The sequence below is a fragment of the Ammodytes marinus genome (assembly GCF_949987685.1).
Source record: "Ammodytes marinus genome assembly, chromosome: 7".
In the NCBI taxonomy this organism is placed as follows: Eukaryota; Metazoa; Chordata; class Actinopteri; order Uranoscopiformes; family Ammodytidae; genus Ammodytes; species Ammodytes marinus.
The window spans coordinates 19059099-19197481 of record NC_137211.1 but is presented as its reverse complement, the minus strand read 5'-3'; the positions used below and the strand labels follow the sequence as shown (position 1 = coordinate 19197481).

The 138383-nt window shown below is 40.1% G+C and overlaps 7 protein-coding genes across 9 annotated transcripts; 4 read left to right on the top strand and 3 right to left on the bottom strand.

Moving 5' to 3' along the window:
- Window positions 1-6717: 6717 nt before the first annotated feature.
- Window positions 6718-21549, top strand: gls2a (glutaminase 2a (liver, mitochondrial); the record flags this gene model as incomplete). The annotated part of the gene is made up of 18 exons (XM_080031606.1): window positions 6718-6929; window positions 8558-8645; window positions 12172-12293; window positions 14110-14239; window positions 14329-14408; window positions 16474-16637; window positions 17135-17193; window positions 18469-18501; window positions 18599-18657; window positions 18743-18809; window positions 18898-18948; window positions 19400-19576; window positions 19692-19823; window positions 19904-19996; window positions 20089-20150; window positions 20884-20960; window positions 21066-21129; window positions 21230-21549. The coding sequence occupies 18 exons, from the start codon at window positions 6718-6720 to the stop codon at window positions 21387-21389; spliced, it is 1830 nt and encodes a 609-aa protein (XP_079887732.1). The 3' UTR covers window positions 21390-21549.
- A 1375-nt stretch (window positions 21550-22924) lies between these two features.
- On the bottom strand, window positions 22925-24828 carry spryd4 (SPRY domain containing 4). Its single transcript, XM_080030856.1, has 2 exons — window positions 24693-24828; window positions 22925-24047 (listed from the first exon to the last, which is right to left on the bottom strand). The coding sequence occupies exons 1-2, from the start codon at window positions 24823-24825 to the stop codon at window positions 23506-23508; spliced, it is 675 nt and encodes a 224-aa protein (XP_079886982.1). The 5' UTR covers window positions 24826-24828; the 3' UTR covers window positions 22925-23505.
- A 2085-nt stretch (window positions 24829-26913) lies between these two features.
- On the top strand, window positions 26914-61301 carry LOC307252686 (acid-sensing ion channel 1-like; the record flags this gene model as incomplete). Its single annotated transcript, XM_080030426.1, has 11 exons — window positions 26914-26966; window positions 27033-27420; window positions 30996-31191; window positions 58664-58814; window positions 58914-59041; window positions 59396-59546; window positions 59658-59714; window positions 59920-60073; window positions 60511-60602; window positions 60708-60787; window positions 61182-61301. The coding sequence occupies exons 1-11, from the start codon at window positions 26948-26950 to the stop codon at window positions 61299-61301; spliced, it is 1536 nt and encodes a 511-aa protein (XP_079886552.1). The 5' UTR covers window positions 26914-26947.
- Window positions 61302-69076: 7775 nt separating this feature from the next.
- Window positions 69077-76206, top strand: LOC307252895 (glycerol-3-phosphate dehydrogenase [NAD(+)], cytoplasmic; the record flags this gene model as incomplete). Its single annotated transcript, XM_080030719.1, has 8 exons — window positions 69077-69147; window positions 70297-70474; window positions 70646-70786; window positions 70976-71114; window positions 71745-71857; window positions 73948-74184; window positions 74533-74639; window positions 75138-76206. The coding sequence occupies 8 exons, from the start codon at window positions 69077-69079 to the stop codon at window positions 75232-75234; spliced, it is 1083 nt and encodes a 360-aa protein (XP_079886845.1). The 3' UTR covers window positions 75235-76206.
- Window positions 76207-77116: 910 nt separating this feature from the next.
- Window positions 77117-87802, bottom strand: LOC307252617 (glucose-6-phosphate 1-dehydrogenase). 2 transcript variants are annotated; one of them, XM_080030332.1, is made up of 14 exons: window positions 87734-87802; window positions 86551-86601; window positions 86017-86138; window positions 84249-84286; window positions 84034-84142; window positions 82628-82845; window positions 80908-81066; window positions 80066-80191; window positions 79497-79590; window positions 79181-79367; window positions 78851-79086; window positions 78612-78688; window positions 78327-78419; window positions 77117-78227 (listed from the first exon to the last, which is right to left on the bottom strand). In XM_080030332.1, the coding sequence occupies exons 2-14, from the start codon at window positions 86576-86578 to the stop codon at window positions 78137-78139; spliced, it is 1578 nt and encodes a 525-aa protein (XP_079886458.1). In that variant the 5' UTR covers window positions 86579-86601; window positions 87734-87802; the 3' UTR covers window positions 77117-78136. The 2 variants fall into 2 exon arrangements, with proteins under 2 accessions (XP_079886458.1, XP_079886457.1); XM_080030331.1 differs by having other exon boundaries at window positions 87638-87783.
- A 10825-nt stretch (window positions 87803-98627) lies between these two features.
- spmip11 (sperm microtubule inner protein 11) lies at window positions 98628-100338 on the top strand (the record flags this gene model as incomplete). Its single annotated transcript, XM_080030718.1, has 4 exons — window positions 98628-98718; window positions 99372-99548; window positions 100064-100187; window positions 100290-100338. The coding sequence occupies 4 exons, from the start codon at window positions 98628-98630 to the stop codon at window positions 100336-100338; spliced, it is 441 nt and encodes a 146-aa protein (XP_079886844.1).
- A 5225-nt stretch (window positions 100339-105563) lies between these two features.
- LOC307252650 (adenylate cyclase type 6-like) lies at window positions 105564-137991 on the bottom strand. 2 transcript variants are annotated; one of them, XM_080030380.1, is made up of 24 exons: window positions 137831-137991; window positions 134096-134362; window positions 133030-133960; window positions 116201-116350; window positions 115442-115563; window positions 114738-114849; window positions 114329-114456; window positions 114059-114217; window positions 113638-113779; window positions 112995-113123; window positions 112872-112900; window positions 112638-112785; window positions 112437-112534; window positions 112062-112149; window positions 111858-111974; window positions 111602-111760; window positions 111257-111432; window positions 110790-110816; window positions 110679-110708; window positions 110435-110567; window positions 110016-110279; window positions 109708-109912; window positions 109424-109548; window positions 105564-108319 (listed from the first exon to the last, which is right to left on the bottom strand). In XM_080030380.1, exons 2-24 carry the CDS (start codon window positions 134113-134115, stop codon window positions 108191-108193), a joined length of 3621 nt encoding a protein of 1206 aa, XP_079886506.1. In that variant the 5' UTR covers window positions 134116-134362; window positions 137831-137991; the 3' UTR covers window positions 105564-108190. The 2 variants fall into 2 exon arrangements, with proteins under 2 accessions (XP_079886506.1, XP_079886507.1); XM_080030381.1 differs by having other exon boundaries at window positions 111257-111378.
- Between the last annotated feature and the right edge of the window lie 392 nt (window positions 137992-138383).

Here is a 138383-nt window from a genome sequence, read left to right as displayed (position 1 = left end):
CTATGTTGTGAGTTATGATACATGTTTTTGTTGAAATCCATAGATGTATTCCTGACTTGGACTAAACCTGGTCTTTCCAGTTTTTTCCAGAGTTTTCTAAAAAGCATTGCTGTAACTCTATAAAGAGAAGACAACAATTTTGATCTCAAACCTAAAATAAGTCACAAAATATATAGTAAGCCATACATTTTGTTTAAATGATTACAGGCACAAACAATTGTTCCCCACTATTTGCTGTAAAAAATAAGTCGGAAGTCCTCTCCTAGACTTGTTCATTAACTTGAACATTAAGTTTTACCTGGCTGCCAGATACAGCTAGAAATCCTTTTTTTCTTCTTACATAACTTTATTTTTTTAGACTAATGAGGTGCCATTTGCAGTTAAACTCTTAGGTTATGAGAACTCAACACTGGGTCAGTTGGGTTGTTTGTTTGGGTCTAGTCTCTTGGATTATGGATTAATCAGCGAGCCGATGCAGTCCCTTAAAGTTTTGAGCTGTCCAACTACCAGTGCAGTTATGTCACGTTCACATTTCAGTCAAACTTTCTGAGAGCCTTTTCTGTTCGGCCAAAGACCATTGACAAGAGGTTGTCAGATCCGGTTAGATGTACAATCCTAATGTGGCTCAGCGCATGAAAGGAAACTCACCTGGAGATAAAAACCAAAATCATTTGCATTCAGCAGTTAAATATTATGTTTATGTAATATCACTTGCTCATGTTAATTGTCCAGTATAGGTCTGCTAAAAGGCTTCATAGCAACATTCCTGGTTAAAATAGCACATATATGCCAGGATTATCTATTGTGAAGCACAGCCAGACGGATGATGAAACGTATGTGTGATCTTTATCATGTACCTCTCTGCTAGATATAGGCCCAGGTGAGTGAGCTTTAAAAGGCGTCTTTGTCACGAGGAGAGGCACCGTAATTCCAGGGTCACGACCTTCTTGAGAGCCCCCCTCATTCCACATACAGGAAAGAAAGATTTGGACCCACCATATTTGGCTCTTTCCGCTCAGGTCTTTGAGACGTTTATTGTGTGCTGTATATTGGAACTATTTATATACCAATAATAATAAATTTTATTCATGGGCACCTTTCAGAACTTTCAAAGAGTCATTACATATGCACATGCAAAGTAATTGCACAGGTGAATTTTCTAACACTAAACTATGGTGAAATGTTTGAAAAATGAGGCAAGGGGGTAAATATCTTCTGAAATTGTTGATGGAATCTGGGTTTCAATAAATATTGTAGCAGGAGTCTCTCCTTGATTCCTACAAATGTTTGATATCATTAAAAAACACAGAAATACAGTAGAAAACAAGCAAATATAGTTAAAACATATTAAAAATATATCAATACAATTAAACTAAATAATTAGTTTAACAGTGTGCAGAGTTACGTGGGATAGGCCAATCTGAATATTGAGGGAGGTTTTAAAGGTGGCGAGAGACTCTATGGTACGGATGGATATTGGGAGAGAGATGGTATAAGATGGTAGAAAACGTACGTTAAGATGATCATAGTTAGGAAGGTTCTTCTTGTTTTGGTAATTTCAAGTTTAACAAGACACCACAACCAGTGATAATGCTGATGGGTCCAGCAACTAAAACATTTCAGGAATTTAAACAGCCAGTTACCCAGCTGAGCTGAATCAATAATCTGTGGCCTTTAGACAATACAGTGCCATCTTGCACCAACACTGTGTCTAGTTCGCGGCTGTAATTGCTGCTGTGTCATAGTTCTGTTGAAAAAGGCTTTTACTTGGGAAATGCACGCTGATGTATTTTGTTATTGTAACGTTACATTAAAAGTTTGTATTTTTTCCTCCTGTCTTGATCTCTTAACGGTTGTTTTCTCTTGTCTCTTTTGGCTTTTCTATGATGTTGTAAACGGAGCTGCTTTTGTTCAAAACCAAACCACCCTGAAATTATGGAACGGCTGAGTGTGCCTTGTCAGACGAAGTACACAACACAGATGCAAACAGATGTATCTAGAGATATTTATGGAATCACTGCCGCCATTTATAGCCTCCTACAAGAGCAGGGGATGTGTAATAATCTCAAAACAAGAGCACAGCTGAGATCTGTAGGGCAATCATTCAGCATTCATCTACCACTACTCTCTTTTTATGTAGATGAATACTACAGCACCAGGTCTTTATCAACGTACAGCAGGAATACTCAGTTCATTTTAGCCCTTCACATCCTTTTTCTCTGGTGCTCCGACTGTATACGGCCTTCTGCCGTCTCGTAGCACACACAATAGGCCTCTGTGTGCACGGCCCGCGGAATGCTGTGAGATGGCAGGGCAGTGGGATAGCTGCATGGTGCGGATGGGGGTTGGTGGGTGAGGAAGGGTGTGGAAGCTCGGAGGATGAATGAGGAGGGGGGTTGGTCTGAGGGAAAGGGAAGAGATGGCAGTGACGGACGGTGGGTGGTAATAGAGGGGGGACTGACCTCTCACAACTGTACGGGCGCACACAGGCTCCAGGGGTCTAGAGGGTGTCTAGGTTTCGGCACAGTGACCGCAGCAGAGGGGTGGCTGTGGTCCTCTTGTGTACACACTAACTGGGGACGGGAGGGTAATTCAGCACACACCTGGGGGGGAAAGCAGAGGACAGACAGGCCCTGAAGGCTGACAATGTCTCACAATGTCTCCAGCCCATCATGATAAACTGAATGGGTCTAGATGTTGAGGTTTTAATGAACCAAAAAGGAATTATCAAAGGACAGATAAGACATTAGTGGCTACAACATGCTCAGAGGACACATTGACACTATAGTCACTGTTTATATAACAATAGTAAAAGAGCTACTGTTTAGAAACAAAACCATATTTTTACAAGGGAAAAATATTTCAGTACTATGATTTAATTACCAATGAAATAAAACTAAATACCCACACTAGCGGCCCCATCAGGCTGTAATGCTCATTACACAACTGAAAACCAAGTGCTAGTTTGAATGAAAACATGCATACTCCACTTTTGCAGAACAATTCTGCCTGAGGTTTGTGCCATGAGAAGGATCATTTCACCACCTACAATCGAAATGATTTATCTTTTGCACAATTACCATTTTAGGACATTTCAGCCTCAGCTTTATATGTCTGATTTTCAGCTGTTTAAGCTGTTGTCAGTCTCCAGTGGACAACGGATGTAGTATGGTTAATATACCAACATTTCTCAACAAATTTGGAGCACAACATTGACCTTTTAAGTTTAACACATCACCTGGCAGATGTTAGTGCAGCATTCACTCTGTTATAGCTCTATTTTCAGTCTCTACCAACTCCTGAGGGAAATATCTGGCTCCGGCTGATAAATGCTCCACTATGTTCACCAGCTAGTCACTATGTCTGTTTAGTGTACAGTGGAGTTTTAGACAAAAAAAGGAAAAGTAATTACAGTATATGTGATCTAAAGTACAGGTACATCTGATCTGAGGCTGATAAAAGTCCCCAGACTAATACGTTACTAGTACTAGGTGCTGGACCAATACTTGACTGAGAGATAGCACATGCACAGTTCTAAAATAACAGATATAGAAAATAGATAGATATAGATTGATCTGTTTATTTTGCTCTCTCTTTCTTTCTGTGTGTGTGTGTGTGTGTGTATGTGTGTGTGTGTGTGTGTGTGTGTGTGTGTGTGTGTGTGTGTGTGTGTGTGTGTGTGTGTGTGTGTGTGTGTGTGTGTGTGTGTGTGTGTGTGTGTGTGTTTTCATGTGTGTGTTTGTGTCACCATATACAGTATGTGGGTAGAATTAGAGCAGAGGAATTCCTTTCACCCTGGGTGGCATGGGGTCAATGGTCGCTATCCTTCAATTTGAGATACACATATTAAATCTCTAATCTCTCTACAAGCATTGAACAGGTTCTAATAAGAAGATTAGTTTCACAAGGTACTGTTCTTATTTCATGCTGCTACTTAATATTAAATCATTGCCATCTTACGTTTGACAGTGACACGGATTTTATGTTTACCAGAAACTGGAAATGGGTTGAATTAAGATGTTTTCGGCACTTTGTGTTTGTGGTAAAAAAAAACATTCAGTTTAGTAGTTCAAGACTTCAAGAGTAGTTTGTGGTAGTCTGACTTCAATATGTTTCAAGGCCCAGAGTGGCTGTGGCTGATTTGGAAAAGTAAGCATGCTATGAAAACGGCAGTGTAATTGGTGTAATGTGTCCAGAACAGGCTGATTATGAGGATAAATAATATGCTTTAAATAGTTTTAGAACTAATGCATGGCTCTTAACATGTACGTTCCCACACATAAATTATCTAAACTAGATTAACTTTGAATACAGAGTGCTGTAACATAAACATATTTGGCCATCTGTTTGTAAATTATTCAGCCCATATATTACATTTGTTGTATGATCCTAAAATCGCATTTGTACCTGATTAATGCCAACACTGTTCTAATCATATTTCAACAGCTTCTACACATTTTCCTTCCGAAAGTCCCCAAAACTGGCTGACCAAAGTGGTGTCTAAGCCAGGGCTTTACCCAGACCTCCAGATTACTGAGCCTGAATCAAAGCACCAGACCCGGTATGTTTCTTTTCCTGTGTGAGGTGGAGGGGGGAAGAGGTTAAGTTTGTGCAGGCTTGGTGAGTGCAGCGAGGGGGGCTTTCTCACATAAGATGGAGGATGAAGGGACAAAGGTGGCATTCATTGGCCCAGGAATGGAAAACATTTTCGCCTGAAAACAGAGAAGCTACAACCGGCAGAGGTAGTGCAGAGAGGCCATGAGTTAGCATGGACCCCAATTGGAGAAAGTCACACGCCTAGAAATGCTGAGGAGACCACCAGAACCTAGTTAGGCCTTGTTTATTTGGTAATGGAGATACTATCAAGTGGCCCTCTAGAGTTGACTTGGAAATGCATACTACCAAGTCTGCAAGCATGAAAAAGGGTAGAATGTGAATGTTTAGCATGTGTGCTATGAAACTGACTACTAGGCGTGGTGGGTTATCATCTCCTGAATGACTTTAAATTGCCTTCATAAGAACCTGCTTAAAAGAGTAGGACAATAAAAAAAAAAGATTAATAGAAAACTATTAACATTTCCAGCTGACTTCCAAGTATGTTGCAAAATGCTCCACCACAGTCAACCCTTTTGTCTTCCTTAGGAGCATCTCACTCTGCAGCTGACATCAAAGACAGGAAGCAAGGCCCCAAACTCAAGAAATCACAAATTATACAATAAAATTGTGTTTGAAGCACCAGGAACTTGGCCAAAAAAAACTCAATGGAGAGGAACCATCGCAGACACATGAATGTGATGTGTCTTCTCAACAAAACAACAGAGACTGACCTGAGAATGGGGTCCTGGAGTGAGTACGCCACCTAGAGGACAAGATAGTAAGGGTTCAGTGTGTCAGTGTGGGAAACTCACCAGGGGGTGTCACTATGTGACAGCAGCAGAAATGAATCTCTTGTAACAACATTATTTAATACCTTTTTACATTATTTACCAGACAACTTCACATTTAATAACTTACGCCTGTACCTTCTAAGATAATGTTGCTCCTGCCAAATGATCTATTATTTTGTATAATTTGTTTTAATTGTTGTTTCCATTATTGTGTTTTTACAATTTTTTCCCTTCTGTCCTGTTCTTGCCTGTGTTAATTGAAGGTTTCTGCCACATCCACACATGTATTTTAATTTTTTTTTTACCGATTTGTATGTGGGAAAAAAAATAAACTAAACTAAACTATAAGGTTTGTGCAAGTTATGTCTTGTCTTAAAACAATAAATAATAAATATACTGTTCAAAAGAAACTTACGCCAGTCCATGTTTAAGGACCGATTAGAATGGAATAATGACTTTTTTTGGATAAAGGTGACACACTTTATCATAGAGGATTTGACCAAGCTGTGCACATCACATTCGGGCACAGATATTAGAGATGCAGATCATGGAATATAATATTATTCCTCAAAACTAATAGTATAAGTCCTTATTATTTGCGTTGTAATTACTATTAATAGTGAGTAGCACAAATGGTTTCAGAAAACTGAAAATGACTTTACTAATAATAGCGTGTAACGAAAATATATAAATTCCACAAAATGAACAGAAACATCTAATCTTATTTCCAGGTTTTGAATGGTCTAATTTCTGTGATAAAGGTTGAATAAATCTGTTTCCACTTTTCCCGAGGTCAGGTCATGTCCTGCATCATTTCGAGGAAACAGTATGTTTAGATATGCTCTCCTCCCAGCACTACATTCACATTCCCTTCAAATGTAGCCTACTGCAGTTTACATGTGTTTTTGAAAGCTCATTAAGTGCAAAACATGTTGGGCATCCTATAATCAGAGACTAGGCCTATGTAGGTAGGCCTATAGCCTATAATAACTGATGTATGTTGAGTGATTTGTTTCTATCCCCCTTTATCAGCAGCTGCAGTAGAAAGTCATACCTCGAATACCGATTTGGTGTCAGTAGCTGCTGTTGGTTATTGACCCCACCATCTGAACCAACGTGTTGGTGTGAGCGTGACCTGACCGCCACGCCCCCGACCACACTGCCTGTACATGATCCACTCTGCAAGACGGCAGCTGCTATTAGGCTCTGAGGACCAAGGGGCTACTGGTCACAAGTAGCCTATCTCTCTACACCGGCTCCTGAGAGGGCGAGAGAAGGGGGGGAAACTCAGTTGAATTTTAAAAGATTAAGCCCTACCCTACTTATCACAATGCATTGCCTGAAAAGTCTGAGGACAGCTAACCCGGGAATATTGCAGCTATTTAAAAATGCAGGGATCTCCGCCAGAGTAGGAGCTGACAACATTGTTTTGGCCAGGACGCAGCAGCCTGTTCCTCTCCCCTGCTGGGCTGCAGCATCACCCAGCGGACACAGAGCCTTTCATCAGCAGAAGGCCCCTAATGTGGACCAAGGACAAGCAAAGTAGGTCACAGTACGCTATCTATCAAACGACAAAATCACCATTCATTAGCCAAAATATTATCCATTATTAATCTACACAATTTTCCAACAATGCTCCCACGTATCAAGCACTAGGCTCAGTATAGGCTACACATGAGGAAGCTTTCTGTCTGGTGCAGATGCTTTATTATCTGGTTGTAGTAGGCTAGTCATGCTATAGTATCCCAACAACAACTTTGACACTATCTTAAAACGTATTGTTGTGCAGTAAGACCAGTGTTTAGCCTATTAGCATCTATAAAGTGAAGCAACAGTTAAACCTTTTGTTTTTAAGATTTTTGTTGGAAATAGCCTAGCCTACTCTTACCAGTAGCCTAAACACTGTCTTGGTCCATATCTGCTCTCCAGTTGTCCATTCAATGAAAAGTAAAGTAGGCTAATTAACGCTTTCTTCTAGCACTTCTACAGCTCACTATTTAGATGTTTTTGCTTAATTAGTAGGCTACAAATGATAAGCTCAGGAATTACATCCGACATCCAAGAAATAGGCCATCATCTTCTGCCCATTAACACACTGTGTATGTACAGTGTGTGTTTGTGTTGAATAGTTTGTTTTGTGTATTGTATTTGTATTGTATGTTTTTTTTTTTTTGTTTTTGTTTTTTGAGGACCCCCTCGAAAACGAGATGATACATCTCAAGGGGCTTATCCTTAAATAAAAATTTTGAAAATGAAAATGAAATAGCCTTTTTTGTAAAGGTAAAACACAACATATAATTTGATAAATAATAAGCTATAGAGAAGCTGTTGGATGTATCTATTTTAGCCTTTGGTCAGAGATGAAGGCTATCCCCTTGCATCCAGTCATTATGCTTTCCGTTTTTAGCCAAGTTTACATAGCATAAAGGGATTTAGGCTATTTTACGGATAAGCAAGTTGTATCAATACGTTCATGAACTCTGGAAAAGAAAGCAAATCAGAATTATCAATCCCCTAAAAGATATTATGCACATTTGTATTGAGTATTCACGCATAGGAGTGAAAAAGAGGCTGAATAATATAAGACAAATACATATGCCTATTTGTATGGTTAAGGTATGCTATATGCTACTGTATTTTTGTTACAGTACTGGGGATCACTTTTTAAAGTTCTCTGTCTCATTTCGCAAAATAAATAGCCTAAACTATTTGGAAATAAAAGAGGTGAATGAAGGAATCCTTTCATTTAATTGAGTGGGAATGTGGACCTTTCAGATCAAGAGAGGCCTATGGTTTGCGTGTTCTACATGTTATCGTAATTGTGTCATGCATTGTGGGACTGGGTGGGTCCTGGTCATGTCTTGATCTCGATTCATAATGGTCTTGGGTCATGACTTGGTCTCGCTTTAGTTGGTCGTCTTGACTAAAATGCTGCTGTTCACAGTAGGAATCTTTAAATTTTATTGTAGGCTACACACTCACAGTAAAGGTCATGGCCTTTATTTGAAGAAGTAGGTCAATAGCTTTATGTTTGCCAGTATTCTCACTAATGGCCTTGATTTGCTGACATAAACTTTGACCATGACTGCTCATGGTTTTCCAACTGCCAAATTGGTGCCACACCAAATGGAAAATTACAGCACATTGTCTTTTTCCTTTGTCTTTGGCAGAAGTAGGTTGATGTCCAGTATGGAAGACCTACTTTTCTACACCATCACTGAAGGCAAAGAGATGATTCCCCTCTCCCAATTCATCTCTGTGAGTCAACAACCACTGCACACTTCCTATGTCATGCCATGGACTGTTGTGACTTTCCATGACAAATGTGCATAACACACGTTTCCCAATAGCCATATTGTATTTCCAAAAAGCACGTATGACTGTACTTAAATCAACCTTGAGAAGTGACATAGGAGCCCACAAGAGGAATCTAGCGTGTCTCCAGCTGAATGCAGGGTCAAGTTTAAAATTGTGTTTAGGGACTTTCTTAGGTAACAAGACTAAATATAGTAGGTGTGACACTGAGGTAATTGCCAACATAGAACAACATGCATTTTTCACATTGAGGTTTGATTCTTGGAAACAACAACAGAACATAGGGGCCTACTTAGTGACTACGGTAAAATGTATGGCACATACATATACAGTACATGGGTCCTCGCACACATTTCTGAAGAGATGTCAAGCTTCTGTGAACCTGTGCCACAGTTGATATAGTCTTGGAGCGTACATACAGTGCTGCTTGAAAGTTTGTGAACCCCTTGAGCCTTTTGGAATTTTATTTATTTTAACCATTATTAATTCATTTTTATCAATACCATTATTTTTGTATTAAATAACAGAGGTTTGTTTATCAATTCAAAATTTTTCTTTTCCAGAAATCAATTGTTAAAACAGATAAAACAAATTATTTGACAACTGTTGTATCTGCAAAAGTTTGTGAACCCTGAGCTGCATTGCTTAAATCGAGCAAGGTAAACACAATCAGGTGGGCCAAATTGAGTGATGAAATGGACCAATGTAATGAGAGATCTTTAGGGAACAAATTGGGCGGCACTAGATAAAACAAAGATAAAACCAGGTCAGTTTAGGCCCACCAAACTGAACCCATACAGGTCAGACATGCTCAAAGGGGAACAAATCTCAGAGGATCTCAGGAATAGTTGTGATGTTACACATTTGTGTGGGGACAGCTATAAATTCATATAAAAAAATTTTGAGCTCCATCGGTCCACCGTGAGGCAAATCATCTACAAATGGAGAGCTTTAAGAGTGACTGAACATCTGCCTAGAAGTAGACTTCCTTCAAAAATATCCTCAAGCGCCACAAGAAAAGGGATTTTTTCAGATAATAGCCAACCCAAACATCTAGAGATTTGCAGACCATTTGCCACCACCATTCTTCACTTGGGAGAAGGTTATTTTGGTGGTAGGCAGAGTTGCGTTTTTGCCCAAACATGGCAGTTTTGGTCATGGCCAAATAGTTAAATTTTGGACTAATCTATACACAGAATATACTTCCAGAAGACTTTAGGTATTTCCAGGCTCTGGCAAAGTTGTGACAAACAGTTTTGTTCTTTTTTGAGAGAAGAGGCTTCTTCAGCAACCCTCCCTTGAAAGCCATGTTGACTGAGTTTTCTTCTTATTGTGGAACCATGCTGTCCCAGATGCTGCAAGAGAGGTCTGCAAATCACTAGATGTAATGTTTGGGTTGGCTTTTAACTGAAAAATCACTTTTTTTGTGGCGCTTGTGGATATTTTTTAAGCAAGTCTACTTCTAGGCAGATGTTCAGTCACTCTTAAAGCTCTCCATGTGTAGATGATTTGCCTCACGGTGGACTGATGGAGCTCAAACTTTTTTTAAATTAATTTATAGCTGTCCCCAGACAAATGTTCAGCATCACAACTCTATTCCTGAGATCCTCTGAGTTTTTTTTCCCTTTTAGCATGTCTGACCTGTATGGGTTTAGTTTGGTGAGCCTAAATTGACTTGGTTTGATCTCTGTTTTATCTAGTGCCGCTCAATTTCTTCCCTAAAGATCTCTCACTACATTGGTCCATTTCATCACTCAATTTGGCCCGCTTGGTTGTGTTTAACTTGCTCAATTTAAGCAATGCAGCTCAGGGTTCACAAACTTTTGCACGTACAACAGTTGTCAAATAATTTGTTTTATCTGTTTAAGCAATAGATTTCAGGAAAAGAAAAATGTTGAATTGATAAACAAACCTCTGTTATTTCATATAAAAAATACTGGTATTGATAAAAATGAATTAATAATGGTTAAAATAAATAAAATTCCAAAAGGCTCAAGGGGTTCACAAACTTTCAAGCAGCACTGTATCTCAGAAGACAAAGATGGTGTTTGTTTGTACTGTGATAACAAACAAGCCAATGCAAATCATCACACTCTGATTTATAGGCATGTCCTGCAACCTTTAAAAAAAAGGCACACGTAGACATCTGGTGACCTTGGTGTCTATGGCAACTTAGTCATTTTAAAAAGGCGAACGCATTCAGGACAAGGGGCATGTGTCAACACAGGTGGCGTGTTGTTGCGCCACGGATGACTGGATGTGTTTGTAGAGGTGAGGCCATTGATGATGAAGGACATAGATGGATGGTGAAAGAGTCCTTGCATGTAGATAGCTGCAGAAACATCCAACCTAACTAAACACTTAGACTTGTACGCAATCCTACAAGAGCAGCTATTGTTAAAAAAACTAACAATTATTTTTAAAGCCAGAGTTTGGGCGAGTATATTCTATTTTGTCTTGATGTAAAAATGTGAAGGTATCCGGAAAAAATTGCCGATTTGCGTTGCATACAACTGAACCCATTTTTCTGAATAAACACAATTTACATTTATTTTCTCCAAATACTTAAATTGTATGTTTTATGTTGTTTTGATATCATTTATTTAGCAACCTGACATCCAATAATTTAAAAAGAAAAAATCCCAATTCCCCAAATTAAATTGATTATTATGTTTGAACTACAGTCCAAAACCGAAATCTATAAAGTTTACTCTCATGGCTTGCACATATTCCCCTTTGCTAGCTATAACCAGTTCATTTTATCATATTCTTTTATAAAAAAAATATTTATAAATAATTAACAGATCAAAGTTGTTACTAATCAATTAACTAATCGTCTCAGAATGTGTATCCAATAGCATATATCATTTTCTTAGCCGAGGTCTCATTCACAAGGCCCGTCTGGTTTAGTCAGACAGACTGTCTTTCTTGTTATTCAAATTGTTAAGGTGAAACTACTCCCAACCTTAACAGAAAACCATCTCACTCAGTCAATTGAATGATACAATTCCAAAATTAGCACAGACACATTATTATAAACAATACCATCTCCTTCTCTGAAGCCAAGACTCCCTACACAGACATTCAATCACAACAGTTTCAAGCTTGCAGCCATGTACTTGTTGGGTGTGTTTGCTCACTGAATGTTTTCACATGACAAGACCCAAAAAAAACGCTGGCGGCTCTTTAGTCGGCAGGGTTGTGCATGTGGTGTCCCCAAAAATAGAAGCGTGTGGTCCTTACAGTGACTGTCAGCCTGACGTGTGACTTATGAGTAGGATCCCAGTGATCTGGAAGACGCCTGCATTTCCTCCTGCAATCCCATGTGTCCACTCCTGAACCCTTGATGTTACATAACTACATGTTACATACACAAATGATTGTTATCCTACAATTTGACAGGAGATAAACACGTTGAGTGTCTGATAAAGTGTATCATCTCATTTCCCTTGTGTATTTCCCTCTCCAGGCCTTGAGAAAAACAGGTCTGTTGACGTCCGACCCTCGGCTGCGTGACTGTGTCTATAAGATGCGCAAATTCACACGTGACTCAGTGGGAACAGTCATGATGGACAAGACGCTATTCAGGAGGTGAGAAAAGCTTTGTTTATTTATGGAGACGTAGTTATGCACTCTCTGTTATTCAACGGAGACTATTCAACCTTTACTTGCCTGGGACAACTAGACAGAAAAACAGAACACTCTGCATTTGTTTACATACTCACTCAGTCTCACGTCACTGCTTTACAACCAGTTTCACCTGCTGTTGTAATTTTGACATACATTTCCTCTTACTGAATAAATGCATTTTCAGATTGGTTCGTGAGAGGATGTGTGAACAAGGATGAAAGGGTGTAGGATGTAATGTTACATAATGTTGAGGGTATTTCATTAAATATTTTGTGGTTAATTCAAGGAGTAATAGGAGGAGTAATCTTTGCTCAGCGCTATTTGAGTCCAAGAGACTGACAGAGACAGGCTTTATGGCTGACAGCTGCTACTAGCCTCATTCACGTGCACACATGCCAGCCAACGCAGTAGACGGTTCCAAGAGAGAGAGAGAGAGAGAGACTTCTCCGGTGCTGTTAATGAAAGGGCATCGTTTTGGTTGAGCTCCAAGCTGCGGCAATTACACAAGAACACTCAACAGATCTTTGAGCTCCAGTGCACACCGCTGTCCAGACAGTATCACATGGAGGTGTAAATCACTCGATCTCATCCTTTGGCCTGGTGGAGGTGTAAACAATCTGGTTGCCTTTGTCGAACTAACTTGGCCGTGTCCCACTTTCTTTGCCTGGTTTCTCATTCTTGTGAGGTTACCCTTTCCTGAAGAACACTCAAGAGCTCAATATAAATATGTTACTAGAAATAGAGAGCCAGTTCTTATGTTTTTAGGAAATGACCCATATTAATAATGCAAGCTCTCTCTTCTCTCTTCTCCTGGTGTCCCAAAACCTCACGCAAGCATCCCCCTTAGATTTGTGGGGAGGCCAGATATTTTGGTTCAAACCAGCTTTGACAAAATACATGTTTTTCTTGAGAGCGTACAGCATTGCGGACCAGATATAGCAATGGAAATAAAATAACTGTTAGGATCTGCTGATGTAGACAGGTGTGATTGTTTACCCTGTTTATTAGCCTCAAAGCAGGTCACTTTAAATATAGTGGGATAGGACAACAAAAAAAGATGAGAGCCCAGTGAGGAGCTGAGCATTTCAATGAGATAGAACTTGCTTGGTGTGTGAGTTATACAGGCATTTCCCAACCATAACCTTAAGTCTTATTGTAGGGAGTAGAAGGGTTCGACTGAATCCCAGGGTGAAAAGGTGTCAGACAGGAGGTTCATATGACACAGCCTGGCGCTAATTTAAAAAAAAGAAATGCGAAACTCATTATTATAAGTCAGTTTAGCTCATTACAGATAGCTTACTTACAAAGGTTAACTTAGCCACACCATAGATAGCATAATAAAGAGCCACACTCACCCATAGCTAGAATATATCCGTCTCTCTTAGGGAGCGTGCTAACTGAACATTACTCTGAATGTCATGGCCTTTGGTTTCTCCTAAACCATTTCAACAGGTCACAGGAGGAAACACTAGTGTAAATAGTAACATTATTTGAATTCCACTGAGCTTTCTCTGTTGCAGGAACACCTGTTCTTATCCTTCTATGATGAGTCAAAATATCTATGGTTAGATGGTTATCGTCAGATTCACTCCTTCTATACCAGTTTGTCTTCTGTTTGAATGTGAACTCTTGTTTGTTTGCATTTATGTAGCCTAAGCCTAGTATCACAATTTGCCTCAACCTAGGGAGATAAACCCAGTGCTAACACCGCCGGCTGTATTTAAAGTTCTTTGTGAATCTGCTCATGATGTCAGTTTAATTGTTTGTCCTGTTGTAGGAGCGTGGGCAACAACATAATACTGCTGACTAAAGCGTTCAGAAAAAAGTTCATCATCCCGAACTTTGAGGAGTTTACCCGGCAGATCAATCAGATGCATGACAGCGCACAGGAGGTCGAAGCAGGACAAGTACGTATCATAATAAGTTATAACACATAATGTTTCAGTGCCTGCTCAGGTACGGTTACACTCAAATGTGCTTCCATTTTTTCATGCAGGTAGCTGATTACATTCCTCAGTTGGCTAAGTTCAGCCCCGATCTCTGGGGCGTGTCTCTGTGCACAATCGACGGACAGAGGTACAGTAACATCCTTACTTCGATGTGTAGGCAGTGACAAATTAAAGGAAAAAAAAAACATTACGTTTCTTAACAAGGTGTTGGGCCACCACATGCCGCCAGAACAGCTTCTATGGGCCTTGGTATTAAAGGGGGACAACAATTCTGAATATATATAATAATATTGATAATAATCTTTATTTGTATAGTACACTTCATACATATAATGCAGCTCAGAGTGCTTTACATGGTCAAAATAAAGATAATACAATGCAAGCACTCTAGAAGCATAATGCGCAAAACAAGAATCAGTGAATATCTACTCTAGATCCGTGTTAATACACAACCTAGTAAATGGGTATGTAAACAAAGGGGGTCTACCGTAGCTAGCAACATGCCTGTTTAGAGAGCCTAGGTTGTGTATTAATACCAGCATTTTTTCAGCACGCACACAGTATGGACAGGTAGCAGATCATGAGGAGATATTCACTGATTTTGACAAAAAAAGGGATTTTGACAACAAACATTCTCCAGAATTGCTTACTCCACCTTTAATACTCTAAGTCTCTGAATTCTGCTGGAGGAATTAACAAAATTCTTCCAAAAGATATCCCCTCAATTGGTGTTTCTCCCATAAGTGTTGTTCAATTATGCTGTGATGGCCATAGCCGATGATTCACATCATTGTCATACTCATCAAACCATTTGATGATGTGCCAATGTGCCCTATGGATGGGAACATTGCCAACTCCCAAGAGACCAGTCCTGTTTGGATAGAAATGTTTCATCATTGGGTAAAGGTGATCACCTAGAACCACTCTGTGTTGATTTACAGTGACCCTTCTCTCTCAGGGAACAAATGGAAACAAACCATGCCAGCAAAATGTCCTCCATTGAATAACATAGCCACCGGATCCCCTCAATGTAGGGGTTGTGAGGCCAAACTGTATTTTCAAAATGACCTCAGGACAGTTGATTTAGGAGCAGATTCTTTGTTTAGCATTCCTCCTGTGAAGAACTGATAATATCTTCAGTGACACTACAGTTGATAGATGAAAGGACACTGTATTGTATAAAGATTGCATGCCAAGAAAGAACGTTGTCATTTCTCCTACCCTCTTCCATGTGAGGACAGGCTTGACACTTTTCAGCTGAATCGACATACTCTGATTTCTGTTTGTTTGATTTACTTTAATTAAATATGTAAATGTTGAGGAGTTTCAGTTCATTTATTCCCACAAGGTTTAACTGATTTAAAAACTTCCCGACAGGGGTCAAGCATTCAAGCCCCTACCATTCTCTTGGTGTGCGCCCACCCATAAATGCACTCACCCACTTGTGGAGAATATGGTGAAGGTTGACTCATCTGACCAGATCACATTTTCCGAATATCTGTTGATCAGTGCCTTTGGTTTTTGCACCACTATATTCTCAAATGTGCATTCATCTCTGTAATTAGGGGTTTATGCACTGCAACCCTTCTATAATATCCCTTTATATGAACTTGTTGACAAATTGATCTTAGTGACACAGTCTGATCATGTCATGCAATGACATTCTCAGTCACAGGAGGGGTTGCTCTTCTGTTTGGACTTACATCTCGCTGTATTCCATCATGCTCATCAAATGTGCTCTATCAATTTCCAACCCTATTTATTGAAGTCTTTCCCATAAATCTTGTCACTGCAGTCACTGTTCCTATTGAAACACTATCCAGCTGAGCAGTCTTTGTGACTGAAGTTCCTGCCATCCATGCTCCTACAATGAACTCTGTAAAATTCCCTATGATTTTTTCATCTTGTCATCTTGCTTAGCATTTTTATACCTTCCACAGAGCATGATTGGATGCTATTTTATTAACTGTACCATGCCGTGCACCTGAGTGGAAGCAACTGCATCGTCATGTTTATCCACTCCTTTATTCAGGTGTTTCCTTTAATCTGCCACCCGTCTGTATGTTTCCATTCTGAAAACCTCCACCGTGTGCATTGCCTCACTAACACTCCACCATTTTCTTTTATGTTTTTGTTTTGTTTTTGTTGGTTTTGTTTTGGTGCTTTCTCCATCACATCCTCATGTCATACAGACACTCTGTGGGTGACACAAAGGTTCCCTTCTGTCTGCAGTCGTGTGTGAAGCCTCTGGAGTACGCCATCGCTGTGCATGAGCTCGGCTCTGAGGTCGTACATCAATTTGTGGGCAAAGAGCCCAGTGGATTCAAGTTCAACAAACTGTCACTAAGTGACGAAGGTAAGTGAGTAATCCAGACTTTCACTCCTGTCTCCACCCAAGAACAAACAGTAACCCCTATCCCTACTCTTTACCCTAACCCCCCTAATACAGAATGAGGATTGATCCTAGTTTTGTAAAATAGGAACACAGGTCTTCCTCATGATGTAATTGAGACTTTTTTGAAAAATTGGCCTTGATCAGTAATTTCAACAGACTGTGATTGCTAGCAGAGCAGAGGTAGAGATAGAGCAAGAACAAGCCCTCATTTTTGCAAGAACAAGCCAGAGTTGACCAAATTGACTTTTTACCAAATGGTGTACCATTTTACCACCTCACCTTTGTAGCCATTTGCTATTGCATTGCCCCCTCTGAATCCTATATGATTGTACTGTATGTGTTCAGTTTACCAGCTGATAAATTCCGCTGATGAAACGTCCCTGCTGCTAATCTCCGTTTATTGCTCTTGAGGTTAGTGGCAGATGAGCCATAACATGCTGCTTTTGTTTCCTGTGCAGATAAACCGCACAACCCCATGGTGAATGCCGGCGCTATCGTCATCAGCTCCTTACTTAAGGTAAAATCTTGAGGCTTGTCAGCGATGAATGCGTTGAATTGATAGAAGATTCTTACTAAATGCAGAGGTTTTGATATTACAAATAAACAAACAAAACACAATACACAGTTAATTAAAACAGAGAATGGGATCTCAGGAACCATCCACTTATAACCAAAACAAGGTTCTATGTTGTCCGTTCTCAGACCTAGAACTCATTGAATGATTTTCACTTTCAATGATAAGAGGTCCACAAATTAGGCTTTATGCCAGTTTGTTTTTACAAAATAATAGCATGTCTTTGTCCATGCATAGACATGAATATATTTCTAGAATCAATCAATGTGAAACGACACAGTGGCAGTCTGTGTTAGCAGTGCTCACCGATCAGTATTGGGAAACCTTTCTAAAACAAATGCTAAGCTTGTGGCACTGTTCCCGGTAGAAAATGTGTCTGAAATTGCTCAACTCATCAGTGAGTTTTGACCTCATTGTACGATGTATGTGGGTGGAGTTTAGCCATATATGGTTGTGTCTTTTTCGTAAGTGGAGTTTTTCCCAAAGTTCTCCAGCTGACAGCAGAGATACTCTGGACCCCTTATCATATTCAGGTCAAGTTCAGCAGCGAGGGAGAGAGTCTGTGTTTGGGCCTGACGTGTGTGTGCTTCTGGCCAATTACAGCCCTCAGAACAGAAGGTGTGTTAGCCACCCTCACATGTGCATGTCTATGGGGGGAAGGGGCAATATATCTTGAACAAAGATAAAAATAAAATAAAAAAGTTGTATTATTATAATGCCTCAGTGGGAACAGCTTAGATGTTGCAAATATACAGTATATACAGGATATTCATGTATTTATTCATTTATTTATTTTCAAAAGCTAGTTTGCAGAACAGCCAGCTGGAAAACACATAAAATCAACTCCTTCATAAGCCACAAGGTTTAGCCTCTGGTCTTTATTATTACTCACAGAAATATTTGTTTATACCTTTAACCTTTACAAGGAAAGCCATTAAAATGAATTTGACTACCATCCATATTTGGTAACTTTACGACTTGGTAATGATCCCCACACTGGTCAGTGAAATTCAAGCACAGCAATAAACAGACGCGGGGTTAGTCTATGGTCTGTGTACAAACAGGTCATGTGCATGTCATACCTGGACACCGACCTAAGTTTGGAACCAAAGTTATGCTTTGGTGTCAAAGTACTCAAACACTGCCATCTATAGGGACTCACTTACTGTTTTCATACTATCAGAAAGTAATTTTCTTTATTCCCCCCTCTGCTGACAGCCTAACTCAAATAAGGCAGAGAGGTTCGACTATGTAAGTAAATGCTTTAAATTTTCAAACTATTTGTTTTTATTCAAATTATTGGTTTGGTCACCCTACTAAACCATGTGTAAAAACTTCATTCTTGCAGGTGATGGATTTCCTGAAAAGCATGGCTGGTACAGAGTATGTGGGCTTTAACAATGCAACGTGAGTAATGTGCTTCAGGAAATGCTACATTATCGTCCTGTGTTGCCTAAAATATAACTCTTTGATACCTGTTTTGCTTTTACAGTTTCCAGTCAGAGAGGGAGACCGGTGATAGGAATTATGCAATTGGTTATTACCTCAAAGAGAAAAAGGTGAGTTCTAGGATATTTTATGTTTAATAGCGATCACCTCAAGTGCTTGTTCAGTTCTCATGTCCTCGAAAAAATGTAATCCTTGCAGTGCTTTCCTGAAAATGCAGATATGATGGGTGCCCTTGACTTCTACTTTCAGGTAAGTCTGTTTGTCGTAACATTGTAGTATTCCGTGGACAAAACATTCAAGGAAAAGTTTGAGATTTGGGGAAATAAATGCACTCGCTTTCTTGTCAACATTTAGATGATAAGACCTCCCAGATACAGCAGGACTTACTGTAGAAGCCACTGAACTCAAAAGTCTGGCACAGAACCTACTGTTAAATCCCTAAACTTCACACTTTGGTTTTTGTGTTTGGATGAATAAAGATATGTATGAAAAAGCTTTAGAGATTCTGGTCGGCAGATGTTGTTGCCTTAGGAAGAGCCAGGCTAGCTCCTGTCCCGTTTCCAGTCCTAATGTTAGCTAAGCTAGTGTGATATTTGGTATCCATCTCTGCATTTAACTCTCCGCAATAAAATGGGACTATTCCTCTAAAACTGTGCCATATATTCATCTCCAGCAGTTAAAAACGTTTTTGTTGTTGTAGTTGTGCTCCATTGAGGTGACCTGTGAGTCAGGAAGTGTCATGGCTGCCACACTGGCCAACGGAGGTATTTGTCCAATCACAGGCGAGCGTGTGATGAGCGCTGAAGCTGTGCGCAACACCCTGAGTCTCATGCACTCCTGTGGCATGTACGACTTCTCCGGACAGTTTGCCTTCCACGTGAGTCATGGCAAATTAAAAGATGCGTTTTAAAGCATTGTGTTACAAGATGTTAAATCAAGGTTTCTAATGTACGTACACTTTTAAATCAGACATCTTTGCTGCTTTTACTCAGGTTGGCTTGCCAGCTAAATCTGGTGTCTCAGGTGCTGTTCTGCTGGTCGTCCCCAACGTTATGGGTATGATGTGTTGGTCCCCGCCTTTAGATCGGCTTGGAAACAGCGTCCGTGGCATTCACTTCTGTCAGGTATACCTTCACAGATTTATCAATTTGTCTGTATCTGCATGCTTCCAATATTCCATCTTAATGGAACTTTCCTTCACCAGGAGCTGGTGTCTCACTTCAACTTCCACAATTACGACAACCTGAGGCACTTCACTAAGAAACACGACCCCAGACGGAAATCGGATGATGATCCAGTCAGTTCACAAATATCTATGTTAAATTCACAAGTCGATTTAAGGAAAATTGTCCACTTTCATACAATAATGTTGGCTTTACGATCCATCAGAACAAGTCAGTGGTAAACCTGATGTTTGCAGCCTACAGCGGTGACGTCTCTGCTCTGAGGAGGTAAATAAAAGCTGAACCATTGCTTTTCATTTGTCATCCTTAAAGGAATACTTCACCCATACGGAACCAGCGTTCTATCATTATAAAATAACTATTATAATATAATGAATTAGGTTTTTCTTCCCTCAGTCTTCCCTTAGTCTTCCCTTGGCCCAGCTGTCCTGTTATTTCTGACCCTTACTGTGATGTCACAGTAAGGAAACTGTAGGGTTAGACAGTGAGACCATAAAACACTCTTTCTGCCTTTTCTCACGCTAAGATGATCCGATTTAATTTTTTTTTGCACATTTATACTAAATAGGATCTCCGAGTTCAATACACCTTCATATTCCAACCGGTGAAGTAGGCCTTTAAGCTCCATTGCAGTCTTTCTTGTGAATATCAATAACATTTTCAATACCTGTCTGTGAATTAGCTTAACATTTTTTTTTATCTGTACAAAGAAAGTTTTTAAATGACAAGTTCCCAGGAAGTTATTAGACATGATGATAATCTAGCACATAGTCCCCAACATATGGTTTTTACAGTTTCCCATCTTGCTCTTGGCCCAGAAAGAAAGTAAAGATATCCCCCAAAATGTTGAATTATTCTTTGAAGAGTTCATCTGCTGCATATATCCTTTTGTATTTTTTAAACGTCTAATTGCAGGGCTACTCAGCACTGTTTCTGACAGGGTGACTACATCGAGTTCACCTTTCCTTGTGTGTCCCCTCTCCTCTCTTTTGTTGCCCAGGTTTGCTCTTTCAGCAGTGAATATGGAACAGACAGACTACGACTCTCGCACAGCGCTCCACGTCGCTGCAGCAGAAGGTGACACTTCATTACAAAGTCCATTTATTCCTCCGTAATATTTTTTATTATTCAAACAAGGATAAATGACATTTGGCGCTTGGATTGCTCTATTTTGTCTTTCAGGTCACCTGGAAGCTGTTATCTTCCTAACTGAAGTGTGTAAAGTGAATCCCCACATGAAGGACAGGTAGGGATTTTATATATAAACTTTTATCTGAAATTTGTTTTGAAATGGTAGAAAAGTCCATATCACTAACCATATTCATTCAAATTGTGTCATCCATCAGATGGGGGAACATACCTCTAGATGACTCTGTCCAGTTTGGCCACGAAATTATTGTCAGAGTCCTGCAAGAGTACGGGAGCGTGTTCGCTGACAATGTGTCACAGGGTGACACAGTGGAGCAGAAGGACGTGGTACTGGATACATTGAAGAGCATTGTTTAAACCATAAGGGATCATAAGAGTTTGTAATGGAAATACATTTATTTTATCATGCACCAAAGAGGACTGAAAAGGACACAGGAGGATCGAGAGACGCGGTGAATGAATGAGTTTATTTTGAAGTGGCCTACGAGGAACTTTAAGTGTTTGTTGATTCTAGCGGCTTCTTTGGACAAAAGCAGTATTGTTTTACAACACCATCTGTCCTAACAATCTTTGCTAGCGCGGGCTGGCGGCGCGGGCATTTGTTTAGGAAGCGAGGGAAAGAGAGACAGAGAGACCAAAGGGTGCACCACGATGAGGTAATGTATTTATATATGACTATGTCAGATTAATAATGGTAATATATGACAATGGTTAAGCAAAAAATATATACTTTGATTTAGTACCGTTTGGGAAATATATTTTCCAGACTGCTTTCGTTAATCGATTTATATGAGGAGGCAGGCATTCGGACCAGAGCAAAGGCATTAATAATAACTATACAAAATGGTGTACTTTTTCGCTGATGGTCTCGTTTGCTTGAGAAGGTCATTAGAGGAAAAATTTGACTGTTTCATAAACATTTAAGAGTTCCTCAAAGTCCCTTCAAATGTACTAATATATGTTAAATAATATTAATGTGTGGTTCATCTTTTAGACTGTTGAAAAGCCTTGCAGTGCAGGATAGAGTTCCTTTTTATTGCATTTCTGCAGACTCGAGGAACTGTATATCAATGTTAATTATCAACCAATAACCAAGTAAACTTGCGTGGAGAAAAACGACATTCATTTGGCCTGTGCTGTGCCTATGCCCCTGAGTTGTAAATATATAATATATTGTGCTTATTTATTTATAAAATATTGAAATATATTTTGCTTCATCAGTCCAGCACTTAATAAGGGGATTTTATGCGCCCTGTATAATGACTGATTACATATTCTCGAATCTGCTTGATTAATCATTCTACCTCAACAGGAGGTGATTGGGCTGCAGTTGTGCCTGTAACACTGGAAGGACTGTTTCATGGTGGTTAAAGCCAGTTCACTGAGGCTCATAGGCCACTCTATTCTTATTATTATTGTGTTGATGTTATGTGTTGATATTTTTACTATATAGGATAGGATTTACTCTTTCTTCGTTAATATCACAGAAATATCTATGTCCCAGGCGCTGGAATAAGTGTACATTCAAGTTACTCAAACACTAGTCATGCAAATGACTGCTGCAAACTTGACACACAGATGTGTTTGAAGTGATATTTTTTAACATGAGGAAAATTGAGCTGGTGGTTTGTACTCTGCTAAAAGTACAACATTCATTAAATCATCTTAAACGAATGCATTTCATTCATTTTGCGTTCTTTTCATGTAACTCTGGCAGTGAAATGATTCCTCACTCAGCATGACTTCAGTTTAAGTCACTCACTGTAAATATGTATCATCTTGCTGTAAATAAAATCGATTTAAAAGCATTTTCAGTAAGATTATTTTATTATTAGGGGCGACTGTGGCTCAGTTGGTAGAGCGGGTCGGCCGATGATCAAAGGGTTGGAGGTTCCATTCCCGCCCTGCCACCTGTGTCATAGTTGTTGTGTGTCCTTGTGCAAGACACTTAACCCACCTTGCCTCGTGTGAATGTCGATAGTTAGCCTGCTATCGGTGTATGAATGTGTGTGTGAATGGTAACGTGAGAAAGGATAACAGGTCTCCCTTGCAAAAGAGTCTTAAAAAATTAAACAATAGACAGTATGAAAATGAGACTGAAAAAGGTGTTGTGTTGTTTTCAACTTTAAACCAGTGCATCTAATGCCAGGAGAGTGTAAATACAATTATTTGGCAATAACTGTTATTTTCAAAGTCATCCTTATCACATTATTAAGTCTAAGAGGTAATAATTCTGGAACAGGGACACACAAAAAGACTAGTATGTGGTTTGATTGCCTGAGTCTGGATGACATACACAAAGTCGTTTTTATGAACCAGCTGGACTACAAAAAAATAACTATCAACAACAATTAGGATGTGCATGATTCCAATATTGCTTTCTTTCCTGCACAGTTGAAATGAATATTGCCACGGTACCAAACATGGTCTTTGATGGCCATCACAATCTCTCAGCATCAGAGTTCAGCCTGCTTTACTTCAGGCCTTCAGGCTCCTCCAGGCCTGAGTGTGTGAGTAGCTCCCCGTCCCAAAGTCCAAAGGCAGGGCAGAGGGGAGTCTTGAATTGGGCTCTGATGGTGTGAATGATGGCGGGTTTTTCTATGTCCACCAGCGACATAAGGCCCGCTTCGTAGTCAAGCAGGATGCCAATGCGGTCTGGCTTCCCCACCAGCGTCACAGGGACTATCTTATTGCCGGTCATGACAAACCACTTGCGCTGGGCGTAGCCGTACACCCAGGAGGAGCTGTTGGTGCCCACGCAGTCTTCTCTGGACATCTGTGCCTCGGCCACACCCACACGGAACTCTTGAGACTTTTTCACCGTCACCTGCCAGTAGTGTCGTCCAGCGCTGATCTTCTCATCGCCAAACACAACGGCCCAGTCCCGGAAGCGCTCGGGGTTGTCCGGCACGTGGGTGGGGTCAAGGCCCAGCATGCGGTAGATGACGCCAGTTTCTTTCTTGAAGAGGTCCAGACTGCTGTGAGCCGTTCTCTCATCAAGCCTGAACTGGGCATCTGCAGGACAATAAGAACAAAAAAAATATTCTTTGAATTTTCAAACTCAGGTGCAAATCATAACATTAATTTCTATTTTGTAGTGCTAGAAAAGAGTCATCATAGACCTGTGCTATCTGGTGTGAAGAGTCAAAATGTCAACAGGTTCTATGAATCTGATTAATGAGGGAACACTATACAATAAGAATGCTCTCATGTAGAAATTGGCACTAGGAAAGTACAAGTACCTCAAATTAGTTTTCTTCGGTAAGGTAGTCCTATTTTAGTTAATGTACTTACATAAAATACTCTTTAAAAAAGTCAAGTTATCACTCAACTGTAAAATTATGATGAACTTCGTTAAGGCGACGACGCATGCGCGTCTAAGTTCAGACCAAAAAAGCCATTCAAGAGTCTGTTAAGAAGGACCTGAGGTAAAACTTGCTAAACGTTTCCTCAACTTCCTCGGCGTTCACGTGTTTAACCAGTATATCTTACTAATGTTAATCTAGTTACAGGGTTTGTCTCGTGGCAGAAAGTGCAGGTTTTTAGGGGCAAGACCATAACAATAACAAACATTAGTTGTCAGGCTCGGTGTACACTGACCTCTGTGCTGCAGAAGCTAACGTGTCTTTATTAAATACCTTTACAGGATATTTGACTCACTGTGCCCTGCCGAGGTGGATATGTAGCAAATCCTGGCTGGTAGAAAAGCAGCTCTACTATGTCTGACTGACAGGGAGGTGGCAGTCCGTCCTGCCAGGCGACAGAGACCAGCAACACTTGAAGACGTCGCCATGTTTTTCACTGTTGCTCACGTGCTTCGGTTTTCTTCCTTATTGTCAAAATGTTGTAGCAGCGCGCTCTGCTGCCCCCTGGAGGACCGAAGAGGAAACCCCGGACCCCCCCTAGACCAACATCAGCACCACGGACAGCAGCTTACTTGTGAAAAAACGGTAAATATCCCTTATTATTACTCGATACAGCATATCAATGTTCAGACCTATACAACTTTATTTTCAATAGATTCCTATATCTAACTGAATTCGTAGAGTATAAAATTATCCACAAGTCATGAAATAAAATAAAAAGTCTAATTACCATAGAAATTATGTTTGGCATTTGGCCTAAACAAAACGCAAAGGTGATCCATACTAAGTGTCAGCTTCAAATGGGTTTGGACAATTGTTAAATACTTATACTAATAAACTTCAAGCTCATATTTGGATTTGATAACAGAAGGTATTTGAGTAAATGTCGACTTCCTCTCCTGCAGATAAGACCTTCATGCTGATGAATTTAAGATTTAAGAGTAATGCATCTTTCATGACATGTAATAAATATTTAGTTATTCTAACAAAGCTTGATTCAGCTTTGTTCCGCAGTCAGCGCTGTTTTTCAAACCAGTATCCAGCTGGGGACTAAATGTCATTGTTTATTAATGGTCCATTCTAAACTCGGCTTGTATCATTCCTTTACTTTGTTGTGCCTAATAATGACTTTGTTTGAGTAGCTGTTTGAACAACCCCTATACCCCCTCCATTCCCCTTTCTGAAGACTCTTCAGTGAAGAGGTCGTAATCACAGTTTGTTTGTGCTATTTTGTAAGGTCGTCTTTTATAATAGTAATTATATTTGAAAAAAGTATACAAAATAACCTATTTAATAATGTTAACTTTGGCTTTTGGGAACTATCGGGCATTTTTTCTATTTCATATACAGTACATTTCATGGACCAAACAATAAATCCATTATGTACGTATAGGCCTAGTCCAAGGATGGATGGATGGATGGATAGATAGATAGATAGATAGATAGATAGATAGATAGATAGATAGATAGATAGATAGATAGATAGATAGATAGATAGATAGATAGATAGATAGATAGATAGATAGATAGATAGATAGATAGATAGATAGATAGATAGATAGCAACTAATAGAGGAGGCAGACTTTGAAGGGGCTCACAAAAGTAAATTGTGTTTCTTTTTTCATTTAGGCTCTGAAATGCTTGCTTCTGCAACTGCTATTTTTACCCTTTAATCCCTTGCTCAATTTCTTCCTCTTGGTATTGTCTTATTTGATCCAATTGGTGCATTCAGGATTTTTCTGAATTTTTGTCCATTGGATTTTTATTTAGATGTCACTTGGGTTTGCTTTGGGAAACTGAACATTTTAAGTCCCGCCAACCACACAACACTACAAGTCCCTGCAGTCTCTCTCTCGCTTGTTTTTTGGTGGCTGCGGTCCTGTGTAGCGAAGATGTAAAAACTACAGTAGCCTAACTCCCCGGTGAACAGCAGAGCGTCAGTCCGCTCTCTTCCACTTCTGCAGACACAGAGCAAAAGCGAGAGGAAAGCTCACGACTCAGCACCGACCACAGTAACCCGCCGCCACACTCTCTTCTCCAGAGAACATCTCCCTACTTGACCCGAAAAATCTGCGGGTGGCAACAGACACGAGTCACACGGAGCTGCATGGGAACTCCTTATGAATGAGCTCAAGTGTCAGAAGGATTTCTCTCTCGTTTCGGTCTCCGTGTTTTCGTGCTGAAGATGGTGCGTGTTTCTCTGGACTTATAAAAGACCGGCAGCCAAATCACAGGCTGATGAAACACTTTGTCAGACCCGTTTCTTTGCTTTGCTGCAACCTAAAGGGAAACCAGCCGAACACCAGTGGAGTGCAGTGGTGATGGACCTTCGTTTTGACATCTTGGCTTTGCACACATTTGAATTGCACATCTGCTTGTGTGAAACGCTCTACTTCTGCCAGCGATCCCCACTCGTCTGATTTTTATTTTATTTTTTAGAAAGAGCGGCGGATGCCCCCAATGTCTTTCCACCAGTCTGAATGAGAGGGATGGCGACCAGACCGCACCAAGTCCAAGAGTGGTTATATTTGCACATGGCCGGATAAGACGATGACAGTTTACGCTACAGGTGAATAAACATCGGCTCGGTTTCTCTTCACAGTGCGTGTGTTCTGAAGCTGTTTCTCTCACTCAGATAATCGTGCTTGTTGCACAGTGACAATGGATCTCAAAGTGGAAACCGAAGAAATGGACACAAATCAACCTCCACCCATAGAAGTTTTTGCACAGTGCTCGACGCTGCACGGAATCTCTCACATTTTCACGTACGAGCGGTTCTGCATCAAACGCTGCCTGTGGGTCGTGTTTTTCTTGGGCTCTCTGACCTTCCTGCTGTTTGTGTGCGTGGACCGGATCCACTTCTACCTCCAGTACCCGCACGTCACCAAACTGGATGAGGTCGCGACCCCGATCATGACGTTCCCCGCGGTCACATTCTGCAACCTTAACGCGTTCCGCTTTAGCCGCGTCACGCGCAACGACCTGTACCACGCAGGGGAGCTGCTGGCCCTACTCAACCAGAGGTAACCAGTGCAATCAAACTTTAAAAATTATAAAAACCCATAGGCTAATTCAATGTTTGAGGCTTGTATTTAGTCTATATCACCTGTATTTAATATATAATGATTTCTATGTCAACCTGTCATTACACATACATTAGTTTCATGTTGCAAATGTCAATGTAACTTCAGGTTCAAACTTCAGGTACATGTAGGCTACTACACTTGGGTATTTCCATTTTATGCCACTTTATATTTCTATTCCACTACATTTCAAAGGGAACTAGTATGTAGGCAATTTTTAACTCTACTGTATTTATTTGACAGCTACAGTCACTAGATACTTGCAAATCAACATTTAGATTTTTTTTAAATCATATCACAGATAGACTAAATTGTTAAAAAATAAGCTCCACAGTAATGCATCACTATTGGCAACACTACACTGAGCCAAATCTTCTACTTCTTCTTAATTTATTTATGCCAATAACTGACTTACTTCCAAGTAATACTTCCAATGTAGACCTTTAATAAATGACTTCACCCGTTACTGGCATTTGTATGTCACTCCTCCAACAGGCTCTAATAGTTTCTACCGTGTTGAGTCATTCAGTGCTTGAATGACTTGAATTAACTGAGGCATTATAATCAGAGCGCGCCAGACGTCTTCTCAGTGCAGCTGAATGCTCTGGATACTGGAGCTGGCAACAGCATGTAATGTGCGCACAGCAGGGAAAGGATGCAGAGAGACTGCTTCCTTTGATTACGGGTAGAAATGGCAGATGCTGTGCGGGTATCTATGTCATATAGCCTACATGTTTGAATGCTCATGCATCTAAACCCTGCGACATTGCAGCAAAAAAACGAGCTGTCAAATTATGAATGAATGATGGAACTAATTTATGAAGGATTGACACATTTTCAGTGATTAAGATCATACACATAGCTGTCCAATAATACAGAAGAGAAAGAAAGAAAGAAAGAAAGAAAGAAAGAAAGAAAGAAAGAAAGAAAGAAAGAAAGAAAGAAAGAAAGAAAGAAAGAAAGAAAGAAAGAAAGAAAGAAAGAAAGAAAGAAAGAAAGAAAGAAAGAAAGAAAGAAAGAAAGAGACATTGACTAGTCCTGGCTAAGAGAGCTGTTTGATAAACATGTTGCAACCCTCTGGTGTTGTAATTTTGCTCCAAATGTCAACAATGACTGCGATAATGGAACAAATGTGCCAAATGGTGTCATTTGGCACATTCAATGGTGGATTGTATTTCAGGAGTGGAGAGTGTTGACTAGTGTCTCTTATCTGAGTAGCTTGAGTGACATGAACCTCTGACAGACTGTCAGTTAAAGAGATCAAGGACAAATCCACAGGCTTCAAGGGACTTAACTTTTCTGTGGGTATAAAGCCCAACTTCTTTCAGTAAGATCCAAGATTGAACACTTGAATTAGCAGTTTTGTCAGTGTTGTGGTGTGACTGATGATCAACACTTGCCATATGGATTTTTCATCTCCTAATCATATGTTTCCAGGCAAAAGTAAACAAGGAAGCATTTTAAAGATGGAAATCAAAGGGTCTGATTTTTTGTGTCCCAACCTTCCCTCTCCATGTACTCATCTCAACTCTCACACTCTGAAGTGGGTTTAGTGCTCATTATCCTGCCTCCCTTGGCAAGGTACAGAGGCGATGCGACGGCAAACTTGGCTGTTATACCCCCGGCCAGAAATGAAAGCGCTTAGGGCATGAAATCCATTTAAGGCTGCTCTCTGCCCACTCGCCGTGTTTGAAATCACTGGTCTGGGAAATGTCTTGTGGCATGATATTTAAGCCGCACACATGCTGAAGTGTCAGCCTTCGCTGTCGGCTCGCTCTTCTGGGATTCTATCTCCTAAGTGGCGTCTTGGCAGGTTTGTCCAAAACACAAACACTGGGGGGAGAGAGTGCCTCTTCATAATAATTGGGTCCAAGTTTAATAAAACAAAAACACTCTGCCTTAATGTGTCCTAGCCTGATCCTAAAGTCACAAAACAAAAATATCTTCAATTCATTTTCTTACTGATTGAATTGTGATGGATTTAATATTCATATTTCAGTTATAGTGTTAAATGACCCTTTGGCCTATAGTGAAAATGAAAAAAAAACACAAGGATTACCGCACCTGTATATATTCAAGTTTTAGTATACATTCAATGCTGTTGTATGCTAATTTTACATCATACATCACCAGCTGTTGTTTAAATAAGGTCAAGCTCTTTTATTCATGTAGTTCCTAAAAACACATGGGGTGGTCCAATACTGTTTTAACATAAAAGATCAATAAAAGACCATTCTTTTAAGAGTGGCTACATTCATGTGAAAAAAGTATAAACGGCATTTATTTGAGACAGTGTTCTAGTGAGGGCAAAAAAAATGCAGCAATCTGTTCTTTGGTAAATCCATTAAAATGGTGACATTTTTTAATAATAGCACAGTGGGAGATCAAAGCGAGGGTAGAGAGTGGGTGCATTTACCGATATTCTGCTCTTATTTCATAAAAGGCCGCGTGGTCAGATTTTTGGGAGCTCCATTAAATAAGAGAACATTTCCCACTGCCTCCAATAAAGCCAGGTGTGATGAGGGTTGCCAGGCTCCCCACACACAAGCCTTTATTCGTACCAAAGACCACAAATGTCAACCTCAGGGGGATGCTATTAGAATGGATTAAAAAACAAACATGAGATGAGATGAAGACGATGATGAGGAAGACCAAGCTGGATTGAACCGACCACTTGTATTCATGTAAAAGTAACTTTGGAAGAAGTGAGAAAAATAAAAAGCTAATTGTAATGACTGGATTCAATCAAACGATTCTTCTAATAAATAAATAAACACCCTCACCTTTTGCCATAACTATAATAATTCAGTGAGATATCTCGTGGCGAAAACAAACCAATCAACATAAATACAAACACATTTCTCGGGGGCGCCCTTAGCTCAGTTGGTAGGGCGCCCCCCCCCCCATGGGCCTCGGCCAGCAGCGGACCCGGGTTCGATTCCAGCCCGCGGCCGTTCTCTGCATGTCACTCCCCTCTCTGCCCCATTTCAACTCTGTCTCTACACTATCAATAAAGCATGAAAATGCAAAAAAAATAAAATAAAATACAAACACATTTCTCTCGACTCGAGTTGAAGCACTGTGGGTAGCCTGAAGCTGCTGCGTCAACAGTGAATGGACGACTGGCTTTATAGGCCCCTACAGCGCTTGTCAAAACTTTATTATGTACTATTATGAAACGTTACACTCTGGCAGTGCTATCAGTTGAGGCCAGGAAATGTTAGAGAAACACATCCCTCTTCAATTTTACTCACTATTTTCTGTCACTTTTGATTCATTCTGGACTTTATTTTGTTTAGCTTTGGTTGACTGGAGCAGAAGTTCACCGATAAAGACTCATAAAACCTCCTGAAGTGTCCAATGAAATATTCCTCGGCTGAAATTTATGAAGCCTATACTTTATCATCAGGCAGTGAAGACGTTCAAGGAAATTCCTTCTTCCACAACAAAGTACAGGACAAACATTAAGAAAAGTGTGAAATATTTCTTTGACATCTCCTGTTATTTTGTCCTAGGTATGAGATCAGGGACCTACATCTTGTGGAGGAGAGCGTCCTGGAGAGCCTAAAGGTCAAAGCCGACTTCCACAATTTCAAGCCGCGACCGTTCAACATGCGGGAATTCTACGACCGCACCGGTCATGACATCAGCGAGATGCTGCTTGCCTGCCACTTTCACGGCACCGAGTGCAGAGCAGAGGACTTCAAAGTGGTAAGAAGAACAATTGATCCTATAACGATTAGGGAAAGTCGGGTGATATCCTCCAGTTTTGAACAATGAATAGATTTTTCTAGCAGTAGTCTGTGTATCCAATGCCTAGTATAGTCTGTTCAACTCTTTGGAACACGAAATTAAGGTCTCCTCAATTCTTCTTGAGAATAGTCCCCACCAAATGCAGCAATTTAGCCCTGTAAGAGTAACGTTTGCTTAACATTGACCAGGGGTTTTATTATTTAAATTCACGCCTTTTTAACATAGCATAGTTATTTTGATCCATTTGTGATGATACACGTCCTAAGTAGGAATCAATCAGTTTGAGGATGAGTGCCACAGAAGGGTTACATTTTTTACAATAGAAAAATTCTAGAGAATTTTACCAGCCTTATCCTTTTAAAGTTAAGTAATTTTTTAAACATGCAGAGCATTATAGTCTTTGTTGAATAGTAGGTTGCAAACAAGCCACAGTAAATCATAAGATTATTAATTTATAGAAAGTTAAAATAATGATGAACCCCCCACAGCAAAGAATGTCAAAACCTTTGAGTGAACTGAAGACCAAACACTAAGTTTTCTGACATTAGGATACCTGCTGTGTATTTTCAGTGAGGATGCTGCTGGTTTAAAATTGAAAACCATGTCAAAGTGAACATAGTGTGAATGTTTATGTCTTTTATACCCAGAAGTAAAGACATACATACATTTAAAATGTCAGAGTGAATGTCAGATTTGTGTGCCCTCTGTGACCGATTTTCCTTTTTCTTTTTTTATGATGATAACGTCAGGGTGTGTTAATATCATTCTGCATATAAAATATGATTCAAATCTGTGCCAACAAGCCCTTATTATTGATTTTTTTTATTAATTTTTTTGTTTCAAACAATGTTTGAAGCTCAATCCCCACAGCTCTGTGTGAGTATTCACACCGACCTTTTCATCTTTGTATTGTTATCATTTCCCACTTCAAAACAAGTGTGGGTCAGCACTGCACAGCACACAGTCCTTTTGAAACAAAAAAAATATGGATAATTCGGTGAAGCTGGTTCAAAGAAATGTGTTTGAACAGTCCACTGGCATTATGACTCACAAGTCACAAGTTTCCCTGCAGGATAAAACTGGAGCTCTACGGCTCTTTGTATCCGCCATAAAAACCCTGCTGTTGCTACTGTCGCACAATGTTGCCAACAGTCACTGGCATTGGACGTGGTTTATCATTTGAAACTGAACATTGATCATTCCACACAGCAGCCTCAATGAATAGAGTAGTTTAAGTTTAATGGTAGTTTTCTTTTGTTCGATCCATTGAAAGATTCCCATTCACTTCATTGCCATCAGTGTTGGAATGGGAAGAAGTTGTGTGAACTAACCTTGATTTAAGAGAGTTTAATTAAAAACAAGCGTGTATGTGCTGGGCCAAGAGATTTATTGTCAGTGGGGGAGACACATTCATACACAATGACCCCAAAAGAGGAGCTTTAAAAACTGCCACTTATAATGTAGCAGCTGCCCTAAAGCAGCTTTGAAGTGATATTTCTGCTTATGGCCAATTTGACTAGATTAGACGGTATTGCTTCAATTATAATATTCTGTAGCGAGTAGCAACTCGGGTGTATTTTCAATTCTTTGCGTTCTGGCATTCTTGTTCTTTCACTTCAAGGGTTCCACATGATCAAACACCTGCCTACATTACAGAGTATCCACAGCCCTGTGTCACCTTTAGGACTCTCTTCTTAGCAGGGCTTATTGGTTGTTGCTTATTTCAGGCTTCAAAGTGGAGGAGACTGGTTTTGGGGAACACCTGCCTCTTTAAACGTTGCATTTCCTTATTTTAACTGTAGTTCTTCACACTTATTATTCACAGTTGGGAACAGAGTCTGAGGCCAGATTGAAAATCCCTTGAAAATGTCCGTAAACCTGGAAAAAAAATCCGAAAAAGTGTGAGGATTAAGAAACATTTAAAGATGGTTTATGTTGTGAAATATAAAGTGAGGAAGGAGGGGAAATCAGGCCAAACGCTTGAGGTGGGCTAAGAAGTAGCAGTGGATGACTGGGGGAAAAAGTCTTATTTACTGATGACAGTAAAGGGAGGATATATGTAAGGAGAGAGAATGATACAGCAGTGGATCAAACCCACATTGAAACATGGTGGTTGGAATATTATTGTGTGGGGTGTGTTGCTACTTTGGACTTTGACACCTGCACACATGCAAAATAGAAGTATCTTTGACTAGTTGACAGCTGTGAGCTGTGCAGTTGATTACTTCCTCATTAAAAGCTCATTAAAAGACAGTGAAAACCACAAACCACCATCATAAAGTGATAACTGTCATAAATAGTTGGCTGCTGAGCTATTAGCATCATAAACAGGGCTCGTAAAGTCCTGGTTTTGTGCTGAACTGTACAAAGAGAGCCGAAAGCAATGCCTTACTACTGCACATGCTTAATAGTGTTTAAATGAAGACACAAGACAAAAACAGGAACAAACTGCACCGTCAGATACTTTGAATATTGAAGTACACAAAAGCAAGTCAAGTCAGCAAGTGATTTTTTCAGCACACATACACACACTAGTTGTCAGTTTCCTTTATTGTGTCCACCCCATTTATATCAATTAGGTTAGGGATAGATATTTGCATTAGTATAGTGTATTATGGGTTATTATTTCTTCCACATTTTTTTAGCATATCAATCTCACTAAATGCTGCTGATTTGCACCAATGAAAATTAGTTAATGTGTTCGTACTGGGCACCTTTTGAGCAAAAATCACCTGAAAAAATCAGGGACCTGTTGTTTTGCATACTGACTCAATGACTGGGGCGCTTAAAAATAGCAGCACTCTCCTATCATACCTGTGTTTTTTCGTAACATGACAAGTTTAAATCTTTGCTTGGATCACCTTTTTGACCTACCTTCAAATTCGCACAAACAGAAACATTTGAAAGCCTTTTTTGTAAGTTTGCTGTCCTCAGAGGCTGAGGAGAGAACACCAAACAAACAGTCCCTCCAACTGAGTGGTGAAGATTGTTTTTTTTTCTGTGGCACTCTAAAGATGCAGCAGTCAGTGGCCGAGCAGTGCCCTTCTCCTAAACCCAAAAATGACGTCACAACTTCTCGCTGATAGGATTCGAGACAGCCTTGCAGTAACGAGGATAAGCTCCCAGACTGTTTGCTCCGTGCTGCCTCTGCTTCAATAATTCATTTCAGCATTGGAATATGAAATGCACACAAATTAAGCATGTAAATAGTTGCTCTGTGTGTGTGTGTGTGTGTGTGTGTGTGTGTGTGTGTGTGTGTGTGTGTGTGTGTGTGTGTGTGTGTGTGTGTGCGTGCGTGCGTGCGTGCGTGCGTGCGTGCGTGCGTGCGTGCGTGCGTGCGTGTGTGTGCGTGTGTGTGTGTGTGTTTGTGTGCCATCCTAAATACCAGAATTGTTTTGACCTTTTTATTTTTTATTTTTGTCTAGTTTGAAGGGGATGGATAGTTCATGTAGTAGTTAATTCATGTAGCTCACAGTGTTCTAAACCCCGTTCTCCACCGCCTCTCAGCTCTCTTGATGGAGCAATTTGTCTTCTCTTTGAAGAGCAGGTCCGGGCTCTGTAAATAGCTTCTGACTAGAACATAGTGGCGGCGGAGAGGTGTACCCCCTGGAGAGTTTTAAGGCCTTTACTTAACTTCCCCTTTGTTATATATCACTATACACAGCTTCAGAAAACTGTAAAATGCACGTCCCTTTGAAGACCATCTTTGGAAGCATTGCATTGTTAATCTTTCAAGTAATCCACGCATAAGGGAATAGGTATATCCCAACTGACTGTTCGAAAAAATCAAAGGGCAGAAAAAAAGAGGCAGATAATAAACTATTTCAGGCCTGTATGTCATTCGAATACAGTTTCAGTGCTCAACGGAATTGACAGGATCAAAATTCCTACCATATTATGTGGGAAAACAAAGTTGTGATTCTGTATTTGTGAGATGCCTCGAGGGGAGAGACTTTTCCAATTGATGGCTCGTACAGCAAGTTGATGATACCTTGTCATCTTCTCGTCACAGCATGACAATAAACCAGTTCATATTTCTGCATCTTCACTTCTTATATTTCCTCATAATATGTCAGTGTGATGAGCAGCGGCACCAGAGAGATTTTAAATGTAATGAATGTAATGCAACTTTGAGTTTTCCTTCTAAGGAGTTGCTTTTCTTCCTAGGGAAATGTTTACACCATGCAATATCTTACAGTATAGTTGAACAAAGCTCCATGGGGGTGAGGGGAGCTGCAGATTCTGCTGATAATTCTCCAAATTCACTAAGACTGAATCCTTTGACAGGTTAATTAAATTATAGCCACTCTGAAGTAAAGTCACCACTCTCATGTTTATATGTTAAATATGAAGCTACACCTAGGTGATTGTTAGCTTAGCGTAAATAACGGTTAACAGGTAGAAACACGTATCCTGACTCTTTCCTAAATATAAAAAAAAAATCACCAATTATTACGTTACATCTTGTTTGTTTAATTGATGTTTGTAAAACTTAAATTATTACTTTAAAGACACAAGAGTGGTATCAATCTTCTCTCCGCCAGAATGAGAGTTCCCTAAAATGTTGAACTTCTACTTAGTTACAATTCCTAAGCAAGAGAGGCAGAATCGTTGTTCACATTTATGTTGTTGTGTTTTCTTATGTTTTTCATAAGATATTCCTTGGCGGACTGGTGTGAAAAAGAAGTTAGCAGTTCCTTCGTTTAGAGAAGCATTTTGAGAAAGTGATAAATGGCTCAGGCAGTTCTTACAGAGTTATCCCTCCCCCTCTGCTCCTCAACAGTCTAAGAGAATCATCTCTGCTAATTGGACTCAGTGGTGTTTCTGCAGCAGACTACAAACTGTGCTAATTTACAAAAAAATATTTATACTGCCAGTTAACTCCAGTAAAGAGCAACAGAGCAAGAGTCGCACTCTGATGAGCACTTCCCTTGGTCTGATGCTTTGCCCTTTCTCAGTCAAAAGGCAGGCCTCCACAGTTCCAACTGGGGAATAGATGTATGTTTGCTTCACTCACTGTCATGGGAGTCCTGTCATAATTTCTGTACTTTAATCGTTACTGTCGTGTCTCAGGAAGACATCGTGCATTTGTAGATTCTGTAGACAAAATGTGAGACACGCAGAGCCTCGGAGAAGAGACAGCTCGGTGGCATAAAAATTGTGTACCACTTTTTATCATCTGCAAGCCTGTTAAGGCAATACGGTTATATAACACTTAATGGAGCGTTCCTGCATGTTTTATCATTTGCACTGTGAATCATGCATATCTTAATTACATTACTTATCACCATTTCCTGAAGCTTTTCAGAAGTCACACCTGCTCACAGTTGCATAATGCAGCAGGGATAAAGTAAGTTTGACAATAAATAAATCCATAAAAGATGACTGATCGTGTGCATTAATGGATTACTTCTCTCAAGCTGCTTTCAGAAAGCAGAACATTTTTAAACTGCTCTACCATGAAGTGAATCCATGTCCTGTCTGGAAGGTAGGAAATATGAAATGTAGCCTATTATATGGTATGCTTTGGGAAAACGGTCAGCAGTAATGTAAAATATACTCTCTACAGGGACAGAATGAGCCATACAAAAGCCACCACCTTGCTCCCATGATATCCCAAAGACGCCTTCATATTCTGCACTGCCATGTTTTCATGTGCGTGCCAGATTGCAGCTGCAAACAACCCCAATGTGCTTCCATGTCTGATTTTCAGTTTGACTGCTGTAAAGTTCATGTTCTTTCTGGCCCTCAACCTTTCTCAGAGGAGCCCAGAGGCTGACAATAAGCTCAGATTTCTCTGACAATTCTTGCCGCACTGGGAGATGGAAAAGAACCAGACTATTGCGTGTGTGTGTGTGTGTGTGTGTGTGTGTGTGTGTGTGTGTGTGTGTGTGTGTGTGTGTTGGGGGGGAACAGCCTATCTCTCCCTTGGCAGAAATATACTTAGGCTTGCATGTCCTCTGAGTTTTATGGCCTAAAGCGACAGAGAGGAAACACTGCCACCACCCACTCACACCGCCCAGTGCATTGTGGGTCAGCAGCACAGCTCCTGTATTGAGTCAGCTAAGTTATGTCACCTCTCCATCATTGTGTTTGTCTCTCCCTCCCTTCTCAAGAAAATAGTTTCTGCATTCCTCCTTTGTCTCAAGCTCTGCGCACTGCTTTCCCTCACACCTACCCCCGTGGGCACGACACTCCTCATTATGTTTTCATGTCATGCTTTCTCCTCTACTCTCTATCCCTCTTTCCCTCCCTCACTCTAACTCCGTTGCCTTTGTTCTTTTCACTCCCATGACTCCGCGATTTAGGGGCCTTGAGATTTAAAAATATATATATTGTTAAAGAGAGGACAGTTTGAGATATTGGGATATCACTTAAACAGCCCCTGTGATAAACATATGAACACACTTAGAGAAATAAATGAATATTTGCCCCCACGGTGCTGAACGAGGGCCATTTTGTGCTGACCACCTCCAAAGACCGTTTGAGGGGAAGAATAAAACGGCATTACCGAGATCAGCAGGTGAATACTCAGGGCTCAACGGGGGAGTAATCCTGGAGGCAAAAGCCATCCATCAGCAGTGAGTGCATCTTTATACGAGGATGATTTTAAACAAGCAAATTTAATAATATTTGCCTCCCTTACATCCCCTTGCGTATTTCAGCACGCGTACAACTTTTGTTTTTCAAAGGCGTGTTACGATAAACCCCAAGCTCTGAGAAGTGGTCTAGTTTCCATCCAGATGCAGTTCAGAGTATAACCAAATTGAATAAGCAAAAGAAAAACTTCAATTAATGCGCTTTTCCATCCACTTGCTGTGAAAATGAGAGAGCTGGTTCCTTGAAGGCGGTGCCACCAATAGACAGCAGAGCACAGTGAAAGGAGATGCCATCATTAAAAAAGAACACAAATTGGGAAACATGATATTTCTCTTTGTAATAATAATAACAAAAATAAAAAAATTACAGTTACAGCTACTACAGTTACAGTCTGATTATATTGCTCCACACAGATCTGCAGATATTTATGTCTCTCTCCATTGATGTATGTCTTAAGTTTTTGTATTGATACACCACAATTTTCATCTCAGCCAAGCGTGAAAAAAAAAATCAAGTTTCCAGTGCTTTTTTTGTTCAAGTTGAAAATGTGCAAAAACAAACAAAAAAAAACAGGTGGATGGAAAAAAGTGCTGCTGATCTCTCCCTTACTCCATTACTCTGTCCATTATCGCTTACTTTCCATTGCAGAAAACCTCTTCTGTTTCATGCCATTAAAGAATACAATGCCCTGGAGCTAGAGAAAGTGACCCGCAGAGGGTTTTTAGGATGCAAAGCGGGACGTTTAGATCATCGTTAAGTGCAGGTAAAAGGAGAAAGAAGGATTGAAGAAGAGATGAGTTTTGCCAGAAGGGAGCAAAATACTGAAATTTGCTTTCATGGTGAGAGAAATTACCCGATTGATCATCTGCGTTCACTGAGCTTCAAACAGCACCAGTTGTTTTGGCGTACTAATAGCCTTTTCAATCTTTTCAATGATTTCTCTTTATTGCCCGCTTCAATAACACACATTTAAAACAAATGTGCTCAACTTGAAGCCCCGAGATATCCTTATCCTATGTTGTTAAAGGGCGTGTGAAGCCACACCGCATCTCCATGACCTCAGCTGGTTTCTAGACGGATCAGTTATGCTGCTCAAATCATGCTCTATTTGCCAGGGGCTGAGAGGGGGAGATGCCTTTTATGAAGACATTTGAGACCGGGGGGAAGAAGGAAGGAGAAGAAGAAGCACAGCGGGGCTGAAAATAGCCCGCGCTGGCCGCACTGCTCTGCACATGGTTTATTTATCCCGAGGATTAGTGCAGGTGACTGGAGGCCTGGACTCTTGTGTGAGCGAACGGCTAGCTATGACTCAGGCTGGAGCTGCTGAGAAGGAGGAGACTGAGGAGCAATGATGCCGCAGTTTAGACCGCCATGTTCCTCTGTACTAGCCTGACCCCAAATCAGGCTAATTGTTGAAGAGACATAGAACAGCCTCTGTTAGATGTGACTGGCAGGCTTTTTTTTGTTTTATGCTACTTGATACTTCTACTCCTCCACTAAATTTCATAGATAAATATTATACTTCTTACTTGCCATAGTGACCTATTACTACGAGAAACTGACTTTTCTTCTTTTGACTTTTTCTTTTAATTGTTGGTATGCTTTTCTCATTCTTAAACTGAAGAGTGTGTAGTAACAAAGGCAATCAAGGTCTGTGGTGGTATCATAGGGACTCAACAGAAAGTCTGTTGGATTTATATAACAACCAGTTGATAAAGAAAGCAGAATCTATCTTGTCCGACAGAACCCAGCAACTGCACCTAGAGTTTTAGACCATGGGTGACTGCTTCAAATAGTCACCAGCCCAAACCAAAACCATAAACACTCCTTAGTCATCTCACTGCTAAAATGCAATAATAAAAGGTAATATCAGCTCGACCACCCAACGCTTGGTAAATATATACTGGCAGTAACTGTTTTTACTGTTTTATTTAGTTTTAATAGCATTTTGTATTGTGTTCTCTGATATTGGGTGACATTGGGCATCATTAATGTTTTTTAATTGCTGCACAACTAATAGCCCGTCTGGGGACCAATAACCTTGACTTGACTAACCGTTCAGATTAACATTTCACATTGAAAAACATATTATAAGTTTATAGAAAACAGTGCATTGTTGTGCATTTTAAGTGCCTTGGGCCTTCGACCTCTAGGTTGGGAACCACTGAACTGATACCTAATTGTACAGTTAAAAGCATTGATGCATTATTATTAACAATCTTACAGTATAATCATAGGTCAACTGAGGCAAATCACTTTTATGCTTTACGTAAAAAAAGTCTGTTGATACTTCTATACTTTTATAGGATTTTGAGGAGGATTTTTACTTGTAATGGAGTACATCATTACATTATTATTAAATCACTTTTTCTCTTTTTCACTTGTTTCACTGCTATAAGTAGTGCAGTGTGTTTGTCTCAGGTTGACCAGGATGCTTACATATTAATGTGCAGGCAGTGATTATTTAAATGTTTCCACAGTCACCATATGAGACTGAATTATAATACAGAGACTTATTCATTCGATTAGGCCAGTGGTTCTCAATTATTTTCTGTCATGCCCCCCCTAGGGGACATACATTTTTTCGCGCCCCCCCCCCCCCCCTAAATTGAAATACTGTTGAGAACCTGCTAATATTTATTTATTTATTTATTTATTTATCTGTACAAAACCACTGTATGAGTTACTGGCACAAGCATTCTGCATACAATCACCTTATTATCAAATTAGATGTTAGATTATAAAATTAGCTGAGATAACTTCTGCAGCAATTTAAAGAAAATTCAAAGTTCAGTTTATTAGCTCAATTTGTAATATTTAAACAAGAATACTCAGTCTGTGTGAATCTCAGAACAGAGAAACAAGAGCAAATGATTCACTGAGGTTTGCATTTCATTAAAAAAAATGTAAACTGTAAACATAGTTAAGGTGGTGTTTTTTTATTATTATAGGCCAATATGCCTTCTGTGATGCGATAACCTATACTTCAATAATGTTATTATAGTCTACTTGCTTGATTTCTTTTTAAATAGCATACAGAGACACTTGGAGACACATGTGGACATTTATTTACTGCAAATCGCGGCCTTTCGCGTGCATATGACCATACACAAGCACACATCACGCTAGCTAGCAAAAAAAAAAAAATTATTTATTTCAGTTGAAAATCAAGGACACCCGCGCCCCCCCTGACAATTCACGGCACCCCCCCATTTGAGAAGCACTGTATTAGGCGATGCAGTTGACATATTGGATTAGAATATTTCACTCTGTATGCATGTGATATTGCTTTAATGAAGCGCATTAACACGCAGATGTAAAATATATGACTTATTGTTAAAAAAAAGTTTAAATAATGATGCTCGTAACAAGGATTTAAGAGGGACATTAGGAAAAAAATTCGGCTCTAAATAGTTTATCCAACCAGACGCAGAACAGCACATCCTAATCATCCTGCATTGTCAGGGAACAGGCACTGTAAACACAGCTGAACGATAGCAGACAAAGCACTAAACCTGTAAACAATCAAATAATGCTGCCACAGTGCATACATTGTGACAGAGACACAAACACACAGGGAAGGAGAGAGCAAGCAGCAGCTGCTGGGCTTATCTTTTTGTCACTCAGCTTTCAGAATAACTTGCTTTTATCCGTCTTTTCTGTGTAAACTGCACAGAAAGCCATGCCCAGCTTTTGACTAGGGCTGGGGGTGTGTGGGGGGGGGGGGACAGGTCAGGACAGAGTGAGAAAAAAGTCAGATAAGGCCATGCACCTGGGAGACCATAGGTGTGAGACATGGTGCAGGAATGAACCAGGCAAGGACAAATGGATGACAGGGAGGAGAGGCAAGACAAGAAAATCAGCTGGAGGCATTTTATTCAGAACAGAAATGAGGGTTATAATGAGGAGAGTTTGAATGGGAGGAGAGAGAGCGGCGGGAGGATTGGGAACTAGGAAGGCTATCTCTGCATGTCTGACCCTGACACTGCCATAATGAGTCATTTATTTTAATATGAGGGGAGATCCTGGCCAAATCTACTCCGCTCCTATTAAAGGTTTTTATTGTTGTTTGAAAAAACTATTGTGAAAGCAAGATTTATTGATGTAAAGCTTGTAGGTTTAGTCACAGGTGCACAAACACACACAAACCCACACACAGATAAAGTGCTGCTGCCAGAGGCTGTGGCATTCACAACAACAGCAGCAGCAGCCTCCAGGGAGAACAGCCAGGACACTGATTAGTATTTCCTGGATGCGCCTTTGCACTTTTATATCAACCTCAGACTGGCATTTCCAACACAATTACTGGGCTGATCAGTTAACCAGCAACAGCTCTGGCCCGGCCCCGCAGCAAGAGTTTAGGCAACATTTATTTTTCTTTCTTTTTTTTCCCCTTTTAATGTGTCAGCAGGAAAAAGCGGAATGACCACGGGTATAGAAGCCAGGATCCACAGCTCACTTGCTGATGTTTGTGTGTGTGTGTGTGTGTGTGTGTGTGTGTGTGTGTGTGTGTGTGTGTGTGTCGCTTTAAGTGGCTTTGTGTGTGTATTGTTGATTTGTTGAGCCCTCGGCACCTCTGGATGCTGCACTTTCTTGAAATAGTTATCATTATGACATTTTGTCTTTACCGCACAGAATACAACGCTGACTGACAGGAGAGCTAGGGGAGACAGATAGAGAGACTTTTACAGACTGAGAGTCAAACAGAAAAAGGACGGAGATAACTGTTCAATAACTATAAATAATGCCTGACGTTCACTCATTGTCTCATTTTAAAAAACATCTCCCAAGAAAAATGTTGTTCTGATTTCCTAAGTGCAGCATAATTTAAAGATTATCAAGTCAAAGTTGCTGAGCTTTGTATGACTGAATGAACCGGACTTGAGGTGTCAACTGCTGAAATTCATATATGATTAATGAGACTTTGAATAGTTTATAGTGTGTATTCTTTTTATTCTTGTAACAATGTTCTTTGTGTACTTTTTTGGTCACGTCTCTCTTCAAGGGGGGTTTTAATCCCTTTGCTTACAGCCGCTTCAATCAGTATTTTTACATTAACTGTTGATCAAATGGCTCTACGTAAGGTGTTTAAGGAGCATTTTAGCGTCTTTCAGCTCATTGTTTATGTTGTGATGCTTCTCATCTTATCCGTGTCATTTTCTGGCTGTAAGCAGGCAGCAACAAAAGCTCTCAAGACCGATGGCTGAGCACCGAGGGGCTGACAGACACAGTAAGCAATCACCTGGGGAGAACATAGTGGAGCGTTTAGCTGCTAAAGAGCCACATATTTCCCTGGAGGACCTGGTGGAGACCTAAAGAGAGAGTGAATATTGGACTTACATTCGTCAGGTGTACATGAAGAGAATGCAAATGAATGATAAAGTTGCCTTGGTCATTGTGTAAATACTACAGGCAACTACGAAGTTAGCCGTATCAGCTTTTACAGTTGGTCATGTTACAGTTTTGTATATCATTCAAATAAGGTTCAAATCAAGGAAAATGAGAAGCTACTTAGCGTGCATTGCATTCTGCCATACTTTTCCGTGTGAAGGCACTTCTGCATGCAAAATAGCATGTGTAGGTGCTGAGGTACGCAATTGGAGACACATGTGTGATGTATCTCTTCTAAGCTCGCCCGCTGATCATTACCTGTACAATTTAGTCCACTGAAGCTTTGTACAACTAATGTATGTTTTGACAAGCTAATATTGCTCATGCGACTTCATGCACTACAAGTGTCAAGTATGAAGAGCTGTGGGCACTGAGGACAAATATTGAGTTGCCGTCTGATTCTAATGGGCTAATGTGGGGGCTGGTCAGAAAGGATGACTTTGTTTTTTGTATCAAGGAGAGATGCAAAGAAAGCGATAAGAGAGCCTCTCAATGTCAAACACATCATAGCATGAATGAACAACGACCTCCCGCACACTCACGGTAAATATGATGAAACTGCTCTCTCTTTATGTAATGAAATCAAAATCAAAGCCATAACTCATGCCGCCGGGCAATTGGCATTAAGTAAAAAAGCCATTTCCACTTAGTGAGTGATGTCCAGACAACCAGCGGCAATAGAGGACATCAGTCACAGCCAGCGACTGGCCACGGATGGTAGGGAAGGACAGGTGTGTCTAAAGTAAATTGGCTTTGTGTCAGTTACTCTCAGCCGGTCATTGTTTCTCTGTTGCTCTGATAAGTGGAGCAGGACTGTAGTCAAGGCGGTGGCTGAGTTGTCAGAGGTGCTGTCTGGTCCGTCTCCCCCCTCCCTCCCTCCCTCCCTCCCTCCTTCCCTCCCTCTGTGTCCTCGGGTTGACAGGGACACACCTGTTTTAAAGTAGCAGCACAAACTTATTATGCTTCTCCAGCCATCTGCCTTCGCTCTGTGCAGATGTTACTATCTACCACACACACACACACACACACACACACACACACACACACATACACAAACTCCTTCACCACCTCAGTGACACTTCCGAGCTCAATTAAGGAAGCAGGCAATCTGTTTTCGGTCAGAACGGCGCAGAAAACAAGGTTGATGAAATAGTGTGCCTTCGGAGACAGCCTCAGGTTGTAATTTTGTCTCTGAACCCCCTCACATGACTCACAGAGCTCCTGCCGTTAAATCTTGTGAGCAACCTTTCACTTCAACAGCACCGGAAGAGTTTGTCAGCTAATGGATGCAAGAAAGTTTACACACTTCCCAGATGATTTGATGTCAGCAGGTTACAGAGAGCTTCTGTAACCCAACATAATCCCTCATTCAGTATTTCTTTCATCTGCTTTTCTGATCAATGCAGCAAGTTCCTTGGGTTCACTTTCCATAGTCGAAGACAAACAAGTATCCACCACATAGAATAATATCTGTTGTGGCAACCTATCTGCCACTCTTGCAGGACGAGAGAAGAGAACTTATAAACTTATATGTGGGTGGAAAGGTTAATTAAAATAATAAATAACTAAGGACAATAACCTGCTTAGGGAAGGCCACTGAGCAATCACAGCATTAGCCTACATACTTGGAAATTAGTTTTGGGCTGTTGGTCATACTCATTATAACTCTATTGTTGCTTGGTAACAAGGGCAGTGATTGGGTGCTTGCATGTGTGTGTGTGTGTGTGTGTGTGTGTGTGTGTGTGTGTGTTTTTAAAGAGTTATCGGCGCTCTGTGTTATCACCTCTGACACCTTATTAAGGACAGTGTTGAACTAATTAAACACTGATATCAGCGAGTGGAGATAAAATTGAGTGGCGTTCATTATGTGTTCTATTAGCGTTTGAAGAAAGACAAATGAGTTCCACTTTATTAAAGTGGGCTGCAAAGGTTAAGATAACATTAAATGGTAAATGGACTTGTATAGCGCTATATCTCCGTTTATCACAGACTCAAAGCGCTTTACATTGTTTTTGTACACATTCACCCAGTCACACACACATTCATACACCGATAGCAGCAGCTACCACGCAGGGTAGGCTTAGCACTAGGGTGCTAAGCTAACTAAGCTAACTATCGGGAGCAATTCGGGGTTCAGTGTCTTGCCCAGGGACACTTCGACATGTGGCGGGGAGACGGGGGATCGAACCTCCGACCCTGCACACCAGAGGCGAACTCCCTACCCACTTCGCCACTGCCGCTCCTTTCTACTCTTCACATTAATGTGAAGAGTAGAAAGGAGGTATTATGACTGGCAGAGAATAATCGAGAGACATGAGCAAGCAGAAAATATGTTTTTTTTTTACCTAAAGATAACACTTGTATATTAAAGTCTCTTAAAATTCACAATTTTGAACAACACAGCTGTGAATTTGGAACTCTGTAGGACTTATTTTTGGCCTCACTACACAATTAAATTCTGCCTGACAATAACTGATCCGACAGCATGTTCACACCTTTACCATATTACAAAAAACAGGCATGCAAAACACACACGCAAATAGAAATTCAGCCATCATGAATTGAATAATTTATCCCTGTGCCTACTTCGACCATGAAGGACCTATTGGCATAATTGGTGATTAACAGATTCTAATATGACTTAACATTTTTGTCATTCATCTGTTGCACTGTCCTCATATCTAATAGCCTCCTTCCTCTTCTGCTGTTTGTATCATTTCCAATGCCATTTATCTCGCAGCCCCTAATCAGTTCGAACGGTGTGAGAAGTGAAGGAGGCGACAGGAAGCGAACATAGAAAATAACAGGAAGCTCATTTTCATTTGATTACAGAGTTGCTTAGAGTGAGGACCCGGTGGTAACGGAAATATTTTTCCTCATTCTGTATTTCCATTTCTAATGCGGTCGTTCGGCGTCTCCACTGATGATTCCTCTGACTGTGAGTCACCTAACATTAGAGAAATTAATGGCACTTCCAGAACCAGGGGTAACAGAAATAGCATCTCCCCCTTTGCAACTCCATTAGCACATGGAGGCTCGTCTCCTCATGTTATGCTGCATTTACATTCTCCCCGGATGCTCCGTCTTTCAGAGATGTGAAAACTTTCTTTCGACTTCGACAAACAAATAGCAAAGGAGACAGCTTTTTAGGTTTGTTGTGTTTTTATAATCTTGGTAACTCTACATTGACAGCAACTAACGGTTCCAAACTAAAATACCATATTTCAAATTACATGTGAGCAAAAAAGGCAATGTGGGAATTGATAAAAAAAAGTTTCTTATCATCAACACAAAGATTGCCTTTCGTCTGCCATGTTTTTGCACATATCACATCAAAGTGGTTCACCAAGGAATATTGCTAACTTTTCCAGCTCTTGTCCCGATTTTAAGGTCCGTTCAAATTAATTTACCCAGTCGGGAATCATTTCCTTGATTATGCCGACGATATATAAACGCAGCATTGTTCTAAATTTAGTTGCTCCTATCTTCAACTGTGAACTGTAAGTCTGCAGGCCATGGTCTTTTAAAATAGAAAAGAGGAACAAGATTAAACTGAAGGTTAACAATATCTGAACAATTCTCATTTCTTTTTATATTCCAGTGTATTCTTATTCAGGTCCACAGAAGGATTATGTTTCCCTCAGGAGTTTTTTCTAACCGCGCCGAAGATTCATGTAGCTATAACAAAAAACCTACTGCTTCAAAGGAGATGAAAAAAATTAGCTTTGATTTACTTCTCTCTCTCTCTCTCTCTCTCCCTCTCTCTCCTTTTTTTTTAGAAAAGTTTCTGCTTTCCTTTCAGTCCTGTAAACAGCCATCCAGAGCAGCTTGTGTCCATTTTGCCTGCAGGGGGGTTCAGATGTACATGATTGCCCTCGAACGCTCACAGAATGTAAATGTGGTATAAGAAGAAAGCAGCAGTTTAGGATATACATATAATTCAAGGAGCCAGTTGGCCTTGCTGGGGAGAACATAATACTACTTGACCTATAAAATCACTGATGGACAGCAGCTTATATCGTTCCAAATTGTCTCTTCCTTTTTTCCCCCTCTTTTCCGTCAACAGGACTCAAACTAACCTTAGCAGTGTTGTTGTCATGTTGCCGGCGTAAACAGCCTCACTGTTGGATTGTTTTTGATGCCCATTTATTTCAAACAAGCTTCTGCTTTGCCTGAGTCTCACATGCAGTTTGCAAATGTCAGTATGTGCACAGTGCTGCGTTCTCCTGTCTTTGACTCTCTCTCTCTCTCTCTCTCTCTCTCTCTCTCTCTCTCTCTCTCTCTGATTGGTGCAGCAGCGCGGCGCTCATCAAGTCCACATTTGATTGCATCTTGTGTACGATAAAAACATGCCACCGCCTTGAATGATGGCTCTCATTAGCCGCACCTTAGACGTGAGCTGTTCCTCCAGACAAGGAAGACGAATTCAGTACTTGTTAATTTCTCTCCCACATTTGTCCTTGTAGTACGATACGTTGACAACATCTTTAATCACAGAGAATGAACGAATAAACACACAGACGGCCTGAAAAAAAGTATCACGGGAAGCAATATTTTATTTTCTGCATCATTTTCTTACTGATGAGAAAATAATTAAAATCATAATAGATGTTAAAGAGAGGGGGGGAAGAAAAATAATAAAAACGAGACAATTGTTTGCAGACGCAAATCATATTCAATTTCCATTTGTCACTGATTGATGCCTCTGTTTATAATCACTCTCTTCCATCATTTACTGGGCCGTGTTAAATATAGTTTGAAAGGTTCTTTTCTTATTTTGCGCTTCGTCCAATTATTTTTGAAGGTTTTGCAAATGGGCCCAGATAGGTCTGCTGTCTCATTTTGCATTCAGTCTATAACACACACATTTAAATCAGCAGTGTTTTTCTGTTTTTTTAACTTCTTGTTAGTGTCTCGTTGGTGTGACTTTCCCATCGGGGAATGAGCCATGAGCTGTCACGGCTTATCCTCACTTTCTTTGTGACTGGTTTGACAGTGACTTTCACCCACTGTTATGTCATGTGATATACAGTAGGCTATACTGTATGTGTGGGAGAATGGATTTAATTATCACCACCATGTAAATAGCGGTCAGTCTGACGTACAGGAAAGTGGCCTTTTCTCTTACAGCTCTGGCACCCATTCATGCTGTAAGCTGTTGTATAAAACTGGTCGGTTGTTTTAAAATGGAGGTGCCACATGATCGCTTGCAGCAACTCTCAATCTGCACAAAGCAACACATTTCTCACTTACAATGTAGAGTAGCAGGAAGTTAAGACAAAATAAAGAAAGTTGTGGCGTGTCCTTGTTGGTGGAACCTTTAGAGAATTGGCATTGCCTAAACACACAAACACACACACACACACACACAAACACGCACACACACACACACACACACACACACACACACACACACACACACACACACACCGGGTGTTTACAGAATCCTCATAGTAAACACACCAGCCCTCCTGCCCTCCTGACACACTCCTGACTCACATCCATCCAACCTGAGAAACACTGGCAGCATGAGGCAAATAAATTATTGATTCTTTGAAACATAACACAAAAACTAATGGCTGCTGCACGGTCGCTCATTCCTTTTTTAAATCCTGCAGTGAATCATATTTTCCTTCAGTTCCCCAAAAGAGAATTATCATTAAAAATCAATACTATTGATGTATCTTTAAAAAGAAGAAACCTGCATCCAAAGACTTTTAAAACTGATCTCTAATAAAAATTTGACCGCTGCTTGAGCTATTCTTCTGTGAAAGATGTGAGGATGTCCTTAATAAAAAAAAACATGGCTCTGCTATCAAATTGATGGAAGACTCATAATAGACAGGGGGTGTATGCTGTTTAATGAATGCTGCAAGTGCAGTAAAGTATTACAAATTGTACATTTAAGTCATTCTGTTCTTACCAAACACATTAAAATATCACTTTTAAATTGATGAGTAAATTGAACGCTATTAATCCAGCCGTTAAGGTGCATTAATATAGAGTGGTGTCTGTGGCTACTTATTTTTTAGCTCTCAGCAAAGCCATAGAGGACATGAACACATTTGCATGTTAACATATCAAATGTATATTGATATAGATCACCATAACCAAAACCCTGGTAAAGTCTGTACACAGCAGGGTAATATATGGGCATTAAAACAAAGCTCAAGATGTCGGGTTTGCACATGCGCAGAAGTAGCTCATCTCGATGGGTAGCGATTGTTGAGAAGGGATAACTACGATGACCTAAACTGTATTGGGCCCCCTGAGGCCAGAAGGACACCCGCTGCTAATTGGCAGTTTGTGAGAATGAACCGCAGTTAAATTGGGTGTTTTTCCACCCAGACGCCCACAAGTCGCAGCAATGAGCTTAGTCCACACTCGGAAAACAAACTTTGACATGCGGCACAAACTTGAGATTTAGGCTTCATCGGTAGTGAAAAAGCAGCACACAAAGGATCCACCATCCAATACCAATTCTTGGTCCTGAACAGCGTTGAGGCCAAACAATGAGCTGAGAGGGGAGCTTTAGAGCCGGGACATACTTATCTATGGGTTCATCACTACAAGGACCTCTCTACACATTGTCATGATACACTTCTACTATGCATATTTAATATTGACTACAGCTGCTCTTAACCATGTTTCATTCTTTTAATCACACCCTATGTCTTGCAAATGAGTTTGACCAACATGTCCCGGCAATACTGCTTCCTGTATATAATACAGGATTCATTTGACAAGCAGGATACTTTGTTGGACAGGTTGACCTTTTATGTTTGTGTGTACTGTATGTGTGTGTGTACTATATGTTATCTCGCCTCCCAGCTTGAATCTTCCCTTGTTGTCACTTGGAGATTGGGCAGGTAGTGACGGCTTGAGCACTGCGTGTTCAGGAGTCTGATGTTGCCTGCATGCGCCATCTGCGAAATGAATTTATCTCTCGGTATTCGGCAACAGCATGTGACAGGCTGGGGAATCTAAAGCCCCAGCGGATTTCTCTCAGCAGAGTGTGAAATTTGTCACACGGAGGAGGTTCACTCCAGGGGAAAAGCTGCAGGGCTTGTTTTTTCTCTCTATCCCTACAGTTTTCCCGCCCTCTAAGCTGCACCAAAAAGTGAATCCCTTTAATGAATTCAGTCATTAATTGAGTTCTGTCCCACCTTTCGCTAGGGGGTACATGTTTGTTGAGGAATAGCAAAATGAAAGACAGATGATGAAAGAAGGGTTTGTTAGCTGCTCAGAAGCGGGAAGGTGCTCTTCAGGAGATCATGCTCCAGCAGCTCCTCGATCCGTCTTTTGATGTGTTTCTTACTAATGAGGGTGATGGCCTCGTCCTTCTCCTCCAATGGGATATACAGTCCCTGGTGATCAAATTGGTCAGTACATAAAAACTCAGGGCTGGCTGTAATGACTCTCCCTGCAGTCCAGTTTCCATGTACAAGATGGTCCCAACTCATCTCCCTTCAGGAGCTCCGCTGTTTTATTATAGACACTCAGATGTTGAATCATGCTATTCCTAAAATACATCCACGAGTGCTATATTGTGCAACTGGAATGTGTGTGTGTGTGTGTGTGTGTGCGTGCGTGTGTGAGTGTTGGGGTGTTGAGGGGGGCAGAGAGAATGGAAATGTATCATCGGTTATCCGCATCTCCATTGTTCATCTGTGCATGTATGTGTACCGTTGCCCTCTGACATGTTGCCATATGTCCGCACTTACTTGCGGCTTTCATCTTGCCACAGAACATACTGTGTGTTACTTATTTATGTGGCTTTTTCCCGGGAAGCTGTCTGACTGTTGAAGCGCATCCACGGCATTTCTTAATGTGAGGTGTCCATTTTGTCAGGCTTTCCAGGCACACATTAAGGAGAGCACAATGTCATGTCACGGCACCACAGAAACGCCGGGTGGAAAGTTGGTCGTGGACTCTCTTCAAATTGGATTTGACGTAATTTATTCTGTCCACTTCAGATGACATAGAAAAAGTAATTTAAACTAACTTAAGCATGATACACAATTTCATTAAGCAGACGACGAAGGTATCGATTTAAATCGGTGTAAATTATGAGAAACGCCAGGATTAACGTGCAAAGTGAAACATGCAATTTGGAGTGCCTTCAGAGGCCATTATGGGGTTCCAGCGAGGTGTCAGGTGGAATGCTCGCTGACAGCCTTTTGGCCTTCCTTAAATGAATTTTCCACCATCCTGCCGGAATGTGATTACCGCTCATTGTTATACTCTACTCTTATTAGACATGCTCCAAGGAGACTTCCACACAAATTTAAACATTAAAATAATCCTGCCTATAAAGACAGAGAGAGACTGATTGACAGACACACCCACATATATACTGAACCTACCAATAAACATTTACCCATTATAAGCCATAAGTATATAACCACCACCTATTACAGCTAATCATGCACAATTCACAGCTTACTATCGGCTGTCCTTTGTCCTTTAGTGCAGCCAGACTCCAGAGACTAATTCAAACTCCAAATGACCCATCATTATTAGACTCCTCTCTGGTGCAATTTATAGAGACCCATTTAGGCTGTGGTTTTGTACCTTATTTGCACTTGGACTGCAGCAGTGTAGTGAAAGTTGGTGGATGAATGCATGGATGTATAGATAGATAGATAGATAGATAGATAGATAGATAGATAGATAGATAGATAGATAGATAGATAGATAGATAGATAGATAGATAGATAGATAGATAGATAGATTTACGGATAGATGGATGGATTCTCAACTGACACATGAGCATTTGATCCTAGTTATCCCTGCTGTTGGCCACTTTATGTTGTAGTAATGCTGCTGACCCTGTGACTGGGCCTGGGGCTGTTTATCTCCCGTTGTTTACTCAGGCGTGTGTGAAGAAATGGTGGTGCACACATGGCCTCCCTGACTGCCTGACATTTTGACGCGCAGGAAAAATCGAGAGGGAACGGAGAAGAATTTTTTTTTAAACATCCCTTATGGATGTATCCTGTATGTGCTGCATATGAAAGTTCCGCAGAGGAGAAGGTGGTGGGGTACTGGGAGATTAATGGAACGTGTCACAATTTTCCAAGCAGTGCAAGCACTTTTAATCTGCGATATGTCTATTTGATTGAATATAATTATATGATAGAAATGAAGTGTATAACTGCGTCACATCGCTGGCTGATAGTGAATGTCTTGGTCCTCCAAGAAGCCATTTACCATCTGACTTTACTTTTTTTGCTCTCACTTTGAGTGTTAAGAGAGTGCCCGCTGCTAACTGCAAGAGCCTACATATATATAAAGAAAATTGAATGTGAGCCAACAATTCTAAGAAATGTATGTCTCCTGTTGAAATTCACAAGAACATTCCCATTAATCACCTAAAAGATTATGCAGTGGATGAATATGAAAGTATCCCTTTTTCTGGGGTTATTTAATGTATAGCCTTTCGACAACAAAAGCCCCTCTTTCTTCATTTCGCTGAATAGCTGACGTGTGGGAGGAATTACTGGGAACCTTGCCTGGGGGCATTATTTCCTCTCAGTGTGCTGTGCCACTGCTAGGTCCATCCACCACTGAGACCAGGGATCTCATTAAACCGACCATTAGTTGTTCTCAGACACGGATAGTGGACCTGCAGACTCTGCTTGATGAGCTAGTGTTTGTTTTGTTGTGTATCTTCTCTGTTTTTCCTTTGGCAGTCTCTTTTTTAAGTCTCTGCTGATTTGAATCATTGTGTGCCGAATCCATCCACATTATATTACAAAGTAAATGTCGCTTTCTTATTTTACTTGACTATTTTCAATCTGACAGTTGTTTTCTAAATTTATTCATCAATCATTTGGTCTACAAAATAGTGACAAATGACCATCCCAGCTGATGTCTTTAAATGTCCTGTTTTGTCTGACATACATGCTAAAACGTAAAGATGTTGAATTTAGTATCGTAGACAAAGAATAGCATCACATATTTACATTTGAGGGCTTGGAACTGGAGAATTTTTGGCATTTTTGTTTAAAAATATATAATACAGCTTTTATAAGTTATAACTAACGACTTTGATGAAGGTTAAGAAATCGTTAACTAATTTCTGTAAAGAGGTTTTCACATTTACTGCCATAATTGCATACAGGTGGGAGAGTTGAAGACACCAAATATACTCGGAAAAAGGCGTTAAATTGAACTCTTTTCGTGTTACTTTAACACTTCAAAACTGACTGTGCCCTGGCACAACTCAACCGGCGCTATGATGCCATCTCCTAATGAAGGTGATAGGTACTGAGAGCACAGGATAGGGTGAAAGAGCTGGAGGACTGTCTCTACTGGCCTGTGAAATATTCATCAAATGAAGCATGGTGTGTGGGGGAGTGCAGCAGGAGACGGAGAGGAGTCCAACATCGTAGTTCAAGAGACACAAGGGAGTGTTAAGGAAGAGCGATTCAGACTAGGGAGGACGGAAACACTGGAGAGGGAATAAACACTTTCATTGTGTGGGAGCTGCTGGTTGAAAATCCAGCATATGATGGATGGCTATTCCCCTCACAACAGTGGAGCATGTTTTTTTTTAAATATTTCATCCATAAAGCAGCAGGTTGAGGGATGGAGATTGATGATTGTTGCTCGAAAAAAAATATTGAATTCTGACATTTAAACTGATTTCAGATATGCACTAATTTCCCTCAAGCACCGGAAAGGTTTGGCCAACTGTCCCCTGTCCCCTGTTTTCTCCTTTATTGTCAATAACATCAGGAGGACTGGCTGTCCGAAGCGATTAAGGTAATCATTACACGGCCCTGGCCTACAGCCCGCAACACCCCCAAGGTGTCATCCAACAGTCAATGTACTGGACATTATGGTCTTGATTTGCATGATCGATCCTCATTTATTATCCTGACTTTGACCTTCAGACCGAATACAACGGTTCAGCCTCTTTACGGTGACTGCTGAGGAAATACTCAAAGGGAAAATTGAGTGATATTTTAAACTTTTATTTTTCTCACCAAATCCCATTAAAAAGAACAATAATATTATCCCACTAACAAGTATTGAGCTGTTTGCGAAGGACCACATGAGTGCCTGTACCAAATTCCCCAGCAGTCAATCCATTAGTTGTTGTGATAAGAGTATTTCCAGTTCAGAGGCTCCTCCAGAGTCATAAATGTTTCATCAAATAGTTGTTGAGATATTTCACCCTGACCAATGACCAACAACCATCCATGGAGCTACAGTATGTGGCTAAAAATATGTCAAATAACATATAAATGTAAGGCAGTCACTTGTTGAGTTTCACTTTCAAGGAACCATTTTAAAACGACAGGCACAAAGACAGCTGAATATCCAGACATTATCTCAGTCAAGAGAAGGGGTTTCTGTTTTATTTCTTTTAGTTGGCCACATACTCCCCCGAGGAGTTCTGTGGGTTCACTTCTACCTACTCTTGAATTCTTCATCTTGACAACCAGTGAGTGAGTTATGGTCTGAGTCCATGTTTAGGGCATCATTATTACACTCACACACAAACTCCACTGTGCCTCTGGCTTTCAATCCCCTGCCTTCCTTTGGTTTATTTTCTCTTTGGAGAGGCTTTCCACTCCACCCGAGACCGGTTATTAGTGAAGTGAGTCAGCTATTCATTCACAGCCAACACTGAGGAGGTGGGTGGCTGCTCTGGCTTTGATGCTCTTATTCCTGAATTATTATTTTTTTACCTTCTGTGCTGCTACATTAGCGATCAGACGCCAAGATCACCCCTCCCAAAAGGTGTAATCTGTAATCAGTGGCTTTCACAGAGCGCACCACAGTCTCTGTTGGCCGGTAGCTTTGCAGATGTCGGGGAGAGGTTCAGCCATTATAGTGGTGTTGCTCCCTCACCCATATAAGGGATAGGGGTTAACTAAATAAATCTAAACCTAAACTACATTCTTCGGAAATGCTAGTGGAAATCCAAACGCACATCAACACTATGATATTGCTCCACTAATTAACAGTCAAGTGAGGTTTTAAATGATTGCAGGGGTTAAGCTAATCACTTCAAATCCTATTTGATCTTAGAAATGTAAGTCATTTCCCCCCTGGTACAAGATTAGTCATCAAAAATATTTTTACGATGAAGAGAAAAGACAGGGATTTTAATGTAGAAATACTTAAAAATCAAGATTATGCCAGTATTTAATATATAACAATTACCACAGGGACACAGAACTTCACAAATGTATTATATGTGTCTGAACATTTCCAATGCCATCATCAGGTGAAAATTTGAGTGTGTCCAATTCTTCAATATATATGACCAAATTCTTGCAAAACTAGTTATCATAATCCTAATTTAGCATGCTGCCATACTAAACTTGGATGGTAAATAAATGTAAAAAAATGACCTGTTAAACATCTACATGCTTAGCATTGTGGTTGGGAGCATGTTCGCTTGCTTTTGTCAGCACCACTGTGTCTAAGTGTGGCTGTAGACTCTTAGTCTTATTAATATTAATTGCTTTATTTATTCTCCTGAAGTTTATTCTTGCGAAAAAGGCGCCCAGTCGAGTCTTTCCAGGTCAACTGAAATCCTTGTCAGATTACAGTCCTAAATTGCATAAACTGCACGATAGCATGGAACAAATGAGGATATCTTTTAGTGCCGGTCACTCTGGGCGACGCTCTGCTCGCTGTTGCATTAAAATAGCATTTTTCCCAGGGATAGCTGTTTAAGCATTCAGTGTAATAACAGTGAAAGTGTTTGCACTTAACCAAGACGGCTTTAAAGTCTTTGGAAAAAATTCCCATAAAACAACAGAGCACTAATGGATTGAATTTACCCTGCTGAGACATCTTTTTAGCATCTCGCAGATTGCAAGATTGAAGACCTCGTTAAATGGATGGGAGAGTGCATGGATTTGTGACTTAGAGATTCTTTCCAAGTCTGATGTGGCTCTAAAACAGATATGCATAATTATGTGCATAATGAATATTTACAGTGCTGCTCTGTTGAGTGCTTTTCAATGCATGGGAAATTGTGTGTGAGTGGCAGTCGTATAGATCATGGGACTGTGTTTAAACTGTCAGTGACTGATATATTAAATTCTGTGGAAAAAAGGATTGATTCTTTTTTTGAAGTACCGTAATAGCAGGAGAAGAGTGTTAAAAAGCTTAAAGCGAAATGAACGTTCACTTTCAGAAGTCTGAATTCCTCTTTGTGGTAACACGTATCGTCCATTATGTTCAATAGGATGAGTCCTGCTCCAAGAAAACCTTTTTCATGTGTGCACAATAATTTATTCATTTATCATAACAAGCAGTCCAAGCAGCCACAATATGCAAGCTGTGCAGGCTCTGTGAATAATAAATGTTGATGTTTTTATTCACTTCTGTTCAACTATTCAACAAGAGGCGAGGCGTAACTTAACATCATCCCGCGCACGTGTATCAATCAAGATCCTGGTGAACATCATGCACCCGCCATACAAATGGATTTAACGTTTATGTAATGATTCATTTATTTATGAAGGACAGTGTGCAGCCACTGTGTGATTCACCACATTTATGCTTTCATTTGTGTAGAACAGGCACAGCCTTTTCCACCTCTGAATTAGTTCTAACAGATGTTCAAAGAGCTGGCAGGTTTCACTGTGATCAATACGTGTGAATGATTGGGCAGTGAAGGCCACCTGCAGTAGGTTGATGTTTGTACATGATACTGTAGGATCAGAAAGAGTCAGTTCGACCAACGTTGTGTTAACTGGATGATTTTAGCCATGCTAGCTGCTTAGCTCCAGGGACCATGGCAATGTCAATCTGTGGATTGGTTGGTCGGTCCCCTTACCTACTTTAGCCCAGACTAAAATACCTTGACAAATGCAAATGGATTTAAAATTTTGTATAAACATTCATGGTCCCCGATGGATTTGAGGTTCCTCAGATTTTTCATGTTGAACCATCAACAGGTAAACAAGTGTGCTTTGTTACAGTTTCTGCACATTTTACTCTTTTACTCAGTTATAATTTCCACTCGTTACTTAGTGGCTTTTTAAATGAAACTCCCATGCAATATTATAAGAAAGTGTCCACATTACACATTGCCTTTTGAGACGGGTGAATACTATTGAGCTTCGTCATGGTGATCGACTTTTCCTTTAATGCCACCACAAGGTACACATTTGTGGTTTTGGGTTAATTATCTCATTATTGAATGAATGGCCATCAGATTCGTAAATCAGAAAGTCACAGAAATGATTTGACAACCCCCCCCCCCCCCCCCCCCCCCCATGACATGTGGAATGTGTGAGCGGAGGCTGGTTTCCGAATCTGTTGATCATTGGGTACAGCCTCTGGGAGCTGCTAGTGTAGCTGTAGACCCTCAAGGCTTGTTCATCTTTATTTAGGTTTGTCAGTGTGAGTCCAACTGTGTGCACACGTATTGTTCTTGGCTGGCTGAGCCTTTGATTTGCCTTTCTTGATAGCTTTTTCCCCCCACTCAGATTGATCTTTGCCTTTGCTACCAGCAGCATCTGACTTGATATATGGCCGAATTGTTTCAACTGCCCACGGCAGGTCCCAAACTCTCTCTCTCTCTCAACAATTACTTGGTTGGTTTGTTCTTTCTAATCATAGATATGTCATTCTGTGCCATAGTGCTGAACAATAGCCTGCTCCAAGCGTTAGCAGCTACAATCCCTCTCCCTCTCTTTCCCTCTCTGTCTCTTTCACTTTGCATCCCATTCTCTCCCTTAGCTCTCTCTCTCTCTCTCCCCCTCTCTCTCTCTCTCTCTCTCTCTCTCTCTCTCTCTCTCTCTCATATTCCCTAACTGTGGGTTATTTGATTCATACAACCCTAAATGCTCTAATGCAAGATTAATTATTTGCCAAAGGAATCTACATTTTGACACATTTATTTAAATATATGTTATGATGTGTACTCAAAGCTATTTCAACAAGCCTTGTGTGCTTCTGCTGATATCTCGCACAGCTTTAATCTGACGTCTGTGTCTTGGCTTTCCTTAAAAATTAAGGCTACATTAGTGCTTAGTCTCCATGGTAACATCAGATCCATTATAAGTGCCATAAAGAGAATCCGAATGAATGTTAAATCACCATTCTGCCAGTCTCCATCATTGGGGTTGACTGGGTAACCGACAAAGCCACGGGAAGAACGCCTTACCCTGGCCATTCTTTTTCCTCTTCCACTCTCCCTGTCTCACCTCTTTTATCTTTCTGCCACACAATCTCTCTTTTTTTCCCTCTCTGTCGCACAAACACAAACACACACACACATACATTGATACAGATACATGTTATGTTCACTCACACACACACACACACACACACACATATCAGAAATTAAGTCAAACACTGACCCCCAGTGGAGAAGCATGCATTGTTAAGAAACTTTTTGCTGGTTAGCAGCTATGTGATAGGAAAAAAGTTTAAAAAATATCTCTTGTGTGTCTCTCAGGTCTTCACTCGCTACGGAAAGTGTTACACCTTTAACGCCGGGGATGACGGACGGCCGCCCCTCCTTACCACCAAGGGAGGTATGGGTAATGGACTGGAGCTCATGTTGGACATTCAACAGGACGAATACCTGCCTGTGTGGGGAGAAACAGGTGAGGTGGTGTGGGGAGATGTGTGGAAGATCGAGTGTTATCTACAATTATTGTTCACAGTGTGTTTTTCTGATCAAACGCGTCTTTGATTTCCTACAGACGAGACATCGTTTGAAGCTGGGGTCAAGGTTCAGATCCACAGTCAGGACGAGCCGTCCTTCATTGACCAGCTCGGCTTCGGAGTGGCGCCCGGCTTTCAGACGTTTGTTTCCTGCCAGGAACAGAGGGTACAGACTCCAGCACTTCATCTTCCTATGTGTTATATTTTAATGTTAAAGTGCTGATGTAAGTTGTAGGTGGATAGATAGATAGATAGATAGATAGATAGATAGATAGATAGATAGATAGATAGATAGATAGATAGATAGATAGATAGATAGATAGATAGATAGATAGATAGATAGATAGATAGATAGATAGATAGATAGATAGATAGATAGATAGATAGATAGATAGATAGATAGATAGATAGATAAGATTGATTTAAGGGATTGGTTGTTCTTTATTTGCTTCATCGTATAGTGGCTAGTATATTATATTATACTTGTGTATAATGAGTGTTGTGACGAATGTCATTGCAGCTTATTTACCTTCCCCCACCCTGGGGGGACTGTAAGGTGACGGCCATGGATTCAGAATTCTTTGACATTTACAGCATCACTGCCTGTCGCATTGACTGTGAAACACGCTACCTGGTGGACAACTGCAACTGTCGCATGGTGCACATGCCTGGTAGGATCTTACTGATCTTACTGTGTGTTGTATCAGCCTTACACCATTGATGAGCCAGTGAGAAATCACTGTAGGCTTAATTGCTGTAATTGTGTGTTGCTTTGGCTCCAGGCGATGCCCCCTACTGCACCCCCGAGCTGTACAAAGAATGTGCTGACCCAGCTCTTGGTAAGAAAATAGGCTTTGGCAAAGTCTGGTCTGAACATTTAGGTAACAGATACAAAACACACACACACACACACACACACACACACACACACACACACACACACACTTAACACAAACACGCACACCATCCCCATGACATCTTAGCATCGTAGCAGCACGGATCTGTTCAAAAGATCAGACTGAGCTCTGGTTTTCTTCTCTCCAGATTTCCTGGTGGAAAGAGACAATGATTTCTGTGTTTGTGAGACGCCGTGCAACATGACAAGATACAGCAAAGAGCTGTCCTTTGTCAAGATCCCCAGCAAGGCCTCGGCCAAATACCTCGCAAAGAAATACAACAAATCTGAGCAGTATATTAAGTAAGCCTTGGCCGTATTCAAATGCTGAATTATTTATTTTATGTTTGCGTAATGCAAGAGTGCACAAGTTAAGTTTCCGATCACATTACATTGCATTATTTCTGCAATAGGTTTAATGCTTCGAAGGAAAACAAGAAAGCTATATCACATTGAAAAAATTACACACATATATATATATATATATATATATATATATATATATATATATATATATATATATATAGCAAATTTAAAATGGGGCAACATTTTACTTTTTAAACAATAAGCAGAATATTAAAATTTTATAAATGGTTTATTACTTAGTATAATTTAGCTACAATTACATATTAGAATAATGTATTATGTGTCTGGGTGCATATTTTATTAGCAGGAGACTTAAATATTACCTTACCTTTTATTACCTTAATTCGAATTTTAATGTTTTGACTTTTCCACAGGGATAACATCATGGTTTTAGACATCTTTTTTGAGGCTCTCAACTATGAAACGATCGAACAGAAGAAGGCTTATGAAGTTGCCGGACTCTTAGGTACAGATTTATTACAGAGTTACATTTCACGTTGTAGTTGCTTTGTCTTATCTAGGCTTTATGGTTCGAGGACGTTTTTCATTGGTTTTAATTTTCTTATTTCAGGTGATATCGGTGGTCAGATGGGACTGTTTATTGGGGCAAGCATACTCACCATTCTGGAGCTATTTGACTACCTTTACGAGGTGAGACTTCTTTGGTCTAGTGATTAGAAATAGAAGACTAATCCTGCTCCATGTCTGTAAGTATTTACTTGATACTAGAGCTAAATCCATTGACGACCTCTGTATTTTTTCTGTTAATGTGCGTGTTTACAGGCCTTAGGGGAGCTACAGAAGTGTTTAAATAGTGGTATTTATTTTGCTAGATTCCACAAATTTTAAACTTAATATACTGTATGTACTTATTAGGAGATAGTCCCAACGGTGGAAAAGCCTTTTAGACCTTCAAATTGGGGAAAAAAATACTCAGTATTTCTAAAATCCTTGAACAGAAAGAACATGCATGTTGTCAGTCACTCTTTCCCTATCCTATGTTGAGCTATGTGTGTGTGTGTGTGTTTTTTTTAATTAATTTCAGGTGATAAGGTACAAGCTGTGTCGCTGCTCTGATAAGAAGCACAAACACAACAACCACAACGACCAGGGGACGGTCCTGAGCTTAGACGACGTCAAGTGTCACGTCAGTAACTTTCACTAGGCGTCTGCAGCCGTGCGGAATGAGCCACCGCTGTTGCACTCTCTGGTCTGTGAGATGGACTTTGGCTCATTGATGTATTTTAGCCCAGACTGCACGAGCAACAGGGAGTGTCTGTTTATGGTTTGTGAGGGACGAAATGAACTCACAATGAGGCTGAAGTCGAGAGATTAAGTCGCACAGATGTCAGGACGGCAGAAATCGGCTATCAACATGGGGTGATGAATTCAAAAATGCATGGTCATCTGTAAAACAGCCATTCAAGACATAGTAACAGATACAGTAACTGGGGGGCATGAACTGACGTGTTCAGTCAATCAGCATTAGAAATCTCAGCTGTGTGGTCGTCATCTGTCAGCTTGAAGGAGTTTATATGTTTTTTTTTCACTTACGAAATGTTTCTTTATATTATTATTTCAGGTCATTTAGTAAAGAAATTGCATGTTAGTACAACACAGTAGCTTTCAACACTTTTTATCAACTTTCCATTTTTATATTATCCTCATCTTGTGAAAAGTCTTACCTTGTTTATCAAGGTAAGACCTTTCATTTTCCTTAGCATTTATGTTAATATACGGTACTACCTCATCTTGCTGGGCAACAGCACGCTTTACATTTACAAGCCAAGAAAAATGAATAACAAAAGGTCACTTTGATTTATGGAAATGAGACTGGAAAAAAAAACTTAGGCCTTTATAACAGAAAACACTTCAGACATGTCACAGTAGGAAAAGCACAGGTGTAAATAATGAAATTAACAATGGCTGAATTCCATTTAGTTGCTTCAGTTTCATAGTCCTGTTATTGTTCATGCATGGCCGTTAATACACCACCAAAGCCATTTTATTGTATATTACTAACACCTCTACTTTTCAAGACAAGTCAAAATGTCTGCTGTGAAAATGGGCCACAATTAAGGGACAACTCTAGGATAATGGTAAATGCTTCCATGCATTAGCTGAACCAAAATTTGGAGGGTCATTAAATGAGAAAGCTGACTAAACATAGCCATTAAAGAGAAATATCAAACTAGAGTTAGCTTAAAAGTACCCTCCGTACATTGCTGGTCACATCAGACCAAGTACGTCTGTAGCAGCAAAACCCCTGAGTGTATTCATTTGAGAATAGTTTCATTTATAGGATTATTCACACAACGTTGGGAGAGAAGATTGATACCATGTTTTTATCTATTTGTAAAATATGCGTTAAAATGAGTTACTATTAGGTTTATGGTTATTTTTAAGAGAAACCATTGTTACGCTACCATTTTTGGAGAGAGAAAAAAGACCTAGCAATGGTTTAAAATCTTAAATTCTTCTTCTTTTTTTATTTCATTACATAAATTTGGTTTTTGAATGTTTCAAGCTTAATGATTATTTTCGGGTTTACTTAAAAATATTAGAGATTATCAATGTGGTCTCAGACTTTTGGACACCACTGTATGGAACCTATCCTCTCATTTAGCTCTTCACCAGGAAGAGACAGAGAGTATTTCCCAAAATGTTGAACTTTTCCTTTACACAAGTTGTATTTTAAAGAAAGAAAAGAAAAATTGACAAAATTGAGTGTATTATGAACAAATATTTACTTTTTACATATTAACCAGGTGCTACATACTAAACCATTTCCTTTCAATGACAATCACTGTTTTCTGTATATCTCGAAAGAAATTAAAACCATATAGATGTGTTTCCTGACAATAGAACAAAACAGATGTTGATACCTGAAAGGAATGTTTCAATGTTTACATCAATGATCACAAAATCACATTAAAGGGAATTCACCTTCGGGCAAGATAAACATGAATGGGCATCACTACGTTGAATGAGGTCTCGAAGTTGCATGTAGCACTTGTACAGAAGGCGTCTGAAATGTGGTCCATCGATGAACAGTGTGAGCATGTATGTATGTTGAATCTGTTCATTCAGAAGCTGATAAAAGAACCGTCATGAAAATGCTACCCCCTCATTTTTTTTTCCAACCCACTGTATCTGTTATCAGTCAGGCTGTAAAACATGTCATGTGCATGTTTAAGGGTTAGTCTCTGTTTACAATAATCAAACCATTTTCCAATATCCTGTCAGAGTTCATCTACTTGCACTCATTCATCGAGCTCTTTGTTATTCCCAACGGGAAGTGGGGATTGTATAGTGCGTATCTGTGAAGTGTTAAGCACAATCATACCATCAGCTGTAATGTAATGTAAATATTGCAATAACTATCGATTATTATAACCTTATTGTGTTAGCATAGTCTTATCTGTCAGTTGTATTTGATGTATTTATTTAATATAAACTAGCTATTTTCTGTACATATGAACTGATATTTATCAAATACAATACTAAAGTATGAGTGTTTTTTTATTTTTATTTTGCTACAGTCACAGCTGCTTATACGGCATGTACTCCGGACGCTTTTCCGTTTTTGTCTACATTTTGCCTCCATTGTTTAATTTATTTCCTGTTTTCATTTGAGATATAAAGAGATGATTATTTAATTATGGTGATGTGTAGATTAATAATGAATTTGAAACAGTTGTTATATTAAACATTAAATGCTGACTTTATGTAGCTTTTTTCATCATTTATACTGTAAGAGCCACAGTTTTGTCAGATGGTGTGCAATTCTCGGCTTTGAATCTTCTTAAGAAAACAAATGATATGAATCTACAGCAGAAATGTAATTTCTTTTCACTGTATATCCTTTTCTGTATAGACTGCCACTTTTTTTAACCTGTTTTAGCCATGTAAGCAGTGTGAATCCGGAGATGGTTGGGTCACTGCTTTTGGTCCTAAATTAATGTCTTTTGTCATAATGTATTTTTTCCATGTGGTAACTAGGATGTATCATAACTTCTTTGGTGATCCCTTGGCTTTTAATTTAGTTCACCATGAAGTTCACATTTGCACAGTACATTTGATTACATGTGTGGATGGATTGCACATAAAATGTAGTATGCACACTTGTGTCCCCAATATGAATTATACAATCCCCCTTTTTAATCAGCTGCATTGGTACTTTGGCTTGCAACCAGGTAAGCGTTAAAACTAATGACCTCGCAATCATACAAGCTGGCATAAGGTTCAACGTTCAAGGTTCTTTATAGCAATCTTTTGTGTAGGCCTGTACTTGCAAACATAAAAAAATAAATTACTTTTCTCCAGTCCAACATAGTGCAAAATCACACAATAAACGATCAGACATCCAGAGCAGCATAAATTTCCAGTTTCTGCATCATTAGCATTTAGCTTAAAGCATAGCTGTGCCTATAGGCTGTAGCCTCAGAGCTCCTACTTTGGCTGTAAACTTGTTTCAAGTCAAACACACTGCAGCAAGTTCATAAGTACATTATACAAGCAACTTCATTACCATATTCACATTTGTCAGTTGAACCACAAATTATGACTTACACACGAGTGACTGTTGAGTAGCCTAAATGTAGAAAGTGATCAAATTTACTTTACTCATCAACAAAATTACTTTATGATACTTATGTTTGTGAAATCATGGCAGCAATGAACTTTGCTGATCTGTCTCAGTTTTTGCCTGCTCATGGAAAACAGACTGCTGAATCCAGTGGCGGCTCCTGACAATAATCTCAGGGGGGGCAATTGTTGCCATGATGGGAAATATGACCCAAAATGAACCTAAATCAGATAGCATATGACAATGTCATATTGCATTTAACTGTTTGTTTTTCCTGTTCATCTGGCATAACCACTCTGGCAACATTAGACAAGCATTGCACTGTACAGTATTTTTGGAAATTAAGTTAGTTAATTTCTTGAATAAAATTATTTTAGCTCTAAAAAGATTTAATTATCCGGCTGTGGCCATCACAGATAACTTGTCATCTACCAGTGTGCTCCTCAGATAGGCTTCCTTTAAAAGTTAGGAGACAAAAATGGATGCTGGCATAGCATGTGCAACATTAACAGTGCTAATCATCACATTGGTTTGGGTTACTACTGTCTACAGCACTTGGTAGGCGGGTGTATGTCGGACGGTGAAAGCAGCTGTCAGCTAAACGACGATCAACAGCTGATCGCCGTTCAATAGCCGATCAGCTGTTGAACGGCGCTGGCTCGTATATGCAGATTGATGTTTAATGTTTGTTTTACCTTTTCTGAGAGATGATGCATAGGGGTGACACCCAAAGTTATCCATGCGGTCTCTGTGCTGCCATCAGGATGGATAAAAAGCCAGTATACAGTCCATATCATCATGCAGCGGCAGCAGGACAGAGCGTTAGCGCATTAGCATCCTGCTAGCCTCGTTAGCCGTTCAAACGAGCCCCGTGAAAATCCGCGTTTATAAGATCCCCCAATCCATCTTGGTAGATACTTGCTTGATGGTTACATTTTGTCTGTGAAAGACCTAGTCCGAGTCCGATCAAGTAAGTAGCTTGCCAGCCTAGCCTGAGTTGATATAAAGTTGTGTTGGTCTTGAATATGACCGCTCTGGGCTGCATACTGGACATGTGACTGTATTAGTCACTGTAATTGGTTTATTGTTTACTGTACGTATGACGACAACACGTTAGGGCGAGCACCCCCGGAGCCCATAGAGATTGCATTGCGAGGCTTGCAGTTTGAAAAAAAAAAGTTTTACATTGATGTCTATGAGAGCGCTGGGGGCGATTTTCAACCAGCCCGACATCGCCCCAGAGTGACGGTACAGAGCACAGACGCTGATTGTACAATGATATTCAGACTTAGATGCAGGTAAAAACTGTATTGAAATCATAAATTATGATTATTAATACAAAAAAAACAAAAAAAAACATCATTATTATCATTATTATATTTTCGTTTTTTGCTGATATGGCTCAAGGAGGGCGGCGCCCTATCGCCCTCTATGGGCGAGCCGCCACTGGCTGAATCTCTGGTTGTGTTCCTTCCCACGTCCCCGCTTCTCTTAGCTGTTCCAACTCTTACACAACAATGTCCCTTTTTGTTTGAGCCCTCCAGACCAAATACTTTCTCCCACAGAGATATTGTCTGTAGTCGCTCTTGTGACTTTGAATGTGTTGGTTATAAGAGGAAGCAAAAAGAAGACATTTATTATTAAAAGGCTTTTGAGGGCTGATTTCGGGCAAATCGAAAGTACTTAATGGTGGCAGGTTTCTGATCATTTATTAAGGTGAAGCAGCAAAAACACACAAGGAAAATACTAAGTTCAGAACAAGAAGCATTTTAATATTGAAGGTGGTGAAAGTGGAGCAACTTTATATAATATTGGGTGTTTGTAGTAGTTTGTCACCATGTTTTTTCTAATATTTAGTCTGACCTCATTGATGCAAATGGGGTGGACAGATAACGCCTCTAACAAAATACATTTCACAAGAGACCAACAGCAGAATAACAAGTGGATTCAACCTCTGTCAAACCGTTGCAAACAAAAATCGTTCTTCCTTTTACAAACAAGCTTACGGTAGCTCCGATGGACAAAACAGGGCAACATTAGACTTTCAGAATTTTTTAATTTTTATTTTTAGATATTTTTTTGCATTTTTATGCTTTATTGATAGTGTAGATAGAGAGTTGAAAAGGGGAAGAGAGGGGAGTGACATGCAGAGAACGACCGCGGGCTGGAATCGAACCCGGGTCCGCTGCTGGCCGAGGCCCATGGGGGGGACGCCCTACCAACTGAGCGCCCAGAATTTATTTTTTTATTTATTTTTTTGTGTTTTCTGAAATCTCCTGTGTGTTTTGAAGTGTTGTATAATGTTGTGTTTTTGATTTTTTTTTTATGAATTATTTGAAATGTTGCTGTGTTTTGTCCTAAAGGGTCCTCCATACAAACTGGACTTTCTGGCCTATGCTACTCTTATTTTAGGTATAATATCTGAGTAGGCCTACATTTCCCACCACTTCTAATAAGATTACCAACCTCAAAGGTTGTGTTTTCCGGGCCCACACCGTTATTACACCATGTCAGTCTGAATGGCTTTTGTCCGCTTTACTTTGAGCCTACTAACCTCCAGTCATGCTGCATGAATGAATGACCACACATGACCTCTGTCTCTGTGGTGGGCGGAACAGTGTGTCTCCCCCTCGGACAGTCCAATAAAATAAGAGCGCCTCTGGTTTGTGTACGTTGCATAAGCACACTGCGGGTCCACGGTGCAGGTTCACCCTCCCTCATTCATCGCTTTATCTCTTCACCTCTTCACAATGGCAGCTCCGAAGAAAGTCTGCATCATTGGCTCTGGAAATTGGCAAGTTCATGTGTTTAATTTGGGTAGTTATCTTTGGAGTGAATTACCAACATGTCTGTGTTACTGGTGGCGTGTATAGGCTACTGTTGATAGCAGCCAGCTAACGTTAACGTTTGATTTTCCCGGCTTCATATTATTAATGACTTACATAGCCCATATCGCTTCATAAGCTGGATCACACGCCACTCGTAGCTTTGATTAGAGGCACAAATAGTCGGCTGAGTCTGCAGAAAACTGCGCATACGTCAGTCACGGCAGCTGGGATCCTGTGGTCATGTAGCCACACTGTCAACAACATGTTAGCTCATACATTAGCACCATCAAACAGTACATGTGTTACGTTATTACAAGGCCATCGTTAAATCATGCATACACAATGGTCATTACTTATATTACTGCCAACAAATACCCTCATTGGGCGTGTATCTGTAGGGTGGAGAATCCAAACTCCATTCAACAAAGTGATAGTTTAAAGTTTCATTTTTGGATTTCATTTCTCAAATGGCTAAAACGTAATTTCTGTGGCAGGACTTAAACTTGTAAATTCGGCATATAGTGTATCTGACAAACTGATTTATTTTATTTGTTTTTTATTTTTAAATAGCCTACCCAGTCTGTGGTTAAACTGCTGCTACCGGGGCATAGGGAATACTGTAAAAGTTTAAGTAATGCAGTGAGGATAAAGCACCAATTTTGTTATTATTATTGGAGAAAGGTGTTTGTAGTGCTGCTGAGTAAACAAACATTAAATCAGCAGAAATCTTAATGTAATTTGCTGCAATGACGTCGCTACGCCCAAATTACTGTAGGGGTGGTTATAACCAGATGTAGTAATAATAATAATTGTAGGCCTATTCCCTCCCCAAAACACCAAGCAATACATTGCAGTAAAAACATTCAAATAAAAAAGCACATGCCAGCACGGCTTATCTACAGCACACCATGTGCAGGAATCTGCAGTTGGTGATCAAAGAGCAACCATGAGGAGCAATGATTAATATTTAAGTCCCCATCACAACAGCAGTCACGTGATAGCAATAACTCTGAAATATTTCAATTAAAAAGCAATATCACTGCTTGTCGGAGCATTTCAAGCACCTCAGCTTATTATAAGTGGATCTCATCTGGAGCCTTGTAGATGGTTTTTCTTGTTGTAGGGGAGAGTGGGGTGAGTTGTGTCACTTTTTAATCAAAGTGACTTTAAAGTGAGGCCTTGACAGTAATGTCTCCAACTAAAATATGTATGTATATTTCAGGATGTGGTGAATGGCAACAATAACTTTGGATCTGAAATAAACTGATTAAGAAATATAACTTTCGGAAATAAAGTTGTCTTGTGGCACAATTTACCCCGTGCCTTTGGAGAGAATACCTTGGTGTAAATTGTGCCATTGATATATATATATCTCATAAACTGTAATGCTATAAAAGCAAGACAAATCCATTAAAAAACTACTAATTTAAGGTTTATGTAAAGTAAATATTTTACAAAGATTGAAGGTCAATTTTCTTAAACAAGGCCTAGCAGGTCTAGGTGGTTTTACCTGCAAAACTCACGATGACGTCACCATCATCATCATTATGGCCATCTGAACTCTCCTCAGTGGTGCTGTTAAGTGGAATGGAGATGTCAGTCTCTTCTGAGCTACTGTAGACAATCACTTTCTTTTTGGTGACCAGAGTATACAGCCATGCCAATGGCACAACTCTCAGAAATGTACTTTGCAGTAGCTGCTCTGCGCTTGTGGAACCAACTGCCAGCTGACATACGTGATGCATGTTGAGGAAATTCTATATTTCCAACATAATAGAAGACTGAACTCAGAGAGAATTTAAGAATTTAATTACATTATAAAATAAGACAAAACAACAGAGTCACAGAGTAAAATTGATTCAGAACATGCAGGGAGACAGCCCAGGAGGGACTGCCTTGTAGTCACTCACTAGATGTCTTCAAAGGACAGGAACGCCAGTTATATTGCCCCCAACAAACATTCCACATATACAACAGTTATCTAAGAATCTCTTGACTTCTTAACACATAAAGATTAGAGCAAGATTACAAGAGAGTAATTGTAGAAATACATTACTACAAATAATTCTGCCCTCACAATGCACCCTCCCTTTCTGCTTTTTAAATCAAGGCTCAAAACCCTTCTGTACACCCTGGTATTTCCTCCCCATTAACGATCTTACCTTAGCACTATTATCTTGTTTATATGTGGATGTCTGGGTTTTATATCTTTTATTGTTATTTTGCCTTAATTTTTTACCTATTGAATGCACCTTATGTACATCACTTTGATCAGTGCAAATTGATAAATGTACTTTTATAAATACATTTTACTTACTGACTTACAACTCACCCCAGGCCCTTTGGCACAAATCACCCCAACCAAAGTGTAGCATACTAAAGCACTAAAACATATGTCAAACGTTTTCAAACGTGTCTAAAATTGTTCAGACAGTGATCGAAAAAACCTTGATCGTAAAAAAAAAAATTTCGAGCTTTAATGTGCTTACATCTCATTCCATGTGTCTACCTTCTTTACAGGATGAGTCAAATGGATGGCTCTTCAAAAATATGTGGTCACATTTCCAATTTATTTTATGGTTTTCTAGAAACAAGGGGTGGCACTACTTCCCTGCTGGCACAACTCACCCCACTCTCCCCTATTACTTTTTAAAAGGACACAGATTTAAAATGCAGTGTGTGATTTTTACCACAATTTCTTGTTGTTTAGTTTAAAAATACTAAGCTAACTATTTACAATGCAGGGGCTCTGCCATCGCCAAGATAGTGGGTGCTAATGCTGCAGAGAAGTCAAATTTTGAGAGCACCGTCAAAATGTGGGTGTTTGAGGAGACCGTGAACGGGCGCAAACTGACTGAAATAATCAACACTGACCATGAAAATGTGAAGTACCTTCCTGGGCACAAACTACCAGCAAATGTGGTGAGAAACTGTTAGTTTAATGGAAACTAAATGTCTGTTTTACCGTGGATATGCAACTGTTTTTGTATCAAAGCCTTCATTTATAACTAAGTCTTTAACCATTGTTATATCAATTGCGTGAGAGTCTAAAGTATGCTACGTGTCTGACAAACATCATCCTTCCCTCCTCAGCTGGCTGTCCCTGATCTGGTGGAGGCGGCAAGTGATGCAGACATTTTGATTTTTGTGATCCCGCACCAGTTTGTTGCGAAAGCTTGCGACGCCATGAAGGGCAAGATAAAGATTGATGCACTGGGGATGTCCCTCATCAAGGTTTGACTTTGATTTATTATAATAATCAATTTTTCTTCTTCTTCTTTTACCTTGTCACGCTAATTCATGTTGTAAGCCACTCCATATGGTCTAAAGTCAGATTCAAGCAGTGTTTGACTTTTGACCCAAATACCAGCTTGTTCACTGTGGCCTAATCTAAATGCTCTGCTTGTGTTTCTGTCCCCCCAGGGTGTAGACGAGGGGCCCGATGGACTTAAACTCATCTCTGACGTGATCCAGGAGAAGCTTGGTATCCACATGAGCGTTCTGATGGGGGCCAACATTGCCAATGAGGTCGCTGATGAGAAGTTTTGTGAGACCACCATTGGTAAGTCAGATCACTGTGTCTTTTTAAGTCTTGCCTCACATATCTTTCGGTTGCCTAGAATAGGATTGTTGTTTAACTAGGACAAAGTTGAATGTCGATAGTTAGCCTGCTATCTGTGTGTGAATGGTAACGTGGGAAAGGAAAACAGGTCTCCCTTGTAAAAGAGTCTTCGGTCTCAATGGGATTTACCTGTATAAATAAAGGTTAAAAAAAAAAAAAAATAAAAAAAAATTGCACTTTGATCGAGATTCCAAGTGACAACACACAGGTTTTAGCCTTGAAGCAGGAAGTCGTGTTTGTTGTTTCAGTTCATGTTTTTGAGCTTTCTGCGTTGTCAGCATGGGGTGACAGATTCATTTGCTTTGTAGTTGCTGTGCAAATGACAGATTGTGCTGGTTTAGTTTTGACATTTGCCTGAAGTGCGACGGCATGCTCTATGGGATTTACAGTTGGTGTGTTGTAAGAACACTAAGCCGTTATGACAGGATTAATAGTTGTTGGCAAATGTAGCTTGTCAGATCTTTTACAGCTGAAACTCTGAAAGATGCAAAGTCACTGCTTTTAATCAAGAATCATGATAATAAAGTTGTCCAAAGAGAACCAACCATGTTCCTTTTTTTCTGCTTTCAGGGTGTAAGAATAAAACCGACGGGGCTCTCCTCAAGGAACTCATGCAGACCATCAACTTCAGAGTTACCGTAGTAGAAGAGTCTGACGTGGTGGAAATCTGTGGAGCCCTGAAGGTGAGATTTTATTATAAAACAACACTGCATAAAGAAAACATTGAGTGTCATGCCTGTTTTGTCACACATTGGGTTGTCTAGCCAAGGTTGAGAAATCAGGACTAAATATAACGAAAGAGCACTGCTGAACTCCCATGGCGGTTTGCTAACATAACCATTATTATGCAACATGGAAAATGGTTTAAGGCTAGTTCTACAAGTGTCCATTCAGTTAGCATGACTATGTGCAGTTCTGTTGTTGTCCACAGGGCAAAATGCAACTAATGCATTTAGTTCCTTTTCACCACTGCGTCCCTGTCATATACACTCACCGGCCACTTTATTAGGTACAGCTGTTTAACTGCTTATAAAATATAAAAGTTAATCTTCCAACCACATGGCAGCAACTCAATGCATTTAGGCATGTTGACGTGATCAAGACAACATGCTGAAGTTAAAACAGGGCATCAGAATGGAAAAGAAAGGGGATTTAAGCGACATTAAACATAGCATGGTTGATGGTCCACGGCAGGATGGAGCCATGCTTTCATGTTGTTTACGCCAAATTCTGACCCTACCATCTGGCTCTCACATATGAAATCAAGACTCATCAGACCAGGCAAGACTTTTCCAATCTTTTATTGTCCAATTTTGGTGAGCCTGTGCGAAATGTACCCTCAGTTTCCTGTTTTTAGCTGACAGGAGTAGCACCTGATGGGGTCTTCTGTTGCTGTAGCCCATCTGCTTCAAGGTTGGTTGTGTTTTGCGTTCAGAGATGGTATACTGCATACCCTGGTTGTAACGAGTGGTTAATTGAGTTACTGTTGCCTTTCTATCATCTTGAACCAGTATGCCCATCCTCCTCTGACATCAACAAGGCATTTTCGTCCACACAAATGCCGCTCACTGGATATTTTTTCTTTTTCGGGCCATTCTCTGTAAGCCCTGGAGATGGTTGTGCGTGAAAATCCCAATAGATCAGCTGTTTCTGAAATACTCAGACCAGCCTTTCTGGCACCATCAACATTGCCATGTATAAAGTCACTTAAAGGTGAAGTAAGCAAGTAAAGTTGTTAACAAGTAAATTAACCTCTGTACCTAATAAAGTGGCCGGTGAGTGTATATTTATAATGCATCTTTATAAATGTTAAATTACTTGATTATGTTTATAATATAAACACGAGTACTGAAAAATCACACAATGTGACTTTTAGTTTGGCTTTTAAGCAGCATCACTGAATAATAATTCTGTCCCTGGGATATAAGCTTAAGTTTATATATATAAATCATAAAGCAGTGTACACAAGCACAAAACTTGTTTGTTTTTAATCTTGTGATGCTGTGAAATGTCTCAAGTTTGTCAGCCTGAACAGACAAAATGTAGCCCAGAGTTCACATATTCTCATTTAATTTGGCAATAGTAATGAGGAGGGATTATTTTTTAATGTTGTTGGCTTAGCCATTAGACATTTATCATCTCATAGGTGTCAGACACTTTAAACTAAATATCAATTATATAAAGTTAACTTTTCTCTTATGTTTGTGCATCAAATTACTGTATCTAAAACACTTGGGAATATAAATCAAATGCTTTGGATAACATTCTCTTATTACAGCTTCTCAAACATGAGGATTTACTGTTTATATTATTGTAAATTAAATATGTTGAAGTTTTTGACCCTTTGACAGACCGAATGGCAATTTCATTTGAAGACGTGATGTCGAGTTCTCGGAATTTAAATTTGTATTTTTATTTTACTATTTGTTGACATTTTAAGATTAAAAGCAGCTCTATACCAAACACAATTATCCCTTGGGTCCACCTTGCTCTAAAACAGTGTTTTCCTGCATATATGCTGCACAAATCTGTTACATTTTTAATAACTTGGAGAACAGCTGTGAGATGGGATGGTACTGTATAACCTCTAAAAACGCTTGAAAGCAGGCATTAAGGGATTAAGCTCTGGAATTTAATTTTAAAGTTAAGCATGGAAGTCATTCATTCATTCATTTTAAAAGTTGTTGATGCTGTCACTATCCTCCAGAATATGTTGTCCTCCTTTTTAACTGAAGTCTTTACTGACACTTTTTCCTACTCGTCTGTCCTTCAGAACATCGTGGCTGTTGGCGCAGGGTTCTGTGATGGTCTGGGCTTTGGGGACAACACAAAGGCAGCAGTGATCAGGTTGGGCCTGATGGAAATGATTGCCTTCGCCCGTATTTTCTGCACCGCCGGACCCGTGTCCTCTGCAACCTTCCTGGAGAGCTGCGGCGTGGCCGACCTCATCACGACCTGCTACGGCGGCCGCAACCGCAAAGTAGCCGAAGCTTTTGTAAAGACGGGGAAGGTGAAGAGCTTTGAGATTTTTAAATGAGAGACATGTTGTTTACCGATTGTTCACAAAAGGTTTATTGGTGAGCAAAATAATCTCCTGTAGCTCTGTGAACACATGCTAATATCTTTTTAAGTACGTTTTATATCTAAATAACCATAGCCCGATGATCTTCTCAACAAAATTCATCCACAGACTCTTAATATCTTGTTTTAGAAACCTCAGACTGAAAATAACTTGGTCAAATAGTCAAATCCAAATATAAATGTAAAACTAAGTATGCTAGTGGTGGAACATATTCTACAATTGTCTTTTTTTTGTTGTTGACACCTGTGCATTTTTTTTGTGTGGTCTCTTGCTCAGTCCATTGAGGAGCTGGAGAAAGAAATGCTGAACGGTCAGAAGCTGCAGGGACCAGCCACAGCAGCTGAGGTCTTTCTGATCCTCACGCACAAAAACCTCATTGATAAGTAAGTTGAGCAGCAACACAACACACACAGAATCATTGCATCGTCTCCAGAAAATACCAGTCATCAGAATGTTATGGTTGCGTTCCGAATCGCATACTTTCTACTATATAGTATGTAGAAAAAAGATTTAGGATGTTGGATGGTTAGAAGTACCCGGATGTCCTACTTCATGCGGCCAAGATTGTTAGTGTTGAAAAGTGTATCCTATTTGGGCGATTCTGACCCACAATCCAGTGCGCACGTGAAGTGACGTAACATCGACAAAGCCTCCATATGAAAACAAACGGGGATGCGACGGATATAAAAGCAAGAGGCAAGATCAAGGCGCAATGTTATGATGAAATAAGAGAGTAAAGTATGTCCCAATAGTATACCTACTGCATCCTAACTAGATTCTTTTTATCGTCGGATGTAGTATGTAGAATAGAAAAAAGAAAGAGTATGCGATTCGGAACGCAACCCCAGTTTGCATTTTGTAATACCTCCTCCTTCCTCCAGGTTCCCACTGTTCAATGCGGTGTATCAGATCTGCTATCAGAACCATCCAGTCAAGGAGTTTATAAGCTGTTTGCAGAACCACCCAGAGCACATGTGAAAACAACAAACTGACCAAGTGCCTCCTAAATGAAGAACGTGACCATTATTCACCTCTTAACCCGCCAGAAATAGATTGGGGATGACCAATCACTCCACAGCTGTTATGCAACCAAACCGCTCCAGCCAGCTAGTGGAGACGTTGCATAACATCTGTGTGTGTGTGTGTGTTCAGCTCTGGTTTTGACCACTTTGTCCTTAACGTTCCATTTCTGACATCTTTTTAATTATATATTTTTTAAATTTGCTGACGTACATTAAAACATGAAGGACAATTGTGTGGGGGGTCGGATAGCTGTTTTTGCCTGAGATTTTTTCGTTTTTGAGCCATATGAAATCAGAATGCATGGTGTCACTTTGTACACAGCAGCCAAATTAAAAACACTAATACAGAAATCCAGACTTTACTGGATCTCGAAAAGATTGTAGCTCCTCAATTTTAGAAATATCTGGTCTTAGACAACCGTTGACCGCTATTCAGTTTCTAACATGTTTGTACTGTCTTTCTATGGCACCTACATCATGCATTCAGATTTTTATTGGCAGGGCCAACCACTCAGGGCAAAGACTTATTGACTGCCTTTTGTTGAGGGAATTATCATTATCTTACCATATATGTTGCCGTCTGGTGAACTACTGACCATCACCACAAGTTGTTTAATCATAGATGTTAATATCTAACTTTGTTAAGTCTTTAAATGCTCTATAGTGTCTTACATAATTCCATATACATTTCCTGTACCTGTACTGTATATTAATATACTGTGAAACGCACAGCAACTGTTTTTAACAAAAGAAATGCAAGTGCCTTGGAAAGCCCGGTTGCTCAGTCTTGGCCATTGTCCTTTTATCTTTTCCTTTTAAACCAAAGACCTAACTACTTAACATCCGTCCATTATATCTTGTGTTATTGGGTCCCTGTTTTCATTCTGTTTTGGCTAATGTGTGTTGGAAATTATATCAACAAATTGTCTGTGAGTAATAAATTGTCATCAAATAATTGCCGGAATAATTTTTCACTCGCAAGACAAAATAAAATGAAAGGTCTTGTTAGGAAAAAATTAAGAAAATCCAATTTATAAATCAACAATCATTAGATTGTGACAAATCTACACCAGTGTGAGCAAGAGAGAAAAGGGTGAGTGAGGGAGTAAATACATCAGATCCCTTGCCTTTATTTGATTTCCAGATAATCCGGTTTCTTATGTACATAAAGTAATGTGTGGCCTCAAACTTTTGTTGCACTTTTAGAAACACACCTATCGTGTGATAGGTGTTTTAATAAACATCAAAACGGGTTCTGTAATGTTACTGTTTGTTTTGGGGTCAGAGGTTAAACACAGCAGTACATTAACGGTTCTCTAGTACACCCATGTGATGTGTGTTCACCCTTTTAGGACATACAACTGCTGGAAAACTAAGATGGAGGTTAAATTGGAGGCTGCTTTTGGCTTAAAATAAATAAGCCAAAAGCAGCCAACTCCTTAACTACCCAAATATTTAATTTGAAGGAATAGATTTGTTTGTTGTAGAGTGTTGGATGAGAATATTCTTACCACTCATGTCAGCTGTGTGTGCTAAATGTGAAACTGTAGCCGGCAGAGAATTAGCTTAGCATAAAGAAAATATAACATTTTGACTGTGAGCTTGACAGGTGTTGGACAGCTTGTTGTTTACCCCTGGTACAGGTCTTTATGCTAAGCTAAACTAACCTTTTGGCTCTAGCTACATACTTGTATCTGGTGTATTAACAAGAGTGGTACTGATCTATTCATCTTACTGTTTAAAAAAAGAAATTATTCTGATGTCAGTAACATAATTAAGTGACATGATTAAAAAAAACATAAGCATGAGACATACAGAGAAGCAAAAAACTAGTTTATTACAAGAAGTGGAAATGGAAATCACTTTACATGTGAGTGTATAGTAAAAAGCAGTATACAGTACGTCATTACAAAGACATTCACTGTGGTAGACACCGCCGCTGTCTGGGGGATTTTGAAATATGAAATAAACATCAGCTACTTTAATACACTTAAAAAGAAATAAAATGTAAACAAAAGGGAATGAAGCTCAAATGGAGGCTACTAAACAAGACGAGGTCTTGTTCTGCTTGTCCGTAAGGACACTTAAGACTATTGCAGTATGAATGCTTTGAAGAGAAACTGCCTGCATTGCCCTTTTTATAAACCAGAGTCAATTTATCCTAAACAGCCATGACGTCCTTGATCCCAGGCAGGAGGCAAAAAGAGAGTACACAAGTTGTAACAATAATATGCCACCGAGTGTGATTAAATAATGAGGTCAAAGCTTAATGGTGTTACAATCCGAATGGTTATAAGAGCGACAGCTGGTGGACAATCCTTTGTGTTCATCGTCTCTGTGTTCAGATAGCGCCTTTAGTTAGTAGTACTTACGCCAGGTGAGCATGACTCGGCTGAGTGTTTTGTTGTTGCTCTGCTCTGTTCTTGTTATTCAATTATTCCATTTACCATCCTGACAAATTAAGACCTGATTAATGGAGATGGGGACATGGAACCAGTTCATTAGGCAATTATTTTGCTCACAAAGAATATTCTGCTTCAGATGTTTTTGTTCCCTCTCCAACTGACTTGGTCCCATCTCTCAGACAGAAAGCTCCTGTGAATGAATTAATAATAAATCTGTGGTATAAACCCATAATGACGGCATGAACTCATAATTCTCTTTATGAATGTCTGATGAACTGGCTCCAAGTGCTATACCTGAGAAATACTTTTTCAAAATAGCGCCTTTCTTCTTTGCTGCTACTGTGATGGATCCACACAGTGGAAACACCTCCTCCCTCAAAGACACTCGCAGTATTTCAACATGACACGGCTGCACCCTTCCTACCTCTAACTCTTCCCTCATCTCCTCACAGCTCACAGCTTGTGAGGGTTGACCCATTTATATGTGCCTTCATAGCGAAATCCAACTTTCTTTGCAAGTTCGTCTGCTTCTGTTGGGCCCCGGCTGAGAAGTAAAAGAGAAACGGTCAAACAACGCACTGTAATCATTTCAATTTCTTCCAGCTTAGGACATGTTGGACAAGATATTGGACATATTTCCTACCTTCCATATTTGTAATTAATGGGTTTGGGCTTCTCTGCGTCTATCTGATGAAGAATAGGCGTGAAGATCCTCCATGCTTCCCTTAGTTCATCACTGCAAAATATAAAATGTCAAAATATAAAACATGTTTATAGGTCCTCTAAAGACTCATGTTTCCTTCATGCAAAGAAGAAGAACAATTGTGCACAATGGCGCCATCTAGTGTGGAGAATTGTTATGTTATTTCAACTGGTTTAGTTCATGGGCTGCAACACAAGACAGCAGTAGAGGAAAACAAGGACCGACCTGCGTACAAAGTGCATCTGACTCCCACAGAAGACATCCAGGATGAGACGTTCGTAAGCGTCTGGAAGCTTCACATCCTGAAAACGAGACACAAATGTTATCAGAAAAACACAGTGAAGAAAGAGAAGATGTAATTAAGATAGCTTTGTCCTGTTTTTAAATCACTTCTTTCCCAAAGTGGTTTGGTGAGTGATTTAGATAAAGTGCGTTCTGCAAACATAAAACCATCTTGAGCCTACCTTGTATCTACTCTTGTAGGTGAGGTCCAGCTCAGTTTCCTCAGGGCTGAAGTACACGCCGGGTTTCTTGCTCATCATCTTGGCGTAAACGGCCTCGTTTGGCTGCACACGCACAACCAGCTCATTCCTGCGACACTGATCATTAAAGATGTCTCCTGGGACGTCTGTAAACTGAAGCCGCACCTCAGCTTTCCTCTCGTTTAGAGCTTTTCCACAGCGAAGGATGAAAGGCACACCTAAGGAATAGCAATATTTATGCCAATGCATTATGAAAGAGCACGGGACAAATTAAGGCGGGATTTGATTTGCAGAAGTGCTGGTTTAGTTTACCATCCCAGCGCTCGTTGTGCACATAGAGAACAGCGCTGGTGAAGGTGGCCTGAGTTGATCCCTTAGGAACTGTAGGATCATCAAGATAGCCCAGTTTGGCGTCTCCCTCGCCCTCCGGATCGCCCACGTACTGACCCAGCACCACATCTGACATGGACAGTGGAGCGATGCACTTCAGCACCTTCACCTACGAGAGGGAACACAAGAGAACAGCAACACTTGGAAACATAAAGCATAAAATATCTCTTGTATTTATAGTGCTGGAAGAGGAGGTGAGCTGAGAGTGTCCGTGTTAATCTAGGAGATCATTTTGTACCTTCTCATCCCTGACGTCATCAGAGCTGGTGGAAGCTGGTTTCTCCATGGCAACCAGGCAGAGCATCTGGAGCAAGTGGTTCTGCATGACATCGCTGATCGGGACAAAGTACACACAGGACAATATTATGGATGTGATCATGTTTATTCAAATTATAACTGTTCATGTGCTGGTACTGATGTATTGTTAAAACTGGTCTATCAGATAATTTATAACATAATATAAATTATTATTTAAAGATACAAATTCATAAGCTGATTATAAACAAAAAAATAAATGATAACACTTTATAATGTAGTTGTACACAGACATATGGACATTTGTAAGTGTTTCTTAATGTATTGCCAACAATTATAAATTCACCTATGAAATCCTATTTCATATTTTCACAACTGTGTTTTACTATAGCATCATTGAGTGTATACTCCAGCCTCCATTTAGGGGTCCCACACTCTCTTCTCATTTTTGTTATTATACAACTTCACTTTAAACCTCCTTACAAAAGCATTAGACGTTAATATTACAGTGCAAAGACAAACATTAGGGATTTATTTGTTTTTCTCCTTTACCGGATGATGCCGAAATCATCAAAGTAGCCTCCTCGTCCCTGAGTGCCAAACGGTTCTTTAAAGGAGAGAACAACACAGGCAATGCTGTCCCTGTTCCAGATCGGCCCGAAAATGCGGTTTCCAAACCTGAAATCGACATGATGTTATCATTCTATGCTCGGCAGCACACACAGCAGGGAGAGACAGTGTTCATGACAACATGCATAAACAGTTTTCTTTCATGCTTTTGTTGTCGGTTAGAGGCTAATTTTCTGCTTCCTTTGTATGATATTCACAGAGGCTTTCCTTTTCTAAACCACAAACAAACTGAAACTGAAAGTTTTGCATAATTCAAATGACCTGCAAGACAAATGGCTCCTTTGTCCACATTAAGAATTGAACCGAGAGAAAAACCAATCCTTAGCAGAAGAGAGATGTGCTAGTTCTATTGTGTTTTTTGTTTTGTTTTCTGTGGCAATAAACTATTTTTTACATTTAATACCCATTACAATAGTTATTTCACAAGAAATACTGCTCCCACACCTGTACCTTTTACCAAAATAAGAAATACAATATTGTGACAATGTGGATCTGGATAAGGAATATACTCAGATATACTATATATATATATAACATTTGTGACATCATTATATTTTTGTTTTCGCTATATGAGCTGCTTTGTCTCTTTTATGTTAAATTATTAATTCATGTCTGGCTCTCTGAGACTTTGTTCTTCTACATACCCAGCATTATTTATTTCAGTTTGAACCAATATGAACAACATCATCCTTATAAGAAATCAGATGCAAGTATTAAAAAAAAAAAAAAAAAAAAAAAAAAAAAAAGGAGTATGGTTTTCTCACCTGAGCACCATTAGGTTCTGCACCATTTCCTTGCCAAGGTAGTGATCTATACGATAGATTTGTTCCTCGGTGAAGAGGGAGGAGAGGTGAGTGGACAATTCCTCAGAGCTCTGCAGATCGTGTCCAAACGGCTTCTCTACTATCACCCTGTTCCAGCCTCTACACAACACACAAGAAGAATGTAAACAAATCCAGTCATGTTACAGGCACACCTTTGAATATATTGGGTTCCCAATGTAAGCATGGCAAAAATACAAATGAGAGCTTCAGTTGAAAACAAGTTTTAGATAGGTGTTAATTTGACTGTATGATAATTTTCAAGGACATAGTTATGCTGCCCTTTTAATTCTATTGCATTATACAGAGAAGTGCTGCTGTTATCTAGCCTCATTAATATAAATTGGGGTGCAATAAACATTAGGATGTGCATGGCTGCACCTACGTAAGCACCCAGAGCTTTCAATAATAAAGGTTATGTTGCAAACAATCAAATTCTCCTTTGGTAATAGAACTAGTAAAAAATACAATTATCACATTTTATTAAAGGGAATTCTTTTGTATGCAGCAAAATGTCACTAAAAACTTAAAGCCACTACGATTAACTTTGTCCGTTGGTGGCCCCTTTGGCCAAAAGCGGAAGTATTTTTACGACACCAGCTGTCGCAAAGCTGGTGTCGTGGCGTGCCAGTTTTAAATAATCAGGAAGCAATATAGTGCATGTCCGTCACGGTGTTGAAAGTGTGAGGGCACGGACTCTTTTCAGCTCCGTAAGAGTGGTTAGTGACTCTGCATCAACTAATGCCAGTCAGTGCCACACACACCTGATTGCAATGAGTTGATGCAGTATCACTAACCACTCTCACGGAGCTGAAAGCCGAGTCCTCACAGAAAGCGAGAGACGGCAGTTAGTATGGATCACGATGAGGTAATGTGTTTATGTTGTTGTAGATAATGACTATTTCAGACGAATAATGGTCATCTGATGATGGTGAAGCAAAGTAAACTTTGTGTTAGTACCAACCGCTCATTCATTTAGGAGTAAACACTGCAGTCTAGTTCACTCCCGTGAAATTGTGTACATCTTGCTTGGCAACACCCTCCTCCCCGCCCGTCTATCACTCTCCCTTTTAGCTTTTCTTCATTGCATTTTTAATTTTTGTTTTGATGGTTCAGCCCCGTTATCAGTCATTATGACGACAAATAACTGTCTCAAACAAGGCTCCCGCTCCCCTTCCCTCACCTGGAGGGATAGGCTTCTCAAATCGTGTTGCTGCGCTACACTGAAATCTGCGACCACTACCAATATATGACCATAGAGCATGCATGCGCAAACCGAAACTCGGACTGGGTGTGCGACCAGACCAAACGCAGTAATAAAAACTATATAAAAACTTCTTTCTTTGCACTGATGGTCTCGTTTGCTGTTAAAGGTAATTTATGATTATCAGAGGAAACATGAGGCTGTTTAAAAGAGATTTAAATGTTACTCGTAGCTGCTTTAAGCTGTATCTAGAAATGCACGCTACATTGATACAACCAAAATATGGCTGCACAGTTCACCATACGACATCATTGAAGCTTTAAGTCATGGCGCCCGCTGCTTGCCGAGAGCAAGTCCAAAACATTTTGAAAATTCAGACATAAGAAGACAGAGGACAACAGCAACACAACAAGATAACAGTGTGACAGAGATGGTGAGTGGAGAAGTGTGTGTACTGACTTTGTGGCCATACAGCAGTTCTTGATGTTCTTGGTAACATCGTGGTAGACGGTGGGCGGCAGCGCCAGGTAAAAGAGTCTGTTGGCCTCGAGTCCTCCGGGCAGCGACAGGATGTGTGTGTTGAGTTTGGAAAAGGAGCTTTCATCTGTATATTTCCCACTGATGTATGTGTTCCTGCTGAAGAAGGCCGACAGCCGCTCTGCTTCTGTATCAGTCACCTGGGTCAGAGGGAGGGGGGGGGGACATTAACGCATGAGAGGATTTAATATGAATTTGATCAAATTCAGTGTATGTGCATAAAAAAATGGCTTCAATTGGAGGCACCAAAAAGTGATGACTTGAAGACACATAAAACATGATGGACATTTACTGTGCTTCCAAATAGACTTGCTGTCTAAATGCCATGGACTGATTATACTACCCTACGAGGAGCCAACTTGGTTTAACCTGAAACCTAAGCCACATGGGGGCAGCGCAAACAAGCTGTAAACAACACGGACAGATCACTATCTCTTTAACTTGTTAGCAGTTGATTATTTACACATCCAGCCGTTATGTAGCAACATCATCATCTCAGTAACATTATCATTCATTTGGAGTCGTGATTCTGGCCACCTTGCCAATGTCCTATATATATATATATATATTAACTCTCCTTTAAGCTCTGTTTTTGGTCTCCACTAACTCCTGAGGCAAATATCCAGCTCTTTAGCAGCTAAAAATCTCAACAATGTCTACCAGATAGTTGTTCATTTTATGTTTTTGTGTGTTGAGAGCCGATAGCAGTGTGCAGTTGGTTTTTAGATCTTTTTTGTGTGCTAATAAACAGCTGTCTGCTATGGTCCAGGACAAATCATATGAGAGCAGTAAAGTTTCAGCCCGACAGCTTAACAATGAGCTGACACTCACTATAAAGCTAGTTAAAGTTGATGGGAGCTGGGGTGATAAATAATGTGGGTGTTAATTCCCTTATGTTCATCATTGATTGAAGGATTAAACCACTGAAGAAAGTTAGATGGTTGGAAGAATCAATAATAAGAAAAGCTGGTCCTAGTTTTAATTAGCAGCAGAAAAAGTACACATACGTACTTATATTATAAATATATACTGTGTAATATGGGTATATGTTTACTATAATTTCTTAATGTTATGCATTTGGTTTACCTACTCATCAATTCCTCTGACATAGAGATTGTGTTCAGCGGTTCTTTTTTGTGTCTAATGCATATGATCTGCATGTTTCATTTAAAGTATTCGCACATTTTTCTTTATTTTAAAGGCTTTCTTTAAAGTGTGAGTTGACAACCCATCTGCTGTAAATCAAACCATATACATTAAAAAAATAAAGAAATTTAACTGCTAAAAAAATTAATAAATTAAAATAATCTCCATAGGTCCAGTTTTACCTTCAGGTATGGCATGCACGCAGTCCGAATGGCATCTACAGTCAAATCAGAGCGTGCAAAGCCCACAAAATATGTCTGCTCAGGGAGGAGGCCGTCTCGGAACAACCACCTGTGAGGGAACAGAGGAACATATGGTTCATTACACAGACACACACAACTCTCCAGATTAGAAGAGTATTTCTCCTCAGATGCACCGGGATCAAAGGTTCACTCACCATAGAGTCGGGTAGATTTTCTTCTTAGCCAGATCCCCCTACAGGTGCAAACAGATGGACAAATGAAATATGATTCCCTATTTTAAAGCACACGTCACATACACAATGTTTAGGTGTTGATGATGTGTTTTGGAGCCACTGTGCTGCTTATTTAACCAGTGCCAAAGTAATGGTAATTATTTATTTCCCATGCCACTAAGGTCTTAAGATGCTTTAGTACTACAGGTCACACCGGCTGGCAACAGGTAAGAAGGCTGCTCCGTCTTATTTAGGAATTGCACAACCGTAATCCCACTCAAAGCAAGAACCAACCACTGATCGTCTGGTCCTGGTGCTTACTGGTGCATTATGCTGAAGAACCTGTTGCTTGCCTTGTCTCACAAGACAGAACTTTACTGTTTAAGACATAAATGAACTGTATTGTAATGTCAGACAGTGACAGGAGGCGCTAAGGGATTCCAATAACCGTATACTGTTGACCTAGATCAAAATCTGACAACTCCCTGTAAGACATTTCTCAGTTGGGAATTCCTCAACTTGTAACCCTGCTACTTTGCTTAAGATTGTGTTTAAAATAACAACCATAGAGGAGAATTTGTAAAGTCTGTCATTAATTTTAATTGCTCTGATAAGCACAATGTAATACAACCTGAATAGATTAGAAAGTAAATGTGGTGAGAAAAAGTGGTGGAACTTTATGTATTTGACCTGGTGTTAAACCATTTAATAAAAGCTTGCAATACACCCAGCAACACAACAAGCACAATCAGAGTGAGACTGCACACAGCTCTAACAGGCTTGTGAATCACACTGAAAGAAAAATGCTGACAGTCAGTGACAATGCACAAATCAGCAACAGCGCCACTCTCCTCTCGCAAGAGCAAACAGTGCAAGAGAAAGCAGGACACAGCCAATGAATTACTGTTGCCTGAATAGATTTTCAAAAAAGCTAAACAACCATGTGATGTGAAAGAGTTATTTAAATATTGTTTTCAGCCTACTATAATAATGAAAATGATTCTTCAGAATAACTGTTTAGGAGGAAATGTGCTTATATTGAACAAGAAGAGTCAAATTTGGTTAGATAGAAACCCTGGTGTGGAAATATTAACAAAGGGATCATTATGCAACAAGGAAAAGTTTCTGAAAGCCTGAAATTGTTTTAGTTCCTGAACAAGAACAGAATGAGGAAGTTGTAGAAGGCAAGAAAAGGGACATCTTGTTGGGACTGTATTTCAATGAAGCCAGTGTTGATGTTAAAACAATAATAAACAGTGAGGTTTGTTATTTAAATCTTAAACACACAAAACAATTCTGCAAGAAATATGCTTCTGCTAAGCCATGTAAGGTGTTAAGAAGAACCTTTTTTCAATACCCGGTCAGAGGTACCAAATACTAACCAGTGATAAGCAAAGAGGAACCATGAGGTTTTCACTGTTCCAATGTTAGGCTTTTGAAAGCTCAGTTGGCTAAGTGCTGCTTGTTTGCATAAGCTTAGTGAAATCAGTTTCAACATTTCACATCGTGTGCAATTATTGCAGTATTTGTAAAGATTTCAACACAGTACAATTCTTTTCCAAGTAGTGTACACTGGAAATGGGCCAAACCTGATAATAACGCAGAGTGAATTTACATTCTCATTGCTCTCATAGAGCTTTGTGGTTCCATTTGTTTTTTCAAGTCGTACCCTTTTTTAGGCGAGTCCGATTTAACCAGATTATTAACCGTTTAATTTAACGTCACAGTTGTGAGTCCCCTCCCTACTCACCGATGCTCCCATGATGATGAAGATGTGAGCATCCGACTGGTGGAACTCGTCGTCTTCATACAGCTCCTTCCTCAGCTCCCCGAACACCTCGGAGCGGGACAGCGGGATGTTGGACATCTTCCCTAAAAAAAGATTGTATTTTTAATTTGCCAATGTTCTTTATCATGTCAAACCAACCAACAAAAATGTGTTACCTACCAAGAATCAACTAGTATATCACAGAAAATTAGATTTACCAATCATTTGTAACTTAACATTTCTGCAGACTTCTGTCGAATGAATGCTGTACGGTTTTAATGTTTTGGATAATATGTAAATTCAATGGACTTCGGCTCCTGGCTATAAGCTCCAAAAGGGGTTTCAAAAGAACATACAGAGCCAGCTCCTGCCTTTGTTTTGTATAAACAGCCTTTTTGAAACTTGTGAGTTGTGTAGTCTATAACCATAAAAACATTAAGTTGCAGTTAAGTTATGAAGTTTAAGTTATGAAGTGATGGATTAGTAAAGTCTGCCCTGATTTTGGTGGTGGCTTACCGTTTGATGAGGAAGCCCCTTTGTTCATCTTAGTGGGCTCTGGGGCTAAGTCTGAAATATAAAAGGTTTGGAACAATTGAATAAGACGATGAATAGAAAATTAATTGTCAGCAAATACAAATTACATTTCAGTCTTTTTTTTGTGAACATTTGAATTTTCTGATGTTTTAATACAAGCTAATAATTGAGAAAATAACAACAGCTTTAAATCAATATAAAATTAATCTTTAGTTGCAGCACACCTACAAATAAAAACCAATTGATGCCTAAAACAGTAAGACATGAGAGACTTTTTACGCAGCATAATGCATATGTGATTTACACTAAATGGCATATTACAGGTAAAAACCACTTGGACTGGTCTTTTACTTCCTCCATAATCAAACATTCAAAAAGGTAAGGAGTTACATAATTGAGAAAGGAAAAACTAAGATTTCCTTGTGAGTCATTTCTTTTTTTCAGTAATTTCACCACTGACATCTTTATTTTGACAACTAATTCTGCAGGCTGTGTTGACGCAACAGCACAAAAACTCTCTGACCCTTGAAAAACATCAACAGTCATGTATAGTTACATAGTATCCCTAACATTACTGACATGAAAACAACTCTCATGGGGACTGCACGTGGATTTCTGTCAGATGCCAATTAGCTTCCTGAAATAGCCCGACACAAGCACAACAAACTGTAATGATATTAGTCAAATCCTCCAACCAAATCCAGTATAAAGAGGGCTAAACCTTACTGCAGATCACCGTGACGAGGTTAGTCGGTTTGGCTGACAAATAAAGACAGCACGAGCTGACACTTTGATGCTCGTGGATGATTATTTAACTGACAGTTAGCTAGACGAACTCAGGTTATGCTGCTAATAAACTGATAATTTCGTATTATTTTTTTCCTTTAAAATGCTGACTGTATGCGAGGCTAATAATGCTACTCCCTGTCACCAGCCCTTAGCTCACATGCTGTTATGACAACATGACTTGACCAGGCATTAAATACAAACTGGTAACGTAACAGCTAGCCGACAGCTATAGTTAGCGACAGAGCGGCTACAGTAAAAGCTAAAAACGAGGGCTACTCACAAGTCCGTTAACGAGATGATAACCTGGCAGTTAAAGCCCTGACCGACAGACCCCGACAACCGGACGCACAATGTACAGTATTTTATGCGCACTCACAGCTAAATGAGGCAGTGCAGCTGGTTGAGTGGGTCCTGCCTACTTCCCTGTTCCAGTGACTGAAGTGAAGAATTGAGAGATTTTATTGGTTTGGGAGAAACTCACCAGCGCTCGCTCGAGTTCCCATCACTGTAGAATCTGGTGACGTCGGCGACACAGCGGGTTCGGGGCGTGGCTCGACTGCACACGGGACTCGCGCATGAGTAGCTACAAGGAAACAAAGTAGCCTACAAAATAGTGTGAAGAAAAAAAAATATTTTGTATCTTTATAATAATATCAAAAATCAGTTATTAACTCTTTTTTACTTTACCAAAAACACAAATATATTGCATCTGTCTAATTTGACAAGAAAACATGTTTTTCTTTTTGCCTTGGCCTGTTTGAAAAAACAATCTGAAACAATCCATCTGTAGCCTACATCGTAATTAATCTGGAGTCTGTTTTAAAGTCATCCATATAGGCTAGATCTTTGCTGAGGAAGTAGGCCTATATCCGCTCAAGTACTACTTGAATACAATTTTGAGCTCCTTGTATTGTTCTGTGGTATTCTTATGTTCTATTAGGGTAAAAGTAACAGCAATTTTTGTTTAGGTCTTTTCATGAATGTGGCAACAGTAAGAAAAATATAAAATATCACATGGCTTACTCTTTATTAAAAGCACACGCCACAATGTGACACCAACGTGATGGGTCAGAATCCACAGTCCTTGCTCTCTTAAAAGTTCAGCAGCAGCTATGTGGGCCCTCAGAAATAAATCAACCAAATTAGGATGGTATTTTCAACAAAATGTCATTGTGTTCAGACAGACAACGTTTCCTTTCAGAGTTTCACCAGAGGGATAATAAAGGCCAAGGATTGTTTTTTTTTGTTGTGTGCTAGGTGTCATTTGGATTGGTAAAATCACGCTGCCAAGAACTCATATTAGTTTTGGCTGAACGTTAAAAATCATTTTTGTACACAAAATGAAGACATTGCAGTAGAACAAAGGGACATTTACAGAGACTGGTAAATTGTTGAATGTAGGCCAGGCCTACATAGAGGCATGCTTGTATGGGGACTTGAGAAAAATCTGAACCTATCATAGAAACATATTTGAATCCAAAACTGGAGTAACAGGAAAACCACATCAAGTTTCCTCCTGCTTTCAAACACTCGCCCAATGACCATTTCCGAAGGTGCTTTGTCTTAAAGCAACAAGGACCTGTAAAATATCACCTGTTCCGTGTTTAGATTAAGAAAATGTTAACCAAACTTGGAGGAAGAGTGACAAGAATGCAGAAGTGAGAGTATTGTGTAGTGTTTCCTTGCATTGTGTTGATGTAGAAATGCACGTTGTCTGTGTGAAGATATAGGCCTAAACTTGCTCTGGGGTCACTAACTTCCTTTCCCTTCAGATAACAGAGTTGAAGAGACACCAGAGCTTTTTTAGGGGTTGCATACAACAAAATGCAGGTGCTGAGCCATACCTCCAGCTGGCATATGTGCTCAAAATACTACAAGTTTTTTTTTTAAGATTATCGCAACAATCACAATGTTCACCTTAATACAATACTGTGGATAGCCATACAATTTTACTTTTGTCTAAAGGTCCGGATAAAATGAAAGATTATGATCTGTCATGAACTCGATCTTTTCTTGTTTTTTCAGAGTTAAGAAATTAATAAATAATCATTTATGTCAAACAAATGAATGTGAAACTGAATCATTAATGTTTTATGCATGAAGATTTCATGACGTTCAGTAAAAGCAACATATGTTGAAGTGTGACAGCAATATCAATAAGGCATATACGTAGGTACTTACTGGGTTTGATAACATACTGTTAATTAAACAAACTTATTTTGAAATGGAAGCAGCCTTTTTTTAGAAGGCCCATCAACAATCCAGACTGTAGAAAGGTGTAGTAAGTTCCGGGTGATGACAGAGGTGCCTTTGTTTGCGTAAAATGTGTGATACAGCTGAACAAGTTCCAGCTGACCTCCAAACTGCCAGACTTGCAGCAGCGAGGAAACAAAGCACAATATAAGACTCAACCTGTTCACCCTTTGTTAAGCATATCGAAAACATCTCCCGGAAGGACATTTCCAAATTTCAGCTCCCCAGAACTCAACCCTCATGTACTCATAATAAGATTTAGATAAAGAAAACAGTGCACAGGCAAAATAAGGAGTTATAAGAAGTCTGACACAAATCAGTCATCATCAGCGACCATAGCTGATTTAATTCCTTTATTTAGTCTCTAACCAAGTTAAAGAGAAATAATCAAGACCTCTCTCACATATGGTAAACATGAAGCTGGAGCAGCTGGTTGGCTAAGCTCAGCACAAAGGCTTGGAACCAGTTCACCTGGCTACTTTCTGTCTAAAGGTAACTGGTAACTCTCCTGAGAGAATACACATAGGCTACTCATGCTATGGCACTGTTTCTTTTTCCCAGATCATGGTGCAGGGGAGATGTAATCAAGGCTAAACTGGATGAATAACCAGGCAACCCCAAACAAACCCATGTAAATCGTCTTTAGTTTCTTATTTGGTTTGACACAAACGGGTTTAACATTTGCACCTGGCAACTGGAGGCGAGGCATAAGCTAGTCTATATAGGGGAAGGTGGGGTGATTTGTGCAACTTTTTACTCAAAGTGATTTTAAAGTGAGGCCTTGACAGTTATGTCTCCAACTCAAATATGTACATATATTTCAGGATGTTGTGCATCCCTGGCAATAAAAACTTTGGATCTGGAATAAACTGTTTAAGAAATATAGCTTTCGGAAAAAAAGTTGTCTTGTCGCACAAATCACCCCACGTAGTGGGGTGATTTGTGCGTCATTGTGTCACAATGACAAAGTCACCATCATCATCTTTCTGGCCATCTGAACTCTCATCAGTGGTGTCGTTAAGTGGAATTGAGATGTCACTCTCTTCTGAGCTACTGTAGACAATCACTTTCTTTTGGTGACCAGCGTATACAGCCATGCCACTGGCACAACTCTCAGAAATGTACTTTGCACTAGTTGCTCCGTGCTTGTGGAACCAACTGCCACCTGACAAATGTGATTCCCCCTACATTTCTGCCTTTAAATCAAGGCTCAAAACCCATATGTACACCCTGGTGTTTCCTCCCCATTAACCTCTGCACTACTTACTTACCTCTGCACTACTATCTGTGTTTATGTGGATGTATGGGCTTTACGTCTTTTATTTTGGTTATTGTTATTTTACCTTCATTGTTTACCTACTGAATGCACTATGTACAGCACTTTGGACAGTGCAAACTGTCATAAATGTGCTTTTATAAATACATTTTACTTACTTACTTACTTATAACTCACCCAGGCCCTTGCGCACAAATCACCCCATCCCCAGAATTTTGGATAATAGGCATGATGCAGCAATTTAGGGTTGACATTGTGCTAACTATATAGACTCAAAGTGTAGCATACCAAAGCACTAAAACATGTGTCAAATGTTTTCAAACGTGTCTATAATTGTTCAGACACAATAATCAAAAAACCTTGATCATGGAAATTTTACTTTGAAAGGCAAAACACAGTTTTTTTAGCTTAAATGTGCTTATATCTTATTCCTTGTGTCTCCCTTCTTTACAGGATGAGTCAAATGGATGTCTCTTCTTAAATATGTGGTCACATTTCCAATTTCTTCCACGGTTTTCTAGAAACAAGGGGTTTTGCAACTTCCAAAATGCACAAATCACCCCACCTTCCCCTATAGTGTAAAAGCAAGGTAGAAAGCAGGGGGTCATCTGACCCTCACCTCTGACACCCACCACATGTCGCTGTGATGGTTTTTGCAATGCTTTGTAGTAGGCCTAAGCAAGTAGGCCTTAGTGTTGTTGTAGCCTAGGCGTAATGAACCGACTCTTTATTGGAAGAGTGAGTCAATGGCAAAATATAACATAAGCATGCAGAGGGAAAATACTGCTCTGACAAGAGCTTGGACCTAATTGATTTCTTGTTTAAACTTGCTTCTTTGACTCACAGGAGTATATCTTAATATTTCCTCCACCACTGACCTTTTTATAAAAGCTGTAAAAGACTTATTTAACAAATGTGTTTTTTTTTAACTTTTTAGTTATCAGTTTGTGAAGACATAACCACAAACGCACATACATGTAGTGTGTATAGAAAATAGGAAAACAAATAAGAATATAAAAAATAATAGCCTAGTAACCAGGGGGCAAAACCTCCTTCTTTTTTTTAAACATTCATGGAATGTTGTAAAAGGTTGCTCACCAGAAATGATATCTAGGACCTTCAAGGATCACAACCTGGCTGGACAACCTAGTCAACAACCTACTGGAAAGCTATGGGGTGGACATGGCAATTCGAAGCCACGGTGTAAGGCGGGGGTAAAATTGAAAATGTTTAACTTATATATCATCATGAAACTTTGCCAGTTGATTACAGACATTAAAACAATGATTTTTTTGTCTTGAAGTACATTTTTTATTTTTATTTTTTAATATAGATACATGCAATGTGGCATATTTCACTAATTATGCACACATTCTTTAAAAAACAAAAATCTAGATGTTGGATAAAGCCATGCATAGTTAAAATCTTTATTGCATTTTTACAACATATTAGTGTCCAAACAGAACACATTTGGATTACAGCTTTTTTTCATTTTATAAATAAAAAAGACTATGTATAAGTCTTAAAAATGCATTGTCATCATGATTTGAAGAAGAAAATGTCTCATAAATCAGACAATGAACGACATATGATGAAAATCCTTCTGTAATAACCTTCAGAATAGTGCTAGGAATAATTATTGAAAGTTTAGTTCATGTAAGGGCTTTAGAAGTTGAGATGTTTGGTTCAAAGGATTGAAATGGGGTGGAAATGGCAATTCGTAGCCACGGTGTAAGGCAGGGGTAGAATTGAAAATGTTTAACTAATAGATCATCATGAAACTTTGCCAGTTGATTACAGACATTAAAACAATTATTTTAGTCTTGAAGTTTATTTTTAATTTATTTTTTAATAAACATGCAATGTGGCATATTTCACTAATTATGCACACATTCTTTAAAAAAACAAAAATCTAGATGTTGGATAAAGCCATGCATAGTTAAAATCTTTATTGCATTTTTACAACATATTAGTGTCCAAACAGAACACATTTGGAATAAAGCCTTTTTTCATTTTATAAATCAAAAAATACTATGTACAGGTCTTAAAAATGCATTGTCATCATGATTTGAAGAAGAAAATGTCTCATAAATCAGACAATGAACGACATGTGATGAAAATCCTTCTGTAATAACCTTCAGAATAGTGCTAGGAATAATTATTGAAAGTTTAGTTCATGTAAGGGCTTTAGAAGTTGAGCTTTTTTGGTTCAGAGTAGGCCTATTGAAAAGAAACTATCAAACTATGTCTATCTAACCACTATCAAATCAAAATTATCACACAATTTCTCACAAAGTTAAAATCTTTATTGCATTTTTACAACATGTTAATGTCCAAACCGAACAGATTTGGAAAACAGCCTTTTTTCATTTGATAAATCAAAAAATTATATGTAGGTATACAGGTCTTAAAAATGCATTGTCATCATGATTTGAAGAAGAAAATGTCTCGTAAATCAGACAATGAACAAATCCTTCTGTAATAACCTTCAGAATATAGGGGAGAATGAGGAAATGTGAGACATTGGGTAATGTGAGACACCCCCTGTATCTAGGCAACGGAACACATTTTTGGTCATGTGCGCATTATGTTTTCAAGCCCCTCTTATTTCCCCTTGACCATGAATGATAGGATGTTTTTTTCACAAAAATATTTGTTTTGCATGTCAAAGTAAATTTTCTTGCTTTCAACTTAATCAACTGTTGTGCCAAAACAAATTAATTCAGGTAGAAAAACTTCTATCATAGGCTACATCCAACATATGAAACCATGTGATGATGCTAACTGAATATTAGCCTGAATTGCTAAGAGAGGTAGTTTTTTCTCAAATTGTGGCGGTGGGGTAAAGTGAGACAATTGCTGTGGGGTTAAGTGAGACAGTGTCTGTGCCCTCTTTTAACGAATCCATTATATTTAAGGTAGCAAGGAGACTAGTTTGAATAGAGACAATGCGGGCCAGAGGTGGGGGTTGAATGGTTGAAGGGGTGTCAGGGCATGGTTTGGCAGGGTATATATGTGGGGGAGAGGACCTTTAACATCAATAGACTAAATAATAGGCTATGTCTTTATTCAATGAATGATCCCAATCAAACAAATGAAGAAAAATATAAATCAAAGACTCAAAAGATGAGTCTAGTGTTCTGAGTCCCAGGCTGTTCTAGCTGGTTCTGACTGTCCTTTGCTCTGAACCCCAGACAATAGCTGGCTCTAAGGGTCCTGTGTTATGACCCCCCAGACTGTGTTTTAATCTAACTGGTTCTATCTGTCATTTGAATGTTAATTAAAACATTATGAATTATATGTTGTTTTTGATCAGTTACTTTCAAGTGTTTAGAAAAAAAAATTGCTTAATTGACCAAACCCCATGATTATGTTACTAGTCCGACATAAGTTCTGGAATATGTGGTTTTCAAGCTAGCTGTCAGGATTCTAACTGTTCTTCATATGTCCATGCCTGACGCCGACGGTCAGCCTGAGGACATCGCCGTTTCACCGCAGAGAGAGCGCAGCGCACCGGCTGAGAAGCCAGAGCACCGGAAAGCCGGGACATCAGAGACTGACTAAAGCAGCCTCAGGCTTTGACACAGAGTACCGGGCACGGCGGGCAGGTAACGTCAGAGACATTGAACGGTTTTCAATAGGGTCTAAAGGTGTCAACACTGTTTCTGAATGTGATACAGGGATTGAAAAACCTTATTATGTGTATGTAAGGGTAAATGAAAAACGGTTAAAAATGGAAGTAGACACAGGAACAGCCGTGTCTGTCATTTCAGAGCAACAAGCTAATGCCTACAAATTGTGTGCTAAGAACCTACAGTAAACACTCACTTAGCGTGAGAGGGAGTATTTCTGTTAAGGTAAAGTGTAATGGTAACATTTGCACACTCAACCTACTTGTGGTCAAAGGTAATGGTCCAGCTTTGTTGGGGAGGGACTGGATCAAAAAGCTAAAACTAGATTAGTCCTCTGTAAACAGAGTAGCACCTGAGAGTTTTGAGGACCTTTGTAACAGGTACTCAGAAGTGTTTCAGCCCACTCTAGGCAAGGTGACAGGGATGAGAGCTAAACATCATGTCATTGCACGGGCCATTCCAAGGTTTTGCAAACCACGATCTGTGCCTTATGCACTAATAAGGGACGCAGTCGAAGCCCAGTTAAACAAAATGGAGCCCGATGGGGTTATTACACCTGTTCATTTCAGTGAATGTGCTGCACCCACTGTAAATATCCCTAAAGTAGATCAAACAGTGAGAATCTGTGGGGACATAAAGTGTCTATTAACCCCTGGCTTGAAGTAGATCACTACCCCATACCAAAACCGCAGGATTTGTTCACAAAACTATCAGGAGGTGAAGGATTCACAAAGCTGGATTTATCACAAGCATACCAACAAGTAGAGCTAGAAGAGAGTTCTAAACAGTACTTGACCATAAACACACATAAAGGGCTGTACCGAGTAAACAGGCTGCCCTATGGTGTGGCCAGTGCACCTGCAATATTCCAAAAAATAATGGATCAAGTTCTGCAGGGCATAGATGGTGTTATCTGTTATTTAGATGACATTTTGATCACAGGCCAGGATTCAGAAACACACAAGAAAAACCTGGAAGAAGTGCTGAAAATACTAAAAAAAACACAACCTCAGGGTTAACAAAAATAAATGTGCCTACCCTTCTTTCAGCACAGTGTGTCATATTTGGGACATGTCATTGATGCAGAGGGAATTCACCCAATGCAAGAAAAATTTGAAGCTACTGCTAAGGCAGCCGTTCCCACAATACCACTGAGCTTAAGTCTTTCTTATCACTGCTGAGTTATTATGGAAAGTTCATTCCAAACCTTTCTACCATAATAGCACCTATGACAGGGTTACTGCAGAAAGATGTAAAGTGGGAGTGGACGCCAGAAGGCATTTGAGGGAGCTAAAAAACAGCTGATGTCTAACAGAGTCCTTGTTCATTACAACCCAGACCTGCCACTCATACTACACCAGTAGGGGTAGGTGCAGTGATCTCACACAAAATGCCGGACGGCAGTGAAAAACCAGTAGCTTTTGCGTCTCGGATGCTTACCAGTGCCGAGAAAAACTATTCACAGATAGAAAAAGAAGCACTTGGCTTGGTTTTTGGAGTAGTGAAATTTCATGAATACTTGTATGGTCGTAAGTTTACACTGGTAACGGACCACAAGCCATTACTGAAGATCTTAGGGGGTGACTGTGGCTCAGGTGGTAGAGCGGGACAGCTGATGATCAAAGGGTTGGAGGTTCGATCCCTGCCCTGCCACCTGTGTCATAGTTGTTGTGTCCTTGGGCAAGACACTTCACCCACCTTGCCTCGTGTGAATGTCGATAGTTAGCCTGCTATCGGTGTGTAAATGGGAACAGGTCTCCCTTGCAAAAGAGTTTTCGGACTCAATGGGATATACCTGTATAAATAAAGGTAAAAAAAAAAGGTCCAAAAACAGGGGTACCTCCCTTAGCTGCAGCTAGGATGCAGAGATGGTCCTTGATTTTAGCTGCATATACCTATGAGATACAGTACAAACGATCTGAAGATCATGGAAATGCGGATGCATTATCCAGACTACCAATAACCAACGACAATTTTCCCAGACCAAACCCAGTATTCAGAGTGTCTTATTTAGACAGTCTGCCTTTAACGTAGGGCTGCTCGATTATGGCAAAAATTATAATCACGATTATTTTGATTGATATTGTAATCACGGTTATTAAAGACCATAGGGATGCACCAAAATGAAAATTCAGCCAATTCTTTCAACATTACATAAACAAAACTCCCAATTGTGCTCCTCAAACATAGCCTACAACTAAAAAGCCACACAAAATAAATAATCAGTAAAACCTTCGAATCTAAGAGTAAAATTAATATTTTACTAGGGATGTGATTGTGAACCATTCATTGATTTGTACTTCGACTTATAAGAGGAGGTAGGCTATGAATCTACAAAAAGATCGACTTATTGCAAACCACTACATCCAGCAAAACTATTGAAGCATTACGAAACCTTTTTGCAGCATACGGTTTACCAAAAGAGGTGGTGTCAGATAATGGACCTCAATTTACGTCAGGTGAATTTGAGACATTCCTTAAAATGAATGCTGTTAAGCACATTAAAACTCCAGCTTATCATCCAGCCTCAAACGGATTGGCTGAAAGACTAGTCTAAAACTTGAAAAGGTCTTTAGCCAAGAACAGAGCAGTGGGTGGCATGACGTTGCAGCATTGTATCGCTAACTTCTTGTACGGCTACAGGAACATGCCACATACAACAACTAAAAAAACATCAGCAGAGCTGTTTCTTAAAAGACAGGTCCGTACTAGACTTTCTGTAGTGAAACCAGAAGTGTCTCCATCATTCCAGACAGGTAGTTTTCCAAAACAGTCAGAGATGAAGAAGAAAGTCAGATCTTTCTCTATGGGTCAGGCTGTGCTTGTTAAAAACTACAGGGGAGGAGAGAAGTGGTTAGATGGTGTAATAACTGATGTTTTGGGTCCTGTAACTTACTTGGTGTCTGTAAATGGGACATGTGTAAAAAGACATGTAAATCAGATGCTGGATGCAAAGAAAAAGAATGGCATTCCAGAAAAGACTATAAAGGAAACTGGGATTACCACATTGATCCTGGAGATGACATGAGTGACATTGACACTGTTCCTGCTGTCTGTGAGCAGATGCATGAGCACCACCAGAGCTCAATGGAGACTGAACGAGCTCGCGAAAACACTTCAAGTTCAGGATGCACGGAGCGCCCTAAAAGGAATGTGCTCCCTCCTCAGCGTTTGGACTTGTAAAAATAAAGAGACTTTTAAAAGAAAAGTCTCATGTTATAGAAATGCACTATTATTTGTACACAGGGAAGTTGTGGGAATGTACACACCTTGTGTGTACATTTATTTGTTTTGGTATTTTTTGTCCTAGAATAATTCTTGTTCAGAAGAAGGGTACAAAAGAAAAAGAAAATGTTCAGTTTAAAGCTACAGGGGAGGAGCTGTGGTGTTTGAATGGAAAACATGTTATATCCGGTTATGCCTGTAGGGGGCGCGATAGATTAGCCTATATGTAGCCTAACTGTGTAACCATGAGTTGCCAGAAGAAGCCAGTCTGTAAGAGAAACAGACATGTTCATTGTTGCTGTACGCCTGCTATTAAAGTAGCCACGTTTATGCTACATATTCTTCTCTGTCGTCTTTCACCATAAGTAGGCTATCCACTATAGTCTGTGACACAACAGGCTAGTGGAGCAGATAAGTGCTACAGTCTTTCGATGTGTGATAGCCTACAAGCGTGAAAATGGGCATGAGCAGTCTCCATTGGTCAAAACATGTTTATTGAAAAAACCCAATAGCCTAGGCTACATTTCTATTAGAAATTTTCAAATTCACAATTTCAAATGTCTCGGACAATTTTTTTTGTCAAGTGACCCATGGAGACGGATCTTGACAATTTTCACTTGTAGGCTATCATCAACCGAAAGATTCTGACGAAAATAAGCTCTAGCCACTCCACTAGTAGGCCTACATAGTATAGGCTATGAACATTTACAATGCATGCTTACAAATTTCATAGCCATGTTTTCCCTCGCGAGACAGCTAGCGTGGCCGGGGCTTGTTACCATGGTTACGCCTAAACCAAAAGTTGTGATTTATTTACAGACAGTCTCTCCGTGTCTCCCGTTTTCAGGCTTGGTTATCGAGGTGGAGGCTAACATTGCCAGACTATGGCTTTTTTCGGTTTAACACACTTGGGTTATCAAAACCCAATAGGCGAAAAAATGATCGTTAATCCTAGAGGACCGCCCAAAATACAGGGTAAGAGAAGCTGGACTTTAATAATTTAGCTGGCATTTGTCAGCAAGGATCAAAGAGCCAGCTGATAGCTCTGACAAAAATAACAATGAATGTATCCAAGCTATCAATAAAGTAGTGTATCTATCTATTCTTGGCATATCTATCTATCTATCTATCTATCTATCTATCTATCTATCTATCTATCTATCTATCTATCTATCTATCTATCTATCTATCTATCTATCTAGGCCTATCTATCTATCTATCTATCTATCTATCTATCTATCTATCTATCTATCTATCTATCTATCTATCTATCTATCTATCTATCTATCTATCTATCTATCTATCTATCTCTGTGTCTGTCTGTCTGTCTATTAACAAGTGATAGGGTAAAGTCAAGAGCAGGGTAAATAAAATATAATTGGCTGCTCTGAGCTAGCAACTTGTTTTTTTTTCAATGAGGAAGATTTTACATCCCACTAAGATTTTACCTATAGGTTATAATGTGTAACGTTAATATTTGTTTAGATTACATTCTCATTAGGTCTGAAACCAATGATTATTTTCCTGACTAGGCTAATAGTTTGATCTTAAAAATGTAAGTAAAGAGTTTAGAGTTAGTTTTAAGTTTAATGTAAGCAAAATAATGATCAGCCCATATACTCTTACAGATGTTGGGGTTAATAACAAAGAAGGACTGCCTACATCTATTCAAGAACACCAGGAACCCCTCAGATGTCTGGACACATGCAACTTTAAAAATCAGCCTCTTCCCTACAGCACTGACATACATCATGGGAGCCATGAGCGACACAGAGAGATGGTCAAACGGGCTCAAACACCCAGATGTGAGTAGAAAAATTGGCGTTAAGAGTCTGATGACCTTTGGATCCAAATCAAAAGTTGTATTCCTGGTGACAAGTCAAAAACATTAAAGGTGCAGTGTGTAATATGACATCATCAAGAAAGTTCTACAAAGTTCTAGAATGCAACGCTCCCTGGGTAACCCCAACCCTTTCGAATAATAACAGAAGCTACAGTGGCCTTCAAGGACAAGAACAATTCTAAATTTTAAACAATGCACCTGATGACATTCCAACTATGACACTTTCAAGATGGCGGCACTAGGCCTTGGTCCAAAATATGCTGAAATATGGACATATATGAGACCCTTTCTAAGGGAAAAAATAATAATAAAAAAAAAAATGTTCAGCTATTATGCACTAAATTAAATGTACTTATGGCTATTATAATTACTTTCTACAATATCTGCTTGGAAATAAAACACAAAATTCTACACACTGCAGGTTTAAACTGAGAAAAAATGAAATAAAGATTGGTCTCTGTCTCCTATCTTCTCCAGCCCCTAAACAGCTGTACACCATGCCCCTAACGGACAGCCAGCAGTACGGGTGGATGGTGTCCCAGAGTCCAGAACCATGGACCCGAGTCAAACGGTTTCCCCGAAAGAACAGTGAAATGACAAGGTAGGTAACATTTACAAATGACAAATCTGATATTTCTTTTTCTTTTTTGACATATTATCTCTATAATATTTTGGGAGTGTAATCAACCTGTTGCTTTTACAGGTTTGTTAATGAAATGTCAGTGACAGACCGGCAGTTCATCCTGTACTGACAGCCCCCGTTCTTTCTTCTTCAGCTATTAAAAACACACAAACACACATACATACACATGTTTGTGCTTCTATCTTTTTTGAGGACTCTCAATGACATAATGCATGACCCTATCCCCCTAACCCTAACCCTACCTCACACTTTAGCCCTAACCATCGCATCTAAATGCCCTACCCCAACCCTTACACAAACTGCACCCTTAACCTTATCCCAAACTGGACCATGTTTTAACCCACAAACAGCGCTTTGAAGGTCTGTTCCAAAGTGAGGCCTGGCCAAAATGACCACACTTGTCCTCACTCTTGAAATTCACAGTCCTCACAAGCTAGATTGTGTGAATGTTTGACATTAAACTGATAGCTGATCCACACTTTGACAATGTTCATGCTTCTTTTTGGATTCCTTCACTGATGTTCTTCTGTTAAATGTTTTCTTAAAATAATGTTAGCTTGTGTCATTGCTACCAAATCCTTTTTAGCTCATGTTTTGTAGAGGGAGTCTGAAGGTGTAAGACAAAACACTGTACACAAAACACGTAAGGCAATACTTTTAGTGTTAAACAAGCAAAAGTCTAATTTTTCCAAATAATTAAAAACTAATTACTGCAGTGCATTCATATATAAGTTCACACCAGAGTCCACACCTGCAGGTTCAATCAAAGGCATTATTGGTGTGGTCAATAGAGATACAGGGAGTATACTGCCCTCTAGTGAATACACTACAGCAATATGAGTTTATATTGCTTCCAGATTTCCAGTCAAGCAACTGCAGTGGTTGACACTAACGGTTGCCCGCTTGCCCGGGGCAACTGAAAATAATGTCTGGGCAAGTTGAGATTGCTTTTTGGTTGCCCGAACGGGCAAGTGGATTTTAAAGGGTTTGTCTGTAGTCTAGGCTATGTATTCATGTGTTTTACAGTCTGCAAAACATTTTTTTTCCCGCTAACTCACACAAAATAGATCGGCTATATTCACAATTGAGCAGCTGCAGCCAGCAGCATCACGGTCGCTCTTTCGCACTCAATCTCTCTATCTCTCTCTCTCTCTCTCTCTCTCACACACACACACACACACACACACACACACACACACACTACACACACAGCCTGTGTGCGCGCAGTTTCGCTGTCTACGTTCCGAAAGCCGGCTCTATCCTACGGACTTGGTTCCGCTATATTCAAAACCCAGAAATCAATAACGTTTGAGCTTATTGATACCGCTATGGAGTCCAGTAGGCTACGTCACATTATGTAATTTTAAATATCGAGTCGGGTCATCTTCATCTAGCCTAATTAGGCCTACTTCAGTGTATTATTCCATCACTCGACCGCATCATGGACTGTAAAAGTGTTCTACCTTCGACTGTCTTGAAGAAACTCCTTCAACCCGCTCCATCTCCCAAAAAAATAAAAAACTCTTGTCTGCTGAGCCGCTGCAGACGGGCTCGGCACCGTCTCATCATTCATTCAATGCAGCGGTGATCAACAAACGAGAGACTCTGTAGCAAGTCCCGCAGTTAAAAAATCTGATAGTTTTTAAATCCATATTAAAATCTGCAGGATAAGACCTAGTTAGCTAAAAAAAATCCCTAACGATTCAAATGTGATGTGTTCAGGTCGGCTCGGTAAAATGATTATTAGGCAAAGGTCAATAAAATGACATCATGATGTGTTCAAATGTAACATCAAGAAAATAAGAAATTTGAGTTTTTCGCGGGAAGCTTGAATAATAGCCTACAGTTTGGGTAAAACACTTGTTTTCCCAGCAATATTAACTAAATAGTAGGCCTAAATATGGAATTATGACCTGCTTAAAGTCCTATCCTTAACTCTGCTCATCTTATAAGCAATTAAAGCAATAATACCAGTTCTCTTTAAACAAAATAATAGAAAAGTATCGATAAAGATTTGGATTGTGGAGTCTTTATAATGGTATCAATATGAATAGAAATTAATGATCCCCCTCCCTACTTACAGTGTAACTGGGCAATAGCTTTAACATGGTGGACTTTAATCATTTTATGGCACACGATCACTTTTTGGCACAATGTGACTGTTTTAAATAAGTAAAATAAGTTAAATTTTTCTGAGGAAGCTAACATTCAGCTTGACTCTGAGCTAGACTGAGTTTTCTGAGCCCCTGGGCAAGGTGCATGGCAAAAAGAGGTCCTTTCACGATGCTGCAGCAGGACCAAGCGCTTGGTGTTGTGTGATGTCATGATATCTAGGCTTATATGAATTGTTGTTCGTTTTATGTGGTCAGGATGAGACAAGTAAGCAGTGTTTGCATTTAAGAGATACGGTTCGCTAAAATTTATAATTTAATTAGCCTATACTGTACATATCATTGTTTAACAGTTTTTTTGTTTTCTTTTGGGCAAGTGAACACAACATTCGGGCAAGTAAAACATTACCTGTACTTGCCCTATGGGCAAGTGCATTTGAAACCTTAGTGTCAACCCCTGAACTGGACTATGTGAAGTCCCCTACCTGATGCGCAGGAAATTAGAAACAATAACAGTATTTTTCTTTTCGGGTTCCCTTTTTATTTATTTATTATGAAACTGCCATCGCAATTTAAACTTGACCTGAAAGCACCAAAAGCAACTGGAAACCAATGGCACATTACAGTTTTTCTCAGTCGCTTTGGTGCTTTTCTCGCATCACTATTAACATTTGCACAGCAGTTAGTGCATTTCTCAAAACAATTAGTGCAAACTGCAAAACCTAGTGGATAACCTGCAAAAGTATGTCACTTGCTCAAAATGGATAGTCTATTCCTCAAAAGCAAGTATTCATGTCAATGAAACTGCCAGTGTCATCAAAATGAGAAGTCTTGACACCATCTTTTATGAACAAGATAGTCAAATGGCTTTGTCATGTTTTCATTATGACAGTTTATTCTCGAGAAAAATAGTCGCCTCTCAGCTCCATTCCCACCTATCCCACCACAATCTGTATGAACACTTCCAATCCGGTTTCCGCCCCCTCCACAGTACTGAAACAGGTTAAGAGTCTGGGTGTCATCCTCGATAGCACACTGTCTTTTCAATCACACATAAACAATATCACCCGCACTGCCTATTTCCACCTCCGCAATATCAACCGTCTCCGGCCCTCCCTCACCCCTCACTCCACTGCCATCCTGGTCCACAGTCTAGTCACCTCAAGACTAGACTACTGCAACTCCCTCCTCTTCGGTCTCCCCCAAAAAACCCTCCATAAACTACAACTGGTCCAAAACTCCGCAGCAAGAATCATCACCAGAACCCCATCCTCTCACCACATCACCCCTGTCCTGCACCAGCTTCATTGGCTCCCGGTTCACTTCCGCATTCAATTCAAGGTCCTCCTCTATACCTTCAAAGCCATCCATAACATTGCCCCCCCATACCTAACAGACCTTATCAAAATTGCCACTCCCTCCCGTGCACTCCGCTCCTCCTCCTCCTCTGTTCACCTCACTGTCCCCTCTGCCCGTCTCAAGACGATGGGGAGCAGAGCCTTCAGCCGCTCTGCTCCCCTGCTCTGGAATGCACTACCCCTGACATCCGCAACACTGAATCCATAACCCAGTTCAAATCCAAACTCAAAACCCACCTTTTTAAATCTGCATACCCCCCCTGATCCTGCCTTCCTCATCACCTCACCACCCTATTGTGTATTTATTTTAAACTGTTTTTAATTCTATTTGTGTACCTTGCTTTTAAACAGTATATGTTATTGAATTCTTTGAATGTAAGGCGACCTTGAGAGCTTTTGAAAGGCGCCTCGAAATAAAATGTATTATTATTATTATTATTCTCTCAGTGTTCTCCAATGCAAAAAAAAGGTCAGAACTCGGTGACACTACCTGAAAATGCACAAGACAGCACTATACACTACTTGTACAGCCATTTGAAAACTACAGTAAAGTTACACATTGCTGTAGTTAGGGGAGTAAGTGAGTACAAGACACTGAATACGTATGTTTCACATTTTTACTGTATATGCTCTTTGCAATTCTACAGCATTGTGCAAAAGAAAAATACACTTCAGTCACTTATTTAGAACAAACATAAAAAAACACCCTTTTGGTAGAGCTGTGCACAAATGTGAACAATATAACAGGACATATTGTAACTGAACATATATAGGTAAATCATTCTGGCACATCCAGACGTTCCTGTCTGTCTGGCCACATATTTTCATCTACATCACAACAGATATTATCCCTTGCAATGCAGCGAGGAAAGTATCTATGATAAAGAAAAGGTATAAAATTTGCAGACAGAATTTGATAACTAGTTCAACAATTTTGTATGTAATGACTCAAGCAATTAAATGAAGACTATTAGTTTTATTGGGAACGACTATTCAGCATCCATAAGTATAGTTCATTTTGACTGACATGACATAAGCAAATGACAATGTTATAAAACAGCAGAGAATTGTATGAAAGCAACTGAAACATGTCCAAAAGCATTTGGAATTTGTTCAGAGGAAGGAGAAATTGCTACTATGATGTGCTCAAATGACTAAATGTTGCGGAGGTTGAACTAATAGTTATGAGAATTTTCATTTTGATCTGAGAAAAGCACCAAAGCAACTGAGAAAAACTGTAATAATAAAGTGTTAAAATACCTGTCATAAAGGCAGTCACTTACCGTAACGTGCCTGCAGATGGTGCATCAGCATTACAGGTTGGGTTGAGACTACTGGTCCTGCAGCTCCTCAACTGGATAATATTGACAATGTTTGCCTGTCCATATTGTGGAGGTCCATTTCTTTGAATAGTGGTCCAAACCCCCACAGGTCCAAACAAGTCTGATGTATTCTGATGCAGTCTTCTCATGGTGACTGGTGAACAGCAAGGCTCTTTGTGTGCAGGTTTGTGTTGTCAAAGATACAAATACATTGTAATGGTGATCTTAAAACATTGGGGCCTGTGTGGGCAACTCTTTTTACACCCAATGCAGGCATGTTGTTTCTAGTTATTCATTATATTATAACGCAGACTGTCGGTGTTATAATATAATTTACAATCAGCATACACATCATTTCAATGGATGCTTTTAAAATGAAAAAACAATCTAGCTTTGGTCATTACGGGTGTGTGTTAAAAAGTAAGCCTCTTTATGATATTTGTGCAAATATGAAAAATGAAAATATTGAAGCAATACATTAACGACAGAAAACATGAACACAAAACAGCCATTGATTTTTTTTTATTTTCTCTTCAAGGGGAAATGTTATTTTTCTCTTTGTCATAGTCCTCAACTCTTCTTGTCCTTCAAATTTGCAAAACACTCCCCTTTCATCTCCTCCAACTCAGGGAAAATACAAATAAAACAAAAACAAATACGGAAGGATTCATCAGGCCTGAGCAAAACACTGTTTCAGTAGTATGGGGACAACCTACCTCCCCTCTCCTGTTCCCCCCGAAACATCCCAAGAGTTAACAATCAACACAAGTCTATGGACAGCCAATAGAAATAGAATACATACAATGCACATTTTTATAAACTCATGTTCGTTCTATAAACCCTTTGCTTATATGAATCACTCTTCATTGGTCACAGTTCACTTGATAGTTGGTGATCTCTGTTACATGTCTGTCCTCAAATACCATTGCACGGGACGGACCAATAGCACAAAGCTGAGCGAGCTGGCTTTGGTACAAACGTGATCAACTGTTGGCTGCCATTGTTTAGTGTGGCAGAAGAGCTAAATCAGGGCCGACTACAAAAGTCAAAGGTGGAGAAACCAAGATCGTTGCAATGATGAGAATGTTTACTGTATATTATTCTCGACAAGCCCTTATCCACCTCCCTCTCCATCCAAACATCAGCAGTCCAGACAGGGCAAGCAGGCACAGTTCCTGTTCAGTGTTATTCTATGATTTGTTTTATATTAACTTAAGGCAATCAAACTCAGCTATTAGTACTACACTTTTTTGCTTAAAACGTGTGGAGTGGGCAAATAATATACAAGAAATATACGTGAAGGTCTACTGATTTTGCCTCGTCCATTTTGCAAAGTGTTAATACCAGGGACGCCACTGCTTAGTACTGAGAAGTTAATGTGTGGAAGGGATACGTCCCCTTAAATCCTGACTTGAGATTTACAATACTGCAGTAGTGGCGTAAATAAAATAAAAAGCACATTGAATCATCTGTTTATGTGTGTGTTTACTGCTATGCTTATTTGAGCATACACCACTCGGCTTCTGCTGCAAAGGCAGCTAATGATTATTACTCAATATACATTTTCACACCTATCGCCAGTTAAATTACTGTATTGTACATTAGGATTGAACAGCAGAATTCATTGGCTGCAGTTGATCAGTTGGTACCAGTGAGCTTGAGCTTTACGACTGGCATCTTACAAGAAAGCGTGCTGGTCTTTGATCCTTTTCATTGGAATGGAATCATCATAATAAGCATAATAATTAATCAGAATCATCATAATAATAATAATAATAATAATAATAACAACATTAAGAATATACAAATGATGGATACAGAAGTGATACAAAATTCCCAACGATAAAACAAACAAAAATTAAAACAAGATACCACAATCAGACATGCTTCAAAGCAGTTATGTTTGGCAAGAAAGCAGTTTTGTTGTATCGTAAAAACCTCACAGTGAAAATAGTTATGCCCCTTCAGGATTACAAAGCACAGTATTCAGTCAAAATCAATATATATATCTTTCCTTCATCTATTTCTTCTTCATAGAAGAATCAGGCTGTGCGGTACCACTGCGCTGAAATCACAGGTTTGCCCCTACTGATGGCTCTGGAACAACTAGCTGATCGTTGTCTTTTCATTTCCATTTGCACCATAAAAATACTTTTCGGAGAGGGAAGGAGTAGTCGCTGATACTGTTACTGGCTGCTCAAGCTCTAAGGAACCAATCCGACATGAAATGAAGATGATCCCAGCCGAAGATACTTCTAGCGGAGATAAAAATATAGATTTCATATATCACCTTCTAATAACATCCTTTGTCGTCTTTAGTCATTTTGTTTAGAGGTTGCATCATAATTAAGTTTAAATGATCAGCTCTTTGCTGCCTGAATTACAGGCAAAATAAATTATTTGTAGATATTTTATGAAAACAATGAAGCAGCCTTGGCTCTAGCAGTTGGGCAACTAGACAGAGTGTTCAGGCTTTCTGCCTTAAAAACAGAGGCGGTGATCATTGCTGACTTTAGCGAGGACATATCAAACATGTCTTGCCTTGCTTTTAGTAAATACTTTAGTCTTTGGTCAATATATCTATCCTCATTTTATACATATATTCATATACACACAAATATGCATGTACATACACACTTATAAACGTGTAATAAACTGGATATTTGTGCACGTATGTATTCACACTTTTTCATAAAGGACCTTTTGCACAAAACATTGAGACCAAAATAAATAATTAATCCTGAAACAAAATATGAGTACCTGTTCATAATTCATGTGAAATAAAAAATTACAGAACAAAAAGAACCCAGAGAATAAACACAAAGTAAATCAAAAAGTAGCCTTATGTACAGCGTTAATCTTCTTTTGACACAGGCTAAAAGGCGTTGTTTTAAATAAACAGACTTTGCATCTTTCAAGAAGCCTGAGAGAGAGGCTAGACATGAGAAAAACACTTGTCCTTCAACATGTAAGTCGGCCAAAATGGCTGTCGAACGAGAACATCAAGAACACTTTCCTTTCAGTGTCTTAAAAGTTTCTTTCCTCTTTGCTTGGGATTCAAGTGATGGCGTCTCTTTTTTTTTGCCATTCGCTCGCACTGTGAGTCCTCGCTCAGTGGTGCTGTGTCCTTGCAGTGGGGAACCTCCCGGCAGCTGCTGCTGCCATGGCTGCTAACTGTTGGGGGGGCTCTCATTCAGGAAGTAGGTTGTCATTTCCCCTTTACCTTTGACCTTGACCACCCCACGACACTCCAGGACATACCCTTTGTTTGAAAGCACCTGGTGGAGGTCTGAAGTCACCTGTAAGCAATATAATAGTAAAGAGCAGATTTACATGAATCTGTATAAATTAACCCATCTATCTATGTATCTATGTATCTATCTATCTATGTATTTATCTATCTATCTATCTATCTATCTATGTATCTATCTATCTATCTATCTATCTATCTATCTATCTATCTATCTATCTATCTATCTATCTATCTATCTATCTATCTATCTATCTATCTATCTATCTATCTATCTATCTATCTATCTATCTATCTATCCAATTTAGACTTGAGAAACAAACACTCAACATCCAATTTAATTTAAGGCCAAGCTGTTGTTTTGACTTGTAATACATTTCACAGGTGTACCTCATATTCACTTCATACATTTTTTTTCAATCTTATTTTAATGCTGTAATGTATCCGTATTACAGTTTTTCTCAGTCGCTTTGGTGCTTTTCTCACATCACTATTAACATTTGCACAGCAGTTAGTGCATTTCTCAAAACAATTAGTGCAAACTGCAAAACCTAGTGGATAACCTGCAAAAGTACGTCACTTGCTCAAAATGGATAGTCTATTCCTCAAAAGCAAGAATTCATGTCAATGAAACTGCCAGTCTCATCAAAATGAGAAGTCTTGACACCATCGTTTATGAACAAGATAGTCAAATGGCTTTGTCATGTTTTCACTATGACAGTTTATTCTCTCAGTGTTTTCCAATGCAAAAAAAAGGTCAGAACTCGGTGACACTACCTGAAAATGCTCAAGACAGCACTATACACTACTTGTACAGCCATTTGAAAACTACAGTAAAGTTACACATTGCTGTAGTTAGGGGAGTAAGTGAGTACAAGACACTGAATACGTATGTTTCACATTTTTACTGTATATGCTCTTTGCAATTCTACAGCATTGTGCAAAAGAAAAATACACTTCAGTCACTTATTTAGAACAAACGTAAAAAAACACCCTTTTGGTAGAGCTGTGCACAAATGTGAACAATATAACAGGACATATTGTAACTGAACATATATAGGTAAATCATTCTGGCACATCCAGACGTTCCTGTCTGTCTGGCCACTGTTCGTTAAAAGCCAGTTTTGGTCAATTTTAATAGTATGAAACCTACCTGTATGCAGTCAGGTACACCTGTGCTGTCCATTCGACTGGCCACATTGACTGTGTTTCCCCAAATATCATACTGAGGCTTCCGTGCACCGATAACCCCAGCTACCACTGGTCCAATGTTCAGACCTGGGAACCAAAGAGGAAAACATTTCACTCCATCAACAAACGGTTTAACAACAAACGGAAAACTTTCCAAACATCTCAATCTTGAGCTGAATTTTTTCTTCTTTTTTCTTCTTCTTTCTTCTTCTCCTTCTTTTTATTCCATATGCTTCTTTGGCTTACCTATCTTCATCTGGAAGTTGTTGAAGGAATGCTCATTGATGTATTTCATTTGCTCCCTCAGTCTCATGGCGTAGTCTGCCAGTGCAGTAATGTGGGAACGGCCCTCCTTGTCGTAGGTGGAGTCATTGAGACCAGAGGCCGCCATGTAGGTGGAACCAATGGTCTTGATCTTCTCAAGCTGCCTGAACTTCTCTTCGCTGATGATCTGAGAACAGAAATTATGGTCAGAATCATTTGTAAAATCAGCTGTGCACAAAGGTCAAGAGGAAGACAGAAGAAAATGCAGATGCTTTACGTGTAAACGTTACCTCATCAAAATCAGCGATGATCTCGTTGAGCAGCCGAAGACACTCCACACCCTCGTTGTTGGCCTCCAGCTCCACATAGAATTCGGAGAAATTGCTGATGGAGGCGAACATGACGGCCACACACTCACAGGACTGGTAGTACAGCTCGTCATTACGCCGCTCACGCGCCAAGAAGTGAGCAGCTACGTCCTTCGGCAGGATATTATGGAGGAGGCGACGATTGTAGGCTTGCAGTTCCTCCATCCCCTCCTTTTCCTCTGTGGCCTAGGAGGGAATTGAATTATGATATAGCTTTTATGAATATCTAATATAATGTCTGGACACGACTGCAGATATTCTATTTGAACACATTCTCTATGGATGGAGCTCTGTTTGAAGTTAACTGCCAGATGGCGCCCTATAGTGGACGCTGTACATACCTGCAATTTCCAGAGGAAGTCGAGGCGTGCGGTGGATTCAACCTGCTGGGCGTGCAGGTACAGTGCCAGGATGAAGACTGTGAGGATGACTGGAGTCATGACCCTCAGGGACACTTTGGTCACGACAAATGGGCTGCAAAGTGTCAGACACATGGTCACATTAATGAGAGGTAAATGATCTAAAGGTTTAAAATGATAGCAGGGGGATAATAAAATAATTAAAAGAAACTGCATATTAGCTTACCACTGGTCTGTAGTTTCATTGAAACTGGACCTAAAATAAACAAATAAAGTAAATTATCAATATAATATTAATGTAATAAATTGTTTCTTTATAAAAAAAAAATGTTCTTACCATTGAGCACTAGTTTGATTTAAATCACTAGGAAGAAAAAAAATACAATCAGCAAAAATGTGAAACATACACAACTCCATACATAGAAAGTTGTATATTCAAAGTTATATAATTATTGGCACAGATACTGACAAAATCAATTCTGGGCTGGGTATTGTTTTAAAACAATCGTTGCCACAGTTGTATTACTGATACTGAAACAACATTTCCCAAACTGCGGAGTGCATCAGGATGGATAAAATATTCCTTTATAAAATACTGTGAAAATTAGAAATTCACGTCGTATTCAGACCAGGATGGGAAAGAATAAATATTTAATGCTGTGACCGATCAGTTAATGCTAGACAAAAAAAATGTTTTCTCTGTATTCAAAAATTACACCCTGTCCTTCATTCGAGACACACTGCCTAGATGGTACATGCAACATTATCCACCCCCTGCATTAGCATCCAGCCTGTGGCACTCACATGGCATTGGAGGTGACAAAGAGGTCTGCGTTGTCGAAAAGTGCTACTTGTGGCCACTCCACTAGCAGCAGGAAGGTGAGCTGGATGAGTAGCATGAGGGCCAGCTTCCCTATGCTGCTGATCTGCAGGAACACTGAGCAGGCCAGCAGCGTCAGCAGCACACTGTAGCTGAAATACTGGCACCAACAAGAGAGCGGCGTCACAAAGAGGCATTTATCAACAATAGATCGCAGAGAGAAAGATAGGCACAAAAATGCAAATGTGACATTTTTCTTTTTGAAAAGGTTTCGACCGATTACAGTAGGAAACACAAACGTTGAAGTGGTGACACAACAATGAACTCACCTCAGGAAATGGGCAGGAAGGGCCTTGGTTGGGACATATCTCTAGACCCCCTTCAACAGACACATTCAAGCTGCGGATCAGGCAGGGCGTCACCAGGTTCACAGAGGTGTTCAGCTTCTCGGCAACGCATTGCTCCAAGCTCTTGGTGTCACATGCAAACTGCAACAGAGACATGTGCAAGCATGTATTCACGACAAGTAAGATTGGTATACTGCATGCACGCACTGGCTTTTTCTTTGGGTTACCTATCACTTACCATGTTAACAAAGGCAGAGATGAAGACGAGGATGATGGTAAATACTCCGACCAGGGTGCTTCTGGTGCGAGACTGGACAATCTTCTTCGAAACAGTCTGCATTGCAGCCGGAAAAAGCTTCAAGATGAGAAAATAAGTCATTCAACACATTGACACATACAGTGACGTATTAACAAGATATCTGTTGGTGTGTAGCTTCACTACCTTGATGCAAGAATATATGGCACAAATGAAAAGGATGTTGGCGAGTATGATGAAGATACTGATGTAGATTCCCAGCATGACTGGGGTGCTGCAAGGAGGAATACAGAAACACAGCCGATATAAATATATTTTTAGCATGAATTCAAAAGCTCAATCAACAGTGGTTGTGGATGGTTAAATGAGCAATTGTATACGAGTTTTGTCCATTCATAGTACATTCATATTGGATGGATAATAAAAATGTCAATGTGAACAGGAACTAGAACAGAATCAATGGCATGAATATATCTAGTGCTTTACTCAGTGTGTGTAAGATTAACCTTAAACAGCTCATATAAGAGGATCTACAAGTGTGTGAATTTGTAAAGCACTCACTGCGGGAAGATAACAATCTGTATGAAGGATATGAAGCAGAATACTAGCAGAGTGCAGGCGACGTAACCTCCAAAACGATCGTCCACTTTCTTGGAATACTGCAGCAGGGAAAAGCAGAAGAAGAGGGTCAGAGAAGAGCCTGTTCTCTAGTCTTTCCATTATGTGAGTTATATTTAAGAAGCATGGATGACATTTAGGAACCTTTTTCTCCAGGCTAGAGGTCTGGAAGGTGAGCAGGAACTTCTTAACATGGTCTTTTCGTAGCTGGTCAATGCTGCGAGCATCAATAGCTCGACCCAGAAATTCATCCACCTCATCCTCTGGGTTCATGGTCTCCTGAACACCTCGGCTGAGAAAAAAGGGAAAGGGGGTTAAAGAAATACCATAAAGCAGTGCAGACATCTTCCAAAGCATCAGGGGTAAGTAAGTACTCACTTGTCTTTACTAGTACTCTCATCAATCCCCTGGAGAAGAACAGAAGAAAAATATGACTCTCACGGAAAAGCAAAACGTTGCTTCTATCACGCCGAATGAGTGTGTTTATATGTTGAGTCTCACCATTTGTCTAAAGACTTTGGAGTCCTTGGTCCTGGAGAAGGTTCTGTCGGGGACCCAGCGTGGCATCAGCCCCTCGTTAGAGTTGGCTCTCGTTCGCTGCATCTTCGCCATCATCGCCTTCTCCTCCTTCTGCTCAGAGAGAAGAACATGAAAGCTTGACCAACTGTTCCCAAAGCAACACAACACACACAGACAATATAAGAGACTAAATACGCTAGACAAGTTTTTCCATTATGGCTTCCTGGCATGCAGTCAGTAGGCTACAGGATCTAGAAGATTACTTCAAAAATCCTCCAATCTCGTTTGTTAAGATTTTATTTTACAATTCTCACTTGTCATAGCATGTCATTGGGGATATACGAAAAAAATATTCAGATTATTCAGTTTGAAACATTACAATATTTTGTGAAAGTCTAAGAATAAAAAAAGATTGTGTTAAATTAGCCTTTCTTGACAAAAGAATATTTCAATAACAAAAGTTCATGCCAAGCAAAAGTCAAGAATCATTAAAAAAAACAAAAAAAACGTCCAATTTAACTGTTAAAATGAAAAGAGCTCCAGATTGAATGTGAAAAAAATATTAAGCAGACATTTTTGTTTTCCATGAACAACATAAATTTAACTGTGTGTTATGTGCACTGACCCGTTTCTGGCTGCAGCCGAGGACCAGAAAGGTCTCGATGCTGTTCTCCTTCAGATACGCGTTCCTCTCACCTCCGAAACCAGGCTCCACCTCGTAGTCTCCATTAAGATACTGCAAGGTGGCCTTAGTGATGTGGATACGCCTGCAGAGGCAAAACAAGGATATGTATATAAAATAAGCATTTTTTTATTTTTTTTTTATCATTTTAGTATCGGCTATATATTATTTTATATTTACTGCTGAATTAGTACAAGTGAACTACCTTCCCTTTATTTGTTTTAATAAAAGGGTTTTTATAAACATGTTTCAACCAAATAATGGAAGTTCTGTTAATGTGAATGTCATATGGAAATGTCCTGGGATGTTAGCTATTGTAAACTGGGATATGTTTTCCCTAATATGCAAAATGTATTTCCCTTACCCTGCTTTGCCTCCTGCCTCCATGTGATTGGCCAGCGTGACATCGTTTGACCACACGTCAAACTGCCACTTCCTGAGTCCCAGCACGCCACAGTGCACGCGCCCACTGTGAATGCCAACGCGCATGTTGACGTTGACCCCGGTCACCTCACGCACAAGCCTGCAGACACACACACACACACAGCCCAGAAGATTCAGCATCTCCTCCACAGCGAAAAGACTAAAACTTTCCCTGACTCCGAAACACCAAACACACGCTATTTCTACTCACGAGATGGCCTCTATCATGTCGACGCCCATCTCCACACAGCAGTGGGCGTGGTCGGCCCGGGGTTCAGGCAGACCGGACACACAATAGTAACAATCCCCCAAAATCTTAATACGCAGACAGTGATTTTCCTGAGAGAGGGAGAGAAAACGGGGGAAACAATGAAATTGCTTAGTGACCGATCAAAATGTAAGGATAAAAAAACTGAAGGATTTGTTGATTAGACTTTCTTGCAAATATTTAGAAGAGAAGATTTGCACCACTGTTATATAGATCTGTTAAGAGTGACACTTCAGCCCGTATTGGAGGAACTATGTGTACAAACTGGAAGCGAACATGATTACGATAAAAGGTCAAACTATTTCTTTAAGATAAGCACACCATTGTGAGAAAGGACACCAGGACTCCTTACCGATGCCAGCTTATCGAAACGGGCAAAGAGTTCGTTGAGTGTCATGACGAGCTCCTGAGCTGTGCACTGAGACGCCAGGCTGGTAAAACCCTCGATGTCTGCAAACAGAATACTGAGGACGAGATCAGGAGATGGGAAGAGACAGAAAATAAACACTGTTAATCAAGCAGCTTTAGTTGGGTTTAGTGTGGAAGTTTGAGCATTAGCAACAGTACTGTATGTCTGTAGAAAGAAATCTGCAGCAGTGTAATGTGTCCCTATGTGTGTGTGTGTGTGTGTGTATGTGTGCATGCGTGCGTGTGTGAGTGTGAGAGAGAGTGTGAGGTGGGACAGAGGGACTGTGTGTTTGCTCAGAGCTGTAATTGAATGTGTGCTAAAGCTCTCCATCTTTGGGGATTATCTTATCTTGGCTGCTGGTGATTAAGTATTCCCTCACTTGTGTTAATTAGCCTCCACTCTGCCAAACCACTCTACCCTCCTCTGACTGTGAGTGTGTGTCGGTGTGTTTGTTTTTGAACTCCTCTCAGGAAGAATTAGGGTAAAAAAATTTGTTTTGGGTATAATATTTTGGGATTAAGCAAATATCTTGACATTAGACACAGATACATAGTCTTACATAAAACAGAAAAAAAGTCTGATATAAGTGAGTGAAGTTAAAATGAATTGCTTAAAAACATGAAATGAAGCGCTGAGTCCCGACTGACCTGACATTGTCATGTTTCTGGATATAGATCTTATGGAACATCATGTCTTCTTTCTTGGCATTGATGTCAGCCTTCATCTCCATGGCAACGTGCATTGGCAACACTGAAAGCAACAGACGCTCCTGGAAAACACACGCGCACACACACACACACACACACACACACACACAAAAGATACAAAATGCAGATTGTGTCATTCATAATGTTGTTGTCTTTGTGCAATATGTCAACTGTCATGTTCTTGTTATTCTGTTGCTTGGAAACAATTGAGGGGTTTTACACTCAATTCAATAGAAGATGTTTGACCAGTTCAGAAGAAGGAATAAGTTTATTATTTATTTTATGCTCGTTACATCAATATTGCTAAACTAGCTAATTCAAGTGCATTTATAGAGTATTTTTGCTGCCAGGAAGAAAACAAATTCCTGACTAATGAAAACGAGGGAGAGCAAGATTGTCTGGTGCAGAACCAGCCCGGTGACCGAATCGTCTGCCCAACTGCCAAAAATATCACTGCATGTCATGATGAAGAGCTCAAACAGACTCAAACTAACTTTAAAAAGTCACTGAAACGCCAACCAAGACTCTCACAGGAGAATATGAATGTTTATAAGTATCTTTTATCATCTTATATTTTGGACATTAAGATCACATATAAGGTAAGGACAAATGTCTATATGTGTATGTTTGTGTGTGTGTGTGTGTGTGTGTGTGTGTGTGTGTGTGTGTGTGTGTGTGTGTGTGTGTGTGTGTGCCCACCTGTTGTTGATTCTCCCTCTGCAGATGTAGTCTGGCCTGGATGTATCCTCTGGTCTCCTGGAAGGCTTGTCTCTGGGAAACCTCAGCGGGGTAGTGGGTACAGATTCCAATGATGTTAGTGCACAGGAAGATCAGGACATTAGCGCTCACCTGGGGAGAAGAGAGGAGGGAGAGGAGCGTTAGGTTGTCAGGCGTAAAAACACGAGGGAGGAAGGAGGATTCTGCTCAAATAGGACAAATTGTTTATTTCTCACGTACAAATGTGCCTGTTATTGTTTCCCAGACAAAACGGCTTTATGATTTAAAAGTACATAGGATGAAATGTACATGTTTAAATAGACTAGAATAAATAAAATATTTTAAAAAAAAAAGCCTGGATGTCAATTTATTTTAAAAACTGTGTGGTTAACTGGTGTAATTGAAAGTGATGGTCACAGAGACAGGATAGGATTTTTTTTTTTTTTACATAAAAGCATTTACAGGTAACAGGCTTTAAGTGCACTCTTGCACTCAAAAATTTAGCATCCAATTTCCACAATGCGACTGCTGCTGCTACGACCCAGGTCTACAAACCAACCAGAATACAACAATAAATGACGCAGAGTAAAGTGTGTAGATATACTGTATAGAAAATATATTTATATATAAAAGACATTTTAAAACATACTATTTACATACTCTACAGTACAGGTGTAAGGTTTATCTATTTCTGAGAAACCTCCCAAATTGTAAAAATGTAGTATTATAATGGACATTGATCAAAGGAAATGCTTTTTGAAGTTGCATGAGAGCTAGCGCAGTGATGATATGACTATTGGAGACGTTGGGAGCTGACTATTTTTGTATGATTTCTTCTCTGTAAAAAAAAAATTCAGTTGGAACAACACTTGTCTGCGTCATTATTTGGAACTTCCACTACACAAGTGTAAAGGACATTTTTAATACGTTTTGGCGAAAAAGAAACACACGCACAAACCAAAATGACGAATGCAAAACAAAAAGTTGTGTGTGGAACTTTCCACTCTCATGTGGTTTTCTATAACATTGTAGATAAATGCTTCACAACACAGTCATCAAACAATCTGACATAGCTGATAGATACTCAAACACTTATTTTCTTCCCCAGTATTAGTATCGTCATGATCAACACTTTGACAGTATGCACTGCAGTTGTGTAGCCAAACTATTTTACATGCTGACATCTTCTGGGTGAAAATGGAAATACACAAAGCCTAACCCTGTGATGTTTTGATCCAGTTGTCGACCATCATTAATGCAAAACGTCATAGAAGAAGTTACAATTCATTGAGCCAAATGCTTTAATTTATTTCTCTTTTTGTTTGCATAACAGGAAAGATGTGAGCTTAAGTCTGCATAATTAATCAACAATCAAGTGCATACTGGCTTTTCCTCTGTCCAATTATTAATTAAAGGAAACACATTTTAGGGGAACTAGTAATATGTAAACAGAAGAGCATAAGTAAATAAGGAGGCTACGAAAGAATAATGGGAATAGCAATGGGGGATAAAGATGACCCAATGTGACATAGTTTACAGAATATCAGTGAGTGACACAGGAATATAAACAGCAAACAAGGGGTAGAAAATAGATCAGTGGCATAATGGACAACACAAGATAACATGGAAGACCGACAGGAAGGAAATTAGTGGTGAGTAAAGGGACGAGGAAGGAAACAGACAATGTGAGGACGGCCAGAGTAACAAGAGGGAGTTCTACAGAGAGAGAGAGAGAGAGAGAGAGGGAGGGAGGGACAGATATGGGCCACAGTGACATTAGGCAGATGGCTCACAGCGCTCAGCTCTGTTTACATTACTCTCACTGATCAAGCAAAAACAGCCATGAGACAAAAGTGAAACCTGCAGCAGGACGTGGACGCCTCCAGTCACTCTAAACATGTGTGAAGTCAAAAGGCTTTTCTTCTGTGAGCATGTGTGTGTGTGTGTGTTCTCTTTCTCCACATGCAAGGAGCTCCAGCTACTGGAAGTATTCATCTGTTGAGATTCACACTCCATGCGTCTGAGCTCACAGCCTCAAAACTAATTGCTTGCTTTTCTCAAGAGGGCAAGGGCTAGTGGGTTTTGCAGAGTACACAGTAAGGTCCTGTGTTTACGCAACAGCACTCCACCTCTTTAGGAGCTCTGCTTGGCAGTGTTCACATGCTACCTGCTACACACACACTGCATGCCACACTCCCAGTGCAGGGCCACTGCACCTGCTCGTGTCCTCTGTGCTCAACAACACACTCATTTATCTAAACTCATCACTTATTACCTCATCCCGCCGGCCTTATTCTGTGCTGGTGTGGTCTGGCACCATTGTCATCATAACACTTTACGCCGCCTGATACTCCGTAGCTGGAAAAAAGGCCTTGCCCCATTCTCATTTACTCTGGGTGGAGGAGGTAATGTGTAACCTTTAACTTGAACATCTGAAATACACAGCCAGAGGATCCTATCAGAAATACTGCGGAGTCTAGTAACCGTTTCTGTTCTATTTTGAATCTTGAATTCCCCTCAATTAAAACAATGTAGCCCCCGTCCTTCCTTCCTTCCTAATTTAAATTTAAAAAATGCAACTTGTACATTTCTGTCTCGCTATGCTCTGTATGGTTATTTTCTGTGTAGCACAGCTTCACTGTAGGCTACTGTCTGTTTGCAATTTATTTTGGGAGTATTGAGTGCAATGGCTATATAATACCTGTGAAAACCAATGCAAATATTTGGATAATTAATGATCATAATAACACTACGCATTAAAATCTTCATTGCCTGTCAGGTAGGGTTCATGACAACGTTACCAGTATGATAAGAGCCTACTAAACGGGTTATTTTAGCTTTGAAGAGACTAAAATAAATCTTCTTTCTTTTTTTTCTTTTGCCGTAAAAGCACTTGTCATTTCCACGAGGGTGACATGTTGGAAGCAGCCAGTATGCCAGCCTGTGGAGAAGAGGACCTCGGCTTAATCCCTGGATATCAAAATGGCATTATGTAAGAGCCACTCTGATCTAGACAGAACAGGGAAACAGCACTCACACTGCTATTCAGCACAACATAGATTAAAATTTAGTTTTCCACAAACAGTCCAAAAACAGCTTAGGGAGGATATGCAGGCTTAATCAATAAATGATCAACGTGTCTCTACGGATGCATTGCTGAACAAATGACCACCTTTCTGCTTAACAAGTAAGTCTGTTGTGACTGAAATACATTAACAATAAAGTTATTTTTATGTTATAACCCGAGATATCTAGAAAATCATTTGAAACTTGATTTTAGATTCCCCAAACTTTCTAAAGAAAATGAATACATGTGCATGAATTCTGGGAAAACGTGTATGAAATAATGCTCAACAACATTACCCTTTGATCAACTCCATCGTGAGAGGAACATGAATGTATAGAAGGCTTACATTTAACAGCAAATAGTTGGTGGTCCTTTTCACTCATATCTCCTAGTGACGCTAGAGTTAAAGTCAGGGGAGCTCCAAAGTGAGTAACATTCATCCTCTTGGAACCATGAACGTCTGTATAAAAATTCACGGCCATCTATCAAATAGTTGAGATGTTTCAGTCCGAACCAAAGTGGTGGAGTGACTGGCCGACTATAGAGTCACTGCGCCAGCGTGGCTAGCGTGGTAGTGCGACACTACACCTTCCCTCCACATCCAGGCACACGTCACCACTCTGCACCTTGTTAAAACCCCTTTCAATAAACCGTTTCCAAGTTGGATGGGCAGCAAAAGCCGAGAGGGGGGCTAATGGAACGTCCAGAAGACTTTATTTATAAATGTCCCCCGCCTTTATGATGGATTTAGCACAGCAGACATTTACTTTAGCAGGAAGTCTGTGGTCCTGACAGTGAGTCTATAAACATTGACTTTTAAGGCCATCGGGCCAAGTTTCAGGCTGGGATAGAGTGTGTTTGAGGAGGAGAGTGAGCAATGTGGGAGAATGTGGACAAACGGGACATTTGAAAAGAATCCATCAAAAGGACACAAAAAATGTTATATACCAGGATAAGATTATCTACGGCAGATATTATTAATAATTTTATTTGAATGGATCATCTTGCCACTCGTAAGTAGAAGGTTGTAGTAGCAATGCACTTTTAGAGAATGAGCCATCTGCAGAGCTCCTCAGATTCACAGAGCTTTATTAGCATAACAAAGCTTTTTTGGGTAGTGTTATAGTTTTCTGGGCCATGACGTTTACCTAACCTAAACAGAATTCATACGATTATTTTATTATCAAAGCAGGCATCTGTTTTTCAGTGAAACATCTCTTGCTATCTGCCCAGCACCTACCAACAAGCAGACAGTCAGTTATCTGCTGAACATAGTGGAGCATTTAGCAGCTAAAGAGACGGATGTGGGAGGCCAAAGACAAAGGTAAAAAAAAAGAGTGATTATTGGATTTACATTCAACAGGTGGTACACATGACTTCCAAGAATGATAATGTTGCTCTGTTACAGCTAGAGGTGTCATTGAACAACTGTTCACTAACGCTAAATCAATTTAAAATGTCATAAAATGTCAAGTGTTGTGGGCCAACATAAAAGAAAAGGGATCAATATTTTGGTTTTATGTGTTTCATTATCTGCAATTCAAGTATTTAAACAATCCAAAACAGACAGTAGGATGTGATTACTGTAATAGTCACAATTGCAGGACTATTCAAAACTGAATAATCTTAATCAAATTGGTTTCAGTATAAAATGATTTTCTTGCTGGCAGTGTCAGCCATCTCTTTTTTCCACAGTACATTCACAAGGAGCAGCTGTAGGTGACCTGCCCCATCGTTTAATCCCCCCTATCCTGCTCTCTGTCCTACTAACAATACTCAGACACAGTGCGTGCATGTGAGTGTGTACATACACACAAAAGCACAAACAAATTCGAAGGTAAGGAAAGATCTTAACATTTTCCCAAGACACATGGAATTTCTATACTTTGCCACTTCATTTGATTAGGCCTCTTGCAAGTAAGTGGACAGAATAAAAACTTCAAAGGCTTAAAAAATTAAATTAGCAAAATGAATACTTGAGCTGCAGACAAACACCCTTTCTGGATGATGCACTTTACTCTATGAATCCCTTTGGTTGAGCTGAAAGCAAGAAAAAGATCAATCACATGGATTGTCTCTTATGACCATCAATCAGCCAGGCAGGTTAAAAGTTGTTGTAATGCAAAAACAAGCCATTATTATGATCACATAATAATGTTCGAGAGATCATTTTGAAGCGGGCAGTAGTTAGATCTCTTTGTGTTGAAGATGGGGATATGATGATGTTGGTAATTTATTTAGATATAACTCAATGTTGTTGAAGAGTCTCTATTTCTCTCTCTCTCCCTCTCTCTCTCTCTCCATGTGCCTCTTTCTCAGTCTTGTGAAAGGTTTTGCTTAGTGTTGGCCCGAGACTCACACCCACGATGGCTGTGAATTATCAGAGCTGGCAGCACAGCTTTCACTTAGCAACTATCACCCACATTCCTCAACCTACCTCCAAAGACCTGCAGTCCCACCCTCCCCCCCATGACTTTCTTACAAAGTCATTACACTGTCGATGGTCCACAGTATTCTCAGCATGTCCTGTTTCTCATCTGCCAACTTACCTTATTATATTTTATTTTTTATTTTAGAAGGAGGAAGACGAAAGCAGACTTTGCATTTTTAGCTGTCTTCAGCAAATATGATTATCTCTACCACTTACTTTTTAGTGTTTTTAGGAAACTTGTTTTGAAACAGTAACCCTAGGAAAAGGTAAAATATGCATTTGATGGTTGCATGGATGATTGTGGTAAAAGCTAACAGGTCCCTGGCTAAAAATAAACAGTTTGAATAAAAATGCTGTGTATTGCCTTCAAAATCAACATTGTTTGTGTGTAGTGTAGAGCTAGTTAGGCCTACAATTATAAGTAGGATAAGGAAAATGTAAGAAAAAGGCCTTGAGGGTGAGAACTAACCAATGTATTTGGTAAATGTAACACTCTCTCGGGTAATGTCGGCTCTGGTTGCTACCATTAACTGCTCAAAATAAAACAAAGAGAGGGACAGAACCGCTGATGTTACTTTGTTAGCATCCAATTATCTGCTAGCTGGTTGAACATACTGTGATTACAGTGGACAAAGATGAAAAACACACTCTTCAATACATTCCTCACACTTTTGCTCCTTTTGTTTTTGGAAAGGTTGGAAAAAGGGAACACCCCAAAAGATCTTTAAAGGGCAATCATTGCTCATATTAAAGGATCATGCACACGCTTCCACAAGTGGAAAAGGCCTGACGTGCCTAGTTACATTTGCTAAGCTATGACTGGAGAATCGCAGTATTAAGGAGGAGTTTAGCAGACGTCAATTAATCAACTAATCCATTTCACTTAAATTGGTTGGAAGTTTTCTCGGACTACTGAGGTCACTTAAATAGACTGGGGACAATATTTCATTGTGACATGGAAAAAATCATTAAGCTGGACAAAACTGTGTGTAGAACAAGACGCTGAATTTATTTAAGACCTTTTCCCAGAGGGAGCAGTGACTGATGGTATATTGTTGTTGAACCGGAGCCAGCAAGAGTGCAAGTCAAAGCTCATGGGCCTTTGAGGAGCATCTGGAACGCCTTAGACCATCTGTGTTGGATCAAGGTCTGTAAAACACACTCATAGCAGCACCCCCAAACCCAATGACAGTGCTTTACTCGTGACAAACCATCAGAGTGTCCCCTGCAGGTTCGCCCTTATCTTTCCTTGAGAGTGTCTGTTATTTTTTCCATTTTCTCTCATTTCAATAATTTTGTCCTGTATCCCCCTGTTCAGACTAGCACTAACTGTCACTTTGAGCCTTTGTGAAAGAGTCTTTGTGTGTGTGTGTGTGTGTGTGTGTGTGTGTGTGTGTGTGTGTGTGTGTGTGTGTGTGTGTGTGTGTGTGTGTGTGTGTGTGTGTGTGTGTGTGTGTGTGTGTGTGCGCGCGCGCGCGCGCGCGGTGCCAGGCAGCTGCTGGGTTTGTGTACTCAGCCTGAGCCTCATGTCTACACACAGCGCTCACTGCTCTTATCTGAAATGACCAGAACCACATCAAGAGATAAAGAGTCAAGGCCCGCCTCCTCACTCTGCCCGGTGTGGTCTGAAGTTGAACACTGCCAGGGGGTGAGCTAACTGAGTCTTAGCATAATCAGACATTTGTCACTTTACTGTGGAAAAACTTCATATGAAAATGTATATTTTAAACTAAAGATTCAAATAATTATAATCCTGCGCACAGTCACCTGTAAAGTCTTGTCATTTATGGAATTTGTGATGAACAGCAGCACATTTTGTCCTTTCTCAAAAAAATCGTTTTCCAGGCCATTTCCAGGACAACATAAATCAAACTGTTTTGTCAAATCTGTCATCATTGCAAACGACAAGAAGCAGTGTCATTTAAACAAAACTGCCCTGGTAAAACCAAAAAATCCTATTCATTATTCCCTAACATATTTGAGTTTACTAGTTCTGTAGTTCTTCAATTTCAGTCACTTGTTTTCAAAGGGTTTAGGTTAAGTATCTTTTGATCCATATTTAAACTACTCCTATAAATGTGAATGTAGGCAGCCTGCAGATTCCCATCATAGATTTTCACATTAACGTAAACGTGCGGGAGATAAAGCGTTGCAGGATATGGTTATATTATATCTTGGACATATTTATCATAAAATATCCTAGTTCACACAGAAAGTGACACAGTCCGGTCAACACACCGTTTTCAATAAAAATCTATTAAAGAAACAAACAAAGAAGATTATAGAGTATTATACTGAAGTTAACTCATGCTGAGTCCAAAATACACCCCTGACTATTTCCTATAATAAACTGTTGTGTAGACTTTATAAACTTCATCACTGCAACTGTTATTTTTCACATGTGTAAACCGTGAGCCATTGCAGTGGGGGATTGTTAGGAGCAAGGATTTTTTTTTAGAAGGACAGTAATCAATCTAATATTTAACCTATTTTGCCAATGTGTTTGGTAAATGTAACACTCACTCTCGGGTATTGTCGGCTCTGGTTGCTATACCATTAACTGCTCAAAATCCAACAAAGAGTAGCAGCAGCCTCCAAATATCTGCTAGCTTGTTTGACAGACAAACTAATGAATTGAGCTGACAATCCATTCCTCACACTTTTGCTTGTTTTAATTTTTGGATAGTTTGGAAAAAACACCACCCCCAAAACTCTTCAGAGAGCAATCATCGCTCATATTAGAAGTCCTTATATTTTATCACTACAAACATATTAACAAAACACACATAAAGCTACAGAACACTGCATACACTGCCGCTCCAACTCTTACCCTGTCACCACTTGTATTAAGCGGTTTGGATAAGGGAAGAAAATATTTATTATGAAACATAAACATCAGCATAAAAGTATGATTAATGACACTTGCATTTCTATTAATAAATCTATTTGTTGGCGGCATTTTAAAAGCAGTTCCAGACATCTGTGAGCAGATGAGAGGCTGTGCACTGAAACACTACACCACACACTTTACATGAATAATGAACACCCAGGTCGTGAACAATTATTTGTAATGTACGGCCAGTCATCCTGATTCATATTGATCACGTTCAAACTGGTCAGACTCCTTTTCCCTCAGTCTTGTTTGTGTAAACACGGGCAGGGACATGCTGGGGGTCCTAACACTGAAAAACTGCACGCCGCACGCATGTCTGCTGGCAACCAGGCGGGTGTGACAACTGTGGAGAGAGTGTGACTATTAAAATAATCTGGCATTGGAGTATGAGAAAAGTGGTTTCATTTAAAGAGCAAAAAATAAAATATCTGCACAAAAACAAAGGGAGCTTGAGAGAATCAAAACCTTTTTCACAATATTACCAAGTTTTCCTGGAACACATGGGACCACTGCAAGGATGTAAGGCTTTACACGCTGTGGGCGGACAATAGGTTCAAGGATAACTTATGTGACTAAAGAAAAAGCCTCTTAAGAGGAGCAATGTCAACATTAGAGGATTGTAAAGGAGTCGTAATCAGAAATAAAACCAATTATCTTTGCCAGAAAAAAAACTCAGATGAATAACAGGACCAGACAAGGTCAATGTATTCAACCCAGGGAGCTCTTTATAAAGTGTGCGCATCTTTGAGGCCCAACACACACATCAACAACACTGGGGCTGCAAACATGCACAGTCATAGCGAGTCGACCAGAGATAAGCTTCCCTGAACCAGGCAACTGGCAAACAACATAATGTGCATCCCTCCCTCTCGACTCCCCACCACCTCCACTCAAATGACCTCTCCTCTGTCATCGCCACGTTTAATTATGGACGGTCTCATTCCGACAGCAGGGGGGAGGAAAACAAAAACATGAATTTATCCTAGAAAAGCTATCTATTCAGTCAGCTGTCAGATTGCTAAAAGGAGTGAACAGCGAAAGATAATCAATTTTGACCTGATTCTTTTCTTGACGCAACGGTTACCAAACTGTTCACCAGCAGGCTGAACTGGGTCTGCTGCTTGAGTCCTAGTTGTTTCCATGGCAACCGCTAGACCGACTGAACACAAGCACTGAGGGAGACACTTAGCAATGCTGTTTATTCCCCATCTTTCTCAGAAGTGATGCTAAACACATTTTTCCAGTGCTCTTATTGGTCCACAGGTTGGCCATTTTTCAGTGGTGGTATGTGTGTGTGTGTGTGTGTGTGTGTGTGTGTGTGTGTGTGTGTGTGTGTGTGTGTGTGTGTGTGTGTGTGTGTGTGTGTGTGTGTGTGTGTGTGTGTGTGTGTGTGTGTGTGTCCATGCAATAATCATCATTCAATACTGGCAGGTACAAACAAGCAAAATGTATTTACACAGAGAAATACACATGCAATGACAGATCCTATCGCATTCAGGTGTATAAATCACCATGTACACACGTGTGTGTGTGTGTGTGTGTGTGTGTGTGTGTGTGTGTGTGTGTGTGTGTGTGTGTGTGTGTGTGTGTGTGTGTGTGTGTGTGTGTGTGTGGGATCCCGTCAGTCAGCAGCCATCCTGGTCGTGAGCAAAGTGTACATGTGACAGGTAGCCTCGTTAAAATGCTGCTGCCGTGTTAAACACACAAATAATTTATCAAGGAGGCCGTGGAAGGACTGCGTGGTGAGAATATCGGATCCTCCTCCGTTCACACGTCGCCTCGCTGCCTCCTCTTTCCCTTATACAAGGTGTCTTATTCTATAGCTGTAGGTGATCGTCACAGGCTGACACATCCTCCACCAGGATTCAAGTCTCCCATCTTGATGCACGATGCACACAAGCTCATTCCAGCACCGGGAGCTGCTGCCAAACTGTGAACAGCTGGTAAAGTTGAGAGGGTGTAAGATTTGGGATGATAAAATGAATTTATTTTCTGTAAAATATCCTGGACTACAGCCTTTAGGAAAGTTTGACGTGACACCATAGTGGACTTGCATATACAGGTCCTTCTCATATAATTAGCATAATGTGATAAAGTTGATTATTTTCCATAATGTAATGATAATAATTGAACTTTCATATATTTTAGATTCATTGCACACCAACTGAAATATTTCAGGTCTTTTGTTGTTTTAATACTGATGATTTTGGCATACAGCTCATGAAAACCCCAAATTCCTATCTCAAAAAATTAGCATATTTCATCCGACCAATAAAAGAAAAGTGTTTTTAATACAAAAAAGTCAACCTTCAAATAATTATGTTCAGTTATGCACTCAATACTTGGTCGGGAATCCTTTCGCAGAAATGACTGCTTCAATGCGGCGTGGCATGGAGGCAATCAGCCTGTGGCACTGCTGAGGTGTTATGGAGGCCCAGGATGCTTCGATAGCGGCCTTAAGCTCATCCACAGTATTGGGTCTGGTGTCTCTCAACTTCCTCTTCACAATATCCCACAGATTCTCTATGGGGTTCAGGTCAGGAGAGTTGGCAGGCCAATTGAGCACAGTAATACCATGGTCAGTAAACCATTTAACAGTGGTTTTGGCACTGTGAGCAGGTGCCAGGTCTTGTTGAAAAATGAAATCTTCATCTCCATAAAGCTTTTCAGCAGATGGAAGCATGAAGTGCTCCAAAATCTCCTGATAGCTAGCTGCATTGACCCTGCCTTTGATAAAACACAGTGGACCAACACCAGCAGCTGACATGGCACCCCAGACCATCACTGACTGTGGGTACTTGACACTGGACTTCAGGCATTTTGGCATTTCCTTCTCCCCAGTCTTCCTCCAGACTCTGGCACCTTGATTTCCGAATGACATGCAAAATTTGCTTTCATCCGAAAAAAGTACTTTGGACCACTGAGCAACAGTCCAGTGCTGCTTCTTTGTAGCCCAGGTCAGGCGCTTCTGCCGCTGTTTCTGGTTCAAAAGTGGCTTGACCTGGGGAATGCGGCACCTGTAGCCCATTTCCTGCACACGCCTGCACACGGTGGCTCTGGATGTTTCTACTCCAGACTCAGTCCACTGCTTCCGCAGGTCCCCCAAGGTCTGGAATCGGCCCTTCTCCACAATCCTCCTCAGGGTCCGGTCACCTCTTCTGGTTGTGCAGCGTTTTCTGCCAAACTTTTTCCTTCCCACAGACTTCCCACTGAGGTGCCTTGATACAGCACTCTGGGAACAGCCTATTCGCTCAGAAATTTCTTTCTGTGTCTTGATGGCCTTCTGGACAGCAGTCAGGTCGGCAGTCTTACCCATGATTGCGGTTTTGAGTAATGAACCAGGCTGGGAGTTTTTAAAAGCATCAGGAATCTTTTGCAGGTGTTTAGAGTTAATTAGTTGATTCAGATGATTAGGTTAAGAGCTCGTTTAGAGTACCTTTTCATGATATGCTAATTTTTTGAGATAGGAATTTGGGGTTTTCATGAGCTGTATGCCAAAATCATCAGTATTAAAACAACAAAAGACCTGAAATATTTCAGTTGGTGTGCAATGAATCTAAAATATATGAAAGTTCAATTATTATCATTACATTATGGAAAACAATCAACTTTATCACAATATGCTAATTATATGAGAAGGACCTGTACACTAAGAGCATGTCTACATGAGCAGCACATTGTTGTTTAAACTACTTATCTTATCTTGTGAATATAGAGAAACACAAAGACTAAGTGAGAGCTTGACAAAGAGACCAATGAAACATGAGATCCTTTCACAAACATTGCACCGTGCCTGGGTGAGCTAAGATGTATGTGTGAACACAAATATTCTGACTATCTGACCCAGACTGCACCCGGACTTCACCCTGGCTGCCCCCTAGCCCAAAGTCCACCTAATGTGTGAAAAGAAAAGCCCATTGTCCAGAGCAGGGCATATCGCTGACGTAAATATCGATGTGTATGTCGCGCGACTGGCGGAAAAATAAGGTGTCCCTGGCTTAAGGAGATTTTAAACTATTGAGACATAAATGTCTGCAAACTGGAGGGATGAAGAGATCCCTGAGCTTTTGGCCATCCGGGTTGCAAAATGTACTGTTAACACTATCCATATCAGATGCTGCCTTCATATGCTCCTCGAATGGTCCGAGTTTGGGATTTTAGGGGCTTAATATCTGCTGTGCTTGTGTATGTAAGATCAAATCCCCGAAATCTGACGAAATAATATGAAAAGCTAAATAAGTCATTCAAGTATCTGTGAATATACTATCCCAGTAGTGTTTGAGGGTATGTGAAAAGTCAGCACCATGTTCATGCAGATAAAAGGGGGTTAGATTGACCTAGAGTGACGCAGGCTTTGATAAGACTGTTCCATGTGATGCAACAGTTAGCAGAAACAACAAGGGCTGGGTATTTTTAGGAACCAGTCTTTGACCTCTCACAGCACTTGAGTCAACAACATCCATACGACAATGTTAGCCAATGCAGTGGAGGGGGATCAAATCAAATAATGTCCCAAAGTTTCAGTGCAGTCATCAGTTTCAAGTACAGCCCAGCAGAATGACATGTATAAAACAAGCTTGGGCTTTACTGGTGCATTTTTCCAGTTTTCATCGTGGAGACACCCATACATACAGGCACAACAATAGTTTTGGGGTGTTCCTTCTCAAAGACAAACAAACAGCAGCAATTCTGACATACCATAGAGACTAGAAAGGAGGGGGACAACCATAACAAAGCATGGAATGTGTGTGTGCAAAGCATTGAACGTGTGTGTGTGTGTGTGTGTGTGTGTGTGTGTGTGTGTGTGTGTGTGTGTAGCTGTGTGGTTGGGTGGGACACACACATGTGTTCGTACTATGGCTAATTGATTTCAGCTGAGGAGTCTGAAGATCGCAGACATGGCGACATGAAAAACTCAAGGAGTGAAGCTCACATGTAGCAAGACGTCTCCATTAGAAACCACTTCTAAAACTTTGATAGTCTGTTTATAACAAGGTGCCTTTAACTCCTAAACCCTCTAGTTTATGGTGTGAGCGTGTACAAGAAGACACTCAAAGGGAACCTAAGAGCAGACGCTCTATTTTTACTGTATGCAGCTGTAATATACACACATATCAACCAACGCCAAGCGCAATATAGGTTATGAAGCAACCAGATGGACAACATGTGTTTTTAAGTTGGAAAGGATTAAGGGCCATACATTTCAAGAGACAAACATTCAATACTTCCCTTTAAGCATACAGACACAATTCAGATGTCTACAGTCATTTCAATCTACTCAACAATTTTTTTTTACTTTACTGCTGTTCAGTTTTCAGCTTATGCAATTTGTGGATGTCTCTTCTTTTAGTGAATAAGAATGAATTGTGATAAATGAATAAATGGCCAATCAAGCTATTCTGTACAGACTTTTTTTTGTCTTTCATGTCTCTGCTTTGGAACGATTGTTTTGGATTAAATACTGTAAATTGCTGACAATGTGAGCTAGTATTTTACCTAAAACAGGAAAACTTGCATTTCCAAATGTCATGTTGTCATAAAGACAAGGTAACTTATCTACAGTAAAGAGTTTTGTGCTTCACTCTTCAATAGGTGGTCACGTTTTAAACAGAATATAATAATAGATTTTATTTGTAAAGTATTAAGTATTATATACTTTATAAACTGAACGCCATGTTGCACAATAAACACAAAGCTAAATAACGTAAAGTAATATTAATGTGTTTCTCTGCAAGATCAAATATGTCAGCTTAATAAAAAACAATCACAATAAAAGTTTTTGAAAATAAATACCTGTGTGAATATTTTCAAAGGTGTATGGATTTAGGTGGAAAATACAAGATTCTTGGGAACGGGGGATTTAAAAACCACCCATAGAAGGTCACTGTATCAACTCAGCAATCCACTTATGAGTACAAATAACAAAAACAACAGGGTCTTATTCAGTGATAAACACACTTGCACTCACAAGAAAGCTCAACAAGACTCAACTTCACAGATCCTTCTCAATTCCCCATTTAAACCGCAGTGCCAGCAAAAAGAAGGCGACAATGGAAAGACAGACATAAAAGACGATCCGTATTTGCATCATTCCTCATACACAACTTTAATATTACCTGTACCCATCAACAACGGAAACCCAGTGAAGTTAATGAGTTATTGGAGAAAGAGGAAATACTCGCACACAAGCTTGAAGCAGTGATTGATGACTCTGTTTTACCGTGTTACACAGACGACCTTAGGAATAAACAGCATTGCCGAGCAGCAGCTATCTCACCACATTCACTCATTTAACGATGGCAAACAGTGTTGGAGCCATTGACGGATTGCGCGATAGTATATCATGCGTGATGTAACAGTGCACACAGCAGTTCCCACGAAGCGTTAACCTTGTCCTGTACTTCAGTATATCCTTTATAGTAAACAATTCCAATATTATAACAAAGTGATTAAGAGCCTTAATTGGGCTGTTTTCTTGGAATAGATGAGGCTATAAACTGCAATATTTACACGTGGCGGGGCAACATGTGTTACTGAACTCATACCTTATATAGTGATGGCAGAAACATTATGGTTACAATCACTGATTCATAATTAGGTCCTATATCCCCCTATTGTTTTCATATAATTGCCTTCCCATTATGTTTCCCATAACTTTTCCCCATGGACACGACAGTTACAAAACAGAACAGAAAGTAAGCAGCCACCATCCTCTGCCTCATCCCTGTCACCCCACCCTTGGTGAAAAGTACAAAGCGTCCCTTGTGTGAGAGCACAGAGACCTGAGTGACACTGCTTTATATCACGGTTTTCTCCCACTGTCACAAAACAGCACCAGCACACACACACACACACACACACACACACACACACACACACACACACACACACACACACACACACACACACACACAGAGCTGTCCAGCCGGAGCAGTACATTCAGTCCGCTGACCTTCAGCGAGCCCCTAGGACCTTGGCATGATGCACAAACAACACACTGTACAGCAAGACCCATAAAAACCTGAGTATGTGAATACTCGGATACAATAAACAGCAGAGCAATTTATAGGCATTGGATTTGTGGCGAATTCCCACGGTAAAACACTTTTATACCGTGGGTGATGCCCTACAAACATTTAGTGAGGTTAAAACGTTTCAAGTTCAGTCAAATCGTAATGATAACCTATCACTCTGTATGTTATAACTTTCAGTTTCTTATTGTTACTTTCTTTTAATGCACCTTTACATTCTAATTCTGAATAATCTTGTTTGTTATTATTATACTGACGTTTATTTTCATGATTGATGAATTTCTCATTAGTCTTTCAAATTTCAGAAAATAGTTTAAAAAAATGTGTTACAATTGACCAGAGCTTAAAGTATTGTCTTCAATGTCTTGTTCGTTTGAACAAGTAAGTCCTCACAACTCAGAGGCCTAAACTCAGCAATGTATGGCATTTGATGCTTTAACGATGAACTCATTTTCAAAATATTTGCAGTTTAAATTGCTGTCCGTGGACTAATCAGTTCAGCTCTACATTCTACAAGTTCTTCCCCAAAGAGTAGCTCGTTTAGCACCTTTCAGCTCACTGTTTTTATTCTATGGACCACAACTTTACTATTTTGGTTCTGTTTCACTGCTCTCATCGACCTTGTTTGCAGCCACATCAGGCGTCTGTAATCAGCTTTGTACTGTACTGCCCAGCACAAAACAGGCACATCCAGTTAGCAACTAGCTAGTGAACGTAATTGAGTCAAAGAGCCAAAGAGACAGGTGTTCAGAAGCATGTATCCTAATGAATGATAATGTTCATGAACTCAGAAAAACTGGAATATCACTACTGCCACAGCATTTTCTAACTCTCATAAAAACATAATAGTTTCTAGTTCCTTATTAGAAAAGTCCAGCTATTACAGCTCAAGACATCATCCCTCCACACCCTTAAAATGAAGTTATCTTAATTTAGAAATGCTGCGCTACACAACATGCATGTGTGCAGATGGACCCACCAAAGGTTCTGCAAGCTAGAAGTGAAACCTATTGTAACGATGGCCAATTTCCCACCATGACTTGCACTGGACTAAACGCTTTGTTATGTTGTCGTTTTGAGTGAGCAGACTGTCCCATTTCATAACATCAGCTGTGTTACATTGCATTAGCTAACTATCTGCAGCTTGTCCCCTGTATTCAATGAAGGTTTGACAGTGAGAGCACCCTTTTGTCTGTTAGTCCACGCCACTCGTTACAATACACTGAACCTCATTGCTATATAACATTTCCATAAACCGTCTGTGAAATAACATAGCTACCAGGAATGGAAGACTATTGAAGAAATGTCAAACTAGTTTCCTTTCTAGCACAGTGTCAGTTCAGGTCAACCATGATGACATCATGCAAAGAGTGGTCGAGCCTCTCTTACCTGTTTCCAGAGGAACTTGTCTTCCTGGTTTATGTACCAGGTGGTGACCACGTGAATGATTGACAACACTGCTCCGCTCACCACGGCCGCTCTCATCCTCACAGGCAGCAGAGTGTAGATGATGTAGATGAAGAACACGGACCACCAGATGCCTTCCGACGCGCTCCTGGGGGCCACCATGAGCACCCCGAACACCTGCACCAGCACCAAGACTCCGATCACCAGGTAACTCACCATCCACATGTAGTCCTGGTGAAAGCCGTTGCGGTTGCACACCACCATGAGAGCCATGAAGAGCGCCATCGCCACCGACAGCGCCGACAGGTAGGCCACGTGGGGCGCGGCGTGCACACAGTGGAAGGTCAGCATGATGCCGCACACGATCACGAGCACCCCCATGAGCATGGTCAATGAGCTCTGGTTCAGTCTGAAGAAGTAACGCTGGTACAGGCGCTCCAGTTTGCGCGACTGAAACTTCTTGGACTGGAACACCCGCACCACCCTGAGCCAGCAGTCGGCGGCCGTCACCACCCCCGCCGCGCCGTTGGGACCCTCGTCGCCCATGTCCCCACTCCCTCCGTTGCATCCCCCTTTCCTCCCTTTCAAATCCCCGTCCTCGAAGCCCAAGTCGACCGATTTCAGGCCGACCCCTTCCCCTCCCCTCTTGCCGTAGTGGTCCTCCTGCCATCCGCAACGGACGCCGAAGTTGCCCCCGCCTCCAACAGCCCCAGCCCCCCCTCCGCGGTGGTGCTGGTGGAGAGGGGCTCCGGATGGGGGCTCCATGGCATCAGGGTCCCGCAGACAGCTCATGTAACGCGGGTTGCAGAGAGATGAGCCTCCCTTCCGTTTGGACTTCTTGCCATTGCGCTCTCCCCACGCAGTCTTGCGGTCGTCCACTCTGGCGACTAGGAAACCACTGAACCAGGACATTCTGTGTGAGCAGAGAGAGAGAGGAATGTTCAGTACAGGAACATAACATGTCAAAGACAGATAACGACCGGCACTGATACGATGGCTGAAGGACAAGTTCCTCCTCTATATCCACTAGTTGGAGTAAGTCATTTACCTGTTGGGGTTCTGGTACATGTCCCAGCCCTTTCCCTTGCAGCCGGTTCACTCATTTATCCCCCTGGAGAAACTGTTTGAAGAAGTGAGGAGGGGTTTGTAGAAGCCACACTGCAGGGCCGCAGGGTGGGAGTGACTGGATGCGGTCAAACAGAGCACCAGTCGTTTCACAAAGCTCCAGATGTGTGTGCAAGGGCCGGTGATGATGACAGACCAAGGTTAATGAGAAGACCAGTCTCTGCTGCCAGGACTATCTCCACAGCTTCGGCTGGTACAAAAAAATAAAAAACAAATACAGATTTTAGATTGAAGAAAATAGAAAAAAAAAGTAAGAAAGTTGATCTGGTAAGAATCATGATAGTAATGATAAAATTGTGTTCAGTCTGTTGATGTCAATGCTTTATTATTTCAAAGTTCTGCAAAACATTTAGCTCTTTCAAACCTTGTTAGTAAAGATTTCCTTCATCCCAAATCAAAAAGGAAATAAAACGCACCATTGTCCGATAAATGCACAAATTAATCTTAATCCCCGGAATCCCGGCATAACCAGAAACACATTTGAGATTTCCCCTCATGTCTGAAATCGGAGACAGATTCACGGGAGAGGAACAAGCTGCTTCCAAAACCATGGGGGATGAGGGGGAGCGGATAGGACCCAAAATAACTTAAGAAACTTTTTTTAAATTATTATAATGTTTTAAGGTGAATCAGAACTTTCTCCATTCGACCCCCATGTAAAAAAAACACCCTCTGGTAAAACAAAAACAAAAGAACACACATATACACACACAGCATTATGGAGCCAGTTGGGCTGAGGATAAAGAACAACTCCTTTGAGCTCTGTTTATTATCACAATCAATGACAGAAGACGAGTAATAAATACAGCCACTGGACAACGGGACACTGTCAAGACACATATCAAGACAGCGATGGGATACACAGCATAACAAGATCGGTGGGCCGTGTCATAGATAAATCAAGGAACCAATTCTTCCCCTTTTAGCATTACATGACATATTTAACAGACCGACCAGATGTATCAACCAGATGTTACTGATCAACATTAACTACAATTTTTTTAGTGTGTCTGTTATGAGTTATTTGTTATTCAGTCGTTGTGGGCCACTGACTCTGTTTTTAATGCAACAGCAAGAAAAAGGCAGATTGCTGCCTTCCGTTTATGAGGCTTCATTATTTTGAAATATATCTATCATATTCCTGTAATGGTCTCTAACGACTTAAAGTGGGCATTCCTTGGATATAATTGTTTGAAGGTTAATGCTGACCTGGTCACATTTTATAGTATTCATGTCTTCAATGTTACTATAATACAACCTACAGCTTTTTTACAATAGCAGTTAATATAATAATAGTAGTGTATTCGTATTTCCGTCCTGATTGAATTACTGCTACCAGCTGATCTTTCCAGGCATCCAGATGCCCTGAGTTGCAGAAAGACGTTATATAGGCCTATCTATGAAAGACCTATGTGCAACTTATTTTCTTCAATATCAAAATACAATGGCTTTATTGGCATTAGGGTTTCAAAAACAATGTTGCCGCCAACGCATCAAAATGCAATTTGTCTAATGTACATCATAATTATGTGCATAAACGTTATCATTAACATTAAACACAGTAAAATGTAATACAAATTCACACACATTCAACTACTTTGTGTAATATTTGTGTCCCCATAATTTTCCTCTTACTTTAATGTCTAGTAGTAGTATGTTATCTTATCACTTATTGCGTAACACAAGATGGAAGACAGACAACCATAAACAATGTTGGAAACAGAAAGCATATATTGTATTTCTGGTGTTATTTTAACATATGGATTTATAGAAACACAGCTTATAGAAATGTTAGAAATTAGAAGAAGACAAACCATAGCCATAAATTCATGCGTCTTTTTTTTTATGAGAGCCCTTGGTTACTTGGGGGCTCAGGCAATTGCTTAGGCCACCATTGCCCAATTGGTAATCCGCCTCTGAACGCTAAACAGCCACTGCCATAGCCTACTCGACCGGCATTTTCACCGGAGAGGCATGCTGTGTTGTTGAAGTAAAAATAGCATTTCCTCGCTACATATTGCCTGCATGCGCCTTCTCTGGCACGTATCCGTGCAAGCCGGATCCCTCTTGCCTGGCAGCGGATCGACAGCATTCAAGGAGACCCCCCCCCCCCTCACACACACACACACACACACACGCGCGCGCACACCACCTCGTCTCCCCTCTCCGCCCACCTCCACCACCTCCTCCTACCCTACCCGGCTGCGTCCCTCACGCAAGGTCGACCAGCTTGTACCCATTCGCAAACGTCGCGGTGCTGCCAGTCGCTCGGTGTGTGTGTGTGTGTGTGTGTGTGTGTGTGTGTGTGTGTGTGTGTGTGTGTGTGTGTGTGTGTGTGTGTGTGTGTGTGTGTGTGTGTGTGTGTGTGTGTGTGTGGTGCTTGGCTGTACTCTCCGGTTTCCCCCACTGGCGTTAGGAGAGGGTAGGCGTGGAAGCGGAGAAGGGCTGGCGGGGGTAACTGACTATTCCTAGGGGACATTTTTAACCGGACAGCCGTTACAGTGGCGTTACAAGCCACAAACAGCGAGCGTAAAGTAATTCATTCGTGGGAATGTTCCAGTTACACAAGTCCGACACTGTATGCCTCTCTCTCTCTCTCTCTCTCTCTCTCTCTCTCTCTCTCTCTCTCTCTCTCTCTCTCTCTCTCTCTCTCTTGCACTGTAGTTGTCATCCAGATGATACAGATGCGAAAATAGATCAAATAGGCTTAACGGACAATCAAAAGGTATGCAACGCGTTAAATGGCATTTACGCGCTTTCTTCGGCCCTGTTTCCATCATGATGTTTGCGATCCGGTGTATAAATGCCATGCACACAGGCAGGCCGTGTGTGAAGGCCCGCATTCAAACAGCGTAGGCTTCTTGTTACATAACACCATGGCCTATGTGACAACCATAGCGGACCATAAAACCATTCCGTTGCGTCCGGTAGTCCAAGTTGAGACACAAAAAAACATGTCTCTGTGAGCGATTTGTTTTTATGCAAATGTTCTTCATCCTGCTGCAAAGCCACTGCTTGCATAATGAGTGTATTGAACAAAATGGGTTTTGTGTAAATAAACAGGCATAAACCTGTTACTATTGCTGCTGCACATTCCTCAGCATCAGTCAGTGGATGGGGGAGAATAAAAATCAGCATTTACAAATCCTGTGTGTTCTTATAGCGGTATGGAGGTAGCACAAAAACTAAGCAGTTTAAAGTTGTGTTATCGCAGTTTAAGTTTAAAGTTGTGTTATCAGAGCCATATGGTCTTCAGCTGATGGGAATCATTGTGAGCCAAAGTGCAGTTTCTCATTGTAGCCTATTGACACCCATCAGGACTGTCCTAATAAGGAACATTATTGCACTGATGCAACTCACCCTCCCCCCCCACCCTCCCCCCTCCTATTTGTTGTTATTGGCCGCCAGTGGAAAACATGTAGCCTACTGTCTGTGTATCCTTTTGCCACCACCACCAGTGTGAAGTAGAGGCCTTACAGCGACTGTCGCCAGCTATGTCATTCACTCCGGCAAAAATGCTGTAGTGACAGAGAAGTGACAGAGGCGTCCACGGTTCAATGCAACAGCGTTGGAGATGTTTGTGTGACAGGAGAACATATATTATATATGACGGCCTGCAGTGTGCAGCAGCAGTTTACAGTGAGATAGACAGACTCACCGTGATCATCTTCTGGATCTGTTCCCCGACAGGACCGCAGCAGCAGACAATCCGATCCGGTGTGGGTGTCGGTCGGAGCGGCCAGGGAGGAGGAACATTTGTTGCGTAGCTTTCCAGGGATGGTCCGGTTAAATTGGTCACACTGTGGTGAATCTCCTCCTGTCGTCTTCTCGCTCCACTCCCTTTCCTCTCCTCCCCCTGACCCTCTCGGCTCCTAGCACCAATGTCAATACGAGGGAAACACAAACATCGCACTTCCGGTTGTTGTTTTCAAATTAAAACGAAGTAGGCTATTTAGCCTATATCACTGCATAATTAAGTAGCCTATTCCAAAAGTTGAAAGAAAATAAACGAATTAAAGAAATGTTTGTAGTCATGTCTTCCCATTCAATATAAAGCTATGGCTAGTAGGCCTAAGGGTTAGATTAGCATAGGCCCACTGGAAACAAGTGGAAACTCAGCAAAAAAAAATGGAAAGTGTAAAATATATAGGCCTACTTGACCATTAAACGGGGTCAGTTAGTATCATATTGACTTCAATATGTCTTATTTG

Coding starts and splice junctions, on each gene's coding strand:
- spryd4 (XM_080030856.1), bottom strand. CDS start 24,825: ATGGCGACGTCTTCAAGTGTTGCTGGTCTCTGTCGCCTGGCAGGACGG. Junction 24,048..24,692: donor ATCCACCTCGGCAGGGCACA/GTGAGTCAAATA, acceptor ATTGTCCTGCAG/ATGCCCAGTTCAGGCTTGAT.
- LOC307252617 (XM_080030332.1), bottom strand. CDS start 86,578: ATGAACAAAGGGGCTTCCTCATCAAACG. Junction 84,287..86,016: donor TCATCATCATGGGAGCATCG/GTGAGTAGGGAG, acceptor TTGCACCTGTAG/GGGGATCTGGCTAAGAAGAA. Junction 79,087..79,180: donor GCACAACGAGCGCTGGGATG/GTAAACTAAACC, acceptor GCTATTCCTTAG/GTGTGCCTTTCATCCTTCGC.
- LOC307252650 (XM_080030380.1), bottom strand. CDS start 134,115: ATGTACCAGAACCCCAACAG. Junction 112,150..112,436: donor CAGATTGTTATCTTCCCGCA/GTGAGTGCTTTA, acceptor TCCTCCTTGCAG/CACCCCAGTCATGCTGGGAA. Junction 111,975..112,061: donor CCATATATTCTTGCATCAAG/GTAGTGAAGCTA, acceptor CTCATCTTGAAG/CTTTTTCCGGCTGCAATGCA.